This window comes from Oreochromis aureus, linkage group 10 (genome assembly GCF_013358895.1).
Source record: "Oreochromis aureus strain Israel breed Guangdong linkage group 10, ZZ_aureus, whole genome shotgun sequence".
In the NCBI taxonomy this organism is placed as follows: Eukaryota; Metazoa; Chordata; class Actinopteri; order Cichliformes; family Cichlidae; genus Oreochromis; species Oreochromis aureus.
The window spans coordinates 14,084,250-14,200,860 of NC_052951.1; the positions used below are offsets into that span (position 1 = coordinate 14,084,250).

At 40.5% G+C, this 116,611-nt stretch overlaps 11 protein-coding genes across 18 annotated transcripts in view; 8 read left to right on the forward strand and 3 right to left on the reverse strand.

Moving 5' to 3' along the window:
* Positions 1-5,411: 5,411 nt before the first annotated feature.
* Positions 5,412-13,759, reverse strand: pdha1a (pyruvate dehydrogenase E1 subunit alpha 1a). The gene is made up of 11 exons (XM_031760023.2): positions 13,586-13,759; positions 12,350-12,418; positions 12,099-12,272; positions 11,781-11,907; positions 11,303-11,394; positions 11,072-11,164; positions 10,648-10,803; positions 10,200-10,271; positions 10,058-10,125; positions 9,535-9,643; positions 5,412-6,883 (listed from the first exon to the last, which is right to left on the reverse strand). Exons 1-11 carry the CDS (start codon positions 13,631-13,633, stop codon positions 6,719-6,721), a joined length of 1,173 nt encoding a protein of 390 aa, XP_031615883.2. The 5' UTR covers positions 13,634-13,759; the 3' UTR covers positions 5,412-6,718.
* Positions 13,760-19,286: 5,527 nt separating this feature from the next.
* map7d2a (MAP7 domain containing 2a) lies at positions 19,287-31,469 on the forward strand. 2 transcript variants are annotated; one of them, XM_031760015.2, is made up of 18 exons: positions 19,287-19,312; positions 19,467-19,670; positions 21,655-21,747; positions 22,184-22,279; positions 22,366-22,443; positions 22,868-23,031; positions 23,125-23,221; positions 24,210-24,299; positions 25,764-25,870; positions 25,954-26,072; positions 26,187-26,560; positions 26,649-26,793; positions 26,882-27,053; positions 27,202-27,306; positions 27,424-27,474; positions 27,686-27,725; positions 28,825-29,482; positions 29,578-31,469. In XM_031760015.2, exons 2-18 carry the CDS (start codon positions 19,634-19,636, stop codon positions 29,834-29,836), a joined length of 2,685 nt encoding a protein of 894 aa, XP_031615875.2. In that variant the 5' UTR covers positions 19,287-19,312; positions 19,467-19,633; the 3' UTR covers positions 29,837-31,469. The 2 variants fall into 2 exon arrangements, with proteins under 2 accessions (XP_031615875.2, XP_031615880.2); XM_031760020.2 differs by lacking the exons at positions 19,287-19,312; positions 24,210-24,299 and having other exon boundaries at positions 19,344-19,670.
* A 310-nt stretch (positions 31,470-31,779) lies between these two features.
* si:ch211-114c12.2 (uncharacterized protein LOC336578 homolog) lies at positions 31,780-40,604 on the forward strand. 2 transcript variants are annotated; one of them, XM_031760010.2, is made up of 9 exons: positions 31,780-31,875; positions 33,317-33,378; positions 33,537-34,253; positions 34,546-35,184; positions 38,236-38,351; positions 38,474-38,585; positions 38,772-38,847; positions 39,747-39,818; positions 39,922-40,604. In XM_031760010.2, the coding sequence occupies exons 2-9, from the start codon at positions 33,338-33,340 to the stop codon at positions 40,060-40,062; spliced, it is 1,914 nt and encodes a 637-aa protein (XP_031615870.2). In that variant the 5' UTR covers positions 31,780-31,875; positions 33,317-33,337; the 3' UTR covers positions 40,063-40,604. The 2 variants fall into 2 exon arrangements, with proteins under 2 accessions (XP_031615870.2, XP_031615871.2); XM_031760011.2 differs by having other exon boundaries at positions 33,537-34,223.
* Positions 40,605-42,663: 2,059 nt separating this feature from the next.
* On the forward strand, positions 42,664-46,368 carry si:dkey-71d15.2 (SH3 domain-containing kinase-binding protein 1). Of its 3 annotated transcripts, XM_039618231.1 has the most exons (6): positions 42,664-43,017; positions 43,212-43,312; positions 43,701-43,805; positions 45,185-45,399; positions 45,536-45,599; positions 45,721-46,368. In XM_039618231.1, exons 1-6 carry the CDS (start codon positions 42,987-42,989, stop codon positions 45,757-45,759), a joined length of 555 nt encoding a protein of 184 aa, XP_039474165.1. In that variant the 5' UTR covers positions 42,664-42,986; the 3' UTR covers positions 45,760-46,368. The 3 variants fall into 3 exon arrangements, with proteins under 3 accessions (XP_039474165.1, XP_039474167.1, XP_039474164.1); XM_039618233.1 differs by lacking the exons at positions 42,664-43,017; positions 43,212-43,312; positions 43,701-43,805 and adding exons at positions 43,972-44,109; positions 44,788-44,865; XM_039618230.1 differs by lacking the exons at positions 42,664-43,017; positions 43,212-43,312; positions 43,701-43,805 and adding an exon at positions 44,136-44,865.
* A 380-nt stretch (positions 46,369-46,748) lies between these two features.
* Positions 46,749-53,270, reverse strand: lipia (lipase, member Ia). The gene is made up of 11 exons (XM_031760022.2): positions 53,114-53,270; positions 52,737-52,815; positions 50,871-51,241; positions 50,686-50,794; positions 49,814-49,915; positions 49,621-49,710; positions 49,372-49,539; positions 49,129-49,218; positions 47,901-48,009; positions 47,625-47,810; positions 46,749-47,505 (listed from the first exon to the last, which is right to left on the reverse strand). The coding sequence occupies exons 2-11, from the start codon at positions 52,792-52,794 to the stop codon at positions 47,421-47,423; spliced, it is 1,368 nt and encodes a 455-aa protein (XP_031615882.2). The 5' UTR covers positions 52,795-52,815; positions 53,114-53,270; the 3' UTR covers positions 46,749-47,420.
* A 1,527-nt stretch (positions 53,271-54,797) lies between these two features.
* Positions 54,798-59,529, forward strand: pcyt1bb (phosphate cytidylyltransferase 1, choline, beta b). The gene is made up of 8 exons (XM_039618229.1): positions 54,798-54,989; positions 56,041-56,140; positions 56,489-56,605; positions 58,036-58,187; positions 58,294-58,372; positions 58,465-58,607; positions 58,699-58,887; positions 59,093-59,529. The coding sequence occupies exons 1-8, from the start codon at positions 54,903-54,905 to the stop codon at positions 59,327-59,329; spliced, it is 1,104 nt and encodes a 367-aa protein (XP_039474163.1). The 5' UTR covers positions 54,798-54,902; the 3' UTR covers positions 59,330-59,529.
* Positions 59,530-61,126: 1,597 nt separating this feature from the next.
* LOC116336212 (palmitoyltransferase ZDHHC20-A-like) lies at positions 61,127-66,953 on the forward strand. The gene is made up of 12 exons (XM_031760028.2): positions 61,127-61,285; positions 62,345-62,371; positions 62,479-62,573; positions 62,659-62,779; positions 63,203-63,272; positions 63,574-63,606; positions 64,101-64,221; positions 64,517-64,649; positions 64,757-64,883; positions 65,545-65,601; positions 65,690-65,769; positions 65,886-66,953. The coding sequence occupies exons 1-12, from the start codon at positions 61,168-61,170 to the stop codon at positions 65,927-65,929; spliced, it is 1,026 nt and encodes a 341-aa protein (XP_031615888.1). The 5' UTR covers positions 61,127-61,167; the 3' UTR covers positions 65,930-66,953.
* A 2,389-nt stretch (positions 66,954-69,342) lies between these two features.
* On the forward strand, positions 69,343-75,930 carry LOC116336214 (organic solute transporter subunit alpha-like). Its single transcript, XM_031760030.2, has 8 exons — positions 69,343-70,880; positions 70,978-71,129; positions 71,315-71,388; positions 72,706-72,864; positions 73,029-73,140; positions 73,256-73,402; positions 74,911-75,016; positions 75,119-75,930. Exons 1-8 carry the CDS (start codon positions 70,808-70,810, stop codon positions 75,271-75,273), a joined length of 978 nt encoding a protein of 325 aa, XP_031615890.2. The 5' UTR covers positions 69,343-70,807; the 3' UTR covers positions 75,274-75,930.
* A 1,065-nt stretch (positions 75,931-76,995) lies between these two features.
* si:ch211-244c8.4 (APC membrane recruitment protein 2) lies at positions 76,996-81,719 on the forward strand. The gene has a single exon (XM_031759954.2). The coding sequence runs from the start codon at positions 77,483-77,485 to the stop codon at positions 80,699-80,701; it is 3,219 nt and encodes a 1,072-aa protein (XP_031615814.2). The 5' UTR covers positions 76,996-77,482; the 3' UTR covers positions 80,702-81,719.
* Positions 81,720-82,175: 456 nt separating this feature from the next.
* phldb2a (pleckstrin homology-like domain, family B, member 2a) lies at positions 82,176-99,540 on the reverse strand. Of its 4 annotated transcripts, none has more exons than XM_031760005.2 (17): positions 99,410-99,540; positions 96,921-96,995; positions 95,153-96,096; positions 94,690-95,019; positions 90,546-90,680; positions 89,732-89,869; positions 89,362-89,508; positions 88,435-88,545; positions 88,266-88,355; positions 88,039-88,176; positions 87,578-87,677; positions 86,330-86,525; positions 86,148-86,238; positions 85,915-86,061; positions 85,576-85,795; positions 85,353-85,438; positions 82,176-85,170 (listed from the first exon to the last, which is right to left on the reverse strand). In XM_031760005.2, exons 2-17 carry the CDS (start codon positions 96,973-96,975, stop codon positions 85,030-85,032), a joined length of 3,069 nt encoding a protein of 1,022 aa, XP_031615865.2. In that variant the 5' UTR covers positions 96,976-96,995; positions 99,410-99,540; the 3' UTR covers positions 82,176-85,029. The 4 variants fall into 4 exon arrangements, with proteins under 4 accessions (XP_031615865.2, XP_031615864.2, XP_039474562.1 ...); XM_031760004.2 differs by having other exon boundaries at positions 86,330-86,528; XM_039618628.1 differs by lacking the exon at positions 88,039-88,176.
* An 11,426-nt stretch (positions 99,541-110,966) lies between these two features.
* The window catches only part of gabrr3a (gamma-aminobutyric acid type A receptor subunit rho3a), a 9,954-nt gene continuing 4,309 nt past the window's right edge, over positions 110,967-116,611 (forward strand). Inside the window, exons 1-5 of the mRNA XM_039617979.1 lie at positions 110,967-111,558; positions 112,133-112,245; positions 114,882-114,949; positions 115,047-115,270; positions 116,515-116,597. Coding sequence (XP_039473913.1) covers positions 111,416-111,558; positions 112,133-112,245; positions 114,882-114,949; positions 115,047-115,270; positions 116,515-116,597 — 631 coding nt within the window. The 5' untranslated portion in view covers positions 110,967-111,415. The remainder of the gene's footprint in view (positions 111,559-112,132; positions 112,246-114,881; positions 114,950-115,046; positions 115,271-116,514; positions 116,598-116,611) is intronic.

The window sequence follows — 116,611 nt, forward strand, 5'->3', positions numbered from 1 at the left end:
ATTCACAAATATACATTTCTGACATTCAAAAACTAAACAAAAACAAATCAGCGACCAATATAGCCACCTTTCTTTGCAAGGACACTCAAAAGCCTGCCATCCATGGATTCTGTCAGTGTTTTGATCTGTTCACCATCAACATTGCGTGCAGCAGCAACCACAGCCTCCCAGACACTGTTCAGAGAGGTGTACTGTTTTCCCTCCTTGTAAATCTCACATTTGATGATGGACCACAGGTTCTCAATGGGGTTCAGATCAGGTGAACAAGGAGGCCATGTCATTAGTTTTTCTTCTTTTATACCCTTTCTTGCCAGCCACGCTGTGGAGTACTTGGACGCGCGTGTGATGGAGCATTGTCCTGCATGAAAATCATGTTTTTCTTGAAGGATGCAGACTTCTTCCTGTACCACTGCTTGAAGAAGGTGTCTTCCAGAAACTGGCAGTAGGACTGGGAGTTGAGCTTGACTCCATCCTCAACCCGAAAAAGGCCCCACAAGCTCATCTTTGATGATACCAGCCCAAACCAGTACTCCACCTCCACCATGCTGGCGTCTGAGTCGGACTGGAGCTCTCTGCCCTTTACCAATCCAGCCACGGGCCCATCCATCTGGCACATCAAGACTCACTCTCATTTCATCAGTCCATAAAACCTTAGAAAAATCAGTCTTGAGATATTTCTTGGCCCAGTCTTGACGTTTCAGCTTGTGTGTCTTGTTCAGTGGTGGTCGTCTTTCAGCCTTTCTTACCTTGGCCATGTCTCTGAGTATTGCACACCTTGTGCTTTTGGGCACTCCAGTGATGTTGCAGCTCTGAAATATGGCCAAACTGGTGGCAAGTGGCATCTTGGCAGCTGCACGCTTGACTTTTCTCAGTTCATGGGCAGTTATTTTGCGCCTTGGTTTTTCCACACGCTTCTTGCGACCCTGTTGACTATTTTGAATGAAACGCTCGATTGTTCGATGATCACGCTTCAGAAGCTTTGCAATTTTAAGACTGCTGCATCCCTCTGCAAGATATCTCACTATTTTTGACTTTTCTGAGCCTGTCAAGTCCTTCTTTTGACCCATTTTGCCAAAGGAAAGGAAGTTGCCTAATAATTATGCACACCTGATATAGGGTGTTGATGTCATTAGACCACACCCCTTCTCATTACAGAGATGCACATCACCTAATATGCTTAATTGGTAGTAGGCTTTCGAGCCTATACAGCTTGGAGTAAGACAACATGCATGAAGAGGATGATGTGGACAAAATACTCATTTGCCTAATAATTCTGCACTCCCTGTAGAAGTACTTTTGCGCAAAATTAGACCAAATTAGGCTGTAGCTGAGTAAAAACAATTAGAGGAGTTACTTTCTACCACATGACTCTTTTTCTGGCAATCTTAATAGAATACCCTGGGTATCCTGGTATCCTCTCGTTGGGGTTTCTCCTGGTGGACAAGAGGCTTGGTCCCTGTGTCTTTGGGTTAATTTTATCTGTCCAAAGAATATTTTTCAGGAACTGTGCTGGCTTTTTTAGAGGTTTTTCTTTGGTCTAATCTCCTTTAGCCCAGACAGAGGCCAGAGCTCAAGTTGTGCAGCAGAGGAGGCCAATGAGCTGAATGAGGCGTATTGACTGATGTCTGTGTGTTCAGCAGCTGCACACTGACTGCTGGCGAGGCAGGTTGGTAACATCTGTTTGTGCCAGTGGCTGCTGATGTGACTCCTTCAAAGCTCAATTAGAGGAAGAAGATGGCTGTATCTCAGCTGGACTCATACAAAGGCTCTTGGACTGTTGAGCATTTCTGTAAAGATTCAGACACAGATGCCACAAAACAAACAAAAACATAAGAAGTCTTCTTTTTTGAGCAACACTTGTCCCATTTTCATCACATTTCACGAGAAACAAATACTGTGCTATAGGTGTGATGTCGGATTCTCTTCCTTTTTTTGCCCTAAAAACAAGCACATTTGAATTTCATGAGCTTATACAGAATCTGCACAGTGACTGTTTCGTCATTCGTGGCTGTGACAGTTGTAGTTTACTTGGTGGACCATTCTGTTTGCTCCTTGACGTAACGGCACCTTTAGTTACAACATGATCAAAATATTTGGCCTGCTGGACTGAAATTAGTACCACAGAAGAACCACTGTATACAACTGTGAGAAAGTAGTTGAGTAAAGTTGAATGAAACCATTCAAGGAGGCTGATTACAATAATTCACATAGACATCTGCACATAGATACCTGCAGGTCACTGAAAAAATGCACGAGAGAGACCTACAGTTCTCCAACAGGATGCAGGTACTGGACCATGTTATCAGGAATCTTGAGCACATTACACTTAAAACATACAAAACACAGAACAGGCAATGAGACAAGCTGCAACGCTATCATCTGGGTGGAAGAAGTGATCAGCTGGAGGAGAACGTGATAAAAGCTCATTCATACACAGCCTCGTTTTGCTCTGCTGAGTTTTTCTTTTGAATTATGATTCACTGAGAGTGATTAAGTTTACTGATCAGCAAAGCTTCACACCACAGTTATACAAAGGTGAAATACAAGGAAGGTGACAGAAGATTGATATTGATCCTCTTTGACTGGGACTGACATCTTATATAATACGGAACTAACTAATGACAAGTATTATGTGGGAACAAGGCGTGACTTACCAGTCGAAACCAGTTAGTTTTAGAGTAATAAAGGGAGGGAAGTTTTGTACATTTATTTAACAGTAGCAGTAAAAACTTACTCTGCACATTCAGGTTTTACAGGTGTTCCTGTGATAAATTAATACAATCTGATGCACTGTTAGAGATTAAAGCCTTCCAAAGTTCAATTCATCTGTACCAACAGTGTAGTGTGTGATGGAAGTTACTGTTTACAGATTTATTCAGATGCTGCAGGTATATTTTCAAAGTACATTTTTTCTGATAATACAACTGCACTTTTTTTTCAAACTTTAGATTCTTATGTTTTTACTTGATGTGAATTACTTCATTCACTGCTTTATCTCAGTGTGAACAAGGGACCCAAGGGACCAAGATGGCAACAACACTGCCACTCAGCAAACTCCCAGCACTGCTCCAGAGAAATCCAAAGGAAAGGCCCGGGTGGTGTTCTCAGAGAGAGACATATTCTCAAGCGTCGCTTCAGTCTTCAAACTCCAACCAAGAAAGGACAATATTAGACACACAACTCAGTGAACTGTATCTCCCTTTCATTTCTTCTGATAAAATCACTACAGCCTCTTCTCTCCTCTTACTTCAGTCCCGCATTAAACAGAGTGCTGAGAATCCAACCATGGCTGCAATTTTCCGACAATGGCATCACGGGCCAGATTGACCTCCTGATGAATAAAGTCATTTGTAGTCTATGCAAGTTTCAGCAATAGCGCTTAGCCTGTTCCTTCTACTTCCGGGTCCAAGGTTTTCTAGAGCTGAATGTAAAGCTCATCTAAGGTCTGTATGGCCTCACAGGCTACCGCTGAGCGTTGATTTTTCACCTAAAATGTGAGTGAAAATCATCAACTGAGGCTGTAGTATGCACTTGAAAATGGTAAATGGCCTGTATTTGTATAGCGCTTTTCTAGTCCCTAAGGACCCCAAAGTGCTTTATACAAAAAGTCATTCACCCATTCACACACACATTCACTGCATTTCTTACCAGCTATCTCAAGACAGCAGACTTAAGCTAAGGGACGGAGGCGGGAGCTCAACCCTACCCTCTCTTGCAATATTTGGTTTGCATTGACTGTCTGCTTTCGTGCCTGATAGTCAACCAGGTTAGTAAAACACACGTAATTTCTAATAATCCAAAGGATTGTACATGAAGTAGTTTATAAAAAATGCTTTTTAAATGCTGTTTATACTGTTTATAAAATGCTTTTTAAAAAATCCCGTAAATCAAAGTTTCAGTACACAGCTTCTTCTACAGTTACTGAGGAAAACGACTTACCTTCTTTAGCTATGGCTATTGCATGGCGGAGGAAACATCCCAGGCCGAGGTCCTTGTTGCTTAGCTTCGGGAACTCTGTGTTAGGGCTAAAGGCTTTACTGCAACAATACTTTTGGCAGCTACTACCTGTCCAAATGAGGTTACAATGCCAGGCTGGAAATGCTCCAATGTTTCCAAAATAGACACAAATGTATCTTTTCCTGCACTTTTATACTAAAATTAAAATGTAACTGTTGGTGATACACACAGTGCTTAACAAAATGTTAGACCACCTGTCATTAAAAAAATAAAAAAAGATTAATATTTTAGAAATCTGTCAAAAACATGGTTGAAACTACAAATTATGTGATTGATGAGGCAAATAGGAAACTGAACTCACATTTTTGTGAGAAGTTAGGAATGAATCAATAATTATAAATTAGCATTAAAATATCATTTTGATTAAAGAGCTTGTGCACTCTGGTGGATTAACCATTACAGAACAACACAAATGATTACCAATACACTTAATTTATGGCATAAAAATTGCACTGGATGGTAGTCTAACAAATTCATCAATCACTGTATAGCACAGTTCAGCTCATTTAAATTCAGTTCAATTTTATTACAACAGTAGCATCAAGGCACTTTGTAATTCTGTTATTTTGATTCTTCGAATCATTTATTAAACAAAAGAAAAGTATCAATGATATATACTCAGATAATGAATGAAATCAATCCTTCTGTTAATCAAATAAGGGAAGAATAGAGTAAACATATGTTGGTTTCATTCTCTGATGAAGATTGGGAGAAAGCACTCCATAGAAATATGATTGGTAAATGGACTGATTCTTATATAGCGCTTTTCTACTCTCCCGGAGTACTCAAAGCGCTCTATACAACATGCCACATTCGCCCAATCACACCCATTCTCACAAGCACTTTATCTGTAGTGCTTTTTAACTACATTCACACACATTCATACTCCGATGGATGCATCGGAGAGCAACTTGGGGTTAGTATCTTGCCCAAGGATACACAACTATGGGCAAGTCACTACCTCCATCCTATGTGCAATTTATATGCAAAGTAACTGCTTATAATTCCTCACAATAGAACACAATGGTTGACTAAAACGGTTTAATGGGAGAGAAGATGCAAAACGCGTATTTGCATTTGCAGCTAAACCCAGTTACACCGTTAAATTCTCTTGGACTGAGATGTTAAACAGCTTCCACAATAACAATTTGCTTTGGAAGGATGGTATTTTAGTTGGAGTTCCCCTTGGTGAATCAAGGCCACATTGGAGCTTTTTTGGTGGCACATTTCCCCAACATCTTAGAAAATCATTTTAAGCCATTTTCCTTTTTAACCTGTGATTTTTGCAGGTTTTAAGAGACTTTTTGTGCTTTATTGGGGAAATGCAACTAAAGTGTTAACTCGCACAAGCTGAGGAATTTTCCATGTTTGCAAAAAAGACAACTGACAGTAAATTTGACTGTTGACTTAATTACTTTATTGTATGCATTTCACACAGGATCCAATACCCTCCCTAAGTTGGCAGTGGTGAAAGAGCCAAAACTTGTTTAACCATGGTGCATTGCATTACTGAAAAGTTACCTTGACCTCTTTACTCTGTTTACAGAATACACAAATTACATTACAAAATCCCTTTATCAAAGCAACTCAATGTTTCCACAGTGTTTTACATCATTCCCCACCCTGTAACAGATTCACTAAGAATTTTAGCATTAGACATTGAAGCCAACAGTTCAATATGTTTCTGTAGAAAGTCCTAATCTCCCAGTACCCCTTGAAAGAGTTGCACAGTTCTTTAAAAACTTGCATCAACAGTCTGCAAAGCAAGCCAGTAGGGATAGAAGCATGTTGATGAGTCACTGAAGTTACAACTGATCACACAAGTGACAAAGCCAGAGGCACAGCTGCATGAACTTGCCACCCAATGTTAGGTTTTAAATTTTCACTTGATCATTTCATTTCTAGTTCACCCACATTTAGTTTAAGCCAAGCTTCTACAAATGTTTGGAGACAAGCCACCAACTCTGAAAAAGACCTCATGATCATGTGAACACAGACATCTGTTCAACTCATGAGTCAAATTCAGCTTTCAGATCTACCAGACCCATTCGTGTACCAAGATTAACATTTTGAACAGTTACAATTTGCAGCATTTTTGAAGACAATTGAAATAAAGACACAAGCAAATGTCTCAAGTTGACTTCTTTATCATGTACATGTAAGTAAAAAGAGCACAAAGCCATGTTAAGGTCATACAGCCTGTGTTTGACACAGTGAACACTTACAGCACCTCAAAAATTACCAGATTAAATAGCAAATAATCCACTACATATTCACATGGAGCCAGATTTACAGAGATTTAAGGAATAAATATGCCTCAAGAAGTCTTAATAAAAGGAAGTCAGCCAGAAACTGTGATTTTAATCACGAAACATTTCTGGCTAAAAGTTAAATATGGTGAAGTGGATAAATGTAGGTATAAACTTTAGATTGGCAACACTGATAATGTTTTAACATTTTACTGTAGCAATTTCAAGACTTGAGGTAGAAAAGTGAATCTGATCTCCAATTCTTTTTGTGTCAGTTTAAACCAACACTTCTTTGTAAAAATGGCCCAAACTGTTTACTTAGCTCTAGAAGTCGATTACTTGCTGATGCTTAAAGTTCTGGTGATGAGGCACTAGTTTAAAGTACATGATGTGTGCAATAAGGAAAGGGGTTGGGTGGGTTATGATTGTAAGAGGGAGGAGAATCAAGAACTTTAGCTAACAGACTTCAGTTTGGCCCATGGGTTTGTGCCGCGCACCTCCAAAGACGGCATGTCGCAGAAGATGTGATTGCACAATTCTTCCAGTGGGGGCTCTGGGTCTGTGGTGGCAAACTGAGCTGCATCCTCGATTTCCTTCCTCACTTCTACATCAATTTCCTACAGATAAATAAGGACAGTTAGACACTGCAGCCAAGAAAATTTGGTCAAACCAATAGAAACAGAGAATAGACATGTTTTGTTTACCATTCTACTTCAAATGGAGAAGGCTACTAAAGCTCATAGAAGCATGACTCTAGCACGGTAATTAGCTTGTGCCCCTCGTCCCATGGGACTATGTATTTTTCTCAGCTGTTTATAAAGACTTTAGCATTGTTCTGTCTCAAATGCATTTTCCAGTCTATGAATGCAATTTTCCTCAAAGACAAGGGATGATACCTGGAGGATCTCATCTTAAATTTAGCTGTAGAATTTTACACTATTGTTAAAGCAAGCACTTTCATTACCCTCTAGGGCTGCCACGATTTCAAGTTTGCAGATGATACCACCGTGGTGGGGCTCATCTCAGGGGGAGATGAGACGGCGTACAGAGCTGAAGTTCAGAGGCTGTCAGATTGGTGTGTAGATAACAACCTGGACCTCAATACCACCAAGACAAAAGAACTGGTAGTCGACTTCAGAAGGAGGAAGTCCGAGCTGCAGCCTGTCAGCATCAACGGGGAGTGCGTGGAAAGGGTCTCCAGTTTCAAGTTTCTGGGTGTGCACATAGACACAGACCTCCAATGGAGCTCTAACACCTCTGCGGTCTTAAAGAAGGCCCAACAGCGTCTCCACTTTCTGAGAATCCTCAGAAAATGGACCTGAAGAAGGAGCTGCTGACCGTCTTCTACCGCTGCTCCATTGAAAGTGTGCTGACATATTGCATCGGTGTATGGTTCTCCAGCTGCACCACAGCACACAGAAAGGCACTCAGAGGGTCATCAATATGGCCCAAAAAATCATTGGACATCCTCTTCCCTCCCTGAAGGACCTGTACAGCACTCGCTGTCTCAAGAGGGCACGCAGCATCCCACGAGACTGTACACACCCAGGACACCGGGTGTTTAAGCTGCTGCCGTCTGGCAGGAGGTTCAGGCTGCTGAGGTCCCGAACAAACAGACTCAAGGACAGCTTTTACAATAGGGCAATAGCCCTGATCAATGCAAATAGCTGACCTGATTGGCTACCTCCCTGGACTTTTTTTAGGGGGAGGTAACAATGTTTAAAACAATAACAATAATAATATTTATATTTATAACAAGGTGCAATAATAATTAATGTGCAATAATAACAGTGTGCAATACACATAACACTTATTCTTCTTTTTTATTTCTAAGTTAATATACTGTGTTGTGTTGTTTGTGTTGCGTTGTGATGTGTCATATCGTGTCGTGTTGTGTTATATGTAGTGCCGACGTAGGACAGTTTTTCCAATTTCATTGTACTACTGTACTATGTATGACTGTGCAATGACAATAAAGAATTATCTTATCTTATCTTATCTTATCTTATCTTATTAGTCGACTAGTCATGATTACGTCGACTATTACAATCGTCGACGACTAATTTAATAGTCGACGCGTCGTTTGAAGCTTTGTAAGATCCCAAAAGACGCAGGAATAAGTAGTAGTATTTAAGAGTGTAATAACGGACTGAAACAGAAGATGGCAGCACTGCATGTACAAGGATGCCAGCTGCCGTTAAACCCCGAAGAAGAAGGAGAAGCTGTGTCCCAGAATTCATAGCGCGGCCCAGCGCAGTTGTCAACAATGGCGGAAGCTAGTTAGTTTTAATATTACTCTTATTATTCTTTCTGGGTCACAAAATAAACGTTTAACATATTTTCAGGTGAGAATGTAGCTGTGTAAACCTCAAATATCTGCTCAGTTTATCAAGACATCACATATTTTCAAAAGCGCTCCGACGTTTTCGGAGACGTCTGTTACCCACTAGCTCGATAGCGAGCCGGGGGCAAGGCTCACTAGAGCCTGTGAGAACACCGGACTCCCGGCAAATCGTTTTCAAGCCCACCGCCGTCTTTCGCTACTCAGGTTAAACATGTAATATAAGTCACTTAGATAACTTAAAAATGTTATTGTTTGGCTTTTTTTTAGTATTTTATTTGTTCCTGAGTAAATTGGTTTGGCTGAGAAATAAAGTTATAGTTTTTGCACAGATGAATAAACGTCAAGGAGACAACTGATTGTCAGAAGTGTGAGATGCTCGAGAATATACTCCGGTGTCCCGTTATATTTTAGATAGCAAGGAGCAGACAGCTGAGTTTATTAAACTTCACTGAAACAATCTGCAAATTTCATTAAAAGTGTAATAAACTATCATCTTGTCTTTATTTTTAGTTAGCACATACCTTAAACACTTAAAGCTGTAAGCTAATGATAGTTATATAAGAGCAGATGCATGCTGGTGCAATAAGCTGTACATTTTACGTCCAATGGATGCATGATCTGATTAGTCGACTAATCGCAAAAATAATCGGTGACTAGTCGACTATCAAAATAATCGTTTGTGGCAGCCCTATATACCCTCACCTCTAAAGCATGCTGTTCACTTTCACTTGACAGACTAAAGCTAACCCAGATGTCAGTGTGCTTAGTCAGAATGATCTTAAACTCACTTGGTTATTAAGTTGTTGCAGTATCACTGTCTTTTAATACCCAGTTACAAAAACAAGGACTCTTGTTTGAGGCTTCCAAATTGTCAGAAGTGTTGGCTCACAGAAATGCTATTTCTATATCTGAAGCATTTCCTACCTTGAGCTCCTCCACGCTAGCCATGTTGTTGCTGAGCATGCGGTCCTTCAGCATGGAGATGGGGTCACTCTTACTGCGCACTTCCTGGATCTCCTCACGTGTGCGGTAGCTAAAAGGGGAGAGGGTGCAGGAAAGTTGGAGGGATGCACTACAGTTGCTATCAAATGCACTTTGAGGATTTAAAATGTTTTGTAATATTACTTTTGACAAATTTAGGCTCATTTTGGAAAAACCAGTGCCTTCAAAATTTCTGTGATCATTTCTATGAAGATTAGAATGAAATTCAAGTTACTTTGAGGTGTGAAGTCTATCAAATAAAGAAATCTGACAGAAGATACTGAATCTCAATTCATCCCTAGGCTGTTGTCAGGCCACTACAAAGGGGGTACATGGAGACTACTAAGGAGCAGAGGTAAGGGGCACAGGCACAGTGAAGAGAAAATCTGTAAGATTAAACTGTAGGTGAGAACTTTAGCCAGTTTAAGTTGTATCAATTTAAATAATCAAGTAGCTAGTTATTTACCTAACGCCAGGATCGCTCATGCTGTGTCCATGATAGCGGTATGTCTGGAGTTCCATGAGAATAGGACCCTGAGCAAAGGACAAAGAAGTTAGAGATCCGAGTCGCATTTCCTGCACACGTCAATATGACATTTTAAACGTACCTTCCCAGAGCGACAGTGATCAGCAGCAAACCTGGTTGCTTCCCGGACACAGAGAACATCCATTCCATCCACCTGTGCACAAAGTTACTGAGTATTTTTCTTTAATCTTATCTTACAAAAAGTAATAAACTGACATGGTCAACATGCAGATTCTACAAGTTTATGGTAGCACCAAACACATTTGAAAGTGTTTACATTTCACGAACACATCACTCCAAATAGTATTTAGCACACTTCCATCTAGTGAATTGTGTTCAAGACAGTCAAGGTTTAGGCATTCATTTGTAATTTTGGTTGAACAAACCCAAATTTAATAACTGTTATTTTGATTGCTAACAAATTGTGCAAGATATCAGCTTCTGTCAAGTGTCTGTTGCTCTGCAACAGCTTAAACTGACAGACGCAGCTCTACATGTAAGAAATGTGCTCAAGCATGCCAGACGCCTACCCTCAGACCAGGAATGAACTCTCCTCTCTTGAAGTAATCTGTGCTGGCTGCAGCTCGCTCCACTGAGGTGCCCATGCCATACCGGTTGTTCTCACAGATAAAGATAACAGGCAGTTTCCAGAGAGCAGCCATGTTGTACGTTTCAAAAATCTGGCCCTGTGGAATATACACAAGACTTTAAAAGGGTGTCCTGTAATAGAAGCCAAGTTACATCAGTTTAGATTCTCCTTTGTACTAAGGCCATTTATTATCCTTTAACACTTCCCAGAATTTAGTTATGTTGTGCATTTAGCACAAGTTTGCTCAATTCCCATAGAACAAGATTAAATCTGTCAGTGTACTGCAAAGTAAAGTAAATACTGGCCAGGTGTAGATCCAAATGTGTTGCTCTTTAACCCATTTATGTAAAAAAAGCTACGCATACCTGGTTGGCAGCACCATCACCATAGAGACAGACACACAGCTCGTTGTTGCCCTGATACTTGCAGGCAAGTGCTACACCAGCACCCAAAGGAACCTAGAGAGGTCCAACATTGAGTACACTTCAGTAAGTGTCAGTTCAAACATCTTGTAATGCAATTAGATGATCGTAAACTATGGAAGGCAGAAAGATCAGTAACAAATTTAAAGCAAAGCTGGCAAATGCTACATTTACCTGAGCACCAACAATTCCATTTCCACCATAGAAGTGTTTACAGTACATGTGCATAGAGCCTCCTTTGCCCTTTGCAATACCACCTCTTCTGCCTGTGCATGAAAATGATATTAGGTGATATTAACAAAAGCATTTACAGGTCAAAGTACATCATCTACTGAAATTTGTTCCTAAGTTCAGCCAGACTAAATAAGTTTCCTAGAACCTTAATCTCAGGACTAGAAAACCAAGCTGAAGCAGGGCCAGCAACAAATGTGTCCCACCTTCAGTCAATTAGGGAGACATTTCTAGTGTCATCATTTTATAACTTCAATATTCTATGTCCTGGGCTCAACAGCTTCACTTTTGGGAAAATAAAGATTCAAAACCTGTCAAGTTACTCCAACAGCAACTGAACAGTTGCCGCTTTTCACAGGTGAGTCAATTCAAAAGGAGTCCCATTGTGTACTGATATTTAATGTCTTCACCAACAACTCACCGGTTAGCTCAGCCATAATCTCCTTCACAGTCCCTCCCCGGGTGTAAGTGTAGCCATGGGCACGGTATGCCGTGATCAGGTGGTCTGACAAGTTAATTGAGGCTTCAATACCAACAGCACAAGCTTCCTATAATGAGAAAACAGCTTGACATGTCTGGTCCTAAAGGGAGATTAATTCTGAAGAGTAGTCAATAAATGTTTCACAGGGCAACACTTCAAAACTTCCATTCCTCCAAAACGTTTAACATCCTTGCCAGATATTCCGAAGTTTAAACTACCATCCCTAACTTTCATTGTAGATCAGAAAAATCATCCAACCTGGCCATCATACAAGTGGCAGAACCCTCTGATGATTTTCTGCTTGTAGAGCTGATCTGCCTTCAGCTCCATACGCCTCATCGTCTGCATGGTGCGGTAGTACTGCAGACCCTCATCACGGGTCAGAACCACCTGAGTGGCAGGGCCCTCATCCAGCTTGAAGACGTCACATTTCTATAGAGAAGCAAATACCCATGAGTCAAACTGCCAAGTGCCAGTCTGTGTTCACGACATCACAATTTCAATCTTACCTTTATTTCAAAGGTAGCCTGGGTCGTGAAGTCAGCATATGTGCGTGCTGACGTAATCACTGCAGCCCCCTGTGAGAAACAAGTATGCAAGAGCTTTCAGTCTATAAAAGCAATTCATGTCACATTTTGAGACAACTACAGAGATCATATAACTCCCAAGGCACTCATTTTTACAGAGTGCCTTCCCATTAGTCTGTTAAATGCTTCTATTGGACTTTTCATTTTATCCCTAATCCCATTCTCTGCAAAGGTTCCTCCCCCAACCAGCCATTATTATAATTTGTCCTTCATAGGACCTGGTTTATAGTTAAATCATTCACTGAATAGTCTTTAAATGGAGTGTAACTAAGTTTCCAAAAGTTTAAGTTGTCATCTGATTTAAGTTAAGTTCTTACCAGCAAGTTCATAACAAAAATGGACTGTGACTGCAGAATGGACATGTGATTGCAGTTTTTGTTGTTAAAGCTCTTAATATAGGTAGCACTTTATAATAATGTCAGACTATTAAGCATTAGTAAGGTATTAGCACGTGCTTAATTCATCGTTTATATATTGTTACTCCTCCTTAGTATGTAATTTATAGCATTTATAAATGACCATGTACACCTATCATTGCTGTACATGATGTAACTATGTACAGCTATCACTGTTACTTCATGACTACTAGTAATAATCATAATCACAGTCATGATAATATATCTGTATTTATGAATGGAATACTAAGGAAGAGTAATGCTATATAAATGCTATATAAATGATGAATAATGCACTTGCCCTATTACTACCTTAATAACGCTTACCTTTGTGACCTTATTATAAAGCGCCACAAAAATATCAAATACAGTTGTTTTATGTTTCGGTTTTTTTCAAGCTATTGGCACTGAATCTCATGTTTAGCCATTTAAAGTGATGTCAGAACAGTAAAGTGAGTTTTCTTGGCTGTCTCAGTATTTAATACTGATTGTTATTAATGCTAGCTTTCACCCTTCCTTTAACAGTTCCCATTTCCATTCATTTAAACATTAACTAAGTAGTTAGTGACTGTCCGTTGACATTGAAACTTTAAATCTGTGCGCAAAGTTTTACCGTGTTAGCTAATGAAGCTATCATTCAGGCTTACAAGGTCAGAACAGCGATGACAGTTTTGTTTTGGGTCGACTGGCGCTCTTCACAGAGACTACATTTTGCAGTGTTTAGATAAGTCAGTTTACAGAATAAAAAAAAAGCAGCACTTACATTCCGCTGGGCACTGGCTCTTAACACATTTGAGATAATGGCTAGCATCTTTCCTGAACTAACCCACCACAGAACCGTCCTAATGTCAGGATGTGTCCTTCCGGCTTGGGGCTTCTTCGCTGTCTTAAATATCAGCAGCTAGAAAGCGCAACTGCCGACAGCGGGCTGTGTTCGAAGTGGAGGAGAGGTGTGGTTGGTGGTGAGTGTAGGAAATGCAACACTGATCAGTGGATATTTAATAATATTCTTCGACCCCCCTATATTTGACAAGGACGACGACTTTAGATTCGAGGTGGTGATAGCAATATGAAGCCTTCTGAAGCACTGAAGCTTGTACTGAAAAAGGGTTCATTACCCGAAGCTTTTCAGCAAAGTTTTCTTTGGTGCCATCTTGTGGCCAACAGTATGAAGAGCAGTTTGAATCTAAAATTCAAACTGCTTTCATTACCCACTCTACAGAGCTGAGTTGACAGCTTCACTTTAATATCACGTGACATTTCTGTGTGATACCACTGTGGTGTGTTTTTTTTGGGGGGGAGGGGTGATGTTATGTCTATTTGATTTATAAATAATTTGGATGAATAAACCTTTGTTTAAACATGTGCCATAGTGTGGTATCCCTTTGTTTGACCTTGGGGAAAATTCGCAAGTGAGGAATAACTGTATTAAAAATGTAATGATAAAGAGGTTACTTAAAAAGAAAAAAAAGAGGCAGGAAATATTCTAATTCATTTCCAGGAGCAAGAGCTCCTTGTTGAAGTGTGTTATGGGTTTATTGCCTACAGAGTCAGAGAATATGTGCCAAAGCCCATGAGATGCTTTAATTGTTAAGACTTTGGACACATGGCAGCTGTATATAAAAAGAGTTGCAGCTGTGCTCGTTAAATCAAAATTGGATTTTATTTTTTTTATTTATATGACTATGTGGTAGTCACTGTAGAGACAGAGAAGAGGGAGGAGGGGGAAGATCTGTCCCCTTTGTTCAACAAGCTATCAGATATAGAACACTATGAGTGGGAAGTGAACGGTCGTTTATTGTTGTTAAAATTTGTGATAAAAGGAAAGAATATGTGATAACAATATAACAATGGATTTTTGCAAAAGCCAATTGGAAGAAATTTCTGGAAACAAGGGATAAGTACTTGGCACAGGTTAATAATGAACTAAATGTGGATACTCTGGACTAAATAAAATAAAGCAAAGTATAATATTAGCAACAAAAAACTTTATTCCTAAAAGTAAAGGAAAGGTATGATGGAAATGTATCAGAGTGGATTCAGGGTGGAAAGGAGCACAATGGATCCAGTAGTTTGCCTTGAGCATGATGTAAGGAAGGCTCAAGTGAATCCAGAGACAGCTGCTGCAGAGTTCTTTGATATTAAGAAAGCTTATGACATGCTATGGAAAGAGGGACTGCAAATCAAGATGCATTTGCTGAATATTGGAGGAAAGATGTTTAACTGGACCAAGGACTAGATGGAAGAACAATTTTAAAAAATGGGTACTGACCTATCAGTTCAATGTACAGTGGGAAATGGCATTCCTCAGGGGAGTGGATTAAGTCCCACCTTTTTTTCTATTATGATAGATGATATATTTTTGAATACCAATGGATATGGAGAAGTCAAAAATACTGAGCAGATAATAAAGAACTTTAACATGGAATCAAGCAAGTGGAAAGGTTGCCAACAGAATGGTTGATTCAAATTGTCAGTAGAAAAGACAAAGACCATCTTGGCAAGAAACAAAATAAGGGAGTGCAGACTGAAATCATGAATGAACTGGAGAGAGTGGAAAGTTTTCATTTCATAGGAGTGTATTTTGCCCAAATGGAATGAACATATAAGACATATTATCAATAAAAGTAAAACGGTAATAAACGTTATGAAATGCCTTCTAGGAGTGAAATGTGGGGCCACTGTGGAGTCTTCAAAATATAATACAGCTTTGATGAGCTCAAGAATTGACTGTGGATGTGGGGCATATGGTTTGGCAGCAAAGTCATTGTTAAAGAAACTTACATCAACTTGCATTAAGTCTATGTATTGGGGCAACTAGAACTTCTCCAATAAATTCACTGCAGGTAGAAGCTAATGAAATGCTACTATCATTGCTGCAATTATTTTATTTTGACAATATATTTTATATGATTGTAGCCATCCTATAAGAGTGTTGGATGCATCTTGGGAAAAGGAAAGCAGTACTATCAAGAGCTCTTAGTAGACAGCAGATGGAATGGCACAGGAAATGAAAGTGCATAACAAAGATTTTGGTGAAACTGTAGTATGGCCTAGGAAAGTCCCAAAGTAGACCTGGAGATACTTCAAACAAAACAGAGTGAATGTGGATCTTGCTAGTTAGTTTTATTTCTATGCTCACAGTAAATATAAACAATACCCCTACAATACATGCATGTTTTTGTGGATGAATCGAGAGAACCAGAAACGGAGGCAATAGGGCCTTTAGTGGCAGTACCAAGTAAGGAAATAGGTTTCTGTAAAGGAACATCAAAGCATATATGCAGAATAAAGTGCAGAGGAGCATGGGAACAACGTATTAATATGCAGTGACTCATTTCAGCCCTTACCAGTATTAAAAGACGCACGAGAAAATATCATCAGGATTTACTTCCTGGCAGAACACGGGAAGAGGATAGCACTCGTGAGGGTTCCGGTGCACGCAGGGATTCTGGGCAATGACAGGTTAGAAAAACTGGCAAAGGTGCAATCAAGTTCATATTGAATCCAAAATTAAATGATCAAGTCAGAGTGGAAAAGTATTGTATGGAAACAGATAAACAAACAGTAGGCAGTTAATTGGCAGGGACCAGTAGAAGACATCAAGTCATGTTGAGCAGAATTGGGCACAGCAACCTCAGTAGTACCTTAGTCATAACAGGGAAACATTGATGTGGTCTCTGTGAACAATGCCATGAGGCTGAGACAGTTAAGCATGTTCTTCTGTCATGTAGGAAACTCATTTGGGGAGGGAAGGAAATTTTACTCAGAAATGATGGTGACTTCTTCACGTGCCTATGTAACTTTCTTCATATTTCTGTTGCCTGTGTTTTATTCACACACTCAGGCTCTGTAGTCGAAGCTACTTCTGATTAGCTCATTAACCATCAAGCTGCAGTCAGGTGCCCTGGTCCTTTACGTTACACCTCATTTAGAAAGCATGCTGAAGTGGGCAGAAGGTGATACAGGGAGAGCAACAGTATCAAGCTATCTTAAAGAGGCAGAGCTAAATAAGATGAATGGTTAGTGACATTAAATGACTACAGAATCCTACAGGAGGTAGTAATGTACCCACAGAGCTGCCATCAAGAACCAAAGAAGAAGAAGACTGAAACGAAGACGAAGAAGAAGAGTGTGTTAAATTATTACGAAAACTGCTGCATGGGCTTAAATACACAATGACACCATGTTTATTACTCTTGTTGCAGTGGTCGGGTCCTTGAGTTAAAAAAAAAAATCTCAGTTTAAGTATCTTTTAGAGATACTTAAGAAAAAGAAAGAAAGAAAAAATATATTAGAACTTTTCTGATGAGGCATTGATGGACATGCTTATCAAAACTATGGATGGCTATAAGACTAAAAGGTTATGGGTTTTTATTATAACACTTACTGATTTTCCTAAATCTTGCCTCTGATATATACCTTCCATGTAATAAGTATTAACAAGAGACTAATAAAATAAAGTGAAAAACTAAACTGAAACAACCAAGTAAAAATGAAATTTAAAAAAAAAAAAACTGCTAGAAAACACAAAGCTGTATTAACTCTGGGTCACACACTGTTAATGATTGCTAACCAAACCTGTTTGGGAGTTTCAGACAAGGTTGCATCGCCATCCACTAACAGGAAGCCAACCCATCCATTGTTGCTGCAATTTAGTTACACAGACCCCCAACTAGCTGCAGAGGCCACAGTTGTAACAGTGCACTCTGGTGGATTTGAAGTCCTGCATCACTTGTCTTAATTTCTCAACCACAGGTTTCTCAGTAGCTCCATTTCAGCGGAGAGATCAAGGGCCTCTTCTGGTGTTTTGGACTCAGCAGCCCATAAACTAGGCTCATAATCACCCGCAACAAAATTCAGTATACATAGATCCCCTTCCATCATATCACAGGTGTTTTTCTTCTAATGCTGGGTACACTCAAGCAAAAAAAACAGATTTGTAGAAGCCACAAGCAACATGTTGATTCCTGCTGCAGTGAAGCCATCATCGCAGCTGAAAGAAACATCTTGCCTGGTTGGAGCCAGTCAAGTCAGTATCTAACTGTTGAATTGTGGCCTGATCTATGAGCTGGATCAGTTTCGCACAGGACAGGGAAGGGTCGTGAAGTCAACCCTTGTTGTCTTCCTCTTGATCTACATCACCAGGTATCAGAGCAACTAAAAAGGATGCATGCACTGACACCATTCATAACCCTCATAGCCACTTGGTGGATCAGCAGTAACAAGTTCTGCAGTGTACCTGGATGACGGTTTTGTGTGAGGCTGGACTTTCTATCAGCATTTGTCACATTTAAGATGACCTTAAATGTGACAAATGATCTTAGACTGACCTCAAAGTTAAGCTAGCTATGTGGAATTTATGATCTTGCCAGGAACAATAATTGGGCCACATCATCTCAGTCAGGAGTGAAGAAGCTTGTCCTGCAAAGGTAAACATGCCAAAGAACTTTTTCATCTGGGGAATGTAGTGAGTGATGCAGCGTGTCAGGGAAGGGCATGGAAGAGACTGCAAGTGAATGCCATTCAGACAGTCTCAGAGTGGGACTGCACATGCAGAAGGACTAACTAGGCATAGGAACCAATGACTGAAAGAAAATAGCAGATTGAGTAGAAAAGAATAGAATAGCCCTTTATAGTGAGATAGAAGATTGTGAGAATTAATAACAAAGATGAGACATAACAAGAGGAAGGCACACATTAGAGGACAGCAGATGAGCAGATGTGTATGAGCTTTACAAATCTCACTGGTCTGTGCCTGGTCTGAAATTTTGTGAGTTTAAGGGGGTATAAATTCTGTTGCATATTAGGGGTGGGGGAATCGATACAGGGAAATCCCCCCAGCTGGTTGTAATTTGGTTATATTGCAATAGAACAGGAAGGGTGGCGAGAAAAAATGTAATAGATAAATGTGAATTTCTGTGTGCAGACAGCGACAGATGTGTGATTTTCAACTGTTTGACACAATTAGTTGCTGTATTATCAGAAACAGATTGCATGGAATTGCCAACTTCACCACATTCAGTCTCAGACTGGTAGCAGACTGGATCTGTCTTATGGCAACATTTATGGCAGGTTTTAGCGATGGTGTGCTTGACAATGTCATTTTGCAACAAAAAACAACACAAGTGAGATGGTTTTGTTTTGGGAATAAACAGATGTTGATAGAATTTAACTCAAAAAGAAAGTTGATAAATTGCAATGCTCAGCATATTGCATAATGCTGAAAAATAATATAAAAAAATGTTGTATCATGAGTGAAGTGCTGTATGAGCATCACTGTCACAATAACGAGTCTTTTCTTGAGTTGTGTGACACGCAGATTTAGCTTAATATAAATTCTCTTTGCTGAAACGAGGCTATTACAATTAACAACAACAACAACAACACATTGCTTATACATAGTGTCCCCGCAATCTGTCGTTGCGTCAAAGTGTGCTCACTCTGGGCCCGCCTGCTGTTTGCACTGAGTGGAAATCTCCATCTGCCGGTAATGTGTGACGGCCCGTGAATGAGTGCGCGCTCACGCCGTGCAGACGCACTCTGTGGTTTGGCGAGCACACGGGGTTTGTATACGCTTTATCATTGCCGCTTCATTTCCAGCAGCATCTTTCTCTCTCTCCTCCATCCACGTTTCACCACAGCCGCATAGCGACCTTCAGTGCACCTCGCTGAATGCTGTGTGTTCGTGTTGGTCCGCCGTGGCTGCGATTATCAGTGCTGCTGGAGGGAAACGGATCGCCGTGCTGCATCACTGTAGCGCGCTTTGGATGACATTTGGGTGTAGGCTGTTCTGACTGTAATAGCTACCATGGCGAAAACAGTCGCCTCATCCGGCGCAGTCACAGGTAAGCCTGATGTATGTGGGGTTTGTTTACGCTCCTCGTCGTGGATTTAAAGCAGACTCATGCATGACGCAACTCATATTAGCGCTGCTGCTTTATCTGCCTGACGCTGTGCGGTGATGATCCAGCTCCAGCGTCTTTTTTCTCTCTCTCACTTAATAGCCACTGTGGGGATGGCGGTAATGTCTGTAAAGTGCATGCCCGACCTCACTTTCATTGAAAAAAAGCTAAATCACTAATCCGGAGTAAATGCGAGCGAGAGGAATGCGTTGTTTCTTTGTGTGTTTCTGTCGTTGTGTGAGCTGTGTGGGGGTAGATATCAATGCTAGGGCTTTGATAGGGGGTCCCATGCTGAGCCCATCTTGCTCTTTATTATTATTGCCATTATTTTTGTTTTGTTTGCTGTGACGACGCTCAAAAAGGTCCAAATGGGTGGAGGTACAAGAGAGGCCTGTGGGTGATGTTACAAGAAGTCATTTCTGTTCAGACTTTGTGCAATAAAAATAGCAATAAGCTGAACAATAAGCTTTCACTTTGTTTAGTTTCCACCCTGTACACCCTGAAAGAGGAGAAATATCCCTGATGCACAATAATCAAATTACCTATCATGACGAAAGATGTGCCGTGTCACTGTAGTTCACTGCTTCATACAGGAGAAAGAAGAAAGAACTCAATATTTACACCTCTAAATGCTTTTAAAGCAACTTCATCTCCATGAGCTCTTCAGCTTCCACACACACACACACACACACATATATATAAATTTACATATAGATAGATACACACAAATGTATTTTTAATGTTTAGGAATAATCTGACAGGCTCCTCCATAAAACAGAGACAGCCTGGTCTTTATTACCCTCAAAGCTGTAAAAGCTACAGTAAATAATTGCAACCACCTTACTCAGAGGTAGACTTACCTGTGACCAATAAAAGAGCTCATGTCATCATGGAAATGTTACAAATCGATGAGTGAGCGCAGGGATATGTTTAATGAAGTCAGCTGAGCATTAACGTTTAGCTCTCGTGTCTGATGTCACTCAGATCATGCTGAAAAAGGAGTCTGTGTTGTCTGCCAGGTTTCAGCAGGCAATAAAAGCCCTGACTGGAAAGGAAGTAATTCACTTGATGAAGTGAAGCGACTGGCTGTGTGAGGACATTTCAGCCAGCGACGCACAGATCGATTGAGTGAATCTGTGGAATTAAAAATTTTCATGGCTCGGCTTTACACTGATGATGTGCTACTGACTTATTTCAGGATTCATTTCAGGACAATAATCATCTCACAGGATAATATTTGATCGTTAATGTGTTTGTTTTGACTCTAGAACTTTTAGAAAATCTATTTGTTCTAAAGCTTAAAATCCGAAAGGGTTTATATTCTGACTTATTACTCTAATTTATGGGTGTCACTCTATTTATTAAGGGAAAAGACTTAAAATGAGAACACATCATGTGACTGTGTTCATGTGTTGTGCAAAAATAGACTGGGAATTTAAAGTGTTATAAATGACTTTTTGGCCTATAATGTGTGAAAAAATATCCCAAACATATCTCTCATGAAGTTACTTTGAACGAAAAAGGAATATTACTGTCACATGTTAGAAGCTCCAATCAGTTTTTGGCAAAGTGACTGTTACATTTCCTTTATTTATTGGGTGGAAATAAAAAAATATGTTTTTCAAGATAAATCTGGCCAAGAGAGCAGCAGAAATTGTCACAAATATGACATCACAGTTCCATAAACATACTTTAATGGACCAAAAAGGATTAGAATGACTATAATAGGAATTTTTTTAAATATATAGATATAGAGGGATATATATATATAAAACCTCTTCATAAATCCTGTTCACTCCAGTGTATTTACCAATATAAGTACACAGGCAAGCTTTTCTGTTCACGCAGTGATTTTGTGACATTGATGTAGTAAAATGACCGTATCGTTAGATGAGCACACCAAGTGTTGCTTTGTTTTGTGCTTTAGGTGAAAAGATGGCACCGCCATCCATCAGTCTACTTCCTGACAAGAAATCTCCAACAAACAGTCACAGCTCTCCAGCCCGGACTGGAAAAAACAGTGAGTAATCCTCTCTGGCTTCTGTCACATAAATCACACTTTTCCTTCCATTAATCTGTTTAATCTGGATTAAATTCACTTACTCTCCAATCATTTGGACTTTTGCACAATTGCTTATAGACTGTAGGCCTGCGAATATTAGGGCAGCGTGCTTGAGGGCCTCACTGTTATCGGTGAATGGAGGAGCGGCTTGTGAACGCTCAGCAACAATAACAAAAAGCGACAGTCAGCATATGTGGACTCACTCCCACATGGAGGATAGTTTCCTCCCCTGTCTTACTTGTTTTGGCACTTCTTGACTGAGCATTTTGCCACACAGTAGCCCCTAATCAAGCTGAATGAATGTTTCCCTCTGCTGATGAGAAAGTAGCAGTGCACTGATGTCACCCCACTTCATGCAAAGCTGAGTGTCCTTTCCCTCCATCCCTCCAACCAGCCCCATCTAACACAGAGAAGAAGCTACACATGAATGGGCACGCTTCCCCTTCCCACCTACCTGCTAATGTCAGCAGCAACCATGGAGGTAAACCAAGTAAGTTTCAAGTTTTGTTTTTGTTTTATTTTTTTCTTTTATTGCCACTACCCTGTTTTTGCTCTCTAATATCTTTCCTCTTTCAGTTCTGGAGGGTTACTTGAAGACAGACGACAGGATGCGTTTAGCCAAGGAGCGGCGAGAGGAGAGGGAGAGAAGCCTGGGTAGGTGATGTCCTGGTTTTTGTTTTGTTTTCTGTTGGCCTCTGGCATTTCGTTCCTTTCCAGTTTCAGTCAGTCGTTTTTTTCCCCCCTTCTTCTGCAGTCTAATTGGTTATAGAAGGGCTAGAGGATGCACTTTGAGTTCACTGGGTTTCTGATATGATGTGCTGTGTCACTTTAGAGAGTTTAAGATAGGAAAGTCCACAAAAGTAGGTCTCCTACTCACAGATAATCCCGCAGCACCAGTGGTGACCTCATGATGACAGGGTTTTCTCACTTCATGATTTCATCTTGGGCATGGATAGAGACACAAGCTCAACTTAACCAAATTAAATTAAACTAAACCAATGTACTAAAGAGAAGGAAAGTCATGGTATGTGTGATGCACGAACAAGCAAAGAGCAAAAAGACACTCTGTCTCTCTCAGCGGCCCGGGAACAGCTAATCAGGGAGAAGGAGCGCAGAGCACGGCTGCAGTATGAACGCACAGTGGAGGAACGCTGGAGGCGGCTGGAGGAGCAGAGGCAGAAAGAGGATCTTCGCAGAGCTGCAGTGGAGGAAAAGAGGAGGCAGCAGCTCGAGGAGGAGCGGGTCAGCATTTTATTGTCTTGTGTGTTTGTGATCAGTGAGTATGGTGAAGTTGTAGTGTTTGTGTAAAAGTCACCTCTGCTGTGCTGCATTCAGGAGCGGCTCGAGGCCCTGATGAAACGCTCTCTGGAGCGCAGCCTCCAGCTGGAGCAGAGGACAAAACGCTGCAGCAGAGGCTACCATCAAGGAGCAGGTAAGAATAGTTTGGGGTTTTTTTTTCTGAGAACACAGAAGCATGGAAGCATATTGTGGGATGGTCTGAAATAGCAGGATACTGAAAAGACACTGCAGCTACATTTTGCTGTATTTCTGTTAGATAACATAACACAGGAAAACACTATGTGTGTGTTAAAGAGGGCTGATCATGGCTGACAGCCTGGCTGCTGAAATACGCATGAACAGAGATGTTTTCCTGTTTTTCTGCAAAGACATGGTGGAATTACACAGCACGGGTGTATCGCTAATCAGCATCTTCTTGAAGGACAGTTCCTCTGCTCGGTAGTGACAAATGTCCCCCCATCCTCATTCTTATGCAACTTTGTCTCTTTCCAGGAAAAAAATCCAAACCTTGTTTCATGTAGGAACTATTTTCTTTCTACTAAACTACACCTGCCAACCAAAAGAAGCATGCACAGTATAGCTGATATTAGAGCTCAGCTGAGGGGAGGGTGGGGGCTAATGTTTACATCCTGTCACACTGACCCAAGTCTGTCGTCATAGGTAGATACACACACCCTTCTACACAGTGATACGGTAGGCAGGTGTGGGTTGATAGACAGAAAATAAATTGCATCCAACAACGTTTGTGGATTTCTATTGAGCATCAGGAACATGTTTTCTGGAAAGACACACCTCGCTTTTATGTGTATTTTTTGGCACTACACAAGGGAAGACGATGGATAATAGCACTATGGAGAATAAAAATATGTCAGTTTCATTTTGGAGAGAACTGTCTGTTTAAATGTCTGCAAATGAATGAAGCAAAGTAGCTGATACACTAACTCCATGTTTATACACTCAAAAACAAGCAAAAACTACAAGCAGCTTTAAATTAAAGGAAAAAAGTGTTTCTGTTACATGGCTTCACAGCATCCCTGCTGGTCTCTACAACTGGATGAGGAATTGCTCAGATAAACTGTTCATAAATGCTCTGTTTGCTCTGCTCCGCCCGCTGCCTATAGGTGACTGTGAGAATGCCCCACTCCCTCTCTCTGCTGCCTCCGCCTTTTCCCATGGCATTGCCTCCCCCATTCCTGCTGTCAGCGAATCTGGTAAAGTTTAGCCCCCCTTGCCTCCCAAATCCATTACCCCACCTGTTCATCCAAGAGTTACCGTGTGCTGTGTGTCCGGCAAATTTTTCTTTCTGTAACGCACGCCTGTTAAGTTACTCTGTTGCTCAGTTTTATGGCTTCTTTGCTTTTGTATGTTTTGCAGGCCTCGTTGTGAATGTTTTTGCAGTGGTTTTTACATTTGAGTTATTTGCAAAGACAGCATAGAGGCACAGCACTGTGAACACAGTACTATGCCTTCAGGGATTGAAATCAAGACAAAGATGTTATCAGAAAAAGAGGTTTTGCTGTCATATTTCTAAACATTTGTCCTAAAATACTTGTCTTAATCTGATGTAATGTAATTTTCACATAAATGCACGCAGAAATATTTCAGTTTGCTTTTCTTTGCCAACTCAGCAGCACATCTGCAAGTAGAACACCATGCAGGAGAAAGAGGACAATAAAAGTGCACAGTGTCAGCTTTTTCACAGACTGAATCTTGTTAGTTTAAACTTGTTTCCTCCATTAATTCATCATCATCAAGCTTAATTAAGCATTCCTATATGAGATTTTTGCTGTTTCACTGTGGCAGAGACATTCCTGTAATCCAGAAAACAACTTCTGGATTAGTATTTAAATTATGTAGTTAAACTCTGGATCCTGAATCTGAAATGCTGGAGGGTGTTTTCAGAGTTTCCAGATGGGTTGGGGTGTTTTATTGTGATAACCTGAAATTAGGTTTTCAGAGTAAGTGCAGCTAAGTGGTGCTGCCTTTGGGTCCCTGGAGCAGGCGGTTTCAGAGATTAATCGTACGTGACCTAGAATAAAAATATGTGCACAAAAATAGACACAGATACAGCCACGCTGAGATGACTGCACTCCTTAGAGACTGCTCATCTTGATGACAAGGTGCAAAGGATGGCAAAAAAATATGACGTGGGTGTTGCAAGGTGGTCAGTGTTTAGGGCCTTTGCTTTTGTAATTTGAGTTTGCACAAAAATCTGTGTCTGTTTTCATTTGCAGTCACAAACCAAATGTTGGGAGTGGGTTTCTGCACTGTTTTTCACAGCCACTGTACTGCCACGTTGGGTTGCATCATGCTGCACTGTAGTGCACTGTAGTGCATGGGTTAATTGCTAAAATGAAAGTGTTAATACCTTATTATGTCTGACTGATGGCTGAACCACAAAAATGCAGATGCAGTGAAATGTTTTCTACATTAGACTTTGCTTAGCCTAAGCTGAAAGCTCGATGCCTTCTTTTTAATCAGAGAGAGGAAATGCAGTGTTTAAAAAAAAAGGAATGCCTCCAGCTCTGATACTGTGTAGCTTATTTTTTGCTGTAAAAATAAGTGTGTAAGCTTTAGTTGTATGCAGCACCCGCTGTCCAGTACTCCTACTGCTGTATCTTTATCTCTCTATCAGTGAGTATCATTCACCAAGTATCATTTCTGTCATCATGCAGCACCCTGCAGCCCTCACAGGTCACCTTTCCACACCTCGGTGAACCGTGTAGATCAGAACAGAGCTGGACTTCAGGGAGGCTCTCAGTCCACTCCCAACACCCCAAAGGTTAGACCTTGACACAACATCTTTAAGAACGAGACATTAGTGGATACAGGCTATGATTTAAATGAAGCCAACACTTCTTACAGAAAGAGCGGCTGCGCAGAGAGAGAAGAACTGCATCCCCAGGTTGTGGGTCCCCTGTGAGAAGATCTGAATCTCCTGCCAGTTTCACCAAACATTTGGCTTCCCCTCCCACCCCTTCCAAGTAAGCTAAACTGCTGGTAAAAGGTGGGCAAATGTATCTCTGAGCATGAGCAGTACTTTGTTCAGTTTGTTATAAAACTATATTCTTAAGCTGGGCATCTCCTTCTGTGTGCAGGATACCATCTAGGATTCGCGCCCAGTCTCCTAGCAATGCACATCAGTACCATTACTCTCCGACAAGACAGCTCCCCAACCCGAGTGATGATAAAAAAACAGGAAATGACAAGGTGGGAAAAAAGGGCGAGCACACCAAAGCTGAGACTGCAGTGAAAAAGAGCGCTGACATCAACAGCTTAATTTCATCTCCACCACCTCAGAAGAGTATGGCCAGTACTGAAATCGCTAAAACCAAATCCTCCGATAAGTACCTCAAAGGAGACACCATTGAAAAATGTCAGTCGCCTGAAAGAGGGAACCAGCTGACTTCCAAAGGAGATCCCTTAGAGAAGATGACACAGAGCAATTTTCAGGATGGAGACAAGAAAAAAGGTGGATTCTATAAGTTCCATTTTTTCCCCTTTACATTCAGTTTTAGTACATATGGAAGAGTCTCACTCTATCTTTGTTTGTGTGATAGAAGCAGCACCATGCACAGGCAAGGTGGCTGCTGGCACATCAAATGCAGAGGAGGCTAGCAGGTTGCTGGCTGAGCGTAGGCGCCAGGCTCGGGCTCAGAAAGAACTGGAGGAGAAAAAACGGGAGCAGCAAGAAAAAGAAGGAAGGTGAGCTTATTGATCTGGAATGACCTTAAATAAGGACTGGTATAAATGTAAAAAATGTTGATGACAAATTCATACGCATGTGGATCAGGTTACGAGAGGAACGGAAGCAACTTGCACAGGAGCAGCAACGGCAGGAGGCAGTGAATCAGCAAGTGAAGGAGAGAGGAAAGAGTGAGGCAGACGCTCATTTGAAACAAGAAGAAGAGAAACGAAAGAAGGAACAGCAGGAGAAGGAGCTACAGGCCCAGATGGACAGAGAGGTCAGTGGTCTTTATAAAGTGCTGGACTGTTATTATTGCTAATTAATCTGGAATTAGATTTTTGTAGATTTCTTGTCTTTAAAATGTTGGATTACTGTGTAGATCATTGCAGTCTTTGGCTATGTATGGATCTTCTTGCTCTCAACAGAGAGAAAAAGCCAAAGTCCTGGTTCAAGAGGATGTGGAGCGTCAGCGGCAAGACAGAGAACTGCAGACACAGCAAGAGGAAGAGGAGCGGCAACAAAGAAAAAAGGTTATTTTAGACACAGACAAATCAACTGCTGTATTCAGATTGCATTTCTTCGTTGAAATATCTGTTTGAATATCTGGAAAGTTCTCATAGTGATTGAATATTGATATTCTTTTCCAGAGGATTGAGGAGATTATGAAGAGAACTAGGAAAGGTGAAGCTGATTTGAAGGTACTGTAAGAGACAGCTTCTGTTCTCATACAGTAGACCTGCTGCCTTTAAGCACCTGCTGACTGTTTGATATTTTTTTCTTTTGACTTTAATTTACTGCAACTTTCTCATGTTGTTATCTTTATTAAATTCTATCATTGGTGATACTTTGGTTGTGTGTCCTGATTGCCTTAAATGTTTACTTGATCGTCTCTGTTCTGCGCTGAATCAGACGGAGGAACAGGTGGAGACAAAGTGCGTCTCGCCACCAGGTTAGTGTGTTATTCAGTCCCCCCCTGCTGATTCGCTAAGTTTTGCTTGCTGGTCCTGCTTACTGTGCTCTGCTGTAAAGAAGCAAACAGGGCATGCAAGGTTTATGATTTATTTCAAGGGTTCTCAAACTTTTGGGTGCCAGGGCAGCTGCTCCTTACAAGGGAGCACATCTTCTAAGGGCCCCCTCGTAGTCCCAGCACCAATAAGCCACCAGCTTCTAACAGTCCCATTCAAAATGTCATTGCAACTGTGTGTTTCCACGCCTGTCTTATGGTATTAAACACCAACGCATTTCAGTTGGTTTAGGTGCAAAGCAGTTGTATATTTTCACACATAGTGCATACTGGCCATCCCGTTTCAGCTCTCAGGAAAACCAAACTCAATATGTCAGCCAACTCAACCAAGCTATGCAACAGTGAGAAGGGCTTGTTTTACCCTGAGTGAAATGACAGATGTATCATGATCATTTCTCAGTTTCTATTGGCCCAAAGATGACATAGTTGAAAATGGTTCCTATGTACAGTGTACTTACTCACACCCCAATGGCTATGGACATTCCCCCGGACCCCACTTTGAGAACCACTGATTTAGCTTGAATGAATTTGCAGTAGCTAATTTTCAGCATGTGCCACAGCATCTACATTTTTATGATTTGGCTTGTTCTGGTGCTTTGGCTTTGATTATTCAGAAGAATGAGTGTCACCCTCAGCTGATGAAGCCACATTTCTATGCATTTAAAATCTTTCATGGTGTTTCTGCAACATTTGGTGGCGTATGAGGAGACAAGGACTTCCTTCCTGGTGCTGAAAGGGCACCTTTCAGTGAAGTGCCAAGGGAGCTGACTGTAAAATTAGCCGCTCTTGAAACTGCCCTTGGAAGATTTATTCAGCTCTGTCTCCAGCAGGCTGCTCTGCACAGTCTGAGCTTATGCTTTATTTGAGCTGTCCCTTTTTTTTTTTTTACCTGCTAAGCCGATGCTGTCGGTAATGACATCTGTGATATCTTCTGCTAAAACTTAAATTAAATGTTAATGTTGAACTGGACAGTCGGCACAAAGGAAAGCCCACTGTAAAAAATAAATCTTTTAATTCTTCACAGGTAATATAAAGACTATTCAAAGCAATGCTCAGGTTAAAGAGCCAGCAACCAAAAAGGTTGACTTTCAGGTTAAAGAGCAGGTCATAGTTCAGGTCAAAATAAAGGACACTGCTCTCGGGAAGACAGACACAGTCACGGCAGCAGCAGCACAGATGGACAATCAGAAGCAAGTAAAAAACAACACTCATCTTGTGACGCACAGTGTTCCTGACAAGAAATCTGAGACAAGACAAACCAGGGAAGAGATTAGCAGCCAACTTAAAGTAGCCAAAGCCTGTGTACTCCAGCAAGAGGGGGGAGAGATGGAAATGAATGTAAACCAGCAGCACAGAGCAAGTGTTAATGTCACAGACCAAATCATGAAAGAACCCACAAAGCTGAGGGGAGAGGGCGTTATGATGAACAGTGGAGGAAAGGGTGGAGGAAGTGCCTTGAAGAGGAATGCTCCAACAGCTGAAGCAAGCAAAGAGCAGAGCGTGGATGTGCCAGCAGCTGACAAAGCTGGGGGAAAGGATAAAGGAGGGTCCCAGCTTGGGGTTGGTAGACCTCCTGTGAAACCCCTGCCAATGGGAAACCTGTCACCACCAGTCATCAAGCTGGAGCCACTCAATGTGAAGCACACAGGGTCTTGCGATGAGGTGCAGTCGATGGAAGTCAGGTGAGTCATCGGGTAACACTTTATTACTAAAGTGTGAGGGGGGGAGACTGTGTGAATATGTAATATATATGATTTCTCATATTGTCATATTTCAGCCCGGCCTCAAAGGAAGAACTCATTTCGATCCCAGAGTTCTCGCCTGTCAATGAAATCCAGAGCAGTGGCATGAGTAACACCCGGGCCCTCGAAGAGCTGATGGACCTGACAGGGAGCGTCACCTATGCTAAACTGTCCTCTGAAAGCAGCATCGGTGACTGCAACAAGAACCTCATTGAGGGTGTCGTCAGTCCCGTCTCAGACTCAAAGCTCATTGGGATGGCACCTCCGTCCTCGAATAAACTAAGCATCAAGTAGCCGATTAATTCCTTTCTCTTCCTCTCTTGCTTGCCTTGTCTCTGTCCTCTCTGTCTGTCTCTCACACACAGGCACACATACGCTCACAGGATGTCACATTTTGACTATGTGCTCTTGTGTCATTAAAGTAATGGGAATAGAGCCATAGAGATTGACCTAAAAATGTACAATATGACCTTCAATATAAACAAAACATCTCCTATTTAGTAATAACATAGCAAATGACTGTGTTACAGCTGTTGTGAATCTGCAGTTCTTGTTTTGAGGACAAGTATCCACTTATGAAAGACAGTCAGTAGATGTGTGACACAATGGAGAAAAAATATCAGGGATTTGAATACTAGAAAAATTTCAAAAACATACTATTACTTAATTACATTAGCTGGGAAAGAGCTTGCCCTGCACAGATTCCTTACTGGCTCCCAGTTCATTTTCATGTTGTATTAAAGCCTGCTCAGAGCACTGATGACTGTAGCCTTTCCAAACACCCTCCTAAGCCTTTAAATGATCTTCAAAGTGTTGCTGGGAAGGCAAGACAATTTAATGTTCATGACAGGTTTATTTTTAATGCTAACTGGCAATGTTACTGGTGTGTGTATTGATATTGGATTTACGTAACAAACTAAAATCCAGGCAGACTACTCCAACTATGTATTATTTACTTTCTCTCCCAGCAAACAATAATCTTGATATTTTCCCTTTATTCCCTTTTCAAATCTTTCTAACTGCATGCAAATGAGGAGGGAAATGACCTTAAAAAAATTCCAAGTAAACTTGAATGTTGCAGCAAACTAAAAACAAGTCATGTCATCAATGCAAAGAAAGTACCAGTATTGTGCAGAGCAGAACCAGTCTTCTACAAATATACAGAAATCAAGAAAGCAAGGCAGCCTTAAACTTCCTGTTATTTAAAAAGATATATTAGAGATATTAAAGATATATTATCTGTGAAACAGAAATTTCCCTCTATGTCTGGATACTGAAGTATAGGACTGAAGGGCGCAGGGACAGGAATGTTTGCTGAGCGACTTGCAAATGATCTGGCCTGTAGCTTTAAAGATACTGTTTACTGCTGACCCCCCCTTACATCTGAGATCATGAACACTTCTTCAACAATTCAGTGACATTCACTTTCTGTATTGTGTTAAAATGTATTTTCAGTAGAGATGCCTTATCTGGGACTGAGCAGCTGCTTATTTTGTGTTTATCTTAACATGACCACTGGGATAGTTGTGTGTCTGTGACCTGTAACACTTGAAACTTGGTTTGAAATGCATAATGTCTGCCATGGTGCAGACAGTAATGTCGACATTCAGTGCAGTTAAGAAGTGACATTTAGTTTTTGTTGTCAAACAACCCAAATCAGTGGCCATATAACAGTCTTATGCAAAGTAGCCACATTGAAATATAAATCATATATCTGAGTTATGGTTTGATATACACATCTATATATATTTTGCATATTCAAACAGCTGGAGGACTGGAAAATGGATATGAACTAATAATACACAAAGCCACATCAAAGAAGTATTCACGCTTGCTCATTGCTATACATGAAACCAGTGTCAGTCACTCAGCTTATGTAATTACTGTAGACATTGTGCATGATTAGCATGGATATCTGAAACAATAAAGCGCAAAACTGAGAATTTCGACTTTTTTTGGCTCTGTGGTCATGTGTGCCTATTATATGAAGCACTGGTGCTGAGGATCATAAGCACTCAGCAGTCTGTAAACCCTGAAATGAACAATGACTATGCTTATTTACTAGCACCGTGTTTATAACATTTTTTCTGCCTGTTTCGCGTTGATTATTTACTGACTTCTTGCGGTGGGTAGGATATCCTCCAGTTTATGCTAAACTAAAATGATTGCTACGATAGCGTCATGACACAGAAGGTGGCGCTACTGCGCCTTTAAGCTTTTCGCTAACTGCCGAGAAAAATACAAGAAGAAGCAGTAGAAGAAGAAGAAGGCTGTAAGGCGGCGAGTGTTGTGTTGTGCGAAGCGTTCGTCTTTCACTCTTCCATTGCGTTTAGGTAAGTACCTCTCGAAATGGCCGAATTGCACGCATTGGTGAACCTTTTGTTTTTTTTTTTTTTTGTAACGTGTTGTTACTCCTTTGAAAGGATTCGGGTGAATGTCATTTTGGAAGGTTAGCGTAGGGACGTTACCAACTAACGAAATATCCCAAGTAGCTAGCTATGCTTAGCTAACTTTGCAATTAGATGCGCTTTTAGTTTCTTCTTTTTCAAAAACAAAAACAAATGTTGACCTAGTCAAAACATTGAGGCGATGTACTCGGGCCTGGCGTGGGGTGGTTTTCACCCGTGCTTGTCTGGTGTTATTTTCACCAACAGCTGAAGCGAGCTGATGCCAAAAATGGAAGCACGGTCAGCTCTGCTCCTGAACGAAACTAAAACGGTGGCCACCATGGTAAACCCACCCAGCCTACGCGTGCTACTTTTAAGTTAGAATTTACGACGATACAATCAAGCCTGTATTAATGGAGGTCGCCTGGTTTTTTTGTCTTTTCGTAGCAAACTGTTTAGCCGTCGAGTTTAATTAGGGACGCCACAATGAGCCAAGAGGCTCTGGTAAAAGGAGGTGTGGGAAACATGGTCCCTTCATGGCGGTGTTACCGCAATTTCTTACTTATTCTCATGACTGGGATGCTCTAAACATGATGAATTTAGGCGAATATAAACGACATATTCGTTAGAAACGAGAAGCAGTCGGCGCTAAAAGAAAACCCTCTCTTTTTCTCTCTCGCTGTCTTTTTTTTTTTTTTTTGTAATATCTTTGTAACATCCAATTTAGTGTTTATTCCTTTAGAAAGTGTGACTGAGTTTCTGTGAAAGCCTCTCTAGAAGCAAGTATGGACACTGCGCAGCCATCTTGGGTAGTTGTTTTGAAGGAATATGTAAATTACAATTGATTTTAATGAAAACCGGACTGATTAGTGGCACTGCTGATAACATCACTGCTGGTCCCATTATAATTAAACTATCACCCATCCAAATCACTGGATGTGGGGTTGCTGCCATGTTCAGCTCCTTTGTGTACTGAAAAAATGCAGAATGAGCTTAGCCCATCATCGTTTATGCTTATAAAGTAACTTTAAGAAATTGCTCCTAAGTATAGAGCCATATTTAAATGACTGAGTTTAGACTTGGTATTTTAGAGCAATGAAAACAAATTTCAGACATGTTTTTAATTGCGTTTTTATTAGAATGATAGAAATAGACATTTAAGCAGCTTTTAAAAAAAAAAATACCCCAAATCATTTAAAACATGAGAGATTAAAAAAGAGAGAGAGAAATAGTGAGTATAAGAAAACCAGTTCAAATTGCAACTCAGCGGGGGGGTGTAAAAGTTACCCATTAATTGTGGATGGCTGAGAAGTCAGGATAGGCCTCTTTGACAGTCTAGCATTACATCTCATTAGGGTCAATGATTTCAATTTCTTTCTGTCCATAGATTATTCACTGTCTGCCAAAGATGGTCCGAACGCATTTTGGACCACCACGCTTAAAGCCCAGGTAATGTCTTTCAGTTGTATCTAGTTGCACTAGCATCACCTGGTGTTATGTTCATCATAAAGTTAATGACTTGACGTGAACTCTGAACTTCATTTTTCAAAATGATTTAAAGTGTTTGGTGGAACTTACCAGTTTTTGTGTTTCTTGTGTCCTGTTAGACCTTATGGAGACAGTCATGCTACTGGACACAATGAAGGCAATTACAACCCCAGTTCTAGAAGTCGAAGAGATGCCCAGGGCTACCCTGCAAAGCCTCCACTTAACTGGAGGGAATCCAGAGGTAGAGGACGACCCCCACCTGTCAGAAGAGTTCCTCTGATGGGAGAGCAAAGGGAGCCACGTTTTAATAACTGGAGGTCCCAAAATCAGGATTCCTTTCAACCGTACCATCCTAAAATGGAACCACACCATAGCCAGAGACGGCTGCCTCCATCTAGGCCAACCCGCTCCCCTCAAGTCCAGCATCAGTCATCATCTCATGGTCCTGCGCAAGGACATCATAGTCAGAGAGGTCCATCTTTTCATGGTCACCCCTCTGGTCACAGATCATCTTCCCCAAGGCATTTTCGTGGCCACCCAGCTGATAGGAGGCCAGGCTCTGCACCAGGCTACCAGGGATCTTTTAAAGGCCCCAAAAGGCATTCAGGCTTTCCTCATCAGGAGCAGCGGAGTCGAGACCCTCGAGGGAATTACAGTCCAAGAGAAAGGCCCACTCAGGAACACTCGGGTCACAACGTGAAGCGCTGGCACGAGGCTGGATCATTCTCACATAATGGGCAACATGGGCCCTCGGGGTCACAGAGGAACCCCAGAGAGATGCATGCGAGAGGCTCGTGTACAGAGAGGTACAGCCGTGAAGCAGCAAGCCCAGCTGGGTAAAATTATTAAAGCAGAGGCCTGAAGGTGGCCAGTCCTCCCAGTCAAAGGGGCTGTAGTGATTACTTCTACTATGTCCCAGCTCATAGTTATTAGAGGGGGATTAATGGGGGGGACCTGTGTAAATGTGGTTATACCTGCCATTGAGGAGTATCACACCTGTAAATACTCTTTGAAAATTTACTCCTACCTGTTTACTTCTGTCATTTAAGCGTTAAGTTCCGTCTCCAACTTAAAATGGCAATGGATCTGTCATTATAATGATTTCTCTATTGTTTGATGGATATGCAGGTGGTCATCTGAGCAAGACTCCAGGCGCCAGCGTGGTCCCATGGAGAGGCAGGGTAGCCGATCCCACAGTAGAGAGAGGGCACAAGATGTGCCTCACCCACCTCCTTACAGATCCCCTTCATGGAAAGGAGGCCCATCACCTTCATCCTCCTACCACAGGGGCCCTCAGGAGAGGCAAATGGCAGGACCCCGCAAGAGGAGGATATCGGACATCAGCATGTCCTCCTCGGACGCAGCAATGGAGCATGGCAATGCAAAACAGCCCCGGAGAATGAGACCCCAACTGCTCAGCATTCCCAGGCCATTTGGTGGCAAACCCTTGTCTCTTAGGGATAGAAGTTTCCTGGTTAAGAGCCGACAAGTCAAAGCAGAGTCACTCATGAGGCTCAGAATACCCCCATATGTGCGACCGAGGTTTCGCCTGGGTGATTCTGCTTTACAAGGAAATGCCAGCTCTGTTCTTGCTCTCAGGAAGAAACGTTTCCAATTAAATGCAGCACCCCTGAGAAAAGTGGAGACAAGAAGGGGAAAACCCCCACAGTCACTCCCCAGAGAAGAAAGCAGTGCCAACAAGTCTTCCAGAGACTCTGATACAGGAAAAGAGCAGGTGGAGTCTCGTCGGTCCTTGAGCGCGCACAGGTACGGTATTTTCCTTGTTGCACTGTTCGCAGGGGCTTGATGATGATGATTAGGAGGTCAAGAATGTCTCTATGTGAAAGGGGTCCCAACTGTGGAAAAAGGAGATGTCGTGATGAGCTAAATGTGCAGCAGTGGTTCGGTTGATGAAAATCCACAAATGTTTTCACATGCCACCTTCACATACCACCACATATGTATCAGAGTGTCTACCTGTCAAGTGGGATGGAGAGAAGTTTTATGCGTCTGTTACACAGGATCTAATTTAAATCTTCGCCAAAAGATTTAATAACCCCCTTGATGAAGAGTTTGGAAAACTTATTTGAGCTTTGCTGTCAAAGGATTCCTCTGTCAGCACTTGCTGACTTGATCTCAAAAGAAGTGCTCGTCAGCATGTTCTGAAGCCCTTGTCATCCACAAATTGATGTTAACAGCTCTCATGTAAAACAGTATGTCTCTGTACGCAAAACAAGATAAATGATGGGCGTGAAGAGGACCGCATTTGCCATCAACTAAACTGTAATTACATGCTTCACCTTAGTGGAAACATGGTGTTCAGAAGTGTGTTCACGAGAGATGCCGGTGAACAATATATAATACTAATATATATGAAGGAGACAGGCGAATACACATACTACAGCAGTCGTGGTCATCGCATTCTCAAGTTCTGATCTTGCACAGAGCTTCCTATCCGACCCCCCTGCTCCTAACTCAGCTCTCCAGATAAGGAAACACATTATGTCTATGCTCTATCAAGAAGCAGTTAAGCAGCCCATCCTAACCCCAAAACAAATGGCGCAAATCAGAAGACGAGGTCACTGTGCTGCTGAAGGCTCCATTGGGCTGAAATTTTATCACAGCCTCCTGAAAATGGTACGATTGTCACTTAGTACAGCGATTGTTGCCTTAAAATGCGTATTTCCTTGTGGAAAAAGAAATCTGACAGCTTTACATTGTTTTATGACTAATTGCTGTTCAGGGTGTTAGGATATGAGACAGAAAAATTGTAAGACGAGCCAGAAAGAAAGCTGCACATACAGTCATAATTTCAAGGTGGAGGATGATTGCAGAGACCAAAAAGCCAGTAAATATCAAATAAATTCGGGACACTAGTTAACATGGCTGCTGTTCATAGTAGCTGGTGAAGTGCACTTGTATTTATTTGCAGTGATTAATTAGCTGAGCTATAACCCTTAATTTGTTCCCTTCAAATAATCCAGTAAACAAACTAATGCTTGAGTCTGGAAAACATAATTTAAAACCAGAGACAAGGAATTGAACAAAAATTTTAAAAACAACCAAAAAAAGCATCCCAAAAACTAGCACTTACCACAGTCGGGACTTTTCCTCCTTGAGCTTTCATCAGATGTGTGCTTCCAGTATGCAGACACTGTGGAACTTCCTGGCATTTTAGCCACTCTGTGTCAGACAGAAGTAAAGCAAATTCATTTACAGCAGGAGGACTGGATCAGCTTGTCAGAATCAAATGGTTTGGACAAACGTAACCATGAAGCTCAGTGGTACTACATCATTGCTAATCGGCACAATGAAGAGGAGCCAAACTGCTACTTGCACTTCATGCAGTGGATCTAAGCGCTGGAACTGTTGCTCTGCAGTCACCACAACTTCATAAGAAACGGTCTCATAGCACCCCATCTTTTCTGACATACCCCACATAACTATCATGTCAGTTCTGGAGAATTATTTGAAAATTTTCTAATGAAATGCATGAGGGATAATCCCATCAACAACGGCAACTATAGAGCTACGTCATGGACAAATCATATCAGATCACCCTTGCTTGTATGAAATGTCTTGATATGACATCTTAAATTTTTTTGGAAAAAGCACTGAGATCACAAAGGTATGCAATATCAGTGAGGCCCATACATATGACACCAATGGATGCAAAAGAATGGAAAGATATTACAAGACGCCTCAATCCTAATGTGATACTAAAAGGGAACAGATACAAGATCAGCTTTCTCTTTGCATCTGCGTCACATCTTGTTATTTATTTAAATTTAAATCAGTGTGAACGTGAGCTGGACTATCAGGTTACCTGTCCCGTCTGACGTCTGACCCAAATCAAATAAAGTGTGGATCACAAGCCTCGTGGACAGTAAAACATTTGAGCCATTTTACTAGGCAACTGCAACGAAAGTCTCTAACCCAAACTTGTGAATGTCAACCTGTAAAGACACTACCTTGTCAGTTTCAAACAAACATTCTCCGTCGAATATCACTGATCTACCCAACTGTAAGTTTAAACTACCATGGAAGAGGAAAACTGAGTGCCATTGTAGCCCATCGATGGCAGAACTGGTAAACTGATCCCAGCCTTTTCTTCCAATATACCTAACATCCCAACATTGAAGAAGAGTATGATTGGATGGAAGCCTCCTTTGTTGGCACTGAAAAGCCTCAAGTAAGTCCTCTCTAAACCTGGACTTGTTTGTGAACAGACAACCTTTAGATCATCTCTTAAAACTAAGAAAAACCAAGCTGTGCCTCTACCTTCAGAACTATAGATCACTTGATGACTCCAATCTCACCTTTAAATCATGGGAAGCCCTTTGGATGATGAAAACGGAAGATGACTAAAGGAACAACATGGTGTGGTCTGATTATAAAGCCTTCAGAAATTCATTCTGACATTAGGGGGAAAAATGCATTGCCTTCCTGCACTTGTGAAAGAGGGATGATAGAAGACTTGATCTGATCTAAGCTGATCTCTTAACGTCGTCCAACATTTGGCTCCTCTGTCGATCACTGAGTAAATGAAGAGAGCACTGATTGATTCAGGGTACAAAAATAGGAGTAAAGGAGCATGGACATTCCATGGGTTTTTTTGTAAGTACCCAAGCGATGCGTGGCTTTTTGAATTGTCAGCATACAAAACAGTTTTGTTCATTACTGGTTTAAATTGCATTACTTAAGAGCTGACAGGCTTTCTTTTAGTTTGTAGTAGAGGTCTGTTTTTATTCAGAGATTTCAAGTTATTTATGTTCAGAACTGGTGTTCTCAACACCACCTCTGTGACTTTCCCCTCAGATCTTCTCCCATAGAGAAACGTGATCTTGTCGTTTTGTCGCACTGGCCACCTGGACCGAGCTCCTCCTCCAAGGACTGCTCACCTCCAAAGGGCCGCAGCCCAAAGTCAAAGAGTGGTAAGTCAGGTTTTTGTGTACTTGTCCTCTTTCTAATATTTTTTTTTTTTTTTCATCTGATAATCTGTTGAAGGTGTCAACTGTTTTAAGCAGTGTCTTCAAATGTTTTTTGTTTGTTTTAGATCACAGTTCAGATGCAGATACCACACCACACAGACGTCTCTCTAAGTCAAGTGATACCAGATCTTCTCCTGAAGACAGAAAACAGGAATATTTGGATAAGAGGGTCTTCAGGTACATTGGAAAGAACTATCCCAGTGTTTGAGGCGGAGTTCTTCCTTTACTGGGAGGTTCAGTCTCTTTCAAAGACTGCTGTAACAGCCTCATGCTCTTTTAGCTGTATGGGAAAAATGTATGATTTCACAGAAGCATAAAAATAAGGTCTTCTTCAGGTTTCTGATGGCTATTTGTTTTTTGTAGGCCTGTTAATATGATGCATGACAGCTACAGACCTGGGAGACCCTTAAGGAAAGGACCCGGACCCGGACCCATGCAAGTGAGTGAAAGAAACAGTGCTGAAGAAAAGATAATCCGTAAAGACAGACTGCTCTAAATGTACAGTAATAATCAGCAAAACTTTTATTATTGTATTTTAAAACAATATCAGTCTGCATTAATAAGGTAAAATAATTATATTTAAATATCTTTGCAACATCACATATGAAAGAAACTAAATAGGCTGCATGTTAATGTAGATGTTTTCAGTGAAATCATAATAAAATTTCATGCTGGGCTATAAAACAATCAGTACTTTATTGAAGGGAAAGAATGTCAGTGTCGATAATTGTAGGCTTTTAAATTCAGACAGGCAATAATGTGGCCTGTCAGACATTACTTAAGGGTGTCGTTACGCCACCACAACAGCCAATCATAATGGACATGTTTCTGTTATCTGCAAAAGGACATCTGCTAAACCTGAAGCTAAGTATTCTTATCCAGATACTTGTAGTGTAGAAAAAGGAAATGTGCGAGGTGACTGAAAGGAAGCCTAAATGATTTTAGATGCTGTTCGCAGATTTTTAAGACATGATTAATAATGCTAGATATTTAGTTAATTTGTTCTCAAACTTATAACAAAAATCATAGGTTTCCCGATTTTTAAGGACATTTTATTTTAACATTTAATTTTGATAAGTTTAAGAGATGGTGAATAGACTGGTTATTGCAGCTAGTAATGCAGACTTGTTTCTCTATTGTGATAATTTTCTAAAAGTTTTGTCCATATCAACCAACTCTATGAAGACAAACTATTAACACTTTATAGCATCCTGACATTGAAACTAGTTTAAAAACACAGCAGTAATGTTTTGGAAAATGTAAAACGAATTTGTATTGTGGTTACGGTACAATCACACAAATGCACAAATACTCAGCTTTTACCATTGTGCTTTTCAGAGAACAAAGTTCACTGGTGGTCCACGGAAGATGGACCCTGAAATGTCTGGGAATTTTAGAAGACCACTCATGGTAAGTACAGAGATCATCTCTCTTGATGGAAAAGAAGCATTCGTTCTTTAAAACTAATTCTTCATTACAAGTTTGTTTGTTTGTTTGTTTGTTTTTGAAAAAGGAGAGCTTGGTGCCGCGTCCTTTTCCGAATCAGAGACCAGTGTTCAGAAAGAGTTACAGTATCGTGTCCAAATACCGTAACATGAGAGTGATGCGTCAGCGCGCACCATACAACCGAGGACCCAACCAGCAACGCTGGTGATGACCACTAGTGAGTTGGGAAGCATCAGTGGCTTCAAGTTTGATACGTGCTTCAGAAGCAACACGTAAGAAGATTCTGCTAACACGGATGGAGAAAAATTCTCATCAAGCTCTGTGCTGTCAGGGGGACGGCAGAAAGCTTCACTACAATCCCATCCTGCATTGTGAAAGCGTTTATTTTGGTGTTTTACTTTGTTCTTTGTAAAAGTACTGCAGTATTTTGTTTGACATTGTCTGTAACATAGGCCACTGTATTATACATCCCTGCTTTTTCCTCTCTTCAGATGATTTGGTAATTGCTGCTTGTGATTATGGGAGTCCTTGTTGGGGTTTTTTGTTTGTTTTTTAATACCAACAGCGTCACATTTCAGATTTAAGTGCAAAAAAAAAAAAAAAAAAAAAATCACTTTAGTATCTGACTTTTACTGTCCATAAAGACCCACGATGAGATGTCTTTGATTAGAAAACAGTCTGTCAGTGGACACTTGGGTACTACTTGTAAAATGTGTAAACACTTTCAATAAAATGAGATTTAGCACTCAGTCTCAGCCTTTTTTCTTTTTTGTCCCAAACAACATTAACAATGTACAAAATTTAAAAATAATACAATGATTTTCATACTGTGTAACCCTTTAATGAGTGCAAAGGTTTTGGGACTTGATGCCATAAATGTTTAAATGAGATGCTGTAGGTTTTCTGTTTTTGTTTGTTGTTTTTTCTCCCGTTTCCTACAAACATACAGACTATCCTGTAATTATACATTTAAAAAATAAGTCTTTATTAGTCTTTTATTTATCCAGATTAAAAATCTCATTTCCAAGAGAGATCTGGCATCATGGCAGCAAAAGTCAAAATACACGTACAACATAAGTATATAACATTTAAAACAAATACAATATCCCGTACAAACGTGAAAAATATACAATAACAGATCAAATTAAGAGCGACATTAAAAACAATCACTGAGTAAAAGAGTTATTCTCTCTGAGGTTTATTTTAATAATTCACAGAAAATGTTCTTATACCTTGGTGAAGTTTGAGTGGTAATGGGGGTTGGGGGTCTTTATTGATAGGAAAAACTAGTGAAAATACAGTAAAAAGTTCAAAATCTTCACATTTCCTAAAGCTGTACATTTGATAGGCTTTGATATTGTTTTCACTTAAAATGTTAATGTAAATACTATATATTACTGATATTAGCTGCTAAATATTGTACATCTTTTAAAGTTGGGGCGCTGTGAAATTACAGTCATTAGGCATCTTTAGAGCCTTTATTCTCCAAATTACAATTTAAAATGTTATTCAAACCTCACTCTTCATGCATATAACATGCCTGTGAACCCATAGTATGATTACTGCGTGATACTTCTGCAGCGTGTAGCTGAGAGCTGGAAGGTTAATCAGGCTTCATTAACTCCTTTTATTAAAACAGAATAAAAATCTTTGAAATGTTTCAAATTTGACAAATGCCATGTCCTGAAGCATTTTTTCCACCTCAGAACAATTTTCATACTAATTTTTCCAGAGGTCCATGTGTGCCTTTGTTACCTCTAGACTGCAGTATTGTAAACAACTAGTAAATCATCTTTTACCCCTTTACAACTATTCTAAAAATGCTGCAGCCAGACTACTAACTGCGACAAAAAACCAAGAGATCACATAACTCCAGTGTTAGCAGTTCTGCACTGGCTCCGTCCTTTACAAAGTAAAGTGACCGTGCTTGTGTTTCAAGCTTTAAATGGTCTTGGTAGAAATGCATGTGTACATATACTCCCTCAAGATTCTCAAGGTCTGTAACCTAATCACTCTTGACCCATCCCACAGCCAAAAGGTATACAAAAAGGGGGTCATGGCTTTCATCTTGTGGCACTGACACTTTGGAATGACCTCCAAAGTGACCCCAGACAGCCTGATGCTTGTCTGAGGTCACTTTTTAAACCTAAGCTGAAAACATATCTTTTTCTTCAAGCATTCGACCACAGCTGATCTCTGGAGCTGTGACAGGAGGACAGTCTGTTGTTGTGTTATGCGAGTAGTGTGAATGTGTGTAGAGGGAGTTTGGAAACTCTTCTGTTTCCTCTCTTTTCTTTTACTCACAGTTTTACTGACTCATTCACAAGAATGTCCTTTTATGAAGACATTATTGCAAACCTTATGTGGATATGCCTCTCTGTTTTTCTAATCTTTTAAACACAAGTATACTGAAAAGCAGCGCGCTCACCCTTTGATGACTGTTTTGAAACAGCTTGTGAGAATTAAACTGAAGTCGTCAACTTCCTTTTTTTTTTTTTTTTTTTTTTGCATCGTTTGTCCATTTAAACAACTGTCAGCCGTCAGTCTGTGACGCCCTTTGCTGTGCCCCGGTGATATTTGGGAGCAGAGTGGGGCTGCGCCGCTCTAAACTTAGACCGGACAGCACCGCTCTTCATCGCAGCATACTCTGCAGACCACTGTGGATTACAATGGGTGGTGTCGAGTTACCGCAGATGCTGCTGTATCTCAGCGGCGACGCTGGAAAAACAAGGTGAGCGTGCGCTCCGGATCGTGGCTTTAACTGACAATAATCTGGTAATTGGTTTAGTACGTTTACTAATCTGTCACTGTGCTCCCTACTCTGCACCGGCTCCAGCATGTGTTGCACATTAGTTCACTGCTGTGGCATGAGAGAAACAGCTGCCTCTGCTCTTACACATTTAGTCTCTCTCTCACTGATAAAGAAATATTTCTGCTGCTGGGCTGATTCATGACAAAGAGCACAGATCTCTTAAAGAAGCAGCATGATATGAGACTGCACTGAGCTGACAGGTTTCTGTTGATTTGTGTCCCACTGACTTGCTCCCATTTGTCATTTGTAGATGTAGACTTAAGGGCACTGCAGGGTTTTTCTGTCTTTCACTCTCTGCGCTTGTATTCTTCTCTGTCACGATGGGCAGCTATAGTTCAGCCCTCATTCCCGGTAAGCCTTGCAACTATTGTTTGTTACATGTATTGAAATGCTACTGTGCTCGGATGCTGCATGTCTGAGGCAGAATGTTAATCTAGACTTTGAAAATGTGCAAAAGAAGGAGCGAGATGTCTAAGAATGACCATTCAGTGACTTCCAAGCTCTGCGAGGTGTGTTTTAACATGTAATCTCCATTTCTCTCAAAGACACTGAGGAGTTTGTTTCAGTTGTGTCTGTCACGGAGAAGCTGAATGAGCACGCAGCTCATGCTGTAGATGAGAGGTTACAGTCAGAGCTTCGGACTCTGGGAAGTATACATTTTTAATGAAAGCCATCTACAAGCCAAGCCATTCCATTTCTTAATCGTCCAGTTTGTTTATAGCTTGGTGCTGTGTTTGAAAAGAGTGTGTGGTGTGGTCTGCTTGTGTCACTCTGTCCTTGGGATAAATTTAACTTTTCTGAGCTGCCCCATACACACACACAGAGAGACACGTAGAGACGCAGAAGATATCTACTTTGACTCCTTACTTAAAACAAAGTTAAAAGGTACTTGCCCTGTAGTGAATCGGCCCCCTTTTTTGTAATCATGTTGAAAATCATCTTCTGGGACTAAGAAACACCAACAGCTAGAACAACATGTCAGCATTTAATGTATTTTACTTATCAGACGTCTCAAACTAGACTTTATTTTACAGGTAACACTCATGATGGAGGAGGAACAAAAGAAAACCCAGAGTGAAGTAAAGAATTCGCTGCCAGAAGGAACTCAACAAACAACTCAGAATGGATCCATCCTGCCTGTAAGTGCACTGCTCAAAAACTGAATGAAATTAACACTTTTTAATCAGAGTATAGCATCAAGATAATTCAACTTCTAGAATATTGACCAGAGGGGGGTTGTTAATCAGTTTCAGCTGCTTTGCTGTTAATAAAATTAACAACAGGTGCACTGAGGAGCAACAATGAGACACCAGGAATGGTTTTACATGGTGGAGGGCACTGACATTTTTCCTGAGTGTTTTTTCGCTAGTTTTGCATTTGCCAAGGGTCACTGTCACTACCAGTAGCATGAGACGACACCTGGACCCTACAGAGGTTGCACAGGTAGTCTAACTGCTCCAGGAAAGCACATCAATATGTGCCATTGCCAGGAGGCTTGCTGTGTCTCCCAGCACAGTCTCAAGAGCATGGAGATTTCAGGAGACAGGCAGTTACTCTAGGAGACCTGGAAAGGAGCGTAGAAGGTCCTTAACCCATCAGCAGGACCGTATCTGATCATCTGTGCAAAGAGGAACAGGATGAGCACTGCCAGAGCTACAGCATGACCTCCAGCAGGCCACTGGTGTGAATGTCTCTGAGCAAACAATTAAACTGATTCATGAGGCTGGCCTGAGGGCCCAACGTCCTCCATGGAGCCGACTGGTATTTGCCTTAGAATACCAGAATTGGCAGGTCCATCACTGACCCCTGTGCTTTTCACAGAGGAGAGCAGGTTCACCCTGAGTGTGAGAAAGATGTGAAAGGGTCTGGAGAAGCTGTGGAGAACGCTATTCTGCCTGTAGTTCAGCATGACTGGTTTGGTGGTGGGTCAAGGAGGTCTGGGGAGGCATATCCATGGAGGGGCACACAGACCTCTTCAGGCTAGATAGCAGCACCCTGACAGCCGTTAGTTATCAGGATAAAGTCCTTGGATTGTCAGACCCTATGTTGGTGCAGTGTTCCTGTGGGTTCCTCGTGGTGTTTGACAATGTGTTGAGAAAATGCAGACAGTTCCTCCTCCAGATCCCTCCAGAGAAGATCCCACAGCACACCATCCATCGTCTGATTAAGAGCATGTCCAGACATGAATACAAGCACGTGGTAGGCCACACAAAACTACTGAGCACCATTTCAAGTGGCTGCATTCAAATGTCGTTAACATGCACTAGCCTGCTGCATCACTTTTTCACTTTGATTTTCAGAGTGTCTTTGAATTCGGCCCTTTATAGGTTGATCATTTTTATTTCTATTTCATGATGTGGCATCATCATTGAGATCTGATGTGTTTTCAAAGTGTTCCTTTCATTTTTATTTATTTTTTTGAGCAGTGTATAAAATAAAATGCTACAGGTCGTACAATCCACAGCTGTTAAACTGCAGTAAATGACAACTTCCCATATTTCTTTTGTGTTTTCCACAGGGATTAGAAGCCAAAACTGTGCCCACAGAGTCTTTCTCCTCTCTCCTGCCAAAGGCTATCTCTGCTGTGCTGCACCCAGCTCCGCCCGCAGGCATCAACTCACACTCACAGCCCAGCAGAAATCCAGAAGGGCACGCCTCGCCAAACCTGGAACAACTGCAGACAGAGCTGAGAGACCTGAAGGGCCAGTTTGAACAGATGAAGACTCAGCACAAGTATGGCTGTCTTTCCCTAATTGCACATTAGCTAGCTCATCCTCACTCTGGAGGGCATTTGACACTCCCAGCATCAGTACCCCAACTGTACTTTCAGTCAGGTTTTTGCTAATTTAACAATATTGTGTTATTTCAGCAAAGAAATCAAACTGCTGATGAATGAGCTGGATGAGGAGAAAAGGATTCGCTTAACGTTACAGGTAAAGTGGCCGAGGATAATAAAATTTAGCAACATCGTATTTCAATGGGCGCAAACACTTCAAGTTAGGAAGATTTATCATGATTTGATTTTTTTCAAAATCCAATTTTTTTCCGTTTTAGATGGAAATTCAGCGAATGAAGAAGCACATGTCTAAATGAGCAAAGAAGACTATTCTTTCATCAGATTTCTGATTTACCGTTTCTTTTTGGACTGCTGAGTGGGCTGACCCAGAGGGCTTAATATTTTTACTGAGTCACTGGTGGAAGTGCAAAGATGGAAGCAGACATGAAGACGGAGGCTGTAGCAAACTGTCCTTTCCCTCTGGAGACGACCGGCGCAGTTGCACATCAAACATCTTGTTTTTTTTTTCTCGTCACGTCACCAAAGGCATTCATAAACGTTCATGTCGGGGAACTGTAATCTCACATGTTTTGAGTTTTCCATGAGATTTCACTTATCACCGTCCATTAAGACAATGATTGGTGGTAATATGTACTACGGCATAATTGAACTGGTTTTTTTTATCCATTGTAACAGTGACTCCAAGAGAGAGGATGAGAAATGACAAGCAGCAGTTCATTTACAGAGACTAAAGGGTTTGTTTATAATAATGTAATATGGATGAGCACACAGATTTTAGGCTTGTAAAAAGAAAAAAGAAAAAAAAATCGCACTTGTTTTCTTTCTGATTGCACAAAGAATGTAAATTTACTGGGTGCTGATGTGCACTGTGTGTTTATTAAAAATAAATATAGTTACTGCTGATATATGTATGTTAAAAATTTATATTGGCATAAAAAAGGAAACAGGAACAAAAGCAAAGACAAGCAACAAAAAAACAAAAACAAAGGCCAGTGCCTGAAGTAAATAAAATCCATCAGTTGTACCTTATGTGTTCTACAGGGGCTGTCAACGTTAACACGTTAACACGGGTTAATCTGTCATCACGATTAAAAATTTTAACGCAATTAACCCATCTGGAGCGCAGAATGACTTTGTCAACACATTTCGGGCAGTTTGTCCAAAGTTTGTCCATTCTGAGCTGCAGATGGGTGAAATGCGTTAAAAAAATTTTAATCGCGTTAATCTTGATGGCGCGTTAACGTTGACAGCTCTACTTTTCTATCAAAAAAGGTAAATATGTTAGTATTTTTTCACTCTTTATTTATGTTAGACATTTTTGACTCATTTGTGACAGATAATCTGTCTAATTCACATTACTGGTCTATCCATCCATCTTCCACTTATCCAGTTCAGAGGTGCAGGGGGCCTATCCCAGCTGTAGGGTACACCCTGGGCAAATCACCAGTCTATCGCATTAACAACGGGGACGGACAACCGTCCACGCTCAAAGTTACACCGACAGCCAACTTAGAATCAATCACCAGTTAACCCAACCCCCAAATGACTGTGGGACAGTGCAAACTGCACAGAAAAGTCCCAGTGACCTTCTTACTGTGAGGCAACATTGTGAACCACCACACCACCTAATGAATGGCGATTTTCAGCGAATGACTAATGAATGAGTTAAGATAAAAAGAGAAAACAATCTCAACTTCACTCTTGAGATAATTTTTAGATCTTCTTAAACACACACACACACGTTACACTTAAAACCTCGCACATCACATGGCATATCAGAACACAAACTGTTACACAGTAAATATATTTGATTTACACAGTTCTGCTGTGTATATTTTGTTTTGTTTTAGCAGTCCTGGTCTTTTCATGAACAATTCTGGAAGAACTGTAGAAATCAGCTGAGTCTCTCTGCATACATGCAGTGATGCAGTGAAATGTTATGCAATTTTTTTCCCCCTCAGAAGTTGGATTCTTCACAGGGAATTGGCCTGAAGGTGACCTCTTTGTTCTCCTCGAGAAGGACGTCGTACCGACACAGAGACCTGTGAGGGGAAAAAACAGACACTTCAGTAAATCTACAGCTGGGAGATATAAGAAGCGCTTCAACAAAGAAACCAGCTGATGCTGCGTGTCATTTCTTAAAGGTAAAATTTTAGCATACCCCTGTGCTTTATTCTCTTTAGGTTCCAGGTTTTCGAGACGGATTTGGAGAATTCTGAGCTTACGTTTGGGCTGCAATACATTCCCAGTGGAGAATTTAACAGACACCTTTTCCACCGACTGAATGTCTTTGTCAAACGCAGCCAACAGCTCAGTCTCTGTGAACTTCTTGAACTTTAAGGATTTACTAATATGAGGGGAAAAAATACATTAGTTAGAGAAGGTAATAACATGGAGATAAAGACAAGTCTTGGCTATATATGCAGAGAAGACTTACTGGTTAATGGTTGCCTGTGCTTCTTTACCATTGCCATGAAGTTTAACAGTCAAGTATCCCCACTGTACATCCTTGTTCCATATCATCACATCCATCCTGTAGTTTGTCACTGAGCAAAGACATGACATTTTTTAATTCAAGTCTTTTGTTTTGAACTATAAAAAAACAAACACTTAACCTGACTTGCTTCTCTGGCTCGTTCCCCATTTCAAGGGTTATAAACATTAACTGTCCATTTAGATTTTTTATAAAAAATAAATAAATAAATTCCTCATGGCATAGATTCAAGAAGGTGCTGGAAACATTCCTCTGAGATTTTGGTCCACATTAACATGACAGCAAAACACAGTTGCTGCAGATTTGTCAACTGCACATTAAGGATATAAAACTTTCGTTCCACCACATCCCAAAGGTGCTTTGTTGGATTGAGATCCGGTGACTGTGGAGGCCCTTTGAGAACAGTGGACTAAATGTCATGCTCAAGAAACTAGTTTGTGATGATTTGAGCTTTGTGACACAGCGTGTTATCTTGCTAGAAGCAGTGGTCATAAAGGGATGGACATGGTCAGCAACAATAATCAGGTAGACTGTGACACTCAAATGATGCTTAGTCCATAATATGGGCTCCAAAGTGTGCCAAGAAGATATCCCACACACCACTACACCAGCACACTCTGGGATATCTCAAAAATAAGGCAGGAAAGATCAATATTATCATGTTGTTTATGCCAAATTCTGACCCTACCATCCAAATCTCCCAGCAGACAATAACACTCCTGAGACCTGGTGATGTGTTTCCAGTCTTCATTTGTCTAATTTTGGTGGACCTGTGCTGATAGGAGGAGGACTTGCTGATTCTGTTGCTGTGGCCCATTTGGTCTGACATGTTTTGAATTCAGAGATGCTCTTCTGCATACCTTTATTTGTAAAGAGTGGTTACTGTTGCTTTCCTAACAGCTCAAATCAGCCCGGTCATTCTACTCTGACCTCTGGCAAATGTACTAAATGCACCGAGATGCTGTCATGTGATTGACTAATTAAATATTTGCTTTAATAACAAGTTGAACAGGTGTACCTAATAAAGTGGCACATTAAAATGTGCTAAACTATTGAGAAAAGTGTAGTTCTACCACTAGGTGGCAGTGCAGGCTGACAATCAGATTGCATGCTGTATTGAAATTAAGGATTTTTTGTAGTTTACTGTGATCATTAGTAAACCGTTACTTACTGCAGTATGGAGATTTTCCGTTTGTTTTGAAGTAGGCCTTTGTTTGGTTCTGTTCCAGCAGGATGTCTTTCCATTTTATGACGTCATAACCTGGGTTAGGTTAAAACACCTGTGTCAGTGCTGAATAATACACTGTAAAATCTAAAGAAATAAAATACAAACTGGCAAAATGTGCATATTTGGATTTTCGTAACTGCCTATCAGCTGACAAAAAATTTAATCTGTGTGTTTTTCATCACCAACCAAAAATAGGACATCCAGCATCACCAAATTGGCTGCAGGTTAAGCATTTCCCATCCAGAAAGTCTTTATAGGACGAGCAGGGGTAGGTCCTGCTGGTACATGTGGCATTTATAGAGTCAAGGAAGAGGTACACCGATCTCTGGTGGTCACATTTAAAATAGGACTGTCCTTTTCAGGGATAAGAAAGTGAATTGTTAACATAAAGTTCAGTTCTTTATACCAAAAGTTTCCTAAACTTAATGATCTTACCTGAGAAAATAGTCTTTGGGCAGCCGGGTTGGTCCGCTCCTCCATTGGCGTAGTAATCAATGTGACCTAAAGGTTCCCTGAAACCCAGCACTGTAATATAATAATGAAAAATTGACACATGTGCACAATGTGTATGCCTGTTTTGTGTAAAGAAAAAAAGTCTTCATAATAACAAATAAGGTGATTGACTGACGATCCATGTCCGTGTGCACGACATCCACAAACTGTGCATCTGAGGAGTCCAGTCGGTCCTCTGGGTTTCTGCCTTTGAATTCTGGTCCAGCAGGATCCAGTGCTGCAAACACCACATTAGAAAACATCAGTCAGGCTTAAAGTTCAGTCCCAATCACAACACTAGAAAACAGAATGTTGACCACACTTAAATATTCAGACAACACCCAGGCCAAGTGCTTATCCGAGCTGACCTTCATAGCGGTTTCCTTTTGTCATTTTCTTCCACATATCTTTTTTCCCCTCTTTTTCATGTGACAGCTTTTTTCCTGCTGTTTTAAACCTGATATTCTCAGTGAGCCTCCAGAAAATTAGGCTGACCTGTGAACATCATCTCTCCTCGGGGATTTTACCAAACTATGCCGCTTTTTTTCATTTTTTTCATTTTTTTCATGGCGACTCCAACCCAGGCAAAACCCGAAGCATCTATGACTCCAAAACTCAACCATGACAAATAACACATTGTTTATACACTCTGCAACTTTTATTAAACCCTTTAGCAACAGTGGCTTTATCTCCTTTTGCTATTAGTGACTTCTAAAGTTTGAAATCTAGGAATTAAAGCTCAGTCAAGAGAAGAGCCATTATAAAATGTCACCCCTAAGCACGCCATGTCCAAAAGTCATGCAAACGTCTCAATGGGACAACTTCTTCATAAGTTTTCTTCTCCTTTGGATTGAGTCAAATAAGATTGTTCTTAAGACCTGAAGCATAACTTTACTCGCTTTACTATTGGCCTGTTTTAAAGGGATGTAAAACAAGTGAAAATACCACTTCAGGTTTTAATTCTCAATCAGAAAGTGGAAGTTATGTCAATGTAAGTGGCACTTTTACCTGATATTCTTCCAATTTCTCCCTTCAAGTTAGCGCCCGTGAAGCCTGATATATGAGCTCCGAGACTGACACCAATCAGGTGGATGGAGCTCAGATCGGCTCCTTGCTCCTGAAAAAATATCAGCTGTTAGAATCGCTACACACTACACACTCTGTGACATTTGAAATCAGACAACTTGCCATACCTGCAACATTTGAATGAAAGCTGTGACGTTGGATGCTACTTCGCGTGTGTTCTTCACTGCTTCCAAATAATTCAGATTCGCAGCACCGTAGTTCCAGTCTACCACTATAACATTCATGTCTTTCCTGACCAGCAGAAGCTGAGTGAGGTCGCCGAGCCACGGCGGTGGAGATCCAGTGAGCCGATACCCATGAATGATGAAGGTGGTAGGATTTAACAGGTTAAATTGGGGGTAGGCAGACAGGTCGGTGTGGGACACGAGGGTACCACAGGTGCCATGTGATCTGGTGTATAGCAACAACCGAACTTTGAGGCTGGTGCCAATGATTGAGTGACCAAGATTCAGATCGGTAAATTCATCGCATTTCTCAGCTGGTAAGAGATAAAAAAAAAAAACAAGACAGATGCATTCAGGTAAATAAGATATTATGTAACTGATCTCTGCAGGCATTGCATGGGAAAGATTGCACAACATCTAAATACTAAACTTTATGCCATCTTGAGAGGCATGTGTCATATACAGTATATATATATAGCCCGTTATTCTGACACCCTGTACTTGCAGTACATTTTACCGGGTTTTAAACACCTACTCAACCACAACACACTGATAAGCCACAACAATGAAACCACCTGGCTAACTGAGCAGGCCCTCGATTTGCTGCTATAACATCTCTGAACAATTAAGCCACGGATTCAGCATGACCTCCACTGCTCACTTGAGGCTTTAAGTGAATCCACCCAGACTCCAGTGTTAAAATGACAAACTTTACCTGTACAGAGGATGTATTTATTTAATATGAAATGCAACAGTAATTGATCCTCAATTGACTCGTAAACATTCATTTATGCTGAGTCAGTGGACATCTCCAATTCATTGACTCAGTGTTGGAGCCTTTTGGAGGAGTTACCGGTTAAAATACTGCTGCTTGCTTCGTTGTGAATTCTACAAATGATTTAAAACAGGGCAGAACCCAAAAATCAAGGCCTCAAACCTGACATCACAGTGACTACTTCCATTCCTCACATCCAGTGTGTGTCTCATGTAATTTGTGGGACCTTTATGGATCTGACCAGCATAGACGTTGTTGATGTTGTAGATCTTGTCTTTCAATACTGCATTTTCAACCGGGTTTGAGTTTGTATGGCTGCTACCTTGGCCACATGTTTCTCGTAAGAGATTTAACATCAGTGTGACTAAAGCGTGCAAACCATTTTTTTTGTGATCACTTAGTGTCAAAAGCCTGTTTGCATAATATCTTAAACCAACATTGTCATCTTTTGACATCAGTACTATTGGTTTCAGGGTGTAGTTCATTGTTCCTCATTACAAGTTTTCATTTGGTGCTGACTCACTGTAACTTACAGCACCCAAGCTCAGGACACACCTCTGTACATATAACTATCTACTGCTAAGCAAATGCATATTTTAGACACTGACTTTGCAAGAACTTCAAATGATATCTAGACTATTAGATTGTTTAAAGATTTTATCACTGACAGGATGGTTATTTACTAAGATGGAAAAAAAAGCACAGAAATGTGTTTTTCAGTAACAGTTGCACATCAGCAGTGACTCTATTTACAGTAAAATTAGCTGAGGACCCTTAACAAATTCCAAGAAACAGCATTTCCTCAAATGCTGCTTGACTGAAAACTTGTGGTACATTTGTGTCATATGTTGTGTGACCACAGCTGTACGTGTGTGCAAACACTGTACAGACACACACACACACACACACACACACACACACACACACACACACACACACACACACACACACACACACACACACACACACACACACACACACACACCGCTGATTTGTAAAGAAAGCCATTTACATTTTCATGATTTGTTTCCTACCTTTGCATATTTGAACAGTAACCAGCAGGAAGGTTATCAGATACTGCCACAGGAGCATGCTTTACACGGGCACTTTAAACTGAAATAGATTAATCAGTCAGACTATTACATAAAAAAGACATTTCAAACATTATCCTGTTCATAATATAACCACACAAACAAAACAGACGGTTCTCTTTCACTAAAACTTTACACTGTATCCTTAACTGGTTACTCATCTACCAAACAGGGGTCAGAAAAGAGCAGAAAAATATGTCTTTGCTCCTTGAACACCCTGAGACTGGTGATTTATACAGCACGCCTTTTGTATAGTAGTTTCTGCCTTTCTCCAAAGAATGGAAGAATATGAAATGTTTTTATTGTAATCAGAGTCTCACCTTCAATACAGGGTAACGTGGTGTGTCAAAGGTCCCGAATGTTAGGTTATCCTGTGTTTGTACCTCCACATATTTGGAGAACTTCAATTCAGGAAGTGAGAAGAACAGCAGAGTAATGCTCCCGCCCAGCATGCTTTCGCATACATAACCACACCCCCTACCCCAGGTCATTGTGTTCACAGGTGAGAAATTCCCATGAAATCACCCCCCCTTCCTGTGTGATCAGACCGGTTATGCTTGTTGCTGTCTGAGATTATTGTGATCTGGAATCAAATATCTATCATTTGTTTTTCAAAGTGCTGCAATCGATCTGGGAGGAATAACAATGAAAGTGAAACATATTCAGGGGATTTTCCATAAGTCACTTCTGGAAAACCAAGGGCAGTTGTTCATTCTGAGCTCACCTCCATAAAGCAGTTAAAGAGTTCCTTACACTTTAATGTGGATTACAGTACAGTAATGCGCAAAAGCAGACATATGTATGAGCTGATCATCCATTTCTTAAATTTCCACTCTGTGATCGACTATCTGACTCAAAGTTTCCTCTTTAGAAAAATAATTCTACAATAAATAATTTGGACCTTTTGATAAAGTCTAACAACCTTACAAACATTACAAAGATATGGATCACAGCATATCTGTGGCATCTCCTGAACATGAAACACACCCAAAGAGATAACAAGACTTTCAGCCTTGTTATCTCTTTGGGTGTTCTGGCAAGATTGGTTTAGACGCACCAGTGCTTAGAGCTAGGTGCATTACTTTTATTCCACTTTTAAAATGTGTTTTGTACAAAATCATTGCATTTACTCAAAAACAGCTCAGCTCAGAATTAAAGTGAAACTAAAGAGAGCAGAGTTAAAGAAAAAAGGCAGATGTCTGATGGGAATATTAGTCATAACCTGTCATAGCCTGCTAGACATTACTGAAACTTTGACCAGATGTTAGGACTAAATGAAAAGTTATGTGATCACACTAGTCAGTGTTTTTCATATACTTGAACTGAAACAGTAGACAGACTCACTGACTGGCTAAAACATTTTTTAGCAGCTAGCCTCCCTGAAAAGTCTTAGTTTTATTTCTGTTTGTGTGGAAAATAATGTTTTGTGTGAGCTTTGTTGTGTTTTTGTGTTACATCGGGAAACACTTCAGCACAGAAAAGCTGAATGAGTTGTTGTCAAAACCAGGACGTACATTATGTGCTATGATGCACAGGAAGGACAGGATGTTATTGATTTTAAGATATACACAGATTTCTGCCACTGTGGCTAACTTTTAACAACTCTGAGAAATGCCGGGACTCACTGTCCCCTCTCTGACCTCCCATTACGGCTTCATAGTTGATATCGAATGGCTTTCTCAGCAAGCAGTACAGTGTTACGTGCGCAGCCTCTATTCGTTATGTTAAAATGTAAGGAATAAAATTTTGAAAAACGGTTAAAAAATAAGCATATTTTTTACAGATGTGTACTAAAATGTTAAAGAGTTGGACTTTCAGTGGATCAACACTCACTGGATCATGCTGCTGCTGCCACCGTACAAATAAAGAGAAAGTCTTTACAAGCTCAGCATTGATTGCAAATGCAATCTACATTTCTGAATGCCTTTACCACTGTGGCCTGAACTTTGCCCGCTATGTTATCCTGTCATCAGGGTCAGGCAGGGTGATAGGATGTATACTTAAACAGACACACAGCTTTAGAGATCCTTCCCTTGCAGTAGTAGGGCTGACTGAGAGGAGCAGCAGGCTGGTGGAGTGTTATTGTTGGCTGACAAAAGAACAACCCAGATGGCTCGCAGGAGACGAGGCCGTGGCGGCAACGGACAGCACCATCAACAGGCTGCCGTGCACAATCAAAGAGGAGGCCCTCGCAGGGTAAGCCTGCTTCTGTCATTAGCAAAGAGAACCAACCGCAGATTGTTTTTCAAATAGTAAACAACAGGGAGCCCCACGAGATCCCCTCTTATTTTGTTTTTGTGAATATATTTAGAGGACACTATAATGAAGTGAGGTATATCTCTGCCTTATACTGCTTAACATGCTTTGAATATTACTGAGGTAATCTTTTCCACTGTGGTTATATGACTGGGATAAGTTAACCGATAAACTCCGTGGAACAGCATGACTCATGTCTGCAGTAGCAATAATTAATCTCAAAGGAAATTAAAGACTTAACACGAAAACAATAATTATTTATTAGAATTTTAATTCTTACATTTATGTCCGATGTGGAAATATGCTGGCTTGTGCGTCAGCATGTGTACAAGCCACGAAGGCTGAGATCAGAATACAAGACAGAAATTAAGAAGCATAGGAGCATGTTGCTAATGTTTACAAGGTCAAAGGAATATTTTGCAATGGTATACTAACCAATCTTATATTTGAACACAACTCAAGGAGCAAAAGACACTTAAAAAAGATCAATAGTTTAAAGTATATCTTTCAGCACAGCAAAGGATAAAGGTGTACATGCATGCAACACAAAGTCTATAGCATCTTTAAACATCCATGTGCTAAAATTGGTAAAAAAAACTACCTTGAAGTTATTATGATACAGAGAGGAGGCACAACCTGCAAACTCACCACATCTCATATATTTCTATTATAAGTAATGCACTTAAATGCTTTAATTTTCTAAAGTGTTCCTGTATACCGTCTTACAGTTTCTGTTTTTATCAAATGCAACATGACTGTACCAATAACATCCACTTCTTGGCAGAAGTCTGAACACGTGCAAGAGATTGGATAAACTTGAAACACGAGCCGTTAGGAATGAAGCAAGAGCGAACATGTTTCGTCAGTAATTACACATAGTTTGGTGTCATATAATGTATGCTGGCGACCTGAAAAAGTTAAATGATTTAGAGAACAGATGACTTTTTTCACCAACTGTATCTGAATGTCTCCATCTGGTCTTTGTGTTCAGACTCCACGGGAGCCTGCAGATTTTGCCAAGTCTACAGGTTTTGAATCTGATATCCCACATGACAAGCTCACCATTGCTCAAGCACGGAGGGGGACACCAGGTTGCACTTATCACCACCTTTTTAAAAAATTCTGAATACACAGGGAAGAAAATTAGGAAAAGAAAAGTTAACTCAAGATGTTTTGCTGTGCTGTAATTATCTGATATCAGTTATAAAAAGGCGATTTCATTATCAGCATTGTTACATAACTGCCAGTTATTTTGATGATTCAGGGTTTGATCACAGCAGTGAATTTGACTGAGTGACAAATCAGCAAAATAATGATTAACTAACAGTTAAAAGCATCACTGTTTCATTAGAATTCCATATTTGTAACAGCAAAAATAGAAACTGCTCGAGTTTTGTGTCATGACATGACTGCATTTAACGACCACCCTTCATGTTTAGCTAACCGCCCTGTGAGAGTCTACGCTGATGGAATCTTTGATCTTTTCCATTCGGGACATGCTCGAGCGCTGATGCAGGCAAAGAATGTGTTCCCAAACACTCATCTTATAGTAGGAGGTAAGTATCCCTTTCATTCACTCGCCACAGTAACACATTCACAAAGTAACACTCTTTAACCTTCATGGTCATGAAAATAGACACAGAAGGCCTCCAAAGAGTCACGTGTACACTGCAGTGAAAAAGCATTTGCCCCCTTCCTGATATCTTTTTTTTTCCGCATATTTGTCACACTCACATGTTTCAGGTCATCAAAGTAATTTTAATATTAAACAAAGACAACTCGAGTAAATATAAATGCAGTTATTAAATGATTTCATTCAGTAAGCGAAAAACATTCTCCAAACCTTCCTGATCGTGTGTGAAAAAATACTTTGTTAAATCTTAAAGTAAGTGTGACTAAATAGTGAAAAACTGAAGTATGAGTCTGGAAAGATTTACAAAGCCATTTCTAAATCTTTGGGACTTCAGTGAACCACTGTGAGAGTCATTATACACAAATAGCGAAAACTTGGAACAGCGGTTGCCCTTCCTAGGAGTGTCCAGCATACCAAAATTACTCCAAAGTGAAGATCGACAACTCATCCAGGAGATCATAAAAAGACCCCAGAACAACATCTGGGGAAGTGTTGGCTCAAGGCTTAAGGTCAGAGTTCATGATTCAGCAATAAAAAAGAGACCTTGAGAGGAAAAAAAACACTGCTGACCAAAAACAAAACAAAGGTTCCTCTCACATTGTGATGATCCCCAAGACTTTTGGAGAAATATCTGTGCACTGACAAAGGAAATGTTGAACTTTTTGGAAGGTTTGAGTCTTGCTACATCGGACATGAAACTAACAATTTCATAAAAAGAACATCAACACATGGTGGTGGTAGTGTGATGGTCTAGGGCTGCTTTGCTGCTTCAAGACCTACCTGGAAGACTTGAAGGAACCCTGAATTCTGCTCTCTGCTATCAGTTTCTGCTTCAGCTATCTGAAGGAGAATGTCCATCTATCAGTTTGTTCCTCACTTAGGTTATGCAGTAGGAAGGTGATCTGAAACAATCCAGCAAGTCCACGTCTGTATGGCTAAAAAACAAAACAAAATGGAGGTTTTGGAGTGACCTAGTCAAAGTTTGAACTTAAATCTGCTGTGGCGTAACGTTTAACAGGCCATTCATGGTAGAAAATCCTCCATTGTGGCCGAATTCAAACAATTCTGCAAATAAGAGTGGACCCAAATTCCTCCACAGTGAAAGACTGATCTTAATGCTTCATTGAGTCATTGTTTATGGAAAAATTACTTCTTCACACAGGGCCAGGTAAGGTTGGATAGTTTTTTTTCCCGAAAACATCATTTAAAAGCTGCATTTTGTATTTACTCAGGTTATCTTGTCCAATATTAAAATTAGTTTGATGATCTGAAACATGTCAGTGTGGCTAATATGGTAAAAAAAGAAAGAAAAAGAAATCAGGAGGCAAGCACTGAAAATCTCTGTGTTCCTAGTGTGCAGCGATGAACTCACTCACAAGTTTAAGGGCTATACGGTGATGACAGAGGATGAACGCTACGAAGCCCTCAGGCACTGCCGTTACGTTGACGAGGTAGTGCGGGATGCTCCCTGGAGTCTTACACCAGAATTCCTCAAGAAACATAAGGTCAAAGGTCACACAGTAACTTTAAACACAGCTTCCTACAGTGTCATACAGTGTTAAAGCTATACGGTGTCCAAACTGTCTGTAGACTGTTCTGTTGCATTCATAGATCGACTTTGTGGCCCATGATGATATACCTTACACCTCCGCTGGATCAGAGGACGTCTACAAACACATCAAGGAAGCAGGTGAAGATTCATGCAATGTTAAAATAAATTCTAGTTATCTTCTTTCTCATAATTAATTACACATATTTAAAGTATTCGTGTGTTCATGTCAGGAATGTTTGTGGCCACTCAGAGGACGGAGGGCATCTCCACATCCGATCTGATCACTCGTATCGTTCGGAATTACGACATGTATGTCAGACGCAACCTGCAAAGAGGCTATACAGCCCGTGAACTAAATGTTGGCTTCATCAATGTAAGAAAATATTTCATTTTTAATAAAACGTAAAAGGAAAAACAAGCTGTAAATACAAAATTAGACACAAATCCACCTTGCTTTATCTCAGGAGAAAAAGTACCGGCTCCAGAACCAGGTGGACAAGATGAAAGAGACAGTCCGTACGGTGGAGGAAAAGTCGAAACATTTTGTCTACAGGGTGGAAGAGAAAAGCCAGGACCTCATCCACAAATGGGAAGAGAAGTCACGAGAATTCATTGGCAACTTTCTGGAGCTTTTCGGACCAGATGGAGCATGGGTATGTTCACTTTCACCATAAAAACATCACACACTAACTGTAGCACAAGATTTAATTTCGGTCTTCTTAACTAGAAAAAGTCTGTGTGTGAGCAAAAACAAGCATGTCTTCATACACTGAATCACAAGAGGCATTCTTTAAATCACTGCAACAGCACATAGCATGACACACAGTGAAAATCTGATCTGTGTCTGCCCTTGTTTAGCATGCAATTCAGGAGAGAAGTGGCCGTATGCTCCAGGCCCTGTCACCCTACTCTTCACCCCGTGGTTCACCAAGCAGCAGTCCCACCAGAAGACGCTCAGTTTCTTCTGACTCCATCCCCTCTTCTGCAACTGCCTCCCCACCTTCCTCTCCATCTTCCCACTCTTCAACCAAAAAGGGGAGACGTTCACGCTCGTCGCCAAAAGTTGCCTCTACAAACAGCAAGCATGCACAATGAGCTCCTCATTTGTCCTCTTGCAGTCTATTTACCATTCATTTGGAAGAAAATGTTCTGAAAGGAGGCTATTAATTATAACTAGCAACTAAAAATGAAAATATTTAATTTATTAGGGGTGTATTTAAGTCCAACGTCATGTACATAATGTGTGTGTACAGAAAAGAAAAGGAAAACGACATTAAAATTTTGTTTGGATGTCATCTTGTCTTATCATTTGTGTTTCTTTCATACAACACTAAATGTAATGGAGCAAATTCTCATCTTCAAAAAAATAAAAATAAAAATCTTGAGTGTCACTGAGGTTCTCCACCTAAAACTGTAATCTACTACACTGAAACATTTGCTTTGTATTGGCAACCTAGGGCAATTTCATGCTGGTGTAAGGAAGACTCAATAAATAAAGGTTTAAGTAGTTTTATAGAAATAAAAGAGGTCAGTCACAGAATATATTTATATAACAATTTCCTTCTTATCACTCTCCCGAAGTAAAAATAGAAACTATTTAAAGAGAAGAGCATTTATCCAGATAATCTCCCTTGCTGTTAGAGACTGAAAGAGTGAATGTTAGACTTAATTCATCAGCCAAAAACACAAAAAGAAGAAAAACACAGCATATACCAGATTATTGTTGGCTTCCTGATCTTGTCGCTCCCAATGAAAACCTTAACACCTCCAGCTCAGCCTCCTGTTTTTTTCATTGTTAGTGCCATGTCCAAACCATCCATCATAGCAGGTCTCACAGCCATCTTTCACTCTTGCTGCTATCCTATGTTATGAATCACCCCTGACAATTCGATTCAATTGAATTCAGTTTAGTTTTATTTATATAATGCCAAATAACAACGACAATCGCCTCAAGGTACTTTATTCTGTAAGATGAAGACCCTACAAGAAGACAGCGAAAACCTTAACAATCAAGTCTCTATGAGCAAGCATTTGGCAACAATGGGAAGGAAAAAACTCCCTTTAAACAGGAAGAAACCTCCGGTAGAAAAACGATCAGGGAGGGGCACCCTGGGGGGTGAGGGGAATAAGACAGGATAATCGCTTTCACCTACATTCGCTTCTTCAGTTCTTTTGTGCACTGTCCATTGCTTTAAATGGCTAACCCAGGTATTTAAACTCCTGCCTCCCTCTTATTCACACACCTGTCTTGTCCAGCTAGCACTAAGCGAAAAAAAAAAAAAAAATCAATAAAAAATAGAAAGACAATTAAGGCATCTAGCAAATTAGGAGTGGAGACTAAAATTATAGAATTACAAACAGGTGGACAGACACCGAGCTCCAAAACAATGGTTAACTGTGTTCCACAACTTCACACAGCATTGTGTTTCTCTGCCCCCAGCTGGACAAAATAATAAATGAACAAATAAATGAAACATTTGAACTATTCTGTTTGACTTTTTGTTCTAGTTTACTAAACCTAATGAGTAGCCTAAAATTGCTTGTTTTGTGTTTATTTTCAACATATTCTTACTCATAAATACAAAAGTCTGAGCATATCACGAGGAAACTAACTAGCCAAAGATTGTGAGAGTCAAGATTTCCGCTGTCTGCGGGTTAACAGGCTGACATGCTTCAATACGCCCTAAGACGAGCTCAGCTTTAGCTGCCATTGTGTTTTATTATGATCGTTACTCTGCTGAGACTAATGAGTACGAACGGTGCGTTAAAAATATGCTCAAATTGCACTTTTTGAACAACTAAAACATCCGCGTTTTCGTTCCTCGTCGCCTGCACTGCCGTGAAACATCTTGATCCTAATGCATCTTTGGCTGGACCATTTAAAAGCCGTGGTTGTGACGTCACCGTCAGCTAATGTCAAACACGGATTAAAGATGGCGCCCTCTCACGCACTAAGGTGCTGTAAACGGGCTCTGAATTGGGTACCTGTCCTGTTTATTAACCTGGTCATCGGCTGGTCCTATTACGCCTACGTTGTGGAGCTGTGTGTTTGTAAGTGCGCTCACCTTTATAAACATTTAGCGGCCGCGTGCGTTGACAGTGACAGGGTTTGAAACTTTGATAAGCTAGTTGAAGATTTAAAATCTGGCTTCATACTCCGTAATGCGATGGAACGTTTGGCGAATATTAACACATATTTCTGTCTCTCCTTTTCATGGAAACGTTTTACATAAATTGTTATTTTCATGACAGCTTCGTTTGTCTACTTTTTTCTTCCCCTCCAGTGAGAGGAAATACTTTTCTCCGTTAATTATTAATCACTCCATTAGGGCAGACGTAATGCGTCAAATAACGGATATCATAAAAATAGAAAAGTGGAGTGACTGTGAAAGGGTTTGTGTCGTTTGTGTGTTGCTTAATCATATTAAAACTTTCTGAGGTTACTAGACATATTTACTAGCTATTATTTTATTGTTATTATTATTATTATTATTATTATTATTATTATTATTGTTGTTGTTGTTGTTATTTTATATAGTTTTGGGGTGTCAATAAATGAGGTGCTTCTGAGCCAGCTTTAAAATCTAGTCCGTGACTTTTTGATGCTATCAATGTGTATTTATCTGAAATTAAACATTTTGAGCAGTTTAAAACAATGATTTTTCAATATTAAATTTTAACAACTTATCGTTTCAGGAGAAAAAAAGGAGATTTGATTTGTATTTGTTTGTACCCGTTTTGCACATTTAACTTCCAGTAGTGGATTCTGTAATTTTCTGTAATTTAAATTTTAGTAAGCATAATTTATTTGGCACGCTCCTGAGTAAGTCCTGAGTGTTTATGCTATTTTTCAGCATTTTTTAATAAGTTGTGTAGTTTCATTGAGGCGGGAGCTGATGAGACCAGTATCAGCATGTCTCTGTGTTGCCGCTGTGGTCAGGACAGGGACATCCCTGCTGATGCTTAAACAAAGCTCTCTGTTGTGGGTGGGTCACTGCTGGCCGTGCCAGGCTGCTGCAACATGGTGTGAGGGAGAGAGAAGTGGGGGATGTGTAGTCATGTATTACTCCTAACTAATATATACACATATACTTTACCTTCTTCCTATAGATACAATCCCAAATAATGCTGAACGAAGTAAGTATTGCCCTCACTCACTCACTCACTCACTCGCTCATATTTGATGCTGTTATTTCTCTCCCGCTAAGGATCCTTCTTTTTTTCTTTTCTTTTTTTAACAACAGTCAGCTACTTGGTTATCTTTCACATTTTCCTCGCCATGTTCATATGGGCCTACTGGAAAACTATCTGGTCCAAACCAGCCAATCCCTCAGAAGCAGTAAGTTTGCTTCTGTCACACTCCTCATTTAGCAGAAGAGAGGAAATAAACAAAACACTGATCACTTTTCTTTTTCTGTTGTCAGTTCAGTCTACCCAGGGCAGAGAAGGAGCTGTATGAGAGAGAAGAGCGAGCTGAGGCCCAACAAGAGATCCTGAAGAAAGTGGCGAGGAATTTACCCGTGTACACACGCACAGCTGGAGGAGGTATGGCTTTAGATACAGTGTAGTAAGTGACTGTGCTTTGTTTTGTTTTTTTAATTCCCAGTTGTCTCTTCAACACACACCATCAGGGAAAACTCTGTTAGCAAAATGTTGCTCTGTAAAAAGAGGAAGTGCACAAAAGTTTTCATCATCAGCCATCAACATTACAAAAGCACTACAAATGACAATCACATGTCTTCTCTGGTTGTTTCTCAGTTTAATATATGCTAGGCTTGTCTGTGCTGTGTTTACGGAAAAGCCTGTGTCAGGAGGGTTAATTAGACTCAGGTGCACCTTGTTTTCTCTTCTGGCTCCCCTGCTAATTAAAAGTTAGGATGTGACCTGCTTGGATTCACAGGGACATTTAACGAATATGCTTTAAGAATATCCAGCAGGTATACAGTTAATTTTGTTTTCTCTCTCTAGCCATCAGATACTGCGACTTCTGTCAGGTAATCAAGCCTGATCGCTGCCATCACTGCTCAACTTGTGAAATGTGAGTCCTCTCTAAGTGTGCACACTTTATCAACACATTCCTAAATAAGATGTTCTTAAAACATCCACCCTAAAGTAGTTTCTTCTTCTGGCAATAGAAATTCAGGAAACATTACAGAATAAATTCAAATGTTTTTGTTTGTTTTTGTTTTTTAGTAAAGTGATAATATGGAAAACTAATATCTTAATGAGGGTTTATCAAATGTGGTGTTTTTGTTTACTGGGTCAGTGAAAAGATCAATATGTTGGTATGTACTGGATGGTACTGATAGGATGCACATTGTGCTTCTTGCTTTTTCAAGGTGTGTGCTGAAAATGGACCATCACTGCCCCTGGTATGATATTCTATTTTTACTTTGCATTTAAACTGCTTTGTTTAAATTCTTGAACATTAATTGAACGTTACTCTTATTACTGTTCTTAATATTACTATCAAACCCCACTTTGCAGTGCATATTGGGAGATTGGGAATATACATTCTCTATGATCATTATGGTATGACCCTATATGTTATATTGTGACACAACAGTGTAATTTGAGATTTGGTGCGCAATAAAACAGTCAAATGGGCAAATATATGACTATGGGGTTTGTATAAAATATTTGTATAAGTCATATAGATGTTGGGACATCACAGTGCTCTGGGGAATGTTTATGCAATGTGTGTGTGTGTGTGTGTGTGTGTGTGTGTGTGTGTGTGTGTGTGTGTGTGTGTGTGTGTGTGTGTGTTGGTTTTTTTCCCCATGGCTATTGTCATAATGTTATTCAGCACCCCCTTCCCTTTCTTGTTTTTTCTCCTTCCTGTTTTTGTGGTGTCATCTTCTTTCAGGGTGAATAACTGTGTTGGATTCTCAAACTACAAGTACTTTGTCCTGTTTTTGTCCTATGCGTCACTCTACTGTGTAGTGATTTGTGCAACAGTCATCCAGTATTTCATCAAATTCTGGACCGTAAGTACATGAACCTCCTCGTGGTGTTTGCATGCCATTTAGTGGTGTGAACACCACGTGTATCAGTATCAACCTGTTGCTATTTTTAGGGGATTCTCTGCAGCACACTTTACACAAGACAGTGGCTCCTGTCACATAGTCCAGCAGTGAAACAGTATTTTATTTCCATGCAAGACTTTGTTGTACTGAGGAAACAAAGTAGTATCAATTTGTTTCATTTTCCACATAATTGGACTCAGAGCTGTCACGATTAATCAGCTAAAAGTGTGTTTTGTTTTTTCCTTTCATTCTAAAGAAACAGCTGCCTGACAACCACGCCAAATTCCACATCTTGTTTCTTTTCTTTGTGGCGGCTTTGTTCTTCATCAGCATCGTGTCACTTCTCGGATACCATCTGTGGCTCGTGGGAAAGAACAGGACCACTATAGGTAAATTAATACTATAAATACATACTTCATTTAATTCCACTTCTACAAAAATCACCACCGGCTAACTCTTGTTGTGTTTTGTTTGTTTGTTTTCCCTCCATTTTTAGAGGCTTTTAGGGCTCCTTTTTTCACAAATGGGCCAGATAAAAATGGGTTTTCTCTGGGATTTAGCAGAAATGTAGCTGAGGTGTTTGGAGACCAGGCAAAGTACTGGTTTTTCCCCGTTTTCTCAAGGTGAGTCTACTCTCGTGTGAGATCATCCGATAAGTTTGCTTTAAGAAAAAAAAATTATTATTATTTTTTTTTTTTTTTATCAACTTCCATAAATGGTCACTAACAAAATGGATCACAGAGTCAAAATGAGGGGGCAAGAACTGATGCATGCCCAAACTTTCACCCACTTCATGTCAGTCAGAATAAATGATGTACACATACAGATGGTGTTAGTGCATGCCTACACAGTACGGGAGGGTAATTGGTTTTGTACTAACAGACCTATCCAGCGTTTTTTAATTAAAGTTACTTTCATGGAGTGTGGGGAAAAAAAAAAAAAAAAAAAAAGAGAGAGAGAGAGAGAGAGGTATAGATGTATATATAGATAATTGTGTATATATAGATAGATGTATAGATGTGTATATATATATAGATAGATGTGTATATATAGATGTAAATAAATATATATATATATATATAGAGAGAGAGGTATAGATAGATAGATGTATATATAGATGTATAGATGTATATATGGATATATAGATAGATATGTATATATAGATGTAAATAATATAGAGAGAGAGAGAGAGAGAGAGAGAGAGAGAATAAAAATAAAAAAGAAGATTTATTTATTTTTTTTCTGTATTTTCAGTCAGGGTGATGGGCATTCCTTTGTCACCAGATTGGTACAGATAGATCCTGAGCAAGCAAACAGTGTCCTCCAGCAGAATGGCAGAGGGTAAGCTTTCTATTTCTTTCACATCTTTAATATCAGAGGCTTCAATTTTATTTACTTTGAATTCATTTCTTTTTGACTTTAATTGTAGTCCTGCTGATGGAGAAGCTAACCCGCATGTCCTCAGCAATAATGTTCACCACACAGAAGATGGCAGCAAAGAGAAAATGAGTATGTTACTAATGCCCTTTCTCACAATTTCATGCTTTTGTGTCCTAATTGCTTTTGTTTGTGCTCAATAAACAACCCATCCTGAGACATCTTTTGTGCACACCGTTTCCTTTTAGATGGCGGACAGACTGTCTCCGTGACAATAGAAAACGAGCAGTAGACGACATGTGTATCTCAGCTACGATGCCTTAAACCAGGAGTATCATCACCTCGACAGGAGTCATCCTAGACCTTCATTTTAAACTTTGATGCAGCCTCAAACCACATGTTTTGTATTTGGTTTTTACTACATGGACCATTCCTCATCCAGCGTGCTTTGAAAGAGCACTGCAACAATACTGCTATCATGTAGAAAGAGCCTCTACAGCGACCTCATAGACTGCACCAGTCTGAAGCAGAAGAGATTCAGGGAAGGAGATGTCTTTAAGATAAACCAAAGACATTCAAATAATCCCCAAAATGTGGGAGCCAATGTTTGTCTTTGTCTGTTTTATGTTTAAGATTTCATCTAGAGAGTCATCCTTTATCAGTATTAATCAACCTCTTAATCACTAATTGCAGAGCAAAAGGTTTGTATGTTGATTTTCATCCAAAATAATGTTTGTCTTATAAGTTGAACTTCAAGCACAGTGCAATTAGCAGCAGTCTGTTACCAGATGGTCTCAAATTTAGTTTGCATATTTGTAAATATTTGAAGGTCTTTCTGTTTACACTTTAAAATATTTATTTTGCATTTCATAATATATTTGATAGATAAACATAAAGATGATAAATGCTAAAACTTAGATGACCAGATCCAGTTTAATGCTTGTTGGAATGGTTTAATCTCAATCCGGATACTTGAAACACAAAGCCAACAGGTCTCCCATAATTCCAAGATGATCAGGTAGATTGAATTTTTCATTGCACTATAATTATCTGTAATTTGTCCTGTTTTATAAATTAATTGCTTTGTCTTTCTATGTATTTATTTGTAAATCACATTTTATTTATTTTCAAAAAGACATTAATATAAGTGATTTCCTTCTTCTTCATCTACAGAACTAACATCCTTTGTATTTCTATATTAACATGAATCTATTTGAAGAGTCTTCTGTTTGTGTCCACCACTTTGAAAGAAATTTCAAAGTTTGAAAAGCACAGAACATAAAAAGGCCCACAATTTAAAAAAAAAAAAAAAAAAAGTCATAAAGAACAGGCAATTATGTCCTTGAGCCTAAAGCTCGTTAGACGAGGTGGAGTTTATACCAGTGATCCAAAGGTGTCATAACCTTTTTTCCCTCTTTACTGCTCGCCATTGTTTCCTTATATTACCTTCCTTTTGGTGTATGTGATGTGTAGCACAATAAAACATGATTGATTGATTTTACTTTTAGCCTACATGATTAGGGACTCACAGTAGTTCAATGACCGATGTCAGTGAACTTACCAACAGGCACCTGGAGCTGCTGATGTAGTTCACGCCTGTTTGAAAAAAAGATTCTTTTTTTTTTTGTTTATTACGAAATTGTTCGTGCGGCTTAATGATTGCTATGTAACAATAAATGTAATATAACTATACATCCCTATTCTTTAACAAATGTGTGATTTGTTTTTGTCAAAAATTTGATTTTAAAATGTTCCCTTGACTGAGGAACAACTCTGCAGATGACTGAACTTGTGGACCCTAAGTGCTTACTAGATGTTAGTCATGACCAATTAAGCTTTAACTGGATTCCAGTGAAGTCTATGTGATGCAACTTAGATTTTAATGGCTTTACAACGAGTATAATGTAAAAAATATCTTTCTGTCTATGTGTTTGTTTCTTTGTTGGCAAGACTAAATGAAAAATGTGACACGTAGTACGTATCTAAATCTTTACAAAGTCCTATAAATAATTTAATAACAAATGCGCTTTAAATAGTTACACATATTGAGGCATAAACCACAGGCCTGGGAGAAAGTGATGTGGTTAGATTGGGTATTTTTGAAAACGGAGATTTTCCGTTTTCGTTTTTAAAAAAATCCCGTCCACACGTAAAAGCCAAAACGGAGGAAAACGCTGCTAGGAACATGCCAAAGCAGCAGGTGGCGATATATTCCTAACCGTGTAGAAATGTTGGCCAATCAGAAGTCTAGAAGCCTGGGTGGGAAAGAGTAAACAAAGATGGCGCATAGAAGCAGAACTGAGTCCTTTGTGTGGAGGGACAGTAACTGTGTGTGTATATGTAAGCATTTAAAAACTGCAGAGAGTAAAATTAACAGTAACGCTATTTTGTCTATGTCCGCCATTGTAGAAATTCATTTCACCGAAACAATAACCTGGCGCACAGTGTGACGTCAAAAAAGGCGCACACCAATGACGCTGTGTTTTCTCCGTTTCCCTCGTCCACACCTAAACGCAAAAACGGAGTTTTCGAAAATCCACCCTGGCAGGAGTTTTTAAAAACCTCCGTTTTCAGTGACCGAAAACGCAGTTTACGTGTGGACGAAAGGTGCAAATGCATAGAAAAATCTGCGTTTTCAAAAATACCCGGGTACGTGTGGACATAGCCTAAATTAAAAACAAGCTCTGACATCAGCTTACCACTGTGCTTGCCTAAAAGGGTTTCTCCACCATGTACTAAAACAGAGGTTCCCAAAGTGTGGGGCCCGCCCCCTAGGGGGGGCGCGGTATGAAAAGAAAAAAAAAAAAGCGCTTGGACACTGTGGACAGGTTTTTGACGGGGCTCCCACACAAACGCAAAGCAGGAGATGAAGCATCGCCAAATATGTTTCCAAACCAACTTCCTTCCAAGCCAAAGACAGGAAAATATGGTGAAGCATATCTTCCCTTTGGCTTCACCTGCACAAGTGCCAAGGTAGGTCTCCCCTGCAGAATTAGTTTCCCTGCGTCGGGAGCACGCGCTGTGCTCTCCAAAAAACGGACAAACAGTATCCCACATTCTTGATTTTTAGTTCACAAACACTTCTTGTAATAACTAACTACTCCTGACATTTTGGACATGTCATGTCCAAAGCACGCGCTGTGCTCTCCAAATCACGGACAAACAGTATCCCACATTCTTGATTTTTAGTTCACAAACACTTCTTGTAATAACTAACTACTCCTGACATTTTGGACATGTCATGTCCAAAGCACGCGCTGTGCTCTCCAAATCACGGACAAACAGTATCCCACATTCTTGATTTTTAGTTCACAAACACTTCTTGTAATAACTAACTACTCCTGACATCAAGAGCTAACATGATGTTAGCTCTTTATGCAGTAAAGTTACAGCGGGATACAAATAATATCAGGCTGATCCTGCCGTAATTTGTTCCCCCTGTTCAAATCACGGACAAACAGTATCTCACAGCTGTTTATGTGTTTAAACCCATTTTGCACAGAGAGGCACTTTTTGAAAAATGTATTGATAGCAATGTTGAATGTTATTACACAGGAAAAAAAAACAACTACACGTAAAATAATTACACCGTGACGCCTCTGCCTTTCTAAATGGAGGGACAGTAACTGCGTGTGTATATGTAAGCGTGTAAAACCTGAAGATAGTCAGATTAACAGTATTTTGTCTCTATCTGCCATTCTGCAATTCATCTCATGTAAACAATAACGTGGCGCACAGCGTGACGTGAAAAAAGGCACATGCCTTTGACGTTGCTTGACGAACTCTGTTATCCTCGTCCACACGTAAACGCAAAAAAGGAGCTTTAAATAATCTCCGTTTTCGGTGAATCGCAACGCCGTTTACGTGTTGACGAAAAGCCTCTAACTAAGGTTTTCCACACAGGTAGCGTGCCCCGTTCCCTTCTGCTTTCTCACCTTCCACAAACTATGACTTAATGCTCCAAAATATCAACTAAACTCAATAAGGAATCCAAAACAAATGTATGTAGATTTACAATTACTATACCAATCACAGACCAACAAACACAGCATAAGCTGTTCATCCTTTTAACTTTTCCAGAGTTCTCTAAGTGTGTAATTTCTTTTTTCAGACAGATTGTCACATCTGCCTTTTTAACCACTGTGGCAGTAAAATATTTTGTAGAAGAATTTCATAAATCTTGTGTTTTATTCTACCTCTGGTGGGAGTTGAAATTTTGGCATTTCCATGGCACTGTGTGTGCTGGTGTACAGTAAACAGGTGAAATGTGTGTATTCGAGATGAATAAAGATTGTGAGCATCATTTTTTTCCTTCTTGCAAAAGAAATACGATGACATAGGGGGGAAAAAAAAAACTAGACAATTATTAGCCAGAGACAGTTGAGCGACCACAGTGCCATTCACCTCTCTGTAATAGAATAACAGATAAAGTTTAATAGTCTCACCACTCAACATTTGAACCCTCTGGAATCTTTCTAGGTAATAGATCCTAAAGGCCTATGTAGGATTTTCAACTTTAAACTTTTCTCATTAGTTTTTCTCTGCTCCCATTCATGCCCTACTGGCTTTCTTTAGTAGTATTATATATAGTATTCTGGAAAAGGTTAAAAAGAATCACTTTGCATTTTGGAGCACTGGATAGAAGCTCAAATAAAATGTTCCTATGGCTTCATAGATTTCTGCATAACTTTCATACCAGAAAGACAAACTGAGACTGAAGTAATGAAAGCTAACCTTTAAAGCAATAGTTTAACGTTGAAATACTGTAAATTAGCCAAGAATCAAAAACTATAGCTCACAGCTCACGTTATGCACTGAGAAGGAAATAACACACCCTGCCAAAGTTCACCTTTCCAGTGGATCTCAGCCTTTCACTAAAACTCTGACCTTCGTGTTTTTTAATTACAGTCACTTAAACCTGTGAATAAATGCGTGACCAGTTACTCATGCGTTCTCATAAAGTTGCCTGCCACTTCTTATCCCACCTTCACTTCTTCAGAGTCCCTTAAAGTGGAAAGGTACTCAGCTCTCTGTTGAAGACTCTGGAATGTAAAGGGGAAGCAGGTTTTACTTTTATGACTGCAACACTATTTATATTTTTACATTTTACTCTTGTTAATATTTGTTAGTCTATTTTTAGTCTATTTTTTAAGACAAGCGTCTGCCTACCATGGAAGCTCTTAATGGAACCATTGATCCAGCTTGTCTGAAGGGTCGTCCACTGGCTATTGACATGCTCAACCGTAAGTTATACACGCTACTATATTCATTTATATTTTAACCTGAAGAAAGTCTGATTCATGCTGTTTCTATGTGTCTCCTATTGTTTTTTTTAATCAGAGCTAGATACATTTGGATATTGCCTGTACTTCATGCTCACCTTGATGTCCTGTATCTCCCTGCTTGTGTACCTGGAACAGTGTGCCTATATTTACAAAAAACTACCCTACCCCAAGAAGACCTTGGTCATTTGGGTAAACGGTGCAGCACCAGTGAGTATTCAGGCCTGCTTAAGTTTTATAACATGCCACTGATTGTAAAACAAATATGATTACAACCATTAACAAGTTTCAACAACTTGCGGAGAAAGTAAGCCACATTACATTAAAAGACATCTTCAAACACTACTAGGTGTTGCAGCTGCATGTTTTTAAACACAACTACTTTACCGCTTCAGGTCATTTCCACCATGTCGTGCTTAGCCATGTGGATCCCGAGGGCATTTATGATTACAGACCTGACATCTAACAGGTGAGTTTTGCTTTAACTACACTTGCAAAACATTTCCCAGTGTAGTCAGTGTTTTTTTCTTTGGCGGATCTTAGCTTAGCTTAAATCTCTCCCACTTTTCAGTGAACTCATCTCTATATTTTTATAGTACAGTTTAATTGTGTGATGAATTGTTACACATGACGGGTCAAAGCTCATACTTTGCACAAAATAACAGAAAAAAAGAAAATGCCATTGAGCCATTTGATCCACTTTGAAATGGCGCCAAAAGATAAATATGAAAAACTTGAACATACAAACACTTTTTTCAAACATTAGTTCAACAAAAGTATCTGCTGATCTGATATGATCCTTGGGAAAAGTAAGTAAAGTCTTTACTGGAAACTTTTTGATAGTGTTTGGCATAATTAGTCTCCATCAGACTTTTTCTTCCATGGAAGTTAGATTGAAATCTGAGCTGTGACTTGGCTTTTCCACTTGCTTTCTTTTGGGGTTTTTTAATCTGTTCCCTGGTGGATGTATTAGTGTGCAAAGATTTTTATCCTGTTGAAAGAACAGCTTTTAGTTTAAATTTCAGATTGCCTCACATTATCTTGAAAGAATCTTTGATATAATGCAGAATTTATAAATGCATCAAAAACAGCAAGCTGTCCTGTCCCTGAGGCAACAGGACAAATCCAGACCAGATGAACATGCAGCACCATACATCACAGTTCTGATGCGAGTCTGCTCTTGAGAAACAGCCATTAGCCTAATCCTTTTTTCTGTTTGTTTTACTGTGCTGAGTTATTACTTATTTCAAAAGGGCTTGGTGGTTGCATTTGTGCTAATTGAAAAAACTTAGCTAATGTTTGTTTGGGACATTAAAGGCTTGGCCTGGCAGGTCTCCCATGCAGGTCAGATTTCTTCAATTTCTGAATTTGGATGCATGGAACTTTTGGCTATTTTGCATTAACCTGGCATCAACATATATATCTATATCTATATTTACCATCATGCAAGTTGTTTCTAATGCTTACTTTGGTGAGGCATTCTGTACAAAAACAGTCAGCAGATGTCAGCATCTGAACAGGGACTCAAACCACCAACTTGCAGCTTATATGCTGGTGGCTCTAACATCTGGTCTTTGTCTCAGTCAAGTTGTCCACTGTGAATTTTTAGCTGCCTGCACAAACATAGCAGGCTAGATCAGGCACACATTTCACACTACTATAAATACATTTTTGAATTTTTCTACCTGTGATGGTTACATTCATTTGATATTTTATGAGATTTGTATAATTAACAATACATGACAGCACAGCTTAGATGTGTATTGAGTTACCTCTTTCCTTACAGTTATTTTGCAGTTGTGATTTACAAGATCTTGCTTCTGTTGATTGAGGAGTTGGGGGGCAGCAATGCCTTTTTGGAGAAGTTCTCTGGTAAACCCTTTTGGATCAGCACAGGACCCTGCTGCTGCTGCTGTCCATGTTTACCCGACGTCCCCATGTCAAGGTAAAGAGTCAATAAATAGAGTCTGCATATCACTGTGCTGGCTCTAGCTCAAGCCTGTGTCAGATATCCATATCATATATTCTGTCATTCTGCATTGACTGCACATTACCTTACCATGGTACACATGTGTAATGTTAGTCTGTCTCTGAACTGGGTTTATTCAGGCGAATGTTATTCCTGCTGAAGTTAGGCTCTCTTCAGTATGCAGTCCTGAAAACGGTGTTCACTGTCCTGTCTATAGTACTGTGGACCAATGGCAACTATGATCCTGCTAATGTAAGTATTTGAAATGGTTCTCTACATATCTGAGTGGGCTAAAATAAATGTACGTTAAATTAAAACATATTTCTATAAGATTCATATAAATGTGTGTGTGTTTCTTTTTTTTCAGCTAGGAATCTATGGTATAACCCTTTGGATTAGCCTATTTGTTGGTGTTCTAACCATCATCTCCCTTTGGCCTGTTGCCATTGTCTTCATGAACATGAACCGCTATCTACGCCCACTCAAGATTATACCAAAGTATGCAATGTACCAAGTGAGTCAACAGCTGTAATACCAGATGCTAAGGTGCTTCACTTGTGATGGGGGTAACTCCTGAAGCTGACTTAACACAGCTAATTTTCTTGTGATGAGTTAATCAGCTCAATTTGTGAAGAGAAATCAAAAGGTCATTTCCTCTTTGTCAGAGAACAGGGATACCATGCCAGCATTGATGCTCTTGACATTGTGAAAACTCAAATAGGCTGAAAGTGTGAAAACCCTTAAGTGACCAACAAATTTGACTTAACTCCAGAGGCCAGTACTACGAAGCAGGAGTTTGTCTTATTCGGATAACTTCAGAGTTAATCCTCGATTTTTCGTACTCCAAAGGTGGTTCACTTCTTACTTGTGTATATCACTTTGGTAACGTAACCTAGTGAACCTAAAAGGCTTCAGAGCAGCTTAGGTCCTAGATTAGCGATCAACGAGTATGAAATCACTGCCCGATGACCAATCCGTTCTCCAGAAAATGGTGTAATAGCTCCCTAAAGGTCCCTTGGATATCTGTATGTGTACATTAGGAAAAAAGTTTGTCAATAGCATCAAGAACTTTTTCAATAGCATCTAATGTCTTTGCATTTCCTTGATGAGCTTATGTTTTAATTTTGTTTTTTCTTTTAACTCTTTATTTTTTGCTCTCAGACAGTTAAACATCAATGAAGTTTTAGCTGAAAGAATAAAAACAGTCTGTTAAACACTAATTTAGTGAAATATTCTATTATAATCCATTAGATTCTGCTGGGATTCAATGAGAGTTGTGAAACTAATGATTCTGCTAACTTACACTCTCTGTATTTTTGTCTGCTTTCTTTCCTGGCTTCAAATAGGCTAGACTTTATTCACACATATAAAGCCCTCTTTATGCTAAACTACTAAGCAGTAAATATTTTTAAAACTTAAACTAAGCTACTGTGTAGAGCGTTTTCCTCTTACACACACTCACACTGCTGCTCTGTCTGTAGCAGTTGCGTTGCTTTCAGTCTGTAATATATGTTTATCCTCTAATACTATAGTTTAATCTTCCTTTGTAAACTCAACCACTCTGCTGACAGATTTATCCATTCTTGTGAGTGCACAAGGGAAACCCTGGTTAACTCAGTGAACTCATAACCAGCTTCGTGTGACTGCTTATCCTGAATGCTGATGGGGGTTCTCTCCCATGTGTGTCGTTGGATCTATCGCCCTCTGCTTTCCTCTCTTTCCCTTCACCCCAAACAGTCGTGGCAGACAGCTGCCTCTCCCTGACTTTGGTTCAGAAGTTTCTCCCTGTAAAACTGAACTGAACTTAGTATTCTGCTAAAGCCAATAATGCAATACCAACAGCCATGACCTAAATCATATATTTAAATAAAATGACTGGAGCATGCACCAAGATTTAATGGAGTTATCCTTCGCCTGTGTTTCACCAACCTGTCTACCAACTTTCAGTGAAAATCAGCCTAATAGACATGCTACACAGTCAGCATGAACACCGTGTAAATGTTACATTGTTTTTATCCTTAGTTAACACTTGTATTGAGCCAGCTGCAGACATCAATCGTTAACATCGTGGCCTTGTACGGAAACATCGCCTGTGCTCCTCCATTAAGCTCTCAAGCCCGTGGAACCAGTAAGAAACATTTCTAAACGCCTTTCAGATATGCACAACCGATGTGAAATGAAACTACCCAACACTGATTTATTGTTGTTTTTGTGTGTGTGTGTCCCGCAGTGCTTAATCAGCAGATACTGATCATGGAGATGTTCATCATCACCCTGGTCAATCGGTTTTTGTACCGCCGCACATATGAGGCAGTTGAGACACATGACAGTGAAGAGGACACCACAGCGCAGCCAGAGGCTACTCTCATGGAGCATGATGTCTAAAAAAGGACAGTGAATCACTGTGTATCACTGCTCTTTGACTATGTAAATGATTATGTAAGTTAAGAGATCATAAAGTAGTCTAACATTTTACCTCATTTAAGGAAAGGAGAGAGAATTGTCTTTGTTTTACTGGATTCATAAGCACTCTTTGCATTGCTTTTAGCCCTGTGTCTTTGTGCTTTTTCCACGGATATATGTCAATCTCTTTCTGAGTTCTGATGTTTATGCATGATAATAGATAGATAGATTCTGGGTACTGAAAGTTTTAAGTTATGCTGACAGAAATACCAACAAGGAAAATCTCTTAATTTGACTGACTTACATTAGTTATAGTAGAATTGTTGTTTCTTGCAGATGAGTAGATGTAAACGGTGCTGTGCAGGACATTTTCTTGGTCATTAGATGCGCCTCATATCGCATTTATGATAAAGAAATGCCAGTAGTATCAATCTTCTCTTGTCATCAGTCTCTGCAAACATGTATGCAGTGTATCTTTGTATGCAGTTTCTTTTTTAAGAAGTTTTACCATTTTTTTAGACAATACTGGAGCTTTTTGTCACACTGGGGCAAATGCACAGAGGGTGAGAGTTTTACGTTGGCCTCGAGAGAAGTGAATAAAAACAACTTTTTCATTTTGTTAACTAATGTTTGCGTGTGTCTGATGTGCACAGTGACATATGTTTTTTATCTATTTTCTCCTTTTAGCATAACAAAGGAGATAAATACTGAAGCATTATTCAGTTCATTTCTGTTTGTGTTCATTTCAGTACCTCAATTGTCTGCGTAGACCTAAACTGAGGAAGTAAGGCAGAAAATAGAGACTTTAATGAAATTGTCTTTAAAAAGAGGTACTTGTGAGCAAACCAGATGTCACACCATCTCTATTCAAGTCACATTGTCACGACAATGACAATTTTGCAAACACTGCATTTGAGATACTTCCCTTTGAGTGAGTGAGCCTGAGTGAATATATCTTTAAGTGTCCCACTGAATGTTAACACAGCTCAGAATAGCCAGATTTGTTCAAAGAAGGCTGACCCACTTACACAGACTTATCCGGGCCAGAGAATGCATGTGGATGAGACAGCAGCTTTATTTTCAGACTTGCTGCTGTACGTTCTACTGCTGTTTCTCGAGCAGCCACAAGGAGCCGCCCTAGTTCTGCCCGCCCAAACTAAATTCATTAACTCGGTGATAATTAAAACACAACAAGTTCCCCCCTCATAAATATACATCATTTGCAAATTAGAAAAGGCATGCAGGGCTATATAACTCAGGGGCATCACACAGATTTAATGCCCTCCTTTTTCTCTCTATCTCAAAAATCTGGTGGTGACTCTGTCAAGACGTTCAAAAGGTCATGCCCAGAAGCCCGAGTTTTGAATGGGATTTTAAAAAACTTAAAAAATTAGCCACCACTAAAAATATGAATAAAATAAAAAAGGATTACAGTTGGTTCAATGTTTTCTAAAAGGTGTTACAAATATGCTTTTTGAACACATTAGATGGAAAGAAAAAGAAAGGCAAATAATATGCTAATTACCTTCTAAGATTATTGCTCCTTATCATTATTAATAGATGTCAATTTCTATTCGTAAATCACAGCTTCATGACACATTTAACAGACTGGTGTGAGTTGCAGCGATAGAGATGATTGAAATGAGGCCAGTTTATTTAGAATTAAGGCAAATCCACAGCACAAACCAATTATTAGGCTGCATATAGAGGTAGCGCTGCCCTAATCTGGATGAGAAGTTTTATATAAAGCCAGATCATTCAGAATTGAAAATGTGGCCCTATTAATGGAGCATTTGTCTTTGCTGTTTATATAAACAGAGTCATCAGACAGGAAGAGAGGAAGAGAAAGCTATGTTCAGGGTGGGTTGATGACAGCCCCTGGCTCTGCATTGCTGACGAAAGCTGCTTAGCCCCTCAGTTGCTATGGCAACCAGGGAGGGCAGCCAGAGAAAAATGAGTCAAAGGGGAGGGGCTTTTGAGGGAGAAATAGAGGAGAAAGGGCTGGATGGGAAAGACAGACGGAGGGAGGGATACGGACAACTGATAAAGAAACACTGAGAGCAGCGGAGGTAGCGCAAGGCTACACACGGAGAAAAAGGTCTGGATATAAATGCTCCATCACTGGCTGGGGAATAAAATCTGCAGCAGCTGACAGGAGGATACAAAAACAAAAGGGGGACGCAGAGAGAAGATGGACGTACAAACGGAGAACATGGACCCCCCACCTTGTGAATCGCAGCCAAGTGGAAAAATCAGAAAAGGATTCAAGCTGTTTGGCAAACGCAAGCCAGGTAACATCTTTTCTATTCGAAGCAAAGGGGATGGAAACAACAAGTCACCTGTTCACAGGAGCAAAACACTAGATGGATTATCAGAGAGTCCTGCGCCAGATTCTGAGCAGGAGCCGGACAAGGAAAAGGGACAGGAGGTGAGCGAGGCAGAGAAGGAGCAGGCAGAGGAGGAGCCACTCGGCGAAGATGGCGTTCTGGCTGCCGCCCCTGCTCGCAACTCCGTTTCTTCAGCCAGCTCAGCCAAGTCTCTCAGCTTCCTGTCACTGCTGAGGGGTGGCAGGAGGGGAGTGGGGGACCGCCGAGTCCACACCGTGTCCCAGCCGGTGGGTCGCCAGCGTCGTGGGCTGAAGGGTCTCTTTGGAAATGTTAAGTTCAAATCGAAAGATAAAGAGGAGAAAGAGGAGCTCCCTCCTAGTCCGCTCCTCATGTCATCCCGTGCCAACAGTGTTGAAATCATCAAAGAGGACCTCACCCTCACACCCAAATCCCAGCCTCGCTCTCTGGACAGCCCTGAAACAGAGAGGCGTGAGCACGGCAAGAGCGCAACAACTCTGGACAGTGCAACCCCGTCCCCACCAGAGACCGTAACTTCCCAGGTAACAACAAGCAGTGTGAGTAAAACTCATGAAAATGTAGCGCCGTCGCCCACCTCTGAGCCACCACTGGTGCCTGGGGACACCAGCCTGAGCTCGCTGCTTGCGGACATCTCGTCTCTCCTGACTTTTGACTCCATCACAGGGGGTGGGGATATCATGGCTGATGTGGAAGCAGAGTGGGGGAAAGCGAGCAGTGCTATCAGCGCTGTGGTGACTGAGGTAACGCCGACATCCACATCTCCCTTCTCCAAACCCACTATCTCCTCTCCGCTGAGTCCCACAACAGTCAGCACTGCTTCCACAGCAAAACCTTCTCCTGTAGCCGTCCCCACTGCCACTTCACCCCAAACCTTTACTTCACTGTCGAAGGCAACTACAACCTCTTCTCCCATTTCCAAGCCAAGCACCACCCCCACCACAACTTTCACCAAATCTTCCACTCTGACATCTCCCTCAGTCAAACTGAGCTCAGACTCTACTCCAGCCTCTGAGCCTTCTGCCAGCGCTAAAACCATCACAGCTCCGGCGCCAACTACAACAAAACCCTCAGCGTTTCCTGTAACTTCAACAAACCTTTCAGCTCCAACGTCTTCCTTTTTGATTACAAGTAAATCTACAGTGATGTCCACCTCTACAGCGACCACAGCTCCTCCAAACACCCCAGCCTCTGTAGTAAAGGCTCCCTCAGTTAGTCCAGTTCTTACCTCTACAGCTAGCAAACTGGCTTCACAGACTGTACTGCCTCCTCAAACTACTACTTCTGTAAGTAAACCCAGTCTTGTAGCTACTTCACCCCCCGTCTCCACCAAACCCCCATCAATAACCCACAGCCCACCCATCCCTGTTGCTATCTCCCAGCCTCCCCCTGCTAAGTCAGATTCAATTAGCACTTCCTGCAAACCTTCTCTAAGCTCAGTTGCAGTAGACTCTAAACCCCCAGTGACAGTATCACCAGCCTGCACAGTTACAGCAAAACCATCTTCTCCTGACCCGGGTATTCTCTCTAAAACAACAGCTCCCACATCAGCTGCAACCTCAGCCTCTGCATCTGGGGCCCTTTTCAAGCCTACACTCACCTCTACCCTCACAGAACAAAATAAAAGCCCTCCCTCACATGTAACTGCTCCTGATATCTGTCCTCCCACAGCTAAAACCCAACCCAGCCCTGCATCTATCACAACTCCAGCTTCACTTTCTTCAGCTAAGCTTCCTCCTGCGACTAAACCCACCTCTGCCCCAGTCTTGTTAGATAAGACGCCCCCTACTCCCACACCAATTCCAGCACCTGCCACTCACGCAGCAGTTTCTACAGCATCTACTGCTCTGGGTCATATTCCAGTTTCTTTATCTAAAGATCAGCCTGCTCCTGCTCAACCGCAAATTTACCAATTTAAAACCCCTCCTGCCCCTGTTCAAGTCCCAGTTTCTATCTCTAAAGATCAGCCTGCTCCAGCTCAAAAGGAGCCTGCTCAATCTAAAGCCCCTCCTGCCCCTGTTGAGGTTCCACTTTCTGTCTGTAAAGATGAGCCTGCTCCAGCTCAGAAGGAGGCGCCTCAATCTAAAACCCCTCCTGCCCCAGCTCAGCCCCCAGTTACTGTATATAAAGATCTGCCCGCTCCAGCTCAAAAAGAAGTCCCTCAATCCAAACCCCCTCCCGCCCCTGTTCAAATCCCAGCATCTGCATGTAAAGATCCACCTGCTCCAGCTCAACAGGAGGTTTTTCAATCGAAACCTCCACCTGCCCTGGCTAAAATCCCAGTTTCTGTATCTACTGACTCTCCTGCCCCAATTTCTGTACCCAAACCGCTTTCTGCTTCTGGTCAGATTCCAGTTTCTCAACCAAAAGCCCATCCTGTACCTCCTGGTGCTCCTTGCCCTGTCACTTCTCTTCCCCCTACCCCTAAACCTCAACCAAGTGAAGCTCCAGCCTCTGCTAAGCCTAGTGGAAGTGGACTAGCAACAGTGGATAGCCAATTGGCTAGTCCAAATGGCACGAATGGGGAGGGTGTGCAGACTGCACCGTGTAAAACCGAAGAACCGCATAAGGAGTCGCGAACAAGCCTCCAAGAGCCGCCCAGAGAAAAGAGAACACAAGCCAAAGCATCAGGGCTGAGCAAAATCCCTGTCGTAGGAGGAAGCAGAGTGGGCAGGCTACCTGTCCGGGACAGCCAGCAACATGCTGATGAGGAATCAAACAGAAATCCGCCTACACCCGTGCTAGAAGAAGAAAGACCCCATTTTAACTCACATGATGCAGGAAACAAAGATAAAATCAGTGCTGCAGAAGCCACCTCAAAACACACCCAGGAGGACAGTCAGCACCCCCAACACCAGAAAGTTCTCACCAGTTCAGCGCGTGACTCAAAGATCCCCGTGAAGCACGGTGCACAGACTCACACTGCCTCCCAAGTCCCTCAAACTAAAGAACCCCCTCGCACTAAGATACCCGTGTCCAAGGTTCCTGTCCGCAGAGCTGGTACTAAACCTGCAGCCACAGGTGGCAGCGCCCAGATGAGGAAATAAGACAGTGGACTGAATCAGTCGACTGCAGATTACTGCTCTGACTGCAGTGGACTGAATCAGTCGACTGCAGATTACTGCTCTGACTGCAACTTTTTTCCAACATCACAATTTTTTAAACTTTGCATTCTATACTGTAAATCCTGGCTGGTCTTTCTGTCATCTCTTGGCTTCACTACTTCATAAGCAACAGGAACAGAGTCAAGGAAACTGACAGCACTCAAGCACAAAACATCCCCGTGGGCAGCTGAAGCGACAAGCCCGGCTCTTCGGTGCTGAGCCACCTTAGACATGCACTCAGGAAAGGTTCGGGGTCACACCTGAACACAAAGCAGCATCAGTAACAAAGGATGAGCGAGATAAAAGGTCGTCTGGGAACATAGTCTGTCTCTCTCACACACACACACCCTTTCACACAACATGGGCGAGTGCCTTTTTGAGGGTGCTTTTCCTACAGACTGTCAGAATTTTTTCAGTCTTTTCTACAGTACTTTTAACTTTTGTTACTCCCACTTTTTGTAGGAACCTTCAAGTCTTTTTTGTCTTTCTTTTCAGCAAGTCTCTTTGATAATAACCAATCCCTTTACCTATTATTTATGCCAGGAGATGAACCGCAGGAGCTCTATAGATAAATGCAACAACCAAATTTTACATTCCACACCTTTCTCTGGATGTATGTAGCAGAAAAAAACATGCCATGAAGTTTTTGCACAATATGTTGAACTGTACAGCGCCCGTGTGTCCGCCTGCTCATATGTAACATACTCAGATCTCACTGTGAACTATGGGAGGGGCTGTGGTTTGAAAGAGTGGAAATTACTCCTCGCAATGAAATTGACAGTGGAGAGCAGCCATTAAAAATGGCATTGTGGACAGAAAGGATGGTGGGATGAGATCTCCAGCTCATGAACTGGCACATCTTTATTCCTGTCCCAGTTATACTCGGATGAGAACAGCATCTCTGTGTAGAGACTCATCTATGTTGTCCTGTTTCCTATTTAATCAATAAAACAGTATGAGTACTTAACATGTGGGATCTGTTTAAGTTGTGAACTGCACACCGTTTTTCGTACTGTTGTAGTTTTAACATGGGGAGATACGAACAAATGCCGGCAAATAACTCGGATTATACGGAAGGAACATGTAAATCTGAAATATAAGTAAAGGCTAAGAATCAGAGCAAAGAGAAGGAGTAATATTATATATTTTTCCTGACTGATCTTCACCATCTTACTGCAGCCAAGTCTCAGCTTGTCCTCATAGACACATCATTCCAGCATCATCCACACTCCAAGCTCACTGACCTGAATAGTGAGCACATGAATGCCAGCTGAGCCAGGCCAATCAGCTGCGAGGGAAAACGCTTAACATGCATAGCCTACCTTATTATCAAAGGGAAAAGGGTCTGTCATTGCTATTCTTAGTGTAAAAACGTACCTAATGGACGTGCTGAATAATTCCACTCTAACGGAGTCGATGATTTGCTTTGGAGTTTAATATCACTGCGGAAAAGAACAAGCCGATAATTTTATTACAAAAAAAAGGTGGAATGAGCAACAAAGATCATTTATTAATGCTGCACAGAGACAGAAAATGCATGAAAAATTTGACTGGTTAATAGCAGATGAAGCTAAAACCCCAGGTTAAGGATGGGAAACTGATCTGAGTCATGGGATGATGTTAAGAGGACTGTTGCGTTACGAAGAGGGAGTAAAGGCTGAATGTTCTTTTGATTTACAAAATGAGAATTGCAGAGGTGACACAAAAAGACCTCTGTTTGATTTTGAAAGCCAGAGGGCGCAGGCCGAGAAGAGAAAAACACGAGGACTTCACCACATCAGGTGTCGATGCAGGCTATCGAGGGCAACACGTCTTCCTGAGAAAGGAACAGTTGCTCCCTAAGGCCCTGACACAACACATGTTTGCTTCCTGGCATAACACCTGCACACTGAGATTTAAACACTTACATAAATGTCTATAGATTTATAATCACGTCTATCTGAGGAGGTATTGAGTTGCAGGCTCACACTGTGCCACAAGGTGATAACGACATTATGCTCTCCATCGCTGGAAAACGCTGGTGTGATCCTGTGTACGTGAATGCTGCTTTGTGTCAGCATCCATTCACATGATTATCCAGCAGTCTGGATTTCATACTGTAAGTGATAAAGATAACAGCCGAGAGCACCGCGCAACAACGGTGTGTGTGTGTGTGTTAGTGGAAAATACTTTTATGCTATGTTGTATGATCTGTCTCCGCAGTGTTTATACAGATTGTTTTGTCTGTTTCCGTGCACACAGTCTCGCTATCTCTGAAGACAGCCCCCCCACCGCCCCAATTATTTAGCACAAACTACAGCAGCCATAATGCACCGAGGCCAACCTGGCTTTCTGTGGCGTGTCTGTGTTTGTGTGTCTGTTTCTGCCTCTGGAGAGGCTACGTGCCTCTTTAGAACCTAATTTAGCATGCTTCATTCTTTGTTTCCATGCCAACCCCACTAGGTCAACCAATAAAAGGCTGCGGTGTCGGAAGGCGGGGTTTCAAACATGAGTGCGTTAATGAGCACATGAACAGCACATAAGACCAGTTATTAGATGCTATAGGGTTTAAAATTAAATTACACTAAGTTATTTAGTGGAATATACTATTTTATATCCTATATAATTATTTTTTTTAGCAGCAAAAGACATTTATGGCACAATTCGTGAACTTTAAGTGACATTCTGGAGGCATTAGCAGTATATCTGTTGTGTTCCAATATTATCTTCTAATATTTGTTCCTTTATGTATTTATTTAAAGGTGCTAAATGCAATACACACGTTTCATTTGTTTGCCTTTTCTAAATCTCCTTTGTATTTGAAAACCATTCACTTTTTTGGTTTCTTATCAGTTTAGTTCACATGCTCATTACTGCGTAAGTTGCATGTATTGTACCGACACCACATTAAGAAATAATATACCTTTAACAATGTGATTCATGATCATAATTATTTATTTATCACACACGTTGAGTATAAAAATCTGTTGCATAGAGTTACTGTTTATAAACAAAATATAAAATATGAAGTGTATTCAAAAATATTTATATATGTATATATAAATGCAGTAATTTGGGGGGTTTCAAGGCTTATGTTTCACACAGTGCACAACAGCACAAGGATGAGATGTTTACCTGGCAAACGCCTCTCGTCACAGAGAGGCATCAACCAAACAAGCAACAACTTCACCTGCAACACTGTCAGCTCTGCAGCCTGATCTGCACTCTACAGTGAGCCCTGCAGTCTGTACCCCGACAGCTCGTCACCTGGTGTGACAGTGATCTTTGATTATCAAACACAGCCAGAGAATACGTTAAATATTAAACACTGCACAATAAACTAGGCTTTACAAGTAAACAGATTAGATTAAACATGTAGATTATTAAAGCTTTCAATAATTACTCATATATACTAAGTGAGTTTGGCCAGAGCACAGGATTACGTCATTCCAGTCTGAGGGCTCGCTGAGGACCTCTGCTGGTGAAAACGCAGATATGAAAGGTGTGAGGAACGTAGGTGATGCAGCACATACAGCATTACCGCTGCACAGCATGGCTTCATTCACGTCAGGCCTGCAGCCACAGCTACAGACAGAGGAATCTAACTGCACTGTGGTCATTTTCTGCCTCTAGGAGTCAAATATTTGCCTAAAATTGCTAATAACTTAAAACAATAAAGTCACAAAGTGCCTACAATAATCCTTCACAAATGTAATTTGCATGTGTGAAGAAAAATGGTTCGTTCGTTTAAATGGAAGTGATGCACACATAAGCATAAGTGAGCTTATGCTGGCAGCAGCATTCAAAGTGACTGACTTTAAAATGCAGTATTGCTAATAATTGAATATTAGTGACGATATCGAAATAATACATCAGAGTCATTCAGGGGAAAAAAATTTCAGTCTGACTAAAGGCGGAGTGCAACCAGACTGCAGCTGGAAAAAAGCAAGAGGTGGCCACAGTTTAAAGAAAGCTGTTGGACAGCCATACATCTGTAGTGAAGCAGCATTAGGGCGTACCGCAGTTTAGAAGGGGAGCTGATTAAACAGGAAGAGGGTATTGGGGAAAGAAAAACTGGAAAATGCAACAGCTACAGTTTTAAGTGCTGAAAGAAGTAAACAGCTTGATTATGAAACTTTCATGCCACTTCTTTTGATCTACTTATACAAGATTACATTACAAAGTCTGTACTTGAGCAGAAGTTATGCTCAAGCTCATTTGTAGACAACTACAAGTGTAAACTGAAGCTTAAATTTTTTTAGGTAACCTAACTAACAATAATTGTAGCTCTGTTACACCATGAAGTGCATGTGTCCTTCAGCACCGGTTACAATAACATCCATCCAGATACGCATGGCTTCAGGGGATGGAGCCACCATGTAGTACACCCGATCGTGGGTCTTCACACTGAAGGTCAGCGAGGGGTTGGGGCTCTTGTGTGTGGAAGTGAATGTCATTTTTGAGAAAAAAGTGAAATAATATAGAGTAAAGGAGAGGGGGAGGAGGACACACATGAGCGAGAGGGAGAAAAAAGGACAAACAGGTGTCAATACTATACAATGCCACGTGGTAAAATGCCACGGATACACAAACACACGCACGTAAACGGACTCACTTTGTGCGCATTCTTTAAATGGTCATAGTACACCTCCTCTATGGCTTGGAAGTAAATGACGCCTTTCATCTTGGTCTCGTGTTTGTCTGCAGCCGGGAGTATAAACAGAACTGCTGTATCAACGTATCCTAGCGTAGCTCAAAGTTGCAGCCATTGCTGCAGCAACTTTGTCGCACCAAAAAAGCTGCACATCAAAGTAGAGACCTAAAAGAAAGATACTCACCTGCATAGTATGTGAGTGTCCTGCGATTGTGGTCAAAGACAAACCAGCGCTTCTTCCACGTCTTGATCTTTCCTCCCATTTTGACGAGGAACCCGCGACAGGTTTTATCAGTGATGGCCAGATGGAAGCAGGCGTCTGGGTTGTGTCCGGCTGCTTCAATGTGGCCGTGAAGATCAAAGTCATCTTTTCTAACTGGGTGGTATCTTGTCAACAACCGGGACTGCGATAAAATTAGATGAAAGTAGACATTTTATTCGTCTTTATCTGAAATGTAGTTACACGAAGCTAATGTGAACTAAAGATTGGATTCAACATCTTCTCGTGAGTTTTTGTGAATACCTGTGATCTCTGCTTCTCTCTGAGCTTCACCTCTCTCTCCACAAGCTTCTGTCTCCTGCTTGTTTCCTCCTGCAGCCGTTTCTCCAGTTCCTCTCTTCTTCTCCTCTCCTCCTCCAGAGCCTGCCTGCGTATCTCCATCTCCCGCTCCTGCACATGTAAGTAAATTACATTTATAATCAAATGCACACATCCAACATGCAAGGTTACAATTTAGGTTAGATTTGGCTCAGTACTCGATGCTCGAGGAGTCTCAGCTTCTCAGCCTGGGCCTCGCGGAGCAAACGCTCCATCTCTTCAATCTTTGCCATATTGGACGTACTGGCACTGATAATAAATGGAAAATACAAGCTGTCAGTAACAAATAGAACTATCAAAGAAAGAAGAAACTTCCTTTGATGTGTTTCCTGTCTCTAACCTTGAGATGTTGTCTGGGGAGCAGGCAGAGAAGCTGGTTTCCAGGCTGTCAGAGCTGTCCACGCTGATGGTATCTGACGTCTGGCTGTTGTCCGGGTAAGAGAAAGAGTCCAGGAAGACGTTGGGCTCAGAGACCAACCTGTTGCAAAAATCACTCTGTCTTTGCCTGTCTTCATTTACATGCGCGTGGCTGTTGCCTGCTGACAGAAGAAAATATTAAAATAACAAACTGGAAATACCATCAGGACACATGAGCTAATATTAACAGACAAAATCACATCCAAAGAGCTGCAATGCATTAACTACATGGCCAAACAGGATTAGCTCTTATAAAAACAGAGTAAACAGAGTAAAAATAGGCAATTGCACAGGTTACCTGGTGGTAACCTAACAAATGTGGTCTGACTCAGACTGCCTGTAATCATTTACAGACAGTTTGGCAAAGGTTTGCAAATAATTGCTGTCTAATTTGTAAATGCAGACAGATTGCCAGCACGTTGCAATCAATCTAAGTCAGTCTGTGCTGATGAGTGCAGCTCGTCTGTGACGTATATTTGCAGTATTGCACTTGGCTACGCTTGTTGTATTCTGGTTATATTCCTATATAAAAGCAAACTTGCTGAGCACCTGAGTCATTTTATAGTTAACCTGTCTTCCTTCAGCATCCCCATCACTACTTGTAGATGAGTTTATGAATTTCTTTTTCACATCTATGAGGTTCTGGCAGAGTATAGGTAGTAAGTGTAACATATTTACAATTTTTGATGTGCCATAATTGCCAACTCGACCCCATTCAAAGGCAAACTGATAGCAGACAGAATGCATTTTATGGTTATTTTATCACTGTCTTGATGCAAAAAAGAAGAAAACAAGAAAAGAAAGACAGCAACTGACTGCAAATGATATCCGACCCGGTCAACAAAGACGTCAAGATTTGAAGTTCATTGCAAAAATGCTGTAATTTTGGTTGTTTCATTAAAAATATTTGCATTTGTTTCTTGATTTGAAACAAGCAAAGCTAAAAATCCCAATTTTCTTTCTTGTATAATGTAGCGTTTCTGTTAAGATGTTTTTTTTTTTTAACATCAGTTTTAGACTAAATGTATCTTGCTTTGTGCAGTGACACAGATTTTCAAAAGACCACATATTTCCTGACCTGACAGTCATACAGCCCCAGGAGCAGAGCCGGTCTACTCTACAACTACTACTAAGAGGTTTGATACAGACGAGACAGGACAGTGTGACTCACTCTTGGGCAAGCGGCGAGGGTTCACCTCCCGAGGGGAGAAGCAGAAGCCTTGTGGGATGACACTGCCACAGCTTGAGCTTTGGGACAAAGGAAGGTGAGGCTGAGAGGGGAAACAAGAGCACACGCGCTGTTTAGGACTGCATTCTTCAACATTTACAGAAATGCAAACTTCTCTCATTTATACTTCATGAGCTGGATGGATGTTGCAACCCAGACTGAAACTGAGAATTCTTGTTGGGGTGGATCATTCTCAAGGGATAAACAAATAACTAGGGCGAAGCATCTGCAGGCCAGAATCTCCATGAGCACAATCATTTTGAAAGTACCACTGCAAATGTTTTGAAAAGGAGACACGCTAAGGGCTCTTTAAAGTCATATAGCAGACTGAGGGAGCACGCATTAACTTCCAGTTTGAGCCAACCTTTTCCGTCTGCTCAGATTTTCTGAAAAAACCTAAAGACCTTTGGAGGAAGCGTGCGTCCGAGGGATCTGCCATAAGTGGTGAGCAGCTGCTGGCTTCTTTTATGAGGTAGACTGTCATTTGGGTGTGATGAATTTTCCTTGCTGCTTCTTCGTCTTTCCTTCAAAGTGTGCAAGTGCTGCACAGAAATCAGAGGAATCAAAAGGAGAAATAGGATTTTTAATATTAAAAACCTAAAGCTGCACTGTTTGTGCCACTGACTCCTACCTCTTTGATGGCTACAGGATTGTTAGTGAAGGTCTGCCCCTCAGACAGCTCTGCATACTTTCCTTCCAAAGACACCAATTTCTCTCTCTCCTGCAGACATGAGGCACTCTTTAAGTAAATAAAACCGAAGGCTGTGTTTACAATTGTAACATTCAGAGAATTTTCGAACCTTCTGAAGCATGACGAGCAAATTGTTCTTCTCTCTCTGGAAATTCTCCCTTTCCTGCTGAGCCTGTAAAGTAATCTGAGATGATTGTTTCTTGAGCGTCATGAGTCTTTCCTGTGAGAAATAAGGAGCGCAGCATCAGTACGCATTACATATGTCAGCATTCACAAAGCGCGAAGCAAAAGAACACGGTAAAAATAAAAAGCAATGCAGAGATGTGATATATTGAGAAAGTAAGGCAGAGTGAGCCGGAGAAAATTCTAATAAAGGCAGTTCAGTTTCTGGGATATACTACACCCTCTTTATAAGCAAATATCTTTACTCAGTTCCTGTGCCCTTTCTGGGTTTTGATACTCAATTAAAAAAAAGTGTTTAGTTGGCCTTCAGCATTGCATGCTTACCATTGCTGGTTTCCTGCAATTAGTTCATGCTTTGTGCTGCAAATCTCATAATTTTGAAGCTTTATTTTCATGCAAAACCTGCAGTAAGATTAATGACAACAGACCACAGTGTAGTAAATTCAACAACAATACAGAAAAAAAGCAAATTTACAATCATCACTAAAAAACGTTTTTGCTTTTTACCTTCCATTGTGTAAAAATGCACTTTTAAAAGTGACAATTCACTATGTGTTTATAATATTTGTAACAGAGTCTCTCTAGAAAAATAATATAAAATTTCTTTTTTTAAAGAAGCTGTGCTATTTGATTGTGTCCACATTCCTGTGTAGGCTAGACTTAACAATTGCGCACCCTAAAGATCTGAGTTAAGTTTAACATCTTGTTAGGATTAATTCTGCCACAGTGCTCCAAAAGGCCCCCAGTTATTAAAGTTACTGAAGAAAAATACAGGTTAGAGTGTTACGATGCCGGGTGAGTTATACATGCACCACATGCAGCATGCACACTTCTATAACTTCACATGTTGTACCTTGCGGGTGACAGTAAGGCGCTGACAGTCTGCGATCTCTCGCAGCAGCTCTTGGCTCTGATTCTCTTTTTCCTCGTCTTGCTTAATTTCTCTCTCCAGCTTCTGAAACTCCAAGTCCTCCAAACTTTTTGACTGCTCCTCAGTCTCCTGAGGAGCAACCAGGAAACATAAAAATTCAAACCATGTGAAAGAGTAAAAGCTTTGGGTAAACTGCCTTAACAGAAATCTATGAATATACAAAGTATAGGTTTTTTTTTTTAGCTCAGTTTACTGAAATCCTGATTAGTGGAAAAACTAGAAAAATACTTCTCAGATTTCATAACAAACCTAACCCTAGGAAATAATTCACTGCATTTCTTGTCATTTTTACCTGTGACTTCTCAGTGTGGTTCGTTTTCTCAATATTGTGAATTTTTCCCTTGAGCTGCTCCAGAAGCTCCTTATCCCTCTGCAGCTGGGCCATCTCCGACTCCTGTTCTCCTTCCAGCAGAGCACACTCCACCTCCATCTGCAGGAAGTAGCAACGCAAGGCTGACAATGTCCCTTTGGACTCATTTTTGGACTAGTGCACTGAATAGGACATTCACAGGATTTCAGCATGATGCTCGCTTCATCAGTTTTTAATCTGTGGAGCCTGAGTTAACTCATCACAGTGAAATCATCTATTATGTCACACTTCATCCTGCAATTGCTGTTTACTTTATGGATAATTTAATACATAAATAATTTATTATTTCTAATTAGCAATGATTACTCTTCCATTGATACTTTCCAATGAGCTTTTCTTAATAACATCTAGTTTTAAATGTAGAAAAGCCCACTGCAGGGTATTTTCCATCTCTATCTGTGACCCTGACCATCCAGCAGTTATAAAGTCACCAGTTTTTAATTCTCACTGAGTCTCACAAATACCTACCACACTTTTATTTAAGATTCATTCACCTGCTTGTATAGAATTAAAACGTGTCCTTCCAACTAAAACTACCCTGCAGTCGACCTCCATGGATATATCCCGTATTGTCATGCTGCTGCATCAACACTCCAGCAATTAAATAGAGTAAGGAGTATTATATGTGCACATGTGTTCGTCTGAAAGGTTCTTTCATCTCTAGAAAAGCGGATTAGCTAAATATTTTAAAATGAAGAACAAACTGTTCGTGTTTGTGCCGCACTGTGCCATCTACCTCTCGAAGAGACTCTTCCATCTGGTTGTCCAGATCTTTGATCTTCTGCTCCAGCTCTTCTATGTTATTCAAAACTTGGATTCTTTCTTCCTCTATGTGCGTTACTTCCTGTTTCAGCTGCACGCTCTCCAAAGCCTGTAACGACATCAGGAACGCAGATAAATGCTTGGCTCTCCAGGAGGCTGCGCATTGTGTAAGTACAAATATACAAACAAAGGTCCCCACGTTTACAGGACGCAAAATCAAATGGAAAAAGGGCCTTCATGCAATAACACAAAAAACAACAGCTCTCTTTTTGCTGTGTAAATTATGCTAATGCCTCCGTGCAGAATCAGGTTTTATTGAATTAGACGACAGCAGCTGCTGTTTTAACTCATCCAAGCTGGATCAGTGACAGCAGGGATTCTTTTCCGCTGGCCGTAATGGAAATCTCTATCAGTGCACTTCACCACCACTCATGCTAAAGCACTCCCACATACTGCACCATCGACCACCACCCTGCAAACGCTCATTCACAGTCATATGTAGGTGTATTTGAGACATCCTGTAATATCAGGTATTCTTCCCTTAAGGAGCCATGTTGATTTCTTTCTCTGTACAGACGCTCATGTGTCCAACAGCACTAGGATTTGTAGTTTTCCAGATGGGTTGTGAGCGCTCTCTTTTCACTGCACACAAAGCTCTGAGGAATGCAGGAGATGGCAGAGAGGGTATTTGGAGTCTGTAAACCTCTGTCACGACTGACAAATAGCAGAAAATAATGGCATCAACTTGGAAACCTAATTTTATAACCGTGTGTTTACATGACAGCTGGATCTGCTACATTACCTGGGTTAATTATAATTACATTTTTTTGGAACATCTTCCATCCATTTATCCTCAGCAGAAAGTTCAAAACATCTGGAAAAACGCATGTCTCTGCCACGCATATACACTAGCATTCTTCCAATCACAACTGCACAGAGCTGTGCACACACACACATATGCGCATGCTAATGCTCTGTGGGATAAAGTCATTTCCTGCCCCCCACAATTTGAATGACTGAGTACTGAAACAAAACTAGGACTTCTTCATTAAAACCAGACACAACTCTAGGTTGTTGCTGCTCGAGAGTGGAAAAAAAACTGGCCTAGAAGAGGTGGTCTGGCTGGGAGCCTAAACTCCAGTATTTGATATATTTGGTTACTTTTATATTTGTACCTTAAACATGTTCATCTGGTTATTAGTTTGCAACACATCTATAAAATAGTAGTGAGAGAAAACATCAAAGCTGTGAGAGGATTGTGCGTAACTGTGATTTCTCTGTTTATGTCTGAACAACCCACATAAACATAAACTGAAACTATCAGCACACACTTACAGTAGTTATGATAGCTATAATGCCTAAAAGTTGTTATAATTATTCTTCCTTAAAGTTTGGGGGACTGCACACATCATTTTTCAAAGCTCTGACACAATTTTGTCATGCAGTACTGTGCATGTTGGTCTTGATCCACTCAATTATTTCTATATACGTTGCTAGTAAAATGGGAAATAGGTGGAGAAATGTATGCAAACATACGGGATATAGAAATATAGTACAGATATAAGGCAAAAACAGAGGAACAGTTCTCCACACTTCTTGAAGGACATTCAAAGCTCAGAGTTCAGTGTTCAAAGTTCAGAAACCCTGGAGAACTATTCAAAACAGCTCGAGACAATTTTAAATATTACAAGCGAGTCTGGCTCTGTGGAAGCAAAACATAAAGAAATGGGTGGCAGCTCAAAACTTTGACCCACCCCTCATTTCTTTATGTACTCTTTCAACAGAGTTCAAATACAAATATTTGGTATCTCTAGAAAACTTTAAAACAAGGTTTTAACTGAAGTTTGGAGGAAATGTGGGACAGGAAAACTTGGATTGAAAAAAAAAACACTGATATATAAACGGACAAAGATAAACAAGCAATCAGGAGTCAGATTAACTGCATTCCACAGAAGTGGTGTGTTCCATTAATCTTCACCACAACGCTCCTCAGTCACTGTGAAAGTCATCCAGGAAGTAAGCAGGGTAAAGATAAATAGCTTCAGCGTCCTTGTCCAAATTTATCACTCGTTATTACATCAACAACCTGCAAGAACTTGTTAGATTATTCTGTTAGTAGAAAGTAATACAATTTTTCTCTTTTCGCCAAGTGACAAATTTTTAAAGCAAGTGATCAAATTTCATAACAGGTAAATATAGTGTGCTCTACAATAAATCCGAAGCAGGGAGAGCTCTCTCACCTTTCATGGTGTGGCTACAGTTACTGAGAAGATGAAAGAACTCACAGCTTTTTAAGTTCAAATGTACCAGCGGCATGAAGGAGTCTTCCAACTGGTTAAAAAGGCCTTTTGCCAACCAACAGTGCTACTTTAGGTTCTGACACTACAGGCTTAGCAGCAAAGGTAGCAAAGAAGTAGCGTTAGCAAGTAACAGATGAACATGTAGTTCAATATAAATATTCACATATTTAGGAGATGAGATGCCAAAAAAAGATGCACTTTTAAACTTTTAAACTCAAGAGACCAGAACAATACCCTAAATTTAGCTCCCTCTATGTTTGATAGATAACTGTTTGCTAACTTGTTAGCTAAAAGCCTTAACTCCACAGGCTAGTTGTGGAGTAACACCAGGAAGCACGTTTAAAAGTAATGGACAGTGTTGCCAACTCCTCAGTAAGGAAAATCGCTATTGGCTCTCCTAAAAGTCGCTAGAAGTCGTTAAATGACGTCATCACCTAATTTGCATAATTGGTCATGCTAATATAATTGTAACCTATGTTGTTGGCGAGAGAAATAACATCGTGGAAGAGACATAAAGTGAGTAAAAAACGTCCTAAATGCATTTAGAGTTTATTTCGAACTACAAATTTAATTTCTTTTAGCAATTATTGTTTTTTTTAATGTCACAATTCCAACCCTGCTTCTTTATCCGGGCTTGGACCGGCAAAAGTGAGCCGAAATAGGAACTCTGGTGGAGTTACTTTGTGTTTGTGTGTGTTTATAAGTAGTTTTAAACCTTGTGATCCACAAAACAGCATAAGAGTAAAAGAGTAAAAGAAGAACTGACTGCGTTACAGCACCCGCTGCTTGTTGAGAGTAAAAGCGATGGCTGCTCTTCTGAGTTTTGCCCTAAGCACGCTTTCAGCAGCGTCGAAATTTTAGCTTTCTATGTTTTTTAGCGACTTTTTAGAAAAAAGTCGCTAGGGGGTCTGAAAACTCGCTAAATATAGCGACAAAGTCGCTAAGTTGGCAACACTGGTAATGGATATTCAAAGAAAAAAACCTTACCAAATTTCCCAAATTACAGCAGTAAATTTGCAGGAAACATCTCTCTGACATTCAAGTCCTAAATTTATGAGAAAAATAAATTACCTTACTGCCAAGTTGGGAAATTAATTTTCCCAAACTGGGATTGCTGTGGGGGGCTACATCAATAAACTTCTAAAGAGATAAAATTAATACTGAGCAGAACTGAGTCCAGCTTATTGGTGCGGCAGCCACAAGAGTCTCAGTTTCTCATGAGGCCCGATGGGAAAATTCAAGTTCCCAGCCCTGCTTCACAACCTCATTAATATTTACCACTGGTAAACAGTGAAATCTGCTTACACTTGGTGTGTAAGTGTAGCAGAGGTAGACAAAAGCTATAGCTACACCTGATTCAATATAGTTTTTCAGAATATTCATGCAGCGTCTCATTAAAGTGTGGATATGATGCTGACTGCAAAGTACAGTTTGGGTGGTCATCCATTGTAGGCAATGTGACGTTAACTTTATATCATTGTGGGTAACCCCCACACAATTTGTATGACATCATACAACCAAAAAACAAACATCTTTTTTTATTTATGTACATTTCTCCTCAGAAAATTCCAGTAGTTTTTCTCTCAGACTTTTCCGACCTCCTGACTACTAGAAGGACAAAACTGTACCACTGAGCTCCATCATACATGTTACAAACTACAAGATACTTCAAGAATAATAATGAAAACTGCACAACAAGATGTAGATTTATTCTTTCTGAATACTTCAGTTGATACCATCATTTTCTAACAAACTGATTATATTATTTCATTTTCCTAAACTTGTGCTTATAAAAGAGAATGGGTTCTTTGGACTTACTTTGGCTCTGTGCATAGAAGGCGAGGGTGCACTGCTGTTGAGACTGATAGCAGGTGAGTGGGATCTGGCCTCTCTATAGCCGCTCTGCTGACGCTGGCTGGCCTGCTGCTCCTCAGAGAGTTGGAAGTCTCTGGCTTTGGCTCCAAAGCAGCTCTCTTGAGCTGTGCTGCTCGGAGAGTCGGAGAACACTGAGTCATCGTCCGACACCTGCAGCTTCTCCAGCTCCTTATTGATCTTCTGCAGGTCAGAAACAGCTGATCCCGCTGGCTCTCTCGCTACCTGTCCCAACTCAGTGCACAGGTTTAAGATGGTCTCTAGACGCTGGCATTCCTGCAGATAATTGATTGATATTTGGTTAAAATTATTCAAGGAAAATATTGAACTGATTACATTTTCAGACAGGTGAATGAATAAATTGTTAAAGTGATATAAAAGTGCACAAATTTGGGTAAAAAGAACTCACTAATCTCTGCACTTTCTGCTCCCTGAGTCGCTCATCTCTCTGATGCTGGTGGTAGTCTTTGAGCTCCTCTTTGCCATTCAGAGAGGTGATGCTGCCCACCCGTTGTCCTGGACTCAAACCACTCTTCCCAAAGGACAACCTCCTCTCTCCGATGCCCAGATCTAACCCCGTCCCATCAATCTCTACTCCCATAGAGCTCAGAGAGGCCAGGCTAGCCCTCCTGGGTGTGCTGGGCATGCTGGCTGGTACTGTCACATCTGGAGGCTGCTCCAGAGAGGAGAGACTGCGCCGGTTTCCTGCAGAGACCACTCTGTGGGAACCTACTGAGTGGCGTAACGGCAGTGACAGCGCAGGTGGATCTGCTGCATTGTGAAGCCGCGGCAGAGAACGGCTGTGCATACCCAGGCTGTTGAGGGAGCCCGTGGAGTACTTCCTCTGACGGGAGTCTCCTGCAGCTTTGCCCTGTGAGTAGAGCCTGCGGGTCATTCTGGGGCTGGATGGCATACTGGCTGCTCCGCTTTTGACCCTGGGAGAACGCGGTATGGGCTCCCCATAAGAGGAGACCATAGAGCTTCCATCTGAGAGAAGCAAGCTGTCTTGGGATTGGTGGCGAGCCTGGGAGTGACGGAGCAAGCCATTAGAGCTTAGCTGGCGATCACCTTGGCGAGGTGACGGCGGCACACTGTTGCTGGTCATGTAAGAGAAGTTTCTAGAAGGGGGACGCTCTGTGTTACTGAGGATCGACAGTGGCCTGGTGGGCTGGGTTCCTACAGATGTACTCAAGTACTTGCGGCTGCACTCTGCTGCCCTCAGACTAGCCTCCAGAGCGCTCTTCCTGCGCTGCAGCGTCTCCATGAGTTCCTGTAGCTCAGCTTTCGAGCGGGAGCCCCTCAGCATCGTGCCAGCCACTGAGCCGCCACTGCTGTGCTCAATCTTCACACAGTCTGCAAAAAAGAGAAAATTGAGAGCCCATGAAAGCCAGTCTATTTTTGGCCTACATAAAGCAGTCAAGTTAGTTTAAGTACTTCAATACAATAAACAGCAGCTCAGCTTGAAAGAAGGGCTATCACATATGTGCTGAGTAAGTGGGGGGTAGAGAAACCAGCAAAGAATGTACTCTCATACAGTTCTGAGCCCAATACAAACACTGGCTCAATCAGTGGTTAAGTTTCTTCTAAAAATGGAAGAATGCTGGTGGACCAAGACCAGCCAGAATACATCATAGTCTCGGCAGCAAGAGGACACTCAAAATATCTGTGCCAGGGGGGTGGTTCTTGAGTCATGGGTGACCAGACGTTGAATATGCAAAATATTAGGGAGTTTGTTTGAGATGAAAGAATGTTGACAACTCCTGCAAAATGATGCTTCTCGTGTGAGCTCTCCCTGTATGAATAGCTGCAGTATGACTGCGCTCTTTAGACTCAAATAAAATTCTCAGCATTTTTTTCAGCAGATCAGTGTCTAAATTATAGTCCAGACGTCTGCGCCACAATTCACATTTACTCAGATATCATTTTAAGTGAAACCCAGAAGCTTTGAGGATGGACTGGAAAGACACGGAGCTGCTCCAGGAAAGCTAACCAAATACTCACAGTCCACTTTATTGTGATTCAGCCGACTCTGTTCTTTCCGTAAAGGTGGAAACAGATTCCATTCAAATGGCATGTAATAAATATTAAATGTAATTGTATGATGTCATTTCCTGTTAGTGTCGCTTCTGAATAATGTAATTGTAGCGATCAGTAATATGATACAGTTGTTGTTTTACCTGAGCTGTAGCCCAGTGTGGCGACAGCGCTCCTTTGGGGAAGCATGCTCTTCATCACATTGATTTAGCTTTGCCCTGTGCATGAAAGGAGAGGCAATCAATATACATCAATGAAAAATCTAAAAAAATAAAAAACAGGAATTTACTTTAAACCAGATTCTTCCTTGTGTTAGATACTTTACATATTTTTCTATGGCTTCTACTGCTGTTTATTTATCTAAATTGTTTTTTGAGTAAGTTTCCAGTTTGGGAGATGTTGGCTATAGAAATGTCTTGTGGTGTTCACATAAGAAATCAAGACCCAGCTACTCAAAAAGCTCAAGAAACCTTACTGTAAACAATATCATGCAGGCAATTGTTACTATCAGGCTCCATCATCCATTGGTCACTCCGCAATTTACAAGAATCAGTGCTCCTCCTAGAAAATTGGTCAAACTTTAATGATGATTTATTTGTCCTGGACATGAGGGTTTGGGTAACCAATGACAACAAAACTTACCACTTTCTTTATGGACTTCTTAAATTACTTAACCTGTGACTTTCCACTGAGCATGAACCGGATGAGCTACTAAATCATGGAGACTTCCTATTTTTTTTCTTTCTGCCACCCACATCTATCCATTAAAAGGAAAGCTTGGCTGAATGGCTAATGTGCAACACGACACCTTATCACTCTCAACATGCTTTCTTCTGCTGAGTAATATGGACGGTGGCTGTATTTTGGTAAAAGACAAAATAGTTCCTGCTTGCAAAATGTGTGTGGATTTTTCTTCCCCTCGGCCTGATAGTGCAACTGATAACTCGAAAATTAAACAACTCACGCAATAACTGAGCTCCACAGGTTGAAATTATTTACATTTTTTAAGGTTGGAGGGACTGTATCTTTAATATTTCACATAAAAAATACAAATTCCACAGAATAAGTCACCGCTCTGTTAACTTATCCTTCAAAACGCCAAAAAATAAGGACGTATAAAAACTTTCCTAAAGACTTGAGTATTAAAACAGAGGAAAGTTTTTATGTCTGGCCCTCTGTCACCAATAAAAACCAAATCTGAAAAGCAGTGCCCTGCGTCTTAATCAGTGTTTCAGCCACAGACTCATGACCAGTCATTCACACACAGTTTGAAGTCCAGACTCACTTCATGCTGAACGCACAAAATCAAAAAAAGAAAAAAAAAAGAAAGTAAAAAATTTGATGGATTATAGGTTTTGGCATGTCTTTGAATAAACATTTAATTGGCTAATTAATGAGTAGATTGGATTATTATATAAACATAATCACGCAGCCCTCAATCTCATGCTTTTCCAGTGGGGTGGAGTGGGGGATAAAGATTTGCGCTCTCCTCTGAGGAAAAGAAAAAGGAAGGCAAAAATAAAAATATGTTAAATAAAAGAAAGAAATCCATCTTCAAATCCCCTCACTCCAGGTCATAACTCACAAAGATCACAGAAAAGTAAGGATGTTATTGGTTCTGGTGATACTATCGAGGGATTTTAAAGAGTCAGACGTTTCCTGTATCCACACGCACAGACACAGAGTGAGACAGAGATGGCTGATCCAAGATTTTCTGCTCCTGCTGTCTGGAGGAAGAGGGAGAGCGAGCCTACAGGAAACAGGGTATCCTTTTACACAGTGACACAATCAATCAGTATGAGTTCATTCTCCAGACCTCCTAAGAAAAAAAAAACAGTCTCATGTCAAGAGCATGAGTTTTTTACTGCATCACTCGAGCTGCAGGCCAGCAGGGAGGTGCAGATCATAAACACACAAGGAGATGTAAACAGTTTGAGGAATGACCACTGATAAGCTGGCTTTCATCTGATGTGTGGCAACAAGGAAAGAAATACTTTCACACTGCTTTTTAAGGCCCTAATGTGCTGAAATTGCCGTGGCTTCAGTCATTTTTATTCCCATGCAAGGGAAAAAGTGAAGGGAAATCCCATGCAGTTAACAGTTAATTAGAGGGTCTACAAAAAGCCAAAATAAAACGTAGAATATGTGTTTCAATATGTAGGAAATCTTCAAAGTTTTCTGACCAGCAAACCAAAGCATTAACTTTGAGGTTACGGTAATATAAAAAGAAGATTTGATTGTATTTTTTATTTTTTGCTATGATAAAAAATGATAAAAATGTCCTGATTTCACAGCACACTGTGCCTACAGGGATTGTAGTGAGTAGTCTGGAAACTTGCTGATAACCACTGCTGTTTTTGTCATCTACTTTCTTTGAATAGCTGCAGCATTTTCTGGCAATGTTAAGTTGATAAAGACAAACTTTTTTTTAGCCTACAAGAGTTATTTTTCTTTACACGTGTATTTATTCCAAGCATGTAAAAACACAGACGCAGACAGATGTAGAACAAACAGAAACCTTAAGTCTGACACAGCCGCCTGACTTTCCAGGAGCATCACTCTTTGTACCGACCAGCCAGTTTGGCATCTGGGGAAGCGAAATTTGAAGGAAAAGAAAAGAAAAGCGACTGACCTTTGCTTTCTGTCCCCGTTACATACTTATAGGATCTTTTAGTGATGAAGCTGAAGTCCACTCAATCCCTCTATCTCTCTGAAACAGCACACTAAAGTCTTTCCATGACAAAGGACCAGGCTGGAGACCCTCTCCCCTCCCACCCTCAACTCTCCGCTGAGATCCTCCTCCACATGAGAGAGAGGGAGAGGTGGGGGGGAAGTGTGTGTTTACTTTCGAGCATCAGACGCGGTTGCTGCCCCTCTCTGGTTTGATAGAGAATTGCTGATGAGCAAAGAAGGATGACAGAAGTGACTCTAGCTGTTTCTGACCTCTGACCTCACGCTGATTATTAATATCATGTTTTCATTATTCCATCATGGACTCTGAGTGAATTACTGCAAGGCTGCATTTGTCACGTGATGTTACTGATTCTCCACTTTCAAAGTAAAACTAATTAAATGTCCTGCCAGCGGTCTCTGGCCAATTAGACATTAGGTTTTCAGACAGAGGAGGTTTTTCACAGTGTGTGTTTTCCAGAAAAGAAGTCATCGGTACTCAGAGTTACAAAGAAAAAAAAATGTTGACTCCTAGATTGTTGTTTCAGCAGTATGTGGAGGCGGGAGGAGGCCCCATTGCTATGCTTGAAATGGGGCCAACCTCACTCCCCCTCCCCAACTAACCGTGTAGGCAAAGGGTGAAAACCCCATTCTGTAACACAGAGCATACCTACTGATTTAATTGCTGTTTGTATAATCTCATTCCTGGTGGAGGGAAACACGTCCATACATTTTATCTTGGTATACAATGAGAAAATGTAGGCTACAGAGTGAAGCAGCAGTTTCAGGGAGCCGAATGAATGAAATGGTCGTTGTTGTTTTTTTTAAAGAAATCCCCTAAAACCCACTGAAAACCATCCCGAACCATCATGCATAAAAACTCCGGTTACATCATAGGGAGGGGGCTGTGAGCGTAGCGCAGCCGGGACGAGATGATTACTTCCAGATACTGTGGCGGGGTCTTTGTCTTAAAAGTGCACATGCACACTCACAAGTCTGTCTGCCTCTTTCTCTCTCCCTCTCTCGTGCATTCTTTAAAGTTTCAGGAAAGTGCAATGACACATGTAAATCTTTAAAGGGGCCTCATTAAAACAAAAAACAAAAAACCCTTCAAGTTTATTACTAACAAAGAAATGTTATTGCCATAGAGCAATGGAATTACAAGGCACTTCCTGTCCAAAAGAAAGGTATGATTTAAAGTAACCACACAAAGATTTCCAGCAGACTCTGTGTGTATACGTGTGTACATAAGCATTTTTTCTTTTTTACTATAGACTGAACTCATGCATGAAGGGATTCTGTGGAGTCTAAGCTGTGGAAAAAGTGGGGAAGAAATTGGTGTCAGATTGTGGGAGTGGGTGTATGATCATCTCTGGTAGTTTTTGGGAGGTCTGAGTCATAACGTGAAAAAGTCTCAGCGAATAAGAAGCGGCGATTTGATTCACTTAAACTTGGTTTCTTAGAAAACATCCCTCAGCCCAGTTGATCTTTTCTTTTGTTCCAATTTCACAAATATATGAAGAAAAAAACAACAAAAGTTTATAGAAAAGTTCATTCTAGTTGCCTATTCTCTACATACCCCATATCTTGGATATCTAATGCTGTAGTAAATAAATACATCTGTTATTTGGCCTGCTGGCAAACCCCCAGCCCGCCATCTCAACCATCACACACTTTGACATGCTAAAACTGAACGATGTAGATTTACTCAGAGGAGTTTGTGAAACCGCTAATGAAAAAATGAAACCCTCCCACAGCCACTCTGTGGAGTGACCCGAGTAAAGTTAATCAGCGCAGCAGGCTGTGGGCCGTAAAATGACCCACATCACAGCTGTTTGCGTTGCTTATCTAGATGAAAAACGTCAGTTTAATTCGAAAATTGGTTTAAGGTCCGATTGAAACCGCAAAACAGGACGCCCGTCTTTGTTATGCCACCAAGCTTATAATTAAGTGGCTGTGGTGTAATGAAGGCGGGTTGTCCAGACGTCTTTTGGCAGTGTCACATTTGTACACGCAAACAATTAAATCATGTCCATGTTTATATTGCAATACGACCATAACACAAATCAAGCTCCACTGTCTGCACAGACACAGAATTCTGGTGATCTCATAAATAACCGGTATATTTAATATTTGTATACAACCCTGATTCCAAACTTCAAGATGATTTTCAAAACTCACAAACCTGTATTTGAGTCACAATCAAACATAGAAAACATCAAATGTTTAAACTGAGGAAATGCACCATTTTAAGAAACAATGTTATTTTGAAAAGCATCCATTCTTCTTTTATCAACAGTGTTGGGTCTTCTTTGTTGTATTTTAGCCAATGCTAAATGTTTCCAGCTGGTGAAAGATTTTGACTGCATGTATGCCAGTTCAGCACCAGAAATCATCTGGATGGGAGCATATTTTCTAAAACCTGTACATACCTTTCGGCATTGATGATGGCTTTCCAGCAGCTGCCAGTTTCATAGGCATTAATCTGCCTCCATACATCACAGACACAGGAACTGAGACCTGATCGCAAGACAGATTGTCTCTCTTGTCTTAGCCCAGAAACACTGCGTCCATGTTTGCAAAAATGAATTAAAAATTTCGTTTTCACCTGACCACCGACCAGTTCTTCACCTCAGTCTATTTTAGTTGAGCTTTGACTGAGTTCACGTATTTGCACGATAGAGCTTTTTCCTGCATTTGTGGATGGCACGGTGAACTGTGTTTACACAGCATCCCAACTTTTTTGGACATGGAGGTTGTACAGTATATTTTGGTAATGATGTGCAGAATAAATCAAAAGCCAGACAAAAGTGAGCCCAGTATAGGCACTTTGTTTTATTTTAAAGCCAAAGGGGAAAAAAGCACAAACTCAAAGTTCAATCATAGTTTAGACAGCATGATTCAGGTACTATATGAAGATGATAATATGACTAGACATATGCTGAATTTTACCAGTTTGATCTGGATCACCTTTCTGTGTGTGTGTGTGTGTGTGTGTGTGTGTGTGTGTGTGTGTGTGTGTGTGTGTGTGTGTGTGTGTGTGTGTGTGTGTGTGTGTGTGTGTGTGTGTGTGTGTGTGTGTGTGTGTGTGTGTGTGTGTGTGTGTGTGTGTGTGTGTGTGTTTGTGTGTAGCTTCACCACTTGATGCTCATTGATTTCCAAACACTAACATGAATCACAGTTGGTAAATGCACTTGATTTTTATGGTATACAAAGTACAGGCTCAGTATTTTCAAATCCATCCCTCTCCAGGTTACAGGGTTGTAGCCCATCACTCCCGTCCAAAGGTGTTTCTTCTTCATCTTCCTCTTCTTTAGTGTCTGGCAGTGAAGTCACACTGGAGTCTTCATCTGCATTTGGCACACTCCTTAAAAGTTCATCCTGCGCATCCGATTGTGCTGGTTCTCTGTTACGATCAGCACCATCATGTCGGATTATGCATGAAGCAGCAGTGTTCAGACCTTTGTGATGTTCACCTTCAACAGGGCCTGTTCCATTACACCTATGTGAGTCTGTTCTGCTCTCCATTGCTGTATCAGGAAGGGGAAATAATCCATCAGACACGCTTGACTGCTACCAATTTCTAATGTTAGTTGATAAGCTATATCAAACCTTTTTTGTGTTGTTTTGTGTAATATTGTGTAGAATTTAACCAACAGACATAAAGATCAGAGATCAGAGATCAAAGAATACTTTCTTTTCTCCCTGGAAGTCATAATTCTACCACCGTCTTTTCTCTTTATCTTCATTTGTTTGTTTTGTATGTATATTTTTTTTCCTAATGTAAACAAACAACCATAAGAAATAAAAATAATTAACAGGCTTAAACAACAGAATTATGTCTCACAGGCAGTGTTTGCACATACGAATTTTAATAATTGCATGACTCACGTACCTTTTTGCCTTACACACTGAGGGAGAGCTACAATAACAGTGATGAGGACGAAAGCTGCAGAAGCCACTGTGCACCACCAGGACCTCTGCACACTCTGTTCATCCAAACCTGCAATGCACATTTCTTTTAGAGAGCAGTTTTTTCTTTTCTTTTAAAGAGAAAATTAAAAAAAAAACCAACTCACTTATTGATGCTACAGTGATGTTTACTCTGGTCTGAATGATGTGTCTGCTCTGCAGGCCTGAGAAGGTGCAGGTGTAAGTCCCAGAGTGTTCTTCTCTTTCTGGTTTGAAAAGCACAAGAGATCCATCCCCAAGAAGAAGTAGGTCCTGGTCCAGCTCTGCTTCGCCTTCCCAAAGGTTAAAGCTGTGTCTGGTTCTGTTGTCATATCTCAAGATAACTATGGGGTCGTTGGCTGAGTCAAAGGTCCAGGTGAGGGAAAAATTCTGGAGATTGTGAGGAGCGATGCATGGGATGGACAGAGCGTAACCCTCTTCCTGAGTTATATCCTCTGAAAAATAGTTTGCACACATTTGTTTTAGCACATTTATGTCATAAATAATCCTTTTCATGAAGTCTGTATTAGTATGGAACCAAACTGCACCTTGGTTTTTCCGAGAGGCAGTCCAAATCTGGGTTTTGTCAGCTGATATGACCGAGCAGAAGTAAGTGTAATTGGAGACATTACCCAGAATCCTTAGCATGCTTTCCACAGTAAACAGACCCTTGTGGTCTGTGGTTTTGGTGGTGGAATTTTCGAGAGCTTCTTGTGCAGACGGGGGATCTGTGGCCCACGATACCTGAGGAATGGGGTAGATATTCTGAGAGGAGCAAGTGACCGTCTCGTCGGTTATCTCCACGATCACAGACTGGATCAGTGCTGGAAGGAATTCAGAAAAAATAAAAGTGTGGCTTTAATGGCAGCCTGATTCAGTTTGTGCAACTAGGAAGTTCCATTTTATAGTTCAGTATTGTCAACAGTCAAAAACTAGTGTTTTTCATGTTCACACTTAGTAATGTGCAGTTTCTCCGCACCAGTGCTGGCATTTAGGAGAGATGCTCTTTCAAACAAATCTTGAAAGTGGTGCTTTTCTGTTGCATTTCAGTTCTGTGGTTCACTAGTTCTCCTGCGGGCAGTCTATACTTGGTATACTTGGTATTAAGACAATTTTATGTACAGCCTATGGAGCAGCTAGAATATGCTGTATTTAATGAACATGTTGGTACTCAAGAGATATAATAGCACACAAATTTTACATTATATTTTTGGCATCAGGGTCTTGTGATGATTTGTTAGAAATACTGTTAAAATGCAACAGTCTTACAAATCTACTCATTTGGTGGAGACTGTTTTTCTCATCCTCATGCCAGAAAAATTCAATATTTCAGTGACAACAAAAGACAATATGTCACTTCAGGGCACAGGTTTTTGAGCACAGGGTCTACCAGTCGGTAAATCAGTATCTCGATCTCGGAATCCTCCAGTTTGCATGCTGAAATATCCTTGGGCAAGATACTGAACCCCCAGCTACCCCGGATGCATCCATCAAAATGTGTCTGTGAATGTTAGAAAGCACTTAGGCATAGATAAAAGTGCTATATGAATGTGTAAAAGGTGCAACACTAGAATAGATGTGTTAAAAAAAAACAACAACACATAATGAGTTAAAGTAGATCGCATGTGCGGCATATGCTTGAAATTTTGTAACTAATTTTTATGTATTTTTTATACAGGTTAAGATTAAAACTTACAAACATTCATACAAAATGTGTATTGTGTTTAAAAAAAACAAAACACCTTTTCTAGCTATTGTCTGACTATTTACCGCATGCTTTAAATGATCACTATGACAGCAGCTGAAGCTCAAGATATCAGCTTCTAACAGTTTAGGTGTTTGCTTTCTGAATGCTTTTTCCATTAGGACACATGTAAAAGCCAGTCTGCTGGATTGTAGTGGAAAAAAGTAGAACAAATGTTCCACCTTGTTGTCAGGAGCCTGAGGGCAATTCATGAATGGATACACTCATTGCCACTTTACTGCTCAAAGCTTTATTAGTAAAAAAAAAAAGCCACACACACACAAAAAAAAATCATAAACAGTTGGGTTAAATGTCTGATATTCTGTATTACATATGTTATAAATGCATCATACTGGACTGACCTTTCACCTCCAGGTTGACAAACAACTCCTGGTTGCCCTTTCGTGTGCTCGTGTAACATTTGTATCTGCCCTTGTCTTGAACTTTGACCCTCCTGAGGAGCAGAGAGGCATTGCCGTGAGGGATGTGGGAGTTGAACAAGGCTGTCCTTCCACTGAAGTGCTTGTTCTGGAGTCCAAATTGGTCCTTGTTGTAGTAGTAACTGTGGACAGGGATTTGCTGCTTGTACCAGTGGATGACCACTGTGCCCGTGGGTCTGAAGCTACAGGGCAGGATGCAATCATCGTGGATGATGCAAGTGACATTGGCATCTGGTAGTAAGACTGTGAGAAAGCAAAGTTATTGTCACAGATGAATCAGCAATTAACACTAAACTTTATCTATAAATGATGTCCTACTGGATTAAACTTAGTTTTCTGTTCTTGATTCTCACTGATCTCCCCACCACATTTGTATTGCTTTGTTTGGATTAATCATTTGATGCTGAACGTTAAAAAAACGATTGCATGTCTCCTGCTGTGTCAACAGCGTGCCACAATTAGAAATCCTTCAGTTTTACACCCGTTGACTGATGCAATGCTATTTTTCACATCATGAAATTGGGTTGACAAAATCCAACTTTCTATCAGAAACTCTGAAACGATTTCTGACCTTATCTCTTTTATTACTGATAACATGTAAGCTGTGTGTTTGACTGAAATCAAGATTTTTTTCCTAACATTTTCACATCCCCTCTGCCTAATGAGTGGTTGTTGTTTTTCTCTTTACCCTGAGATGTGTGCAGCTGTCACAGTAACACTTGCAGGGTATCGGGGACGCACTCAGCTATGTTTACAGCTGCTGTGGAAACTTAAAGGCAAAAATGATGCTATCTGCCAAAAGCTGCCCATTGTTCAAAGCACTGTTGCTGCTCAAACACAACACCAGTGACACATGGTGTAGTGGTATAATTTTAACAAGTCGGGCCGCTACAGTGCATTCCTTATTTCCTTCGCACTGATTGCCAACACATTGCAGAGTCACCTTTAAATTACATTAACCTTACGTTAAATTGACACACTGCTCTTCCTGTGGCTTTGACTTGGTGTTTAATACTTACAAACTCTTTCTTCATTTCCAACTATTAGAATAAATTACACATAAGCATAAGTTGTATAAAGAGACGTCAAATATCACAGTACCTTTTGAGTTTGTCGATGGCAGTTTATCCAAAAACATGATCAGCATAAACACAAGTCCACGCGTGTCCGCCATGTCAGATGACCTGCGTCAGGATGGTGAACCTGTAACACTATTTGACTTGCGTGCGCATGAAAGCACATTGGTGTGCGGTGAGCTGTTTCTGTGCGATTCCACTTTACATCCTTCCTGACACTAATGAAACTCTGATTAGTTAACCGTGCAGGTAAAAGTTTAACCAGCCTCCCTGTGAATGCTCCACAACACAACACCTTAATCTGAAACCTCACATCAAACAGCTCTCTCTCTTTCCATCCTAACAAATAACTACATGTAGTCTAAACACACACACACACATACACACACACATTATATATATATATATATATATATATACATATAAATAAATAATTTTATGTAAGGATGTGTATGTATAAATCAAAAAGGAAGGGGAAACGTGTTTTGCGTGTGATGGAGTGTGAATAAATTGATACAACTCTTTTTTAACCTTAAAGCATGGCTGTCTTTTTCTTCAAACATAATGAGAATCATGAAATCACACATAATAATTATACTGTCAGCATGTTTTTCCAGATACTTTCTTCAAGCAGCTCAGCCGTGTCGCATCCAGAAAGGTTTTATGCACCTTATCCCAAACAGGATAAGTCTACTCAGGTTCAAAGTATATTAATGTTATTTTGTTGCTTTTCCATAAATGCAAACTATCCAACATAAACAGCTGCAGATAGCTCACTTGCTGGCTCTTCTCATATTTTGGAAGATGATGACCTCTAGAGGGCACAGGCGAGATGTTGCTGCCCAGCTGTCTAACAGCTGTGGGTCACATGTGAGTGAACTGAGCTCCACGTGCACGATTCTTTAAGATGTCATTGCTCATGTCTGCCCTAAATCAACTTTAATCCCAGATTAAAGGGAGCATGCTACTAGGGTCATGCTGTCCATGTTTTGATTATATTATTAATTTTGTCTTAGTTTCTACTTCTCAATCCCAGGCCTTTATTTCTTGATTAAAAGCACCTTCAGCAAATTTAATCTCATGTGGAGACACAAATACATATTTGAAACAGCAAAAATGTTGCGTATTGTTTTGAATTTATAAAACACGGATGTCAAACTCATTTTACAGTGTGTGGGCCACATACTGCCCACTTTGACCTTAGGTGGGCTGGACCAATGAACGGACATGATAAATATTCAATGTTCAGTCTGATTGTTCAAAATACAAAGTTTCAATGTTTTTTTTTTTTACAGTCTTGAGAGTGGTAAGGACTGAAATGCTAGTGATGTAGCTGAGCCTCAAAATCACAGGCTGAGGAAAAGTCATCATAGTTTGCAGGTTGAGGACCTAAACACAGACTCTACAGACTCCAATGGGCAGAAATAACAGATAGCAAAGCTTTATTGCAGGATGAAGAGGTATCCAAAAATACAACATCCGGTCCATAGGAAAGGCAACTAAGTAAACAACAAAGTGGCATGGAGCGCACCAGGGTGATAAAAGGAAGATAACCAGGAGCAAGGCACAAACGCAGATACCACAACAAAGGATAAAGAGAGACTGGGCTATTTACACACTAAGGCAAATCAGGGGAAAAGGGATAGGTGAGAAGGGACAGGAACATTAAAAAGAAATCAAAACCCTGATGGATAATTAGAGTCACAAGTAGAAACAGAAGCTGTCCCAGTAAAGTGAAGACACAAAACACAAAAATAAAGAAGAACCAAACCAAACCAGACAAAGGAACCTTTTTGGGCTGCAGTGCCCAGTAAGTAACCTGAGCAATAGTGAACAACGCAGTGTATTATGTGCTAAATCAAACTGACTCTCCATTTTAAGGGAATTTTCTTCATCTCACAACAGTGTACCTCACTCAGAGCCCCAAAGTCACAGGTGTACAGTTACAGTTTAATGACAAATCTATGTCCCAGTGATACCATTTTCATGACCAAGTTTTGGCACACAACACATGGAAGCAATGCCTCCTTGGGCCAGCTGTTGGTGTATGGCCCAGCACAAACCAGGCAAAAACACTCCTAATCATCAGAGGACTGTTCTCTCTCGTCTTCTTAGTCTTCCTTCCTTGGGAAAAATCTGTGGTATCCTGTATTGTCTTTTTAGCATCAGCGACCCATTTTCTCCTTTTCTTATCCGGGACCAGTGAGACAAGCATCCAACTAACCACTTGACAAGCATTTTAAGCTAGCTACCACATGGCTTTAGCCTTCTAATGAAAAACTGACTTAAATCAAAGCTATCACTTTTATTTTATAAAAAGTATTGTGACCAATGAAAATGAGAAAAAAAACCTTCCTCACTTCAGTGTTTCGTGCGTGTTCCACATAATCACCACTGCAAAACAGACTATCTGAAAAAGAAACACCCATACAACAGAAAATCATTGTGTGGCTTCTCAGTGGTCTAACTTTCATACGTGTGCAGATCCCTCATCAACCACAAAAATATATTCATGGACTGGCTGACTTTTGTGATTGCGATATTGCTAACACTAACCCTCTTTTGAGGATCAGTGTTGACCAGTGGCTCATTAAGACAATAAATCTGGGGCTTCTACAGTGAAACTTGGACCGCTTCCATGTCCGTAATCACTACTCTCAGGTGACTCTCAGCTAATATAATGTATTTCTCAGTTTGGGACATAGTTTACACAAAAGGGTGTGTCATGCTTACTTGAAATCTGATACACCTTTCAGTCTTCCTGGAATAAATAGGCACGGGTTGGGTTGATTTGAGTGCTACAGCACCTCCTGGTGGATAGTAGGTGACTTGCATGTGGAAGTACAAATATTAAAAATGACTAAATATAAATGAATTTTTTCACATTGTAATGACACTTCCATTTAATTAAGCACTCAGTAGTGATTGTTGCTTAGAGTGAGCCACATCTCTGACCACAGTGTGCTCGCCATGTTTTTATCAGTAGGCCACAGCAACACATGAAAATACATTTGCAGAAGAGAATTAATAATACATCAGAAAGATGAAACATAAACACACAATAAACAACTGAGAATCTTAAATGCTTCGACAGCAAGCGAGATGACATCATCAAGCTATATCTCATTTGGACTACAAGAATTAGGTAATTAGATTTACAAGCTTGGGCACCATACAGTAGGAATAAATGTGCATTATTAGCTCTTAACCTTTATAACTGATGTGTGATTAATTTAAGGTCTTTGACTGAAGTCTGTAGTGATCTTATTGTTACAAGACTACTGCAGGCTTTGGTCAAAGGTCGGTCTTATACTGAAGAGTGAGTTATTGCAGGTATGTTGTCTTTGGCTGCCAGCTGCGCCAGTAATAACAGTGCTGACGTCTTTAAGATATGATAAATTTTCACATCTTCAAGTCCTTCTATGTGATAAGAACTATTTTAAATTCTAGATTTAACAGGGAGCCACAGAAGAGACGCTGACATGGGTGAAATATAATCTCTTTTTTTTAGTCGCCACTCTTGCTGCAGCATTCTGGATTAAATCAGGGCTTTTCGGGGAACTTTTACCACAGCCTAATAATAATGAATTACAACAGTCCAACCTAGAAATAATAAATGCATGAACTAGTTTTTCAACATCAATCTGAGACACAGATTTTTTTTTTCATTTTATCTTACATATTTGTTTAATGTGCATGTTAAAGGACATGTCCTGTTCGAAAATGCATCCGCAGCACTGTGCTGGTGTACACTGTCTTTGTTTAGATCTCATGTTCAAGAAATTAAAAGCTGCAATTAATTTTATTATTGCTCTACATTTTTTTCCTTTTTAGTGCATTGTATTTGTCTTTTCACTTGCATTTTATAGAGTAGTCTATCCTGTGGTTACTACACAAAAGCTACACCACAGTGTTGGATTCCAAAGGTATGTTTGCTGACAGGGAGGGTTCTGCTTTTGCCAGGAACCTTTGCCTCAAATGTCTAATGTCAGTAGTAGTATTAACTGTACTCAATTTTTTAAGTATTTGAGAGGATTAAAGGAGTCATCATGTGCCTTGAATGCGACACACTCAGAAGCCATAAGTAACACACGTCATGTTTGCTGACGTCACTCCTGACATATGTTTGCATCTGTCTGCTCTTGATGGGATCACTTGCGTCCTCCCACCACCCAGGAGCGCAACTGGGGTGGGTGAGAAGTGTGTGTGTGTGGGAGGGAGAATCCTACAGTGTATAAAAGTAGGCTGCAGCCTTTTTATTTTTATCTGGTCAGAAATGATGATGAAACTGTTGTTCGTATTATCCCCCCGTCCCCGCCCTCTGCTGCCTCCAGTTTGTAGGTTACTGAAAGATTTCACCAACCACAGAAAAGAAGATTAGAGAGGAATTAATGGTATTCCTTTGTTATTATAGGAATAAATTGATATTTGGCGGGGGTGGGGACAGTCTGGAGTTGGAGCAACATGATGTGTCAGGAGACGTAAGCAGAGGGATGGCACAGTGACAAACAAACTCAGAGCCAGGGGGATGCCAGTCTACTGGATATCTCAACTGATGTTCACCATGTTACAGGAGATGAGAGAGCGGGATAACGCAGAAGCAGCCGGGTGCGCCCGTGACGGGACAGAATGAGAGCTGCTGGGACATGGACGGTGTCAGTAGAGGACGGGGACAACTGTGACATTGCCTGGGAGAGACCCTGACGAAGTGGGAGGGACATCTGGGTTCCTCTTGTCTTTGAAGCCCCAGCTTAACCATGAGAGTGGCCTTCCTGGCCTTAAGACTGATGTGCTTGGCCTGGTTGTGGCCTGTCACTCAGCTCAACAGCAGCCACTTCCCGAACAAGAGGAGAAACAAGGAGATGTACGTCGGAGAGAACGCTAGACAAAAGCACGGAGGGTGAGCCAAAGAGGGCTTTCTTAGATGAGTCCTTGATTTACTATAATTGTGGAGCTTCTTCTTATGTGGAAACTGACCTTCATGGGTGATTTTATGGACATCACTTCCATGTCCTACTTTATAGAGCTTTCACATAAATAACTGCATCTTTTTGCGTTTATGTCCACTGATGGTAGATCAGTGTCAGACAAAGGTCATAGATTATGTGCATTGCTCAGAAAATTAGTGTTGATTGTTGCTTAATCTTAAACATAAAATGATGTGAACTTTGGTTTGGTTTTAGGATAACTATGACATCCTCTCAGTGACTAAAGCCATTCGGGAGTCAGATATAAATGAAAGAGGCTCCACAATAACAAACTGAGTTACACGTGTGCTAGAATGCAGTGGAAAGCAAAAGTACTCATCTCCCTTTGGCTACGGCCTTTGCTTTTAATCAGAGTGCTAGAGTCCATTTAACCATCACTAACACCATCGAGCAGATGTCAGCGCTGTTTTAAGTGTTTGTTAGAAAGAAATCTAGACAGAGACAACGATTTTACTTAAGCTGTTATTTCTCCTCTTTGCTTTCCAGACGGGTGGATCTTAAGATGAAGAAGCTGGACAGCACCAAGTCTCTGCTAATTAAGTCTGAGCAGCTGCTTCGGATTGAAGACCATGACTTTGCAATGCGCCCTGGCTTTGGAGGTAACACACACACACACACTCACACACTTGGTCATTGTATTTATTTTGTATTTATTTGTATTTATTATACATTTATTTTAACTTTTTCTCACTCCAAATATTTTTCCTAGCATTTTTTTAAGTGTGCTTTAATGGTAACTCAGTAGGTTGATTTAGGTTACTGTGCTGTTTTTGGTATTATGCCGCCCAAAAAGCCCTTTGTGACCTAGATTGTCTGCTTTGAGAGACAATGACTGCGGTAGCACGGATAAAATAATCTGAACTGTGTTCCTAATTCTCCCTGTGTGTGTGTGTGTGTGTGTGCTTCCAATCACAGGTCTGGATTTTTTTATCTTTTGCGTCTTTTTTGCCATTACCTTAAAGAAACCCTGCACAGTAATCACTTTCTCTACTGCATGTTCACAGTGGTCACCCTCTTTTGTAATGTCTGTTTGAATTCATTTTTTTCCCAGTCAGCAGGCAAAACAAGTTGTTTTGTGTCTGTCTCAGTCTTTTCAGCGGATTACACAGATGTTTACGTCTGCCTAAGAGTTCTTGGAAGATTTTAACTGGTGAATGAGAGCCTCTGAACGACATTTGCTTGTCAGCTCAGCAAAAATCTATTGTTGTATCAATGCCATTCCCTAAGACATCTGCAGGCGTGCACCATGGGTTTGTTGTGCTGTGACAACAGTGTTGGGTGTTACGTGTTATTGAGTATCAGAGTGATTAGGTCACTAGTGATGTTCCTCTGACTGGAAATCAGCTGCATATTACAAGACTGTATCCAAGTTTGTGTCAGTCAAGTCATAAAGCATTCAGGCAAAGAGGGCATTAAGTAGTTGTATTATTTGTTGTCAGGTGATAATGAATGTCTGTACCTGCAAATACCCAGGTATTTGCTTCTAAACCACGACTAAAGCTGTCACTCTCAAGGAAACTAACAAGCCTATTGCTGGTGAGATGATTGAGGGTATTCTGCCAGTGCTAACCTGCTGTGCAATGAGGTAAAATCAACTCACTTTAACTATAGTAAACGTAGTAGGATGTAGAATTTCTAGAACCACAAAGCTAATTGCAGAGGGGATTTTGGTTGTCTGATGAGTTACTTTTCTCACTGGGTAGAGCAACAGGTTGTTTTTTAATAGCAATAATCTTGTTTTGTAACAGATTAGTATTAAAAGTAAGATTACCCATCACTTGATCAGTTTGCATGACTGGAACATTGTCATTAAATCATTGTTATTCAGCTTATTGGGCCAAGCAAATCAGTGGTGGTTACAAATTGGAAAACACTTTATCTTTCTGTTTTCTGTTTGTTTGTTCTGTTTCATTAATTCACCTTGTGACTACGATACTCCTAAAACATTGTATTTATTTAAAATAGAGTAGAGTTCGAGACCTCATTTTTTGTTTCTTATTTACTTCAACCTTTTCTTCCTAAACTTGACATTATCATTGAGCTGATAGTGTGAGTTAACTCTGTTAGCTGCAAACACATTTGCTGGATTGTTACATTTGTCTGCTATGTGCGGTGTCCTGTGGCCCGCAAAGAGTTTTTTCTTCATTTTTTTCTCATTTCCATTTTTTTTTAAAATTTTGTTGGTAATAGAGAGTTTTGAAGCTCATTAACGAGCTTAAGTGAGCTAACTCTGTTTGACCCTACTTCCAGGATGTCAGCATCCCAGTAAAATCCCTCCACCTTCATTACTCCATTGTGATTGCAAACACATGCTTTTGAGTGCTTACCTTCATTAAGTAATGGCACAGAAAAAAAAAACCCAACAACAACAGCTGGTGTTTACAGTTCAAATCATACATTAACCGTATTGTGCAGCAGGATAATGACAAGAACCATTCTTCTTACTATACACTACCCTGGATATTTATGTAATAATACAATGTGGCAGATTTTCAATTAATGGATCCTTGAAGATAACATAATGAATTAGTGAGTGTTGCTGAATATCCACACATGCATGTTGACTATGTAACCTCAGGGAAATTTATAGGCATGTAGGTAGTGAGCTACCTCATCCATAGGCCTGATTAGATTTGAAAAGATTTGCTTATTTTCCCAGTACTAAATGTACCGTATGGGGTCACACGAGTTGATGTAGTTGATGTAATTTCTCCGAATCAGTAGAGAGCTAAGTATTACATATTTCTGTTACAGTATTAACAGCTTAACCAAGAAAGTAGTGAAGATATATAAATAATTAAACAATTTTTTTTGACATTTTATCTTCTTAACTGAGCAGCAGCGTTCATTTAAGGTGTCGTGCATGAGCTCGAGACCTTTGTCTAAATCAAATACTGTAAAGAAAAGTCACTGAAACATGCATTTCAGGTAAAGCGACATTTTGAGGAGTTGATTTTTACTGTGAACCAAAAAAAATAAATAAATAAAAGGTGAGGTTGTGCATTAACAAAGATTTCTAGTGTAAGGTAATGGTTCCTTTTACATTCAAAAATGTAGAATGTGAACATAAAAATGTTTGCTTCAGTCACAGATGTTTATACTGTACTGTGTATCGTGACTGTATAAACTAGGGTTATCTCTGCATATAGCTCAGAAGTGGGATTTACACATTGGTAATCTCTGACAGATGTACAAACAGATGTTATCCAACTGATCCATTACAACATCTGTCCAGGTTCAGCCCTGCCTGTTGGTATCGATGTCCAGGTGGAGAGCATTGACAGCATTTCTGAAGTAAACATGGTACGCACCTTTTAGATTTCAATAGTTAATCAAATCAAAAGAAACTGACTTGTTTTCTCTGTTGAACATGAGTGGTATTTTTTTTTTCTTTTTGTAGGACTTCACCATGACTCTCTACCTGAGGCATTACTGGCAAGATGATCGGCTGGCCTTCCCCTCCAGCAACAACAAGAGTCGGACCTTCGATGCACGTCTGGTGAAGAAAATCTGGGTTCCAGATGTGTTTTTTGTCCACTCTAAGCGTTCTTTTATCCATGATACAACCATGGAGAACATCATGCTGAGGGTTTATCCTGATGGAAATATTCTCTACAGTGTTAGGTAAAAAAAAAAAAGATAATATATGTCATTGTATTCACAGAGAGATCACTATAATTGCATTTTCTGTCATTAGCCAGTAGCGAAAATAATGGCTAATACTGGCTGTCATTATCTTGTCTTTTTGAAATTAGAAGGGCCTAAATTTGATGAAATTGATTGGGATGCTAAAGTATTAGCTAACACTAGCTAGTAAGGTGCATCCACAGACTCCGATCTCTGATAAATAGTGTCAACATTAAAATAAAAAATGTTAACATTAACACTGATTAACATTAACATTAATTATTAAAGGATTTCATTCTTTTTTGAATAAGTGTTAGGACAATTACCTGCACATGAAGATGTGCCAATATAGATAATGCAGACATGCATTAATTCAGCTTTCTTACTAGTGGCCAGCAGGGGGCAACTCTTTAAGGAATTCTTGTGAAGTCTATAGGAAAAGGAGCCTACTGCTTCCTCTAAATATTACCTTTGTGAATTATGGTCACCACTCAAGTCAAAAAGGAGGATGAACTTGGGTATGTTTTAGGGTGGGGCTGTGATTGGCATATTGTTACCTTATGAGCATAGTGTATTGATTTCTCTGTCAAACTGAAGCTTGTGACATCAGGCTTCAAAACACAACACAAACACACAGTTTCAAAATGAGACCACCAATCGGTGACATCACAGTGGCTACAGCTGTGTTTTACACACAGCCTGTGGTATCGATTTACTTTTGGGGCCAGGCTCAAATGGCCATTAGAGAAACTGTATTGGTGTTTGCTCCAGCTGGTTTCAGTTTTCAGCCCTGAGGGGTGCTGTTTGCCAAAAACCAGACCAAGTAAGGCATTTGCACCAAAACCCCTTGCACAGTATATACAAATTAGCAAGGACTGTTAAACCATCAAGTTTTAAGCTTACATGTCCTAATACGATGAGTTATGGCTTAAATTTTACTAAGACTGTTTGATGAGCATGAACATCACCACAGCCCAGTTTAGTGGACGGGGTATGAAGTGAATATGAGAAGGTGGACTGTAAGCTCCCAGACTGCATTCAACATATCCATTTCGGTCACAGATGATGACAATATGGCGCAAATTCCCAAATGGCCCACAGCGGCCACAAACTGTGTCAGGCACAGATGCTGTTACTGAATGAACAGATCAATTCAATCCAGTAGTTTTATTTTACACTGTTTCACTGAGATTACTTCAATATTTATGCAGGTATTTATTTAACTGAAAGCTGTGTTTCAGGATCACTGTGACGGCTCTTTGCTCAATGGACTTCAGCAGTTTCCCTCTGGACACACAGAACTGCTCTCTGGAGCTGGAGAGCTGTGAGTATTAAGCT

Bases quoted from the DNA above. Each gene is read 5' to 3' on its own strand.
- si:dkey-71d15.2 (XM_039618230.1), top strand. From the start codon at position 44,620: ATGGAGGGGCACACAGACCTCTTCAGGCTAGATAGCAGCACCCTGACA. The intron at 44,866-45,184 runs GTAGGCCACACA...TGTTTTCCACAG, and splicing joins GACATGAATACAAGCACGTG to GGATTAGAAGCCAAAACTGT. The intron at 45,400-45,535 runs GTATGGCTGTCT...GTGTTATTTCAG, and splicing joins CAGATGAAGACTCAGCACAA to CAAAGAAATCAAACTGCTGA.
- LOC116336212 (XM_031760028.2), top strand. From the start codon at position 61,168: ATGGCGCCCTCTCACGCACTAAGGTGCTGTAAACGGGCTCTGAATTGG. The intron at 62,372-62,478 runs GTAAGTATTGCC...TTTTAACAACAG, and splicing joins CCCAAATAATGCTGAACGAA to TCAGCTACTTGGTTATCTTT. The intron at 63,273-63,573 runs GTGAGTCCTCTC...TGCTTTTTCAAG, and splicing joins CACTGCTCAACTTGTGAAAT to GTGTGTGCTGAAAATGGACC.
- map7d2a (XM_031760015.2), top strand. From the start codon at position 19,634: ATGGCGAAAACAGTCGCCTCATCCGGCGCAGTCACAG. The intron at 26,794-26,881 runs GTGAGCTTATTG...CATGTGGATCAG, and splicing joins CAGCAAGAAAAAGAAGGAAG to GTTACGAGAGGAACGGAAGC. The intron at 27,475-27,685 runs GTACTGTAAGAG...GCGCTGAATCAG, and splicing joins AAGGTGAAGCTGATTTGAAG to ACGGAGGAACAGGTGGAGAC.
- si:ch211-244c8.4 (XM_031759954.2), top strand. From the start codon at position 77,483: ATGGACGTACAAACGGAGAACATGGACCCCCCACCTTGTGAATCGCAG.
- pcyt1bb (XM_039618229.1), top strand. From the start codon at position 54,903: ATGGCTCGCAGGAGACGAGGCCGTGGCGGCAACGGACAGCACCATCAA. The intron at 58,608-58,698 runs GTAAGAAAATAT...GCTTTATCTCAG, and splicing joins TAAATGTTGGCTTCATCAAT to GAGAAAAAGTACCGGCTCCA. The intron at 58,888-59,092 runs GTATGTTCACTT...GCCCTTGTTTAG, and splicing joins TCGGACCAGATGGAGCATGG to CATGCAATTCAGGAGAGAAG.
- LOC116336214 (XM_031760030.2), top strand. From the start codon at position 70,808: ATGGAAGCTCTTAATGGAACCATTGATCCAGCTTGTCTGAAGGGTCGT. The intron at 70,881-70,977 runs GTAAGTTATACA...TTTTTTAATCAG, and splicing joins GGCTATTGACATGCTCAACC to AGCTAGATACATTTGGATAT. The intron at 71,130-71,314 runs GTGAGTATTCAG...TTACCGCTTCAG, and splicing joins GGGTAAACGGTGCAGCACCA to GTCATTTCCACCATGTCGTG.
- pdha1a (XM_031760023.2), bottom strand. From the start codon at position 13,633: ATGCTAGCCATTATCTCAAATGTGTTAAGAGCCAGTGCCCAGCGGAAT. The intron at 11,395-11,780 runs GTGAGTTGTTGG...TTTCATGCACAG, and splicing joins GATTATGGCTGAGCTAACCG to GCAGAAGAGGTGGTATTGCA. The intron at 6,884-9,534 runs GTAGGAAATGCT...ATTTATCTGTAG, and splicing joins CTAGCGTGGAGGAGCTCAAG to GAAATTGATGTAGAAGTGAG.
- si:ch211-114c12.2 (XM_031760010.2), top strand. From the start codon at position 33,338: ATGGTCCGAACGCATTTTGGACCACCACGCTTAAAGCCCAG. The intron at 33,379-33,536 runs GTAATGTCTTTC...GTGTCCTGTTAG, and splicing joins CCACCACGCTTAAAGCCCAG to ACCTTATGGAGACAGTCATG. The intron at 39,819-39,921 runs GTAAGTACAGAG...TTTTTGAAAAAG, and splicing joins ATTTTAGAAGACCACTCATG to GAGAGCTTGGTGCCGCGTCC.
- lipia (XM_031760022.2), bottom strand. From the start codon at position 52,794: ATGCTCCTGTGGCAGTATCTGATAACCTTCCTGCTGGTTACTGTTCAA. The intron at 49,916-50,685 runs GTAAAAGTGCCA...TGGTGTTTGCAG, and splicing joins AGAAATTGGAAGAATATCAG to CACTGGATCCTGCTGGACCA. The intron at 49,219-49,371 runs GTTGGTGATGAA...AACCTAACCCAG, and splicing joins TGCTGGATGTCCTATTTTTG to GTTATGACGTCATAAAATGG.
- phldb2a (XM_031760004.2), bottom strand. From the start codon at position 96,975: ATGAAGAGCATGCTTCCCCAAAGGAGCGCTGTCGCCACACTGGGCTAC. The intron at 90,681-94,689 runs GTAAGTCCAAAG...ATGTCGTTACAG, and splicing joins CTTCTATGCACAGAGCCAAA to GCTTTGGAGAGCGTGCAGCT. The intron at 86,239-86,329 runs GTTAGAGACAGG...ATTTATTATCAG, and splicing joins TCCCCAGACAACATCTCAAG to TGCCAGTACGTCCAATATGG.